Genomic DNA, 144,179 nt, shown 5'->3' on the forward strand with positions numbered 1-144,179 from the left:
ATTACAAATTACCTGACCGAGCGACCACAGTTCGTCAGACTGAAGAACTGCCTCTCTGACACTGATCAGCAGCACTGGAGCACCACAGGGAACTGTGCTCTCTCCAGTCCTGTTCACCCTGTACACATCTGACTTCTGCTACAACACCGAGTCATGCCACATGCAGAAGTTTTCTGATGATACTGCAATTGTGGGGTGTATCAGGGACGAGCAAGAGGAGGAGTACAGGAGCCTGGTGGAGGACTTTGTGCAGTGGTGCAAACTCAATCACCTTCAACTAAACACTTCAAAGACCAAGGAGATGGTGGTGGATTTCCGCAGGTCTAAGCCCGCTCTGCTACCAGTCTCCATTGATGGGGTCAATGTGGAGGTGGTAAGCACCTACAAGTATCTGGGTCTCCACCTGGACAATAAACTGGACTGGTCAGCCAACACTGATGCACTCTACAAGAAAGGACAGAGCAGGCTGTACTTCCTGAGGAGGCTGCGGTCCTTCAATGTGTGCAGCAAGCTCCTCAGGATGTTCTATCAGTCTGTTGTGGCCAGCGCCCTCTTCTATGCAGTGGTATGCTGGGGAGGAAGCACAAAGAAGAAGGATGCTGGGCGACTTGACAGGCTGGTAAGGAAGGCTGGCTCTGTAGTGAGAGCTGAACTGGAGTGCATCACTTCAATATCTGACAAAAGGACCCTAAACAAACTGATCAACATCTTGGACAATGAATGTCATCCGCTCTACAGCACTATCAAAAAACAAAAGAGCTTGATCAGCTGGAGACTTCGCTCACTGCCATGCACAACTGAAAGGCTGAGGAAGTCATTTGTTCCTAGGGCCATTGAACTGTCCAATGCCTCACTAAAGGGAAGAGGAGAGATAGACTTTTCTGCTTAGTCTGTCTGACCCTCTCCGTGTTTGAGTACGGACTGCCCACTACTGCTTTACTACTGTTTTACTACTGTTTTACTAATGTACACAGCCTAATGTTTTCACTACTGTTTTACTTTTACTGCTACACTGTTTTTCATGCTATATTAGCACACATGATCAATGGCTGCAGTCAGGCTTCTGCTACAATACTGAATGAATGAATGGCTATAACCCTATTACCTCAACCTGTTCTTGCACTGAAATAGTTTTTTATGTTACCTTGTCTACATTATACTTTACTCTCCTGTTTGTCCATATTATTTATGCTGGTCTCTAGACCTTACTCTTGCACTGTTGCACTGTTGGACTAATGTTGGACTACTTTTTGCACCTTCACCATGAAACTCACTCTCTTGAGCACCTTGCCATGCACACATAACTAAGGACTATGGTTGGACTACTGTTTGCACCTTCACCATGACACTCACTCCCTTTAGCACCTTACCAGTCCCGGCCCTGTCACTACAAGCGTCTTATGCTTGATCACCCTCAAGCACATTGGACTTTCTTAATTTAATTTATATAGTGTATTTAGTATTTACTTTTGTTAGTTTTCTTATCTTTCTTATCTTATACTGTCTTTATTGTACAGTGGAGTTTAGTTATATGTTTATACTTATACTTATGTTTACCATTTCTGCTGTAAGTGCATGTTGTGTGTGATGTCTGTATGCTACTGAGACCCTTGAATTTCCCCTTGGGGATCAATAAAGTATCTATCTATCTATCTATCTCTATCAAAATGAAACATTTCTGTGGGGCGCCTGCCATGGACCTCGCAGTTGCAAAATGCAGGGGACATGAATCAGCCTATTTGCACGAACATTAACGGACACCAGCTCTTCAACTTCACCGATTAAAATCTAGTCAACTAAAGCAGACATCCGTACCGGACATTGCAATTCAATTTGCGTCATAGGCTGTAGATAGTTTCGATTGTAGATGCACTCTTTAAAGTTAATAGCAACCTCATCACATTCCTCATTATTTCGGAATTAAAGCACTCAACAGTGCATTATAGTAGGTAGGCTACAATTTAAATGGACATTTTAAACAATATTATTTCCTCTCGTTTTCCACCTTGCAAACTCTACTAGGCAGTAAGGCGCATTATCTTTTTACGCATTATCGCGTAAAAGCCATTGTTCTGATTTGTATTCATTTCACATTCTTACAACTAGGGTTGCCACCTGTGTCTGACAAAAATCCTGGACATTTTGACCATCCAATCGACCTTTTTGTTTGTAAGCAACGGTGCCTTTCGCACATCTAACCCAAGATAAAAACCGTCATTCTAAGCGACAATTGTATAGCTAAAATTAGTAAGAATGACAATTTCTAGTTATTTGTTTAGGTAATTGCTTTATTTAATAGCAGACCTTTATTATTTTGTTATATTTTCAACAGTTTTAGTTGTGGACACCTGGGGGCAGTATTGAGAAAAAAGGGGGAATACATAATTAGGTTCTTCTTTTTTGCTTATGTGGAATAAACTTTCCTTTCTCTGTCTCTCCTTGTCCCACACACTCTCCGTCTCCACCTTACCATTTCTAATGAACCTCCACGGTGCGTGCCCCCACCACCACCACCCATGTTATGCTACATCATTTTTGTAGAGCCAATAAGGCTGTGCATACGTTTATGGATGTAGGCACGCTTTAATTAAACTGAAATACACATTTTGCGCATCATGTACAAAAATCCGGGACATTCAGTGTCCAGGATTTTTATTTTTATTTTCCTGGACAGACCATGAAAATCCTGGACAATCAGGAAAATCCAGGTGGCAACCCTACTTACAACATAGCTTGTCACAACATCAATACACAGCGGCCTACAAACAAACGTTTTAACTCCAGAGGGAAATGCGGATTCAACTTTCCGAATAAAGAAACCTCCACAAATAGGCTACAATGACATAGCCTATTTGCTACATGTTTACATAGGGATTGACGGTGTTATGGATCCATTTGTCTGCAACATCTCTCTTTAGAAATAAAGGAACAGCTTACTATGCTGAAGAGTGACGACGACTGAGTAGCATGCAAGAATATCCCCAAGAAATGTTTGAGAACCTGTGGCCTAAAACAATATTGGTGGTTGCATGCAGGTTGCATGTTAGATCTGAAGTGAAATGGGTCTCGATGGTCTGTCATTTTTAAAAAGTGGGTCCCCAGAAAAAACGTTTGGAAAACACTGGGCTACACCATAGGCCATCTTGGCAATAAAACACTTCACAGCTGCTAACCATCACCATCCTCCACAATGAGGAACTAATGGCAAACGATCTTTTGTCGCCTTTTTGCTTTTTATTGTAAAATCAACGGTTAGGGCCTACACAAGTGGTCGGCATATCTCAGACAATATTTGATATTAAAATGTCAATTTTGAAGCTATTTGTAACTATTGTAATGCAACTCGACTGTTGTAGGCTAACCTACCACTCTGCCTTGCCTACCACTCTAGTTGTAAACAAACGGTGACGTGACATTATGACATAGGTGCAAAACCTTAATATATATGAAAACAGCGGACGTCTGTTTTGTTGTGAAAAACTAACTAAGTAAGCAACTTTGTTGGTTGCAATGCAATTTCCCATTGCCAACCAACTAAGTTGCTAACAGGTTAGCAACTATGGTTTTGGGAAACGCACCCCTGCTGGACTAAGGTATTAAGTCTGTCATAGCTCTAGTCTACATACAGTAAATATTTAAAGTATTTTTTAAGTGGAGTAAAACTACTATTCGTATGTCACTGCTTGATGACATCGTATCATGTATGATGGCTAATCTTTTGATTCTTTTTAATGTTGCCATTGGTTTACTCCATTCAACTGCACTTATGGTTCAGCTGTGGGGACGCAAATTGTGTTGTAGGGGGTGGGGACGGGCGTTGATGAGCACTGTTTACGTAATGAAGTGAGCTTAGTGAATTCCACGCAATATGGCAAGGTACAGCAGTCGCTTTCTGCGCATAGAAAAACTTGGTATTAGCACTTTCTTTGTACATCCAGCCCTGGGTGTTACAGTCTAGTTCTTTTTATCCTTAGCCCAGGTAAGACGCTTCTAATCTGGTTCAGGAGTAGCTTGACACTAGGAGTGTGACACTAGTGGCCCATTTCCTGGACACATATGTGCATAGTTGCTATTGATGCACTGACTCGAGCCTCAGTACACTCCTTGTGAGGTACCCCCAAGTTCAAGTATAAGTGAAGAGGAGACATCTGGTTCAGAGTCGTAATGGCAAAAATAGATTTTTTTTTAAATGGCTGTTGGACATCACCATAAGTCTTCCAACTGCCAAATGGGAATCGGATCTATCTATTCCCACTGATGCCAATTTCTGGACCCAAGTCTGCAAAAACACCTTTCTCATGACCAAAAACACTAAACTGCAGCTAATACAATACAACAGTGGTCCCCAAACTTTTTCTTCCGAGGGCCAGCTTACTATGCCTGGCTGTATGAGAGGGCCAGAGACTCGGAGTATATCAGTAACCATAAATAGCTTAGTGCTGTGAACAACAGCAGTCTACCTTAGTTGAATATTCCATTACATTTAATCTATAGGCTATTGCAATTTAATACCATTGTTAGCTGTGTTTATATTGCCATCATTCCATATCAGTGTAAAATGTAACTCAAATTAAATAATACTATAAAAAGACCTTTGCATTCCCAAAAGTATTAGCAGGTAGTCCCAAAAGTATATTTCATTAAAAATGTGTGAACTCTGAACTCTGAAAATTTAAAGTTCTCAAACTAAGTGGTCTGAAATGACCACCATTCTAACTTTCACTCACCTGAACTTGTGAACGCGAAACAGCGCTAAAACAACCACCAGTGGACAAAAATAGTATTACATGTGTACTGTTAAGACTCGCCATAGAGAATGAGGCCGTAGTTTGGTGGGACCACTGCAATACAAGATTATCCACAGGACTCTCCTCACTGGATAGAAATTATTTCATATGGGCTTCACTTAAGACATCTGTCCCCACTGCACTCAGAACTGCCCGGACACATATATTCATGCACTTTGGCACTGTACCCCATAAAATAATTCTGGGAAAAGGTTACAGAGATCTTCTCCACCTTCTTTGGCTGCTGCATCCCAACGTCCCCATCTCTGTCTGCTTGGAGACACCACCACAATCAACCTGATCCACCTTAACAGTAAAACTCTGCTGGTCATGCTAGCTGTCGCCAAGAAAACCATCCTCATGAACTGGAAAACAAAAAACAAAATCCATATTTCTATCTGGAAAAATGTATGGATCACATCTCACTAGAAATATCAAAAAGCCCATTGTGTTCAATGACCTCCCTGAACTGATCAACTATGACAGAACAGTTGATGTCCTGTGGGAGCTCTCACTGAACTTCAAACAGGAAACCCCAGGGTGGCAGGGAATGGTGCATATCATTCATCAAGGACTAGAACATCCAGGCCAATCATCAGTCGTGTTCCTGCCAATGATTGACCTGTACTCTGGAGACAAAATGTGCATTTTGTCCACCTTGGGTTTTGTTTGTGACCTGGCTATCAAACACAATGCTCCACCCATTATTACCTTTGATCAGCCACTGTACTGGAAAGCAGCAGAGATCATCGTAGATGCACCACAGAGTAGTCCCCTCAAAAGCAAAGTCTTAATGCTTGGTGGTTTTCACTTTTATGAACCTACTTGGTGCAATAGGCACACTGATGGAAGGCAGAGGACTCAGGAACATTATGGAGCTTTTCGTGGACATTTCGTGACCTAGTTGTGTCAGAGCTGCAGGAGGATGACTCACAGTTTGAGTCATTGGTGAACCAAGCTTGAGAGATGTACTCATCCCTGGTAACAAAAGAAACAACTTTGGAGAGTGCTGCAGCATCAGATATGCTGAACCAAATCAAGGAACAGGTGGACACAAAAAGGGCATACCTAAGCATAAGGTCAAAAACCAGCCGGCTGTGGGTAAACTATCAGACGATGCTGCAGACAGCCCGAGCTCTGATCAAAGCAGATCGTACAGGATCTTCGAAGATGCACTTGCGAGCAATGTTGGACTGTCTGCCAATATTTGCTGCCGCTGGGCACTACAACTACCTGAAATCGGCATATTTCTACCTCCAAGAAATGTCGAAAACCTCGAGACCAGACACCCTGATGTACATGACAAGTTTTCCAGGGGTTTCCATGTGATCCGCCACAGCAACCAGTACTGGGCAGGTCTTAGCTCTGACCTTGTCATCGAGCAGACATTGATGCGATCCTTGAAAAGCAGTGGAGGCTTGACCCATGGAAGTGGAATGACTGAAGAAATGAGAGCATTGTGGACCATGTCTACACCCATCACATCTGAATACAACAACGCCATGCAGGAATTCAATGACTCCACCTACACGACCATCAAGCAGCACCGAGAATCCTCAGGAGCAAGGATGAAAAGAGATCACTGATTTAGAAAAGATCAAGGAAAAGCTTAGCATTTGCATACCATTCTCTCTAGATCCATCTCTGGGAAACATTGTAACTGGTGTTGTTGCCAAAAAAGAGGAAAATGTCCATGAGTTTGAGACGGTTGACAATGAGATCATTGAAAAGATGATTGGAAAACCCGTTTGTGGAATATCCTTCAAACGGAAAGACCGGGCAAAAACCAGATGACTCCATCATCAAAGTTGCCCAAGAACGATCCATTGATCCTGCTTTGCTGTTCCAATGGTTCCTGATCATGTCGAAAACTGGACAGTTTTCACTAGAAGATGTAATGAGCTATGAGCTCTGCTCATTTCCTGCATGTGTGTATGTGAACTGTCCTGGATTCCATCCCACCAATTTAGCATTATGTCCTTGACGGTGGCTCCCTGGTTCACCGCTTGGCATGGATAAAGGGTGACAGTTACGGTGCCATTGCACAGTCATATGCCGACTTTACCATACGCCATTATGGTAAAGCAACAGTCGTTTTTGATAGTTATGGCGAAGGTCCTTCCATCAAAGACAATACGCATCAGAGACGTGGTGAAAACACTCACCCTCACCCGTTAACTTCAGTGCAGAGACTGAGTTTGTGGGAAGAAAGGATGATTTCCTTTCCAGATCTTGCAACAAACAAGGACTTATCAATCTTATGACCGAAGAGCTGGAGAAGAAGGGCTGCACTGTTGTCAATGCATCAGGTGACATTGTCAAAGCTGCAATCAAGGCCTTAGAACATCAGCCCACAACCTTGATAGGGGAGGATACAGACTTACTCATTCTTCTCCTCTACTATGCTGGGACGAACAATAGATGCCTCTATTTTCGGTCAGACAGGTCCAAAGCTACTAAAGTGTACAACATCAGTGAGATGAAACAAGTCCTGGGTAGTGACTTGTGCTCCCAGTTGCTGTTTATCCATGCTTTCACAGGATGTGATACGACTTCACGCATTTTTAGTGTTGGCAAACAGACAGCATTCCAGAAACTTGTGAATGGTGACTCAACCATCCAGTCCTGTGCAAATGTATTTCTGCTCTCACATCAAGCAAGGAATGTCATAGAGGACCATGGGACCAAGGCAATGGCAGTGTTGTTTGCCGGAAAGAGTACCGATTCACTTGCCTTTTTGCGCTACAACCTTTTTAGCAAGAAAATCGTTACCTCCAAATCATTTGTTATCCCAGAACGTCTGCCTCCAACTGAGTCCTCATCCAAATACCACTGCCAAAGAGTTTACCTCCAGATCATGGTGTGGATTGGAAAGGAAGGTGACATGAACCCAGTGGATTGGGGATGGAAACTGGATGCAACCAGTTCCTGTCAGTTATGACCAGTAAGGCTGCTGCCCCAGAAAGCCTCCTGCAGATGATCGACTGTAATTGCACAATTGCATGCCGAACACAACGGTGCAGTTGCAGGGCATATGGACTACCATGCATGCCTGTTTGTGGACCATGTCAAGTTGGGAATTGTGAGAATCACTATAATCAACCTCAATGGGAGGAAGAGTGTGACAACTAATGGTGAATCTAGTGAAAGTCACAGCGCAAAAAAATATAAAAAATAAACCAGAAATATAGCCGCAAGCGACAATGGCGGGCCCGAGCACCTGCAGGCCGCAACCCGTGACATGTCGGAATCCAACAAAGCACCGACGTGGTATATTTGTGAAATCTACATATTTGATGCGTGTGCTATTTGTTTTTGTATTTTATTTTCTGCCACATGTACTTGCTTGGCCAGGTAGGGGCGCAATGCAAGGCAGGCCCATTGGGTGTCATCATAATAATAATATATATTAACCTGAGAGATTTCAGACCATTAATTTTAAGCAAAGAACATTTCTGATACACTTTTTGGTTGGCCAGATGGTGGCGCTATGTGGAAATTACACATGTGAATATCATCACAATAATGATATCCAATATTTTGCAAAGTTTCAGATCAACCAATCTAGGCATTACCAATTTCTGGCACATTTTCCTGCTTGGCCAGGTGGTGGCGCTATGCCAGGCAGGCCCATAGGGTCTCTGGATATCATCATAATTATAATATCTATTAACCTGAGAAGTTTCAGACCATTCATTCAAAGCATACAGCATTTCTAGCATATTTCCTCTTTGGCCAGATGGTGGCGCTATGCTAGGCATGTGAATTATATGTGTGAATATCATCACAATAATGATATCCAATATTTTATAAAGTTTCAGATCAATCACTTAAGGCATTGTCCATTTCTGGCACATTTCCTACTTGGCCAGGTGGTGGCGCTATGCCAGGCAGGCCCATTGGGTGTCTGAATATCATCATAATTATAATATCTATTAACCTGAGAAGTTTCAGACCATTCATTCAAAGCATACAGCATTTCTAGCATATTTCCTCTTTGGCCAGATGGTGGCGCTATGCTAGGCATGTGAATTATATGTGTGAATATCATCACAATAATGATATCCAATATTTTATAAAGTTTCAGATCAATCACTTAAGGCATTGTCCATTTCTGGCACATTTCCTACTTGGCCAGGTGGTGGCGCTATGCCAGGCAGGCCCATTGGGTGTCTGAATATCATCATAATTATAATATCTATTAACCTGAGAAGTTTCAGACCATTCATTCAAAGCATACAGCATTTCTAGCATATTTCCTCTTTGGCCAGATGGTGGCGCTATGCTAGGCATGTGAATTATATGTGTGAATATCATCACAATAATGATATCCAATATTTTATAAAGTTTCAGATCAATCACTTAAGGCATTGTCCATTTCTGGCACATTTCCTACTTGGCCAGGTGATGGCGCTATGCCAGGCAGGCCCATTGGGTGTCTGAATATCATCATAATCATAATATCTATTAACCTGAGAAGTTTCAGACCATTCATTCAATGCACTGTGACTTTATGACACATTTCCTGTTTATATGGTGAGATATTAAAATCATGACATATTACAACATATCAAAAATCCCTTCGCAATTTAACATCAGCAACATCTTGGCATCATATCTGCCAAATTTCACATGAATCTGACAAACCGTCTAGGAGGAGTATGCTAAAATTGATCATGTGACATCAGTGTAATTGCCATTCTTTCTGTTGCCAGGTGGTGGTGCTATGCCAAATACGTATTATGGGCATGCCAATATCATCGCTGCCATGGTATTCAAAGACCTGTGAAATTTAAAACATTTCAAGCCATGCATGGTGAATTAAGACACATTTATTGTTTATATGGAAGGGTATTAAAATTCATAGTTTTGCCATTTCGTCAAATTACAACATATCAAAAAAAGCTTCACAATTTAGAATCAGAAGCATATTGGCATCATGTATGCCAATTTTCACATGAATCGGATCAACCGTCTAGGAAGAGTACGTTAAAATTGATCATGTCCACAGTGCACAAAATTCCAATTACCTCACTTCCTGTAAGCGTGGCTAATGGTATGTTAATACAAAAGTCGATTGTTTTTGGGAGTTATACACACCCACCAAATTTGGTGTGTGTATCTAAAACTATATGCCAACCACAAGTCACAATGACATAAGGGGGCGCTATGGAGTTTCTGGGCCAAGCCTTAGCCCTAGACCTAGTTTATAGCACACAAAGGGAAATATAGTTCAGTTTAAAAAGAGGCCGACCTGTTCAGTTTGTTGTACTACTTTCATTGGTTACGGAAAATGATGGTGGGTAGTTTCCCTTGTTACAGTTGATTCCACTTTTGCGAAGCCTGCTTGTTGTCAGTTCAATCATCGTTTACATAGATATGGGACAGTGATTTCTTTTTTTTTTAAAACAGATTTACTTCATAGGAGCCCCAATGTACAGAATTAATAGCCCCAATCAGAAAATAGTATTTCTTGGCTCTTGGGGATATGTTTTCAATATGCCTTGTAGTTTCTTTTCTTTGGTATACCATGACTATTGTGTGGGTATGTTTTGTATTTTACAAATTACAAATGACCAAATTTAGTAATTAGGCTACTTTTTTTAGTAACAAATTACTAATTACTTGTAATGTAATGTAATACATGTTTAATGACATATATTGTTCACATCAGTGGCATTTTTTTTGGCAGTTTTGTTACATTTCATGAGCCAGTATTATAGAGTTTGGTGTATTTGCCCACCTCTGTTCACCTGTAATCTATCCCTATAGACATAAACAGGGTGATAACACAACACAAAATGCTACCCTAAATGCAATGCTATTACATATTTTCTCATTCTAGGGTGGTTGTAGGCCTATACCTTTACCTGTCAAAAATCACTATGATACCTTTTCCCCTCGAATGATAGGCTACCGACTGACCAAAATTAGGGGTCTGGTTCTGTAGGCCTAGGCTATGGCTGAGTTAACTATTAGCTACCGTTTTGTTAGAGTGGAGCATACCATGTGAAATTCTTCCTACCTGGGGGGTGGGGGACCTGGAGCTGGGCGTGGTGTTTTGGTCATTTATTATGTATTTATTGGTTACAAACGTGATCCAAAAAGCATTCCTATATATTTTTTACAAGACAGAGTTGTTTTTGTAAAAGGTCCAGTTTACATGAATTACAGAGGTCAAGTGTGAGATAATACATTCGAATGTTTAACGTGCCTTCCTGTTGATTAACCATCCACATTCTGAGTTCCAGGTCTCTCACCTGTTGATTCACGTTTGGTGAAGCTCTTTCCGAGAAATCAAAATGGAGGAATGACTTGTTTCAAGACAACTGTGAAGGCTAAAACATATTTTCTTGGATTGTGCGTGATTTAACTTTGATTTTGTCTTGATTCTGGTGGAGTAGGCTAGGCTAAGCCTACCTAAATGTACCGCAAAATGAGGCCGTTTGCGCTGCTTATTTTCACAGGTAAGATGACATCTTGTGTCATTATTGTTTAGGTTCGTGCGTTACCTAATACAAAGTTATGCTAGGCCTAATACTAAAATATAAAATATAATATAATATATATATATATAAAAGCCTTAACCTAGTGATAGGCTACTGTGTGTTAATACGTTTTCAGCAATGAGAACTATCGTTTTAAAAGGGCGAGGTAACAACCGTGGTGTAATGTAAGCCTTTTGACACCAGTGTAACGTTAGGCTCATTTTCAAGAATAGAGCTAGGCCAAATTTAAATTTCTGTAACGTTAACTTAGCCTACATTCTCCGTCACCCAAGTTGAATCTGTTATCTAATTACTATAATCGCATCAGTTGTACTTTAAATTTGAAACTTGAATAGGTCTTTAGGAAATGGTAACATTCATTTTAACATGTCTACTCCAAACCTGCCTTTCCATGGGTGTGACTATTCTTGCGTGTTGCGGCCAGACTGTAAAAAATAGGTTGTGGCCTTTCTACAGTTGCGGCCCCAGGCTTACACTTCCTCGTTGAGCCATGAATGTTAGCTGAGGTTCGACAAACCTATTGCACTACCACTACAAGTACTGGCAGTGAACAATGACAGAAAAAATCACTCTGATATAGGCTAATTAGTGGTAGGAAGGTCAGGGTTTTTTGCCATTCGATAGAGGAAACAGTTAAGCGAAAATAGCCTACTTAAGAAATACGGTAGCCCAATAGACCTAAGGGAAATCATTATAGGCTCTGCGTATCATTAAATGCACACACCAAACTTAACAATTCATTGAATATAGGCTATATAATGTAATATAACAATAATAAAACAACTTAATTATATAGAACTTTTCTAGCACTTCTGTCACTTCTAGTTCTAGTGCTTTACAGAAAAACAAACATAACAAATAGTAATTGAAATAACTAATAAATAAATAAAAGGGTAAACTTCCAATGACAGAAGTTAAACTCTCTATAAGAAATAATTGAGAAAAGAAAACGATAATATCCAGTAGGCTGCATATTTCATTAGTGATCCAATGGAGATCTGTTAATAGGTTCCATCTTAGTTTTAAGGGGGGCCACACTATCTATCAAATTTCATTAAATGTGTTTAGCATGTAACTTGTGTCTTGTAAGCTGCCAAAATCAGGCAGTGTATCCCTAAGTTGGTTAAACAAAGAGGAAAAATTACTGGCCAAGTGGAGGAGCAGCAACTGGGAGAACAGTGTCAAAGATGTTACAGTGGTGGTCTGACATGAAGAGGTCCTTCATTAACATTGTTGAAGGTGCTCTAAGCGATGTTATGCGGTTTCTAAGTTAAACATTTTTTTTGTCACATACAGCAAACATCCGAGAGCTGCCTGTCCCCTGAATACACTGTAAAAAATGGTCTCTGTGTAGACAGCTTAGGCTCAAAAAACAGCGACAAAAACATCCCCAATGCAGCTTGGACCATGAAACATAACAAACTTTTCTAGCCATTCACCGTCAAGATGTACGTTCAGGAGAGTTTCAATTGCACGAGAGGGAGGGGCGACCTAGCTCTCGGTTTTGTTTGAACATCAACAGAAGTGACGTTACCAAACCTTTAAGATCCAAGCTAAGAGGGTACAAAAACTAAATAAATCTAAAGTATCCCCACAGTTGTGACTTGGTCTTAACACCTGCTGTAGTAAATTGAAAGGAATTTTTTCATAATTTTTTGAAAGATTATTGAACGCTACACAGCTGCTCTGAAATCTTTGGTCGATATATTGTATCATTCATTATATAGTAGGTCATGGAAATATTTTTTTTTTTTTGTCAGGAAAAAGTCATGGAATTTTACATTACAGAGAACCTTGTTAGAATGACAAAAGATACAAATTCAGATAATTTTGAATAAAAATGCAGCAATGCATTGTTTAAGGAGTCGATAAACTCCTTAAACAATGCAGAGTACTGGGACATTACAAATTAATTTTAACATAGAAACCTCAAAACTTGTCAGGTATCAGCAGCAGAAGGCCAGCATTAAAACAATCTTTAAACAACTGCTAAACCTCCTCCAAGGCAGCCAATGCTAGGAGAACTATAGAAGTTGTAACTGGGAGGGCACAGTTCCCCTAATTGGCTATACTCTCTTTTGAAGACAAAATAAAATAATTTAAAGGTACTATAAGCACTATTGGGCAACGTCACTTCTGTTGTTCAAGCAAAACAGAAAGCTAACTCGCTACTCCTCCCCCTCCCTCCCGTGCAATTGAAACCCTCCTAATCGCACATCTCGTTAGTTATTGGCTGGAACACTGTTTGCTATGTTTCGTGGTGCAGGTTGCACAAGTTTGTTTTTGTTGCCGTTTGCGGAGCCCGGGATGTCTACAGAGACCGCATTTTTTACAGTGTGTTCAGGAGACGGGCAGCTAGCGGATAGTGAGAAGATGTTTGCTGTATGTGACAAAAAATGTTTTAGCCTAAAAAACGTGTGACATCGCTTAGAGCACCTTTAAAGTGAATGTCTTATTAGATAAAGTTTCACGTTGAAGAGTGCCATTTTAAGAGTATGAATGCTTCCCACCTGACCACCAGAGAAGGTGGGGGTGGAGGATGGGGCTTTCAGATGGCACCAAGCTTTATGCAAATAAGAAGCTTCTTAACAACTTGCCACTTTTTCATGTAGCTTTTATCCTATGTGTGAACATTTAATAATGGATGCATGGTAGCCTATTTGCCTTTCATATCAGTTCCATGATTGCTTAAATGAGCCCACATTAAGATTACATATTGGAAAGTTGGACCTGAACCTGGGTCCTCATGGTCATTGAGCTTGTATGTGATATGGGACACCATTGCAGCCACTGCAAAAAGAGTTAGACGCAAAAAAAAAAATAGACGCAACTGAACTTCAGGAACAGCTGCCGTTCGTTCAGGTTTCATGTCAACAAATAATAGGAGGCTAACGTTGAAGGCGCAGTCAGGGATTCCACAGGAGATCACACTTGTTTGTGTTTATGTTTAAGTTTATTAGCAGACGCAATTTTGTGCAAAAAAACGTAGCCTACATTATGTTAACCAGGGAACCAAATTAAACACGCCAGCGAGATAGCTCGCCCCTACCTTCAGTAGCCTATTCCCAGATAAATCCATGCATTGTTTCGTTTTTGTTTGTGATACAGGCAATGCTTTCAAGCCCTGTGTTGCTAACATACCTAGGCTGTGAAACTAAGGTCTAGCTAGCCTATTGGTGGGTTTAATTTAATTTGAGTAATAGGATACGCAAGCATTTACATCTGAGATAGTTTGTAATTCCTGTAGAGCTCATCAAAATTATAGATATGATACAAGACACTTATCTACTATAATCCAAGTGAATTTTCTTCGAATTTTTGACCATTTATTTTACCAAATGACATGGGAAACATAATTAATTTCATCCACATATTCTTATGCACCATGCACAACAACGCTACTAAGTTAGCTTAAAACCGTGAGAATCAAGCCAGCGTCACGGGCCGTCACGGCATTAAAGTGACAGGCACTCAATTCGACTTGCACAGCACCAATACAGTGTAATGGCATGAAAGAGAAGTCTATAATATAGATATATATTATAGTTTATACAGTGCTGTGCAAAAGTTAAGACACCCATGCTGAAATTGACTAAAGGGAGGAATAAAAACATATTTTGCCTTTTGTCTTAATTAAAAAAAAAAAAATAGGACATCAATTATTTTTAATGCATCATGTATCGTAAATAAATACATTATATATAAATGTCTTAACTTATGCACAGCACTGTATATTCTAAATAGTAATAGTTTGTACAGTGGCCTACAGTGTACAGTTGTACAGTGGCTAATACTAATAATGCAAATGAAAAAGGTGAAAGAAAAACATGAATAATCCTGTTCAAGTACTGCAATAATCATGCTTGTTTTGATGGTTATGTCATAATTTGTAACTCAATCTGTCCTTTTCTTTCACAAAATCCACCAGAAGTCACAATTTAAGGAGTCATTTTTTCAAATGTTTCTCTTTTTTGGGGGGGGGGGGGGGGGGGGGTTCCTACGATCTGGAAAAAATTCTAGGGGAAACACTGCATTGCTACTGATGCGCTACAACTTCCTCCGATGCGCCATAATATTACTATTTTAAAACTGTCAGTTTCAAGAACTACAATGTTGTACTGATGACATTGTGGCAATACTGCTATGTTTATGACCTGCAAGTATATTGATCATGGTGAATGTGTAATATTGATGGGGGAAATCATTATTATTTAGGTGCCGATATGTTTTCTTTACAGTAAAGCATAACCGAACATCATTGACTGTTTTTTTATTTATTTATTGCAGTGTTCTTCATAAGCTGTACCATGGCTATTAATGTACAGTGCCCAGTGAAGAGATATGTGGTCATCTTGTTCCAGCCTGTTACCCTTCAGTGCCAGTATCAGACATCTGACCTGAATCCCCCTCTGATCACATGGAAGTACAAATCTTACTGCAAGGACCCAATTGCAATGGCACTGAATCCAAGTAGTTCTGATAGTGCTCTAGCTCAAGCCAATCCAAATTATGATCCAGTGATTGAGTGTCCTGACAGCCAGCGGACAGTGCGCATAGTAGCATCCAAACGTATCTCTGTCACACTTGGATCAGATTATCAGGGCCGAAGGATCAGCATCACAAATGGTGAGTGAATTTTCTGATAATTCTTTCATAATGCTTTCATATCCTGACTTTTGGTATTAGCCTGGCCCTCAAATCCATTCATCCATCATCCATTCTTTGATAAATGGTTTCTGAGATATTGAGGCACAAATATTGAAGGAAAAAAACACATTTTCATGCATAAGGACCAGTCATGTTCATGCTGTCATGTGTATACTAATTTCTACTTTCTCATAGATGCAGACCTAAATATTGCTCAGACTGCATGGGGAGACAGCGGTGTTTATCTGTGTTCTGTGGCTTCTGATCAAGATCTCACAGGAAATGGAGAGTGCTATACAGAGCTCATCGTGCTTGGTCAGTAGGCCTATTTCTTTTTTCATCTCTATCTTTAGGTCTGGAAGAATGTTAAAATGGCTACAAGCACACTTAAGACAGTTTTCATGCAGATCAGACTGCTGGTGTTAAATGTTTCATTATTACACAATTAATGAATTTGTTATTTTGTTTCTTATTGTTGTCTCAAAATATTGAAACCTATTGTTTTGTACATAGTTTTATCACACTCAAGGGAGTATTGTACTTTGTTTGTTTTTTTTCCTTTGTGAAGGACTTTGGTGGTGCGTTGAGGGTGTTGGTACAACTGAACACAGACTCCTGTAAAAGCCGAGATTAGTGGGCAGAGCAAATTGTAGGTTGAAGACTCAATTACTGAACAGAGCAATGTTCAGTAAATGGTACTTTATCTTTCCTTCACAGAAAGAAAGGCAAATACTACAGACCTCCTGCCTGGCATTGACTTACTGGTCATGGAAGGTACACATAACTGTGGACCAGTTCCTTTTGTTGCTTTGTGTGTGTAGATCAGTGGGTATCAAAGTATTTAAATGTTTATATGTGACCTGCCACGGCAAAACCTGGCATAAGTCGCAAAATATATTTAGAGATACAGAAAATTTAAACCAGTACATTCATAAAAAAGCACTAGGCTTGCTAGTCAATTTTGAGATCCTGGCATAAATGTGTTGTTTTTTCCTGAAAAGTAATGAAAGTAAATTTATTGTGTATAGCTGTATGCCTTTGGTAAAGTAAAGCAAAAATATATGTTTATGTAGAAATTCTAAAACAGCCTAGACAAATAATGGAAAAGATATCGCTAAAAGTACCACACATTAGCTTTTGCTGCTCTACTGTAGCCACTCCCCCTCGCACACGGCACTGCACCAGAGAGGGTAGAAGTTGAGCTTTGGCAGAACTGCATCAGTGCACAAAAAAAGGTCAAAGTCAAGCGAGTGCAAAATGTTTGAATGATAACCATCACCCAGGCTATTTTGGACTGTCTTTGGACTTTGATTAAACAAACGACAATTTTGACTGTAAGGTCCCAATCTTGTAACCTGACCCTAGCCAGATGAATTTCGTTCCGCTTAGCTCCGCCTAGCTTCACTCACATCCATCTGGGACCTCTTCCATTGAGAGTGATTTCTGCAACCGATTTTATGGTACAGCCAATCAGGACGCAGGGCGGGAGTTTCATAGATGTGACATAGCGTAGAAGCGACTGTGAGACTGTTATTAGCGTCACGGGTTGGCTTCGATGTGAGTGGTTGAAGTAGCACGTCAATAGATGACGGACAAGTGGCTTATTCAATCATATGCAAGCATTTTTTGATTAGGCCTAGCCTTCTGAAGCAACACTTCAATGAATCGGTTCCAGATGGATGAGTGGAGCTAGGCGGAGCAAAATTCATCTGGCTAGGGTCAGGTTACCAATCTTGGTCCTGAATTTACACATGCTACACATGAAAAGCATGACCAGCTATAGACAAGTGGCAGACAGAGCGTAATGTCACTTATGGGCTACTAGAGACTGCACATTTCAAATATTTTGTCTTCTCTATCATCTATCATCAATTTGGCTAAAGAAATAGCCTTAACTCCAAACAGAAGTGCGTTCAAATTTGGCAAACATGTTTTCTCTGAACAGTTACATTTGAACGATTCATCCTGCTCATGTCCAGCCTCACTGTATGCTTACAGAGAACTACCTCAGACTGTTTGCGATTTTGAACGCACCTTAGCTGTTAGACTGTCATTTTTATCTGTAAAAAAAAGTCACAGGCAGCCATGCTTATATTTTGCTTACTGCACATTTATTATAATATATTGAATATAGAATAGCCTAATAATCAATATTCATTATTAAGAGCTGAGCTGGAATGCTTCCCCCCCTATCGTTCTATTTCTTAAGCAGGCCTACCTCCGGGCTACGGGTTTTCGACAGGAAAAGCATGTTTGAGCAGGCACAGACAATCGATCTTGTCATTCAGACTATTGAAATGGAGAAAGTAATCACTCTACAATTCAGTATCATTGTGAGTGCCCTACACTGAAAATGTAGCCTGGGAAAAACCCAGACGTACTTCTGGCAAATTCGAGATTCGCTCTGAAAGTCCGTCTGGCCAAGAACCCATTCTAGCCCATTTCCAATTTTCCTAGATCTAGGCACCAATCAGAACCCTTGAGGCAGGCTTTACACGATGACGATGGCGCACCCTGTTGAAGAAGCCGGGCTTTTAAAAAAAAAAAAAAAAAAAAAACATCAATGATGGCTGCTGCCGCTTGTTTGAAGCTGCTATCACATTGGTTTAAAGGGGAACTTGGCAACTATTTCAACGTAATAAACCCGTTTAGAAATCATTTGGATGGTTAAATGACCTGTTCCGGTGAAAATGGTGACTTTCCCCGCTGCGCCTAGCGTCCCCAGGTGGAAAACCAACCTTGCAACATTGACTACCGTCCCGGAAAGAGAAGTGAGAAACAAGAAACTCGTTTTAAATCGTGTTTCTAACCTTGTAACATCCACATAGTTCTACCAAACTTATGCTAACCGTTCGCTAGCTTGTAAACAAATCCATGTGCTTTATCGTTACCTTTTCCCGCAGTTTGAAATAGCATAATGCACAATTTATCCAGCAGAGGGGGAAATCCTGCCAAGTTTCCCTTTAAGACAGGGAGTTAGAAATTTCTTAACTGCTTCCTTATGTTGGAATAGGCAACATTGTACAAGCATGTAAGGGGTACCAATGTGATATCTGCAACAGTGGTACTTGACTTGGTAGACTACTGAAAACGGTTTGATATTCTGTGCATTTATAGGCTTACAGTAGCTGGACACGTAGCCGACAGAAAACACACAGACTACTTTTGAATTGGTGTGCTATGCGAGCATAACTCGAATGCTACACTTCAGTGTTTGCCTTGAAACAATTCCGGCATAATTACTTTGAACGTTTCAGTCTCTCGTCCCCCATTCCTGCTTTATATGTCCCTGTCAGCCAGAAAGGACGAATGAAACAAAATGCTTGTTTGAACGTGAACGGTTTTGTTCAGAGCTGAAAATGCAATTGACCTGTCGCTAAGCGCCACCCTTAGAACGCTGATGAGCCAATGATAGTCCAGCCTCAACGGGGCTCGGACAACTCCATAGGAAACAACAGGGAGGAGGCATAAAATGACAAATTAATGGTTATTTACAGTGGGTCCCAGTTAAAAATTGACACTTCATTCACGATCATGGTGAATGGTGAAATGTAAGTACAACTGCAGCCGCTTGGGGGCAGCATAGTCCGCTGTGGAGTTCCACGGTCGAACCAGACGGCGCATTCGACAGCAAGGGCTGTGATTGGCCGAGTTTTCAGTGCGTTTCTCTGTGTTTTTAGCAGCCCCTGCAACATGCTAGTCCACTGTAGCCTAAGCCTTGTACATAATGTTAAACATAGTTTTGGATTCAGTGGCAAGATTTCTTGATTGTACAGTGTCTGTCTCTCAGTAATGTTTTAAAATGAGAGCTTCGTCAGCTGGCAGTAGGCTACTTTGTCGGTAGTCATGAGAAGTTCGCTTGCTAACAGAACATAAATATGCTGCCCAGAAACCTTGTGAATAGTTCTGATTTTTTTTACTACACTAACGAGGTTGAAATATAGACTTTGCCTACAGCATCTCCTTAACAGTAATGTTAACAAAATGACAGCATTCATATGACAAAGAAAAACAGCAACCAGTGTAGGCTACAGTCCTACCCAATAGGCCTACTCGAAGCAGATAGCGTTGTCTGACGGTCGAGTGGGTTAATGCACGTATTTCCAGAACAGGTCTGCAACTTTCAGGTAGTTCTGAGTTCGAATCTAGGCAGGAGCAGAGCCATATAAAGGCCTAGGCCTATTGTTATAATTTTTTGCAAGGTGTCCTGGCAATACTTGTTTATAATACGTTTGGTGATTAATTGATAGCTGTTTTTGGGACACGTTAAACGTTCTTTATAATGAGCGCATCCGGGGAGTAAAACGACTGTTACGCGCTGTTACAACTGTAGGCTACATTGATTGCAATACAAAAATATGCGCGTGTTAGTTTAGTTAGTTTTGTGATGTTTTGCACTTTTGCCTCATGTGTTTTCAGGTTTGAGGGCTTTTTTGGCAAGATTGACCTTGGTTAGACTCTGCATATGTTATTTCTCCGTATGGAAAATAAAGTCAATTTTCGACACACGTCTGTTATTAGTTAAATAACAAGTGTTGCTTGTTAAAACATGTGACTAGTGAAACTCAAATGATTTTAGAAATATTTAGCCAAAGCCAAAAAGAGAAGGAGAGACGCCGGTGCAGCTCAGACGTCTTCTTAATTTTCTTTATTCTTTAGTAAAAGGTGCAGAACATTATTAAACTTTGACTAACGTTTCGATGTTCGTTAGTCAAAAACATCGACACATCGAAATGTTAGTCAAAGTTTAATAATGTTCTGCAGCTTTTACTGAAGAATAAAGAAAATTAAGAAGACATCTGAGCTGCACCGGCGTCTCTCCTCTCTAAAATATCTGTCCTGGCCTGGTTGCAACGGATTGTGGCCAAACGACAGAAGCGCGGAGAACCCTCCTTTGTCTTCCAAAAAGTGTTACTTTGTGCCCCGCGCTCCCCCACTGCTTGTGAAAGAAGGGGATGGGGGAGGGGGGCTTAACGTGAAAAAGCTTAATGTCACAAAACGGAAACGAGTCGTTTTAGGCTACAGGCCTTCATAATGGTAGGCTACAGGAAGTGGGGGGAGGGTATGGGATGACCAGAGCCGTCATCTATCGTCTTTCCAGGCACACAGCTCGTTATAAAGCCTATCGACTGCCTTAACAGATAGGCTTTGCTCTTGGGTTTGGCCTTACAGCGAACTCAATGCTCTTGTTGCTTGCAGTTTGTTAAATAAAGCGATGCAGATTACATTATTTATTTCTGATTAATTGCGTCTTTTGATGTATGTTGCAACATTTGCTTGTTAGGCTGGGCTACTGTCAATGTCCTGTACAGGTCAATGTTCAACAATTGCTGGTGTAGGCCTAGGCTATTAATCAATTAGGGACTGTTCGTTATTTATTTAATTAAGGGGCTACCGGAGGAGTTTTGGGAGCGTTAGTCAAAAAAGACGTGACCCTCCCTCGCCAGCAAGACTTTTTTCTATGACCCTCCAAAGTGATTGAGAAAAAACGCATGATCCTCCCCAGTCCCAACAATGTATTGATGCCTTAGGCTACTGGGTCAATTTGGGAGCTTGCATGCTACGACTCCTTCCTTGAAATGCCTTGAAAAGGCTGTCGTTTGCACAATTTCACAAATAATCACCGGGACCGAAACAAACCTGTCAACTTTTCCCGGGTTTATCGCGTATTTTAACTTTTTCCTCGCTGTCTTAGGAGGAGCTGCAGGGCCGTCGCAAGGGGATGCGAGGCCCTGTGCGAACTTGACAGATGCAAGGCCCTTTTCACTTACGTGCATGAAATCATGCGATAGCTTACTTTACACATAGCCAAGGCTACCGTCGGTGTATTTTAATAGTAGCCTAGTCTAATAAGCTACACCAGCTTGCCTTTAAGAGGGGAAATTCAATTGTATAGCCTATAACATTAGCTGAGTCACATATTTGGCCATATGGTGTTTATCATAGGCTACATCACGAAACCAAATAGTGTAACAAAGGCGAACACTTTAACAGGGGGAATTCATTGGGCATGAATCATTGTGCTGAACGGTATTTGTCAATGAGCAGAAACACACACGACATTCAAACTACTGATAAGATGTACTGGTCTGTATCTATAGGCTAACATTGGACAAATAAATGACACTGACTCGCCATATCCTGACTCAGGAAAAAAAACATTTTCTTGCTTTGCCGCAAACTCAGCAATGAAATCATAGGCCAGTTTGCAGGTAGCCTAACGTCTTTTTCATAGAAGGGAGAGCCCAGTCTCTCCTGTGACATGGAGGTGCGCAAATAGTTTTTAATAGCCTGTTCAACTTCGAAAAGCTTCGTTCACCCGATGCCAGTCACTGATCGCAATTTCAAAGTTCGGAAAGCTTCATCTTTTTAAGTTTTAAGTGCAGTGGCCCATATCTGCCCCCTTTGGAATTATATCTCGAGCCTATTATAAGGTCCAGTGCGTTATGTCCTGGGATTCGGATGTGCTCAAAAAGAAAAGAAAAAACACTTTTTTATAGATGGTTATGAGGCGCAATGTGAGAGAGAAATTTGATGATCATTGATCGTTGTTTTGGGACGTTAAGCCTTTTCCATAGGCGTCAGTGAAGGAGATTGAAGAATGACCATTTTTTTTTTATACGAAAATATTTCTTAACTACAAAAACTCAGTGTCTAAAAACTCAGTGTCATTCAGACTCAACCCTCTTGTTGTTTTATTATCTTTTTCGTTGTCGTTTGAACGTTGGCAAGCAGGCATGTTGCGGTTGCAATTTAAGTGAAATTTCTACAGTAGGCCTACAACATGCTGTTAGGCTGGGCTACTGTCAATGTACTTGTACAGGTAAATGTTCAACAATTGCTGGTGTACAGGTTATATAATCAATTAGCTAAATCATTTGTCCAGCTGTTTAAACATTTTTTCGTGCTACATTCAAACGCAAAAGGTGCTTTGATATATTTTTCGTTTGAACGTCGGCAAGCAGTCATGCTTTGGTTGCAATGAATGAGGATAGTTGCTTTTTTGAATATGACTCGCTCCAGTCTCAACAGCACGTACTTTTCCCACACGCTTAGTTCTAACACACATAGGCCAATCCCCTCTCGCTTTCTCTCTCTCCATCCCTGCACACGGTGCTTTCTTAAAGGAGCTGCACCATTTTACAACAATTGCATCTACATTTTCATATTAGAATGTTTTGTCAAGTGTAAGCTTAAACTACCGTGATCAATTGAAGTTCCCGTGCCCCCGCTGCGTCATGGAAGCAGTAAGTCAGTCGCATCAAAAATAGTAGTGGCACCCAAGTGACACCTTGTGGTTGTTTGTGTCAACTGCAGTTTGTGCCATTTCTGCTGAGAAAATGGGGATCGTGATTCATGAAGGAACCCGTCCAAACTTAACGGGGACCCACTGTATGGAGTTTATTAACTCAAAAAACCCCAACGGATAACCATTGTCAAACGTTTTGCAGGGGGACGTGTAATACTGATAGCCGGTACCCCGAGAGGCTAGAAAACGGGGTATATTTTCATCAACAGTAGCGTTAGCCTACAGGACATCTCTCGTGTTTGCAACAGCTCGACGTAATGTAGGCTACTAAGCCAACAACGTGGGCACAGGTTCCCTGTTAAATCCCAAGATGAAAATGCTTATTCACCAACTACTATATTCTTACTACATCAAATATTAACGTAACTTAACATATCTTAGTATCAATCTTCCACTAGCTAGCTAGCATTAACGTGGTTTTTGCCCAGTGATTTGCACGGCTACTCGCCACAACTGCTTGTCACCTTGTATGTATTCTAAAGTTTTGAATACACCCCTCCATAGCATAATTAAGTCCCTTTTGATAGCTTCTGAAGGAAAGTAAATCCTTTTTCGACCAAAACATCCTCAAAGCCTGCTTTCATATACTGTCAGCTGCCATTGTCCACAATGTATTTCTAATCAAGTCTGGTTTGTTTGTCCGAGTTTTCACACGGCAACAATGGGGGGGGTGGGGCTTAGCGACAGGTTAATTGTGTTTGACAGAGGGCAGATGTAAATTGCTAGTGACAAAATATTAGCTTTCAGGGTGGCACGATGTCTTTGTAAATTAGCCTACGTTTAATTAAAAAGTGGTTAATTCTTCCTGCTTCTCCCTACAACCAGACAGTGTTGCAAATTGTGTGTTTCCGTCACTCTGTCTCTTTCGTTGCTCTGATTGGTTTTTGGCCTCTCCTATTGCGTCTGAGGCATTTTGATTTTTGGGAACGCCCTTTGGAAATGGGCTGTGAACGAACCTTCCCCAGACCCAATCTGAGAAGGGTCTGGTTTCAACCGGGCTACTGAAAATGGACCAGAGAAAGCAAAGGAGAGAGTTGATCAGAAAGGAAATTATAGAAAAGCATGTGCAAAGGCGTGTGTGGTATACCTTTACCAGGCAGCTTATTGTTGCTTTGAGTACAGTTACAAATATTATTAAGAAAATTAAAGCCAATGGGAATGTAGCCAACCTCCTTGGATGTGGCCAAAAGAGAAAAAGACTGAACAGAAGGATTAGAAGACAGTGACAAAGGAAATATCCAGGGTGAACATCAGTGTCTGATCAATCACTTTGGACAACTGTGGACTCCACAGTTCAAAGAAAAGCATTTCAGACTGGCAAATCACAACAGCTCTGTGTTTACAGACGAAAAATTGAGCTTTCTCAGAAAAGAACACCCAGCCTACAACATGGAATAAGCTTGAGGTGCGTTCAAATTTGGCAAACAATGAACAGTCTCTGAACAGTTACATTTGAACGATTTGGTGTAAACATTCCATTGTAACAATAACACTTAGTCCAGGTCCACTATATGTTCACAGAGAACTACCTCAGACTGTTGCGAGTGTTTTCAAATGTTTGCCAAAAACTCAAGGCAAACAGAAACATTCACCTATGTCGACAAATTTGAACACACCTTTATTTATGCTTTGGGCTGCTTTGCTGCATCTGGTGCATGGAACAGTGACATTTCATGACTAGAAGGCATCCTGGAGCAAAACATGACCCAGTGTCAAAAAGCTCCGTATCAAGCACATGTCATGACTCAAAACACTTGGCTGAAAGCGCCCATGACCAAGAAAATGTCAGTAGACTTTTCTGAAGTGACCTTCTATGAGCCCTGGGCCTTTACTCACAAAGCATTTTATCTTACTGCTAACAGTACTTCTAAATCACACTAGGTTTTAGGAGATACTCTTAGTTTTAAAAAAAAAGCTGTTCAACAGCTGTGGGAACATTTCTAGACTTCCTGGGACGTTATTGGGTTATGTTCAAAGAATGTACCGGGGGCATTAGGGGAAGGGGTAGTTATAATAATAATAATAATAATAATAATAATAATAATAATAATAATAATGATATGCCATTGGCTTTTCACGACATTCAGCCGCCTTATATGATACTTTAATATAAATATAACCTCTAGGATATTGATACCATTTGTAGCCTTCTTTTTTTTCTCCAAAGCTAAAATAAATGGATTTCAAATTTTTCTATTTCATATTGTTTTTTATTCATAAAAAATAAGGCCAGAGGTCTTCTACTTCTCATCAGAAATCTTTTTGGAGAAGCACTCCTCCTCTTCCTCCTCTTGGTCATGAAACAGGTTATGATGATGTGCAAAGCAATGTAGGTACAGAGAGGCTACTCTGATTCAGAACCTGATTCATGAAAATACTTAGTTTTTTTCTGTTAAAGTGTGTTAATTCAAACCAAATCCATTGGTTTGTATAGAGGTTTGCAATGTCAGGACGTAATTAAACAACTTCATCTTTTCCATTCTCTGATTTTATTTGATTCTAATTATTTGGGGACACTGCCTACGTTGAGTGAAATTGTCACCCTCCTCTCTGCAGTCGGAATAATTCATTCCTATTCATCATTGCTATTCTACCATCAAAGAGGCCTATCGCGCTTGTGCGCGCGCGCCACTAGGCAATGGCGAACATGCTGTGATTAAACTCATCCCCACATACCGGTCTCAACTCAAAAAACAAAAACCGATCAAGAGGTCTGTACAGAAATGGACACCCGCTGCAACTGAAACACTACAAGCCTGCTTTGACATTACAGACTGGGAAACTATTAAATTGGCATGCAATAACTTTGAGTATGCAGACACATGCTCGTCCTACATCTACTTCTGTTAGGAACTCTGAATTCCCAGACAATCTATTGTCATCTATGGGAATAGTAAGCCATGGTTCAATAAGGAAGTAAGGCTACGGAGGAGTGAGAAGGAGGTGGCCCACAGGAGCAGAGACAAGGCTGCCCACTAGGGCCAAATACGCACTCAGCAAAGCCATCCAGCATGCTAAGGGGCTGTATAAGGCCAGGATTGAACAACAGGTCGGGGATAAGAGCATCAGAGCTGTCTGGAAGGGCCTACAATCTGCCACGGGCTACAAAAAGCCCCCCCCCCCACCAGCCTCCACCGACCCAAATCTACCAGACAAGTTCAATGTGTTTTGCACTAGGTTCGAAGCCCCACGTGGTTCCCCCCACTCCACCCCCCTGCCACCACCTCACCTGCTCCACTGGTCATCTCGGAGCATGAGGTTCAGAGGCTCTTCAAAGGTCAGAACATCAGGAAAGTGTGGGGACCAGACATGGGGTGTGTTCGAAACGGGTAAAGTTGCTGCCTTTTAAGATATCTAACTGGGGAGCAAGGCGGCAAGTGCGGTTTGAAACACAAATTCTGCTGCCTTTTAAGATATCTTAGAATTCCCAAATAACGGTCATTTTTGAAGGCAGCATCGATGCACACTTCATGCTCCATCCTACCCATAATCCCTTGCGGCAACGTCTGAAACAGCTGTGAAAGGTAAACAAACATGGCGGATGACATCGGTAATGGCTGCTGAATCTGTTTAAAATGTCATTTGTGTGACCTTATTTTGCTTAGATTTGTAGATTACAGATTAGAAATAAACAATTTACTATCTGATTATGCCATTGTTGTAACCATTAATAGCGTCTGGTCTGATATATCTGCCGGCCGTAAAACTAATTTATACCGTTAGCCTGCTAGCTTACGTAAGCTAATTTAGTTTAACGTCAGGCCTTTGCTAACGTCATACTGTAGTGTTAACCAAAGATTCTAGAGTGCTACGCTCATTTTTAAAAGATGCATTTAATCCTCAAAGTCATGTCTAGTGAGACAGCTCTCTATGTAGGGAGGGAGGCAGTAGGCAGCTGTCTCCCGTTTCGAACACACCCATGGTGTCCCCTGCTACCCTCAAGCACTGTGCCAGCGAGCTGACCCCAGTGTTTACGGACATTTTTAATCAGTCATTAGAACTATGCCGAGTACCTGCCTGCTTCAAATCTGCTGTCATCATTCTGGTGCCGAAAAAGCCCAAGATCACCTGCTTGAATGACTACAGACCGGTCACCCTCACCTCTATAGTCATGAAAGCATTTGAAAGCTTGGTCCTGTCTTATCTCAAAGCATCCACCGACCACCTCATGGACCCCCTTCAATTTGCATACAGACCCAACCACTCAGTTGACGATGCAATCAACATTGCACTTCACTTCATTCTACAACACCTGGACAGTCGGAATACCTACGCAAGACTCCTGTTTGTGGATTACAGCTCTGCCTTTAACACCTTCATCCCTGACCTCCTCCACAGCAAACTGACCCATCTGAACATTCACCCCCTCCTCTGCTCATGGATTACAGACTTCCTCACCAATAGGACTTAGTATGTCAGGCTGGGCCCACACCTCTCACAGCCCCGCACAGTGAACACCGGTGCCCCCCAGGGCTGTGTGCTGTCCCCCCTGCTCTTCTCCCTGTACACCAATGACTGCACCTCTGGAGACCCTTCTGTCAAAACCATCAAATATGCGGACAACACCACCATAATAGGCCTCATCTCCAACAACGACGAGTCAGCTTACCGCAGAGAGGTCAGTCTCCCGGAGTTCTGGTGAGCTTAACATCAACAAAACAGTGGAGATGATTGTGGACTTCCGCAAAAAGCCCCCGACTCATCCTCCTCTGGTCATTAACAACTCATCTGTTACTGTGGTAGAGGACTTTAAGTTCCTGGGCACAACCATCACCAAAACACTCAGATGGGACAATAACATCTCCAAACTAGTGAAGAAAGGCCAGCAGCGCCTGTTTTTCCTCCACCGCCTAAAAGGACTACAGGTCAGTCCCCCCATCTTGGTATAGTTCTACAGAGCGGTCATTGAGAGTGTGCTAACATCCTCCCTCACGGTCTGGTTTGCCTCTGCGTCAGCTCGTGCAAAGGCCAGGCTACAAAGAGTCGTCCGGGCAGCAGAGCGCATCATCGGCTGCCCCCTGCCCCCCATCATGGACCTGTACAGCTCCAGGTCCATTAACAGATCTGCAAAGATTGTGGCTGACCCCTCTCATCCTGCCAATAGTCCGTTTAATCTTCTCCCCTCTGGAAAGCGGTACAGGGCTTTTCTGCCCAAAACATCACGCCACCAGGGCTCGAAATTAACTTTTTTTCTCAGTGTCCCGCAGCTGTCCCGAATTCTACTTGCCACTGTCCCGTTAAACACCAGTGTCCCAAATTCAAGTTCTTGTTTTTAATAAACAGCATAATAATCAGTAACTTGCATCACTTAATTAACTCGTTCTGGTCCACCATGTCAGTTCTGAACAATTTATTAAACACCATTTCATTAATCATCTGCTGTTTCACACAACACTCATTTTCAGAGATTGCGCTTTTGGCTCTTTTTTGAGGTTGCACTAAACATTCATTGTCCATCGTTTTGACGGACAGGGTTGTAAAACATTCCGTCAATAATCTATTTTCACGTGTCTTTAATTTCAATGTCAGTTTGGTATGATGTCATGGCCACAGATCTCAGTGAAAACAATAAGTAGCCTAGCGTGGGAAATTACCACAAAGCTGTCAGATAGGCTAGCCTACTCTCCTGCCACGCTGTCACCCTCAAATGCGTTCCCAATTAAATGAATTAGCAAAACGTAGTTAGAATATGTATCTCGATGTAACAAGCTGTTTTGACATTGTAAACGTTCTCTAAGAAGAGTGTAAAGCAGTTTGCAGTACCCTAAAGTTAACCACAACGTCGTCTATTGCTGGAAAAAATAGCGAGCGGCCTATTTTAATAATTTGATGAACTAATAAATGCTCGGCGGGCCGGATTAAAGTGCATGGCCGCCGTTTGGACACCCCTTAGAACTGCCACAGCGAAATGTCAAATGCTAACTTAAATAACTGTTTTCATTGTTATAGGCTACCTTGCAACACTATCGTTTTGTCAAATCGCAGTTGCAGTAGGCTATTTAGCTCAGCATGATATTGGTGACGTTTGTCTGTCAATGACAGAAAACACGTACCGTTTTAGTCAGAGAGGACTGTCATCTCGTTTTTTTTTTTAGAACACCAGTGTAACCTTAGGCCTACACTATCAGTCAAAAATGTTCACAATGTCATGAAAACAAATGCCATTTACCTGCCTGCTAGTTAGGTAAGTTAACCTCTATATCGGAAAGTGACCCATTAGGCCTACCGCCCTTGCCCTATTTTTGTGTCGGCCTATAAGTCACAATATTCATTTAACCAATACGGCAGATTCCTAAGGAAACGCAAGCACCCAGCCCATTTGGGTATCTTACTATATTTGTACCAAAAATAACATTGTAGCCTACAGTGATTTGAAGAGCAGTAGCCTAAACAGTGTTGTAAGGCTGCGTGTACAAAACCGCTTTACAGATTTCTTTACAGATCAGCTGGCTAACGCTGCTTTTGCCAGCTGCCCGTCACGCCAGGTCAAATTTTGTATAGGCCAGATTCTGTATTTTATTCAGACAAGAAAGATACGTTTAGATTCCCATGTGAACAGTTTAGGGAAAAAGTACCTATTTTGAAATTTGCTTTGCCATTTTTTCTACTGTCCCAGAGTTGTCCCAGACATCATTCTATTGTGTCCCGGAAGCATTTTTTATGGTCCCCGGGACGTCGGGACATCGTTAATTTCGAGCCCTGCACGCCACCTCAGTTTTTTTCCCCCTGGCAATAGCCCTCATAAATAACTCTTAAACTTGGACTTCATTGCACTTTATTTTTATTTAACACAGCCCTATTTACATTCCTATTCATTTATTGTTCATAATGGTCCTGTCTGTCCTTGTATTGTGTTTTTGTGTGTGTCTTTTTATTTTTGTCTTTGTGTTGCCTGCATGGAGAAGACCAAATCAAATTCCTAGTATTTCTGTATACATGCGAAATAAAGTTGAATTGAATTCTGTCCTTTTGAAAATATTTTGTTTAATATTGATTAGAAGGAGAATGTTTATAGATAGATAGATAGATAGATAGATAGATGGATATTTTATTGATCCCCAAGGGGAAATTCAAGGTCTCGGTAGCATACAGACATATTGTACACTTATATTGTACACTTGCACAATTATATTGCACACTCGGGTAGCTTCCCATCGCCGGAGACCGCCATACACTTGGGAACGACCAAGGTCATACTGCAAGACCACATTAAATTGGGACACTTAGTCTACTCAGCATAAGTATGTCTGATGTCTATGTAACTCCTAAATTGGTAGACCATTCTATCTTTAAAAATATGAAATATCTAACAAATATAAAAAAAACTGTGCGTGGAATAATTAAAAGAAGAACTAAGTTTTTTTATGCAAACAAAATATGTGTATTAATCATTAACATTGTCAGCACCAATTCCAACATTTTAAATCAAGGTTTAATGATACACAAGAGAAAATTGCACCTTTACTATAAAAACAGTTGCTCCTGGTTTCAATTCATACAACGCACTACTCATAAGAAGAGTACACTAGATCTGCTTCAAATTGGTGGTGGTTAGGGGTGGAACGGTACACAGAAGTCACGGTTCGGTTCATACCTCGGTTCAGAAATCACGGTTCGGTACAATGGAGGGAAAAGCAAAACAAAAATGCAGAAAGCTATTTTTGTATTGTGCATGTCTCAGGCTGTACCACCTAGTGTCATACAGTCTCTGCCCTGAGCTATCTGCAACAGCCTGAAGTGTGTAAAGTAAGATATAAACAGTAAACAATAAGTAGGCCTACCCCACATCATCTCCAGACTTCATCTGTAACTTGTAAACATTAACTCAATCAGCTATTTTTGTATTGTGCATGTCTCAGGCTGTACCACCTAGTGTCATACAGTCTCTGCCCTGAGGTATCTGCAACAGCCTGACGTGTGTAAAGTAAGATATAAACAGTAAACAATAAGTAGGCCTACCCCACATAATCTCCAGACTTCATCTGTAACTTGTAAACAATAACTCAATCAGCTATAAAACTGAAAATAGGCCTACAACATCTCTTATTAAACATATCCGTGTTTGGTTGTATATGGAAGGGTCTACAATTTGCCTCAATATTTTTCAGTGTGTGTACAGTAATAATCTAACTGGAAAAGTATCACACTATTTTGCCTTCTTAGAGACTACAACTACAAGTCACGTGACTTTACCCTTTAACGTTAGTAGCATGGTTTGATGGTTTGTTTATTAGCCTGGTTAGCGTTGACTTTCTTTTATTGTCTATGCACTTAACACTGCAAGCTCTTCATGTGAGAAGTTACAAGTTACCCTAACATAAAGGTAATCACCCTTTTGGCCCTAATTATAAAGGCTGGTGAAGCACTGTAGGGAGAAGTTTTTTTCTTTTGTCTCGTTCCAGTCATTGGTACGTCTGATAGCGTCGGATATGTATTAGCATGTTCGATGTATTTCCACTCACATGCCCAACAACTGCTGAACATAGCCGACACAGTCTGGTCTTCTCCACCACTCTCTTGCCTGTACTACTGTAATTGAAGTTCTCAAACTTGTGATCTTAAAGAGACCAGCGGGTCCTCTAACTCTTGTGGGTCGCCACCACTCGCCATACTCGTCCTTATTGCTGCTATCTCTGATTTGACTCACTGACTCAACCGTCGACCTGACAAAATAATAACATAGGCGCCAATCAGAGCTAAGGCGGGGCTACAGATTAGCCTAGGTGTCGCTGAAGAATTCTCGCAACTCTCGTATTTAACAGTAATTCCGCATTACATTAATGAATTTGCACGCAAGTTTTATGTATTTTTATACTGTGTGTTCTCCGTGTAAATTCACGCACTGAACCATGACGCCTGTACCGCTTCGGATCAGTACGAATACATGTACCGTTCCACCCCTAGTGGTGGTAATTAAACATGAATGGGAAATGTTGATTTTGTTAACAACTGAAAACGTTACACAGGGGACCTTTAACTAGGCTATACTGTAAGATTAGGTTTGCCATCATCATCTAGACAAAATCTTTTTTAGGGAAGTCCTTGAATATTTCAGGAAAATAGTGCCAAACTCAGTATGGCTCCATAGTAGAGGAGTCCAGGTGCTAAAATGACCTGACTGTATGATCTAAAATGACCTGACCAGACCCTTTCACATTGGGTGCATCATGGATCAAAAAACAATTAAGAAAACCTCACCCCATCAAGCAGCTGATATCCTATATTGGGCAAGAATAGGAAAACATTTCATTCTCAAAACTCCAACAACTGGTCTCCTCAGTTCCCCAAATGTTTATAGGGACTGTTTTTAAAAGAAGAGGTAAACAACACGGTGGTAAACATGTCCCTGTCCCGACGTTTTTGAGATGTGTTATTGGCACTGAATTCAAACATTTCCCCCTAAATAAACCCAATTAACTTTCTCAACAGTTGAAATGTTGTCTGCACTATTGTTAAATAAATATAGGGTGTACATGATTTGCAAATGATTTATTTACATTTTACAGTGTCCTAGCTTTTTTGGAAATAGGGTTGCAGCTGTAAGGTGTCTGAGGTGTCTGAGATGGTTGCCTACAGACTGAAGACAACAGTCTGTAGGCAACCATCTCATGAAACCAGGTAGAATTACATTTTGTTGTTGACATTGAGAGGTATTGGTTTTACTTTAGTCCCTTGTTTGGATACTTACAATGAGACAAAAGTTGGAATCTCCTCTTGTTCCTTTCATAGAGCTGGCATTGATTAAACAATGGTGTTTTGCCCTGCTGCTATCCCTGTTGCTAGCTACATCCACCCTACTTAAAATCCTTTGTTGAAGCCATTTCTATGGAATTAATAAGAGTTTAGACCTGAGAAAACCTGTGTTGCAAATGTAACATAGAAATTGGAATGTAAACAGTTGACCAGGGATTTAGAATAATGTAATTTGATTGGCTGTTAGATTTAGTATAAAATAAATAGAACCCTGCAAAACAGTCAGAAGCCACTGGACTTTGGCGCAACACAGTCTTTTAACCTACACAGAACTATTAATACAGAACAATCACACAGGAACTACACAGTTAATCTAAGAAAAGTAAAGATCCTAAGTTTTTATGTCTTATGATTTGAAATTCATAAGTAAACAGACAAACGAAGAACTTTTGATTCAAGACTTTTATTTTCTGACGTTTTGTGTTGAGTACAAAAGAACTTTGAGGTCCTAGGCTAATGATAATAAGCTTGCTGCACTTACATCCTTCCCTACTGATTTAATACTGACTACTATTCAGTATTAAAAAAATAATTCCCTGTCAACTTGGCTCCGGTTTGGTAGATGCTTTACCTATTGAATTATGATTATTTTAAAATCAGTTTATACTGCAAATTAGCACAGGATAGTCTAGCACCCTTTGGAACTGTATTTAACCTATACAAATAAATTTTCCATATGAAATGTGGAAATTAAATTATTCCTATTTATTATGTTTTGAAGTAAAATGTGTAACTTTTTCATTCTCTATTCTCACAGATAAGCTGCTGGTAGCCCTGGTGGTAATAGGCTGCTTCTTGTTGTTGCTCCTTATTGGTATCTGCTGGTGCCAGTGTTGCCCACACACATGTTGCTGTTACGTGAGCTGCCCCTGTTGTCCGGAGCGCTGTTGTTGTCCCCGGGCATGTGAGTACCCCTGAACTGTCCAAAATATTTTACACAAAATATTGTACCTCTTGTTACTAGAGGTGAAACAATATTAGGGCTGCAACTAAAGATTAGTTGTTTGGTCGATAAAATGTCAGAAAATAGTGAAAAAATGTCAATCATTGTTTCCCAAAGTTTAAGATTATGTCTCCAAATGCCTTGAATATCCCAAGATATTTAGTTCACCGTCATAGAGGAGTATGTAAAGCAGAGAATATTCAAGTTTAAGAAGCTACAATCAGAAAATGTTTTTTGTATGTATTTTGAATGTATTTTCCTTAAAAAAAATGACACAAACTGATTAATCGATTATCAAAATAGTTGGCAACTAGTTTAATAGTCGATAACTAATCGATTAATCGATTGTTTGCAGCCCTAGACAATATATTGAGTAGTGTAATATCACAATATTTTGGGCACAATATACTCTTTATTGCGTTGCTGTGGCATTGAGGATCGCAATATCAATATATTTAATATCATTATGTACATTTCATTTTGGTGCATTTATCTACTCTGATAATAGTGTGTCTAAAGTCCACAATATACCACACAGCCTCAATTTTTTGTGTCAATTTGACAATTTGAGCCAATTTTAGCATTTCACAGTATGAGACAATTTTAACAGAATCAAATTGTGATACTGGCTACCATCATAAAACAAAGAATTGCAATAATATTGAATTGTGGCCCAATATTTTGATCATATGTATCATACAGTCACCTCTGTTGCAATGTTCACCCCTAGCAATTATCTTTTTTGGGAGTAATGTTTTCAGGAACTAAAAATGATACTTGTCTCAAACTATGTTTGTTTTCTTTGCCTCTCTGTTTAGTGTATGAGGCAGGAAAAGCAGTCAAAGCTGGTGTGCCTAGTCAATACGCACCAACCCTGTATGCACCCAGCATGTATGCCCAGCCTGTCCATGGATTTGGAGGAAACTCACCAGCAATCCCAATGCTACCCATGCCTCAGGGTATGGGCATAGCACCATCAACCAACTTCAACAGAGACTATGATCATGCGAGCTCAAGTATGTATTAAATCACAATAAAAATCAATTCAATTCAAAGGTATTTTATATTGCGCCATTACATATGATACAGTACCCTCCAAAATTATTGGCTTTGCTAAAGTTGACTAAAAACAGGAATAAAAAAATAATCTGTTGGTGATTTATTGTAATCTCACAATGAAAAAATAGGAAAAATCCAACCTTGAAGGGAAGCAAATTTATTTTGAGAAAAAGGAAAATCTCATAAAGAAATAAATATTTTTACAATTTTAACTAAAACACGTTGCTCACACTTATTGGCACCCCTGAAAAATCTTATAAACAAAACAGAAGCATTTGCCTATCTAATTTCAATTTACTTAAGATAATCAGAGTGTCTGTGAACTTTCAGAAGTTGTTTATGACTTTCTTTTTCACTATGGTATGAAAATAGTCACACAGAGGCTAAATCCTAAATTTAAATAAAAAGAAAGTGTGTTGACATTTGTCAGAAGTCAGAAAATGCCTATGACAACTAGGTACTTTGTTGAAAATGCCTATATTTACAGTTAAAACAATTATTAAAAGGTTCTAATCATCTGGAAATGTGACAAACATGCTTGGGCAAAGACCCATGGTTATCTTGCCGCCACGTACAGTATGGAGGATGGTGAGATAGGCAAAACATTCCATAAGAACCACTGTTGGAGAGTTACAGACAAAGGTATCATCTTGGGGTCACCAAGTTCGCCAAAAAATCTTCAAAAGTGACCTCACTGCTAATAGATTAGGATGCCGGGTAAAAGCCTGTCCAGTCATTTAATTACCAATGTAAATTGCAGGAGTTATATGAATGGTACAGTGACTTTGTCTGGAAGTGTGGTCTTTTGTCAGATGAAATGAAAATTGCGCTCTTTGGCTAGATACACTTTAGGTGTGTTTAGCATACATAGAAGAATGGCTATACTGAAAAGAACCCCATGCCTAATGAGAATTATGGTGGAGGGGCTGTGCTATTGTGGGGCTATTCTTATTCCCAAAGGCCCTGGGCACCTAATTAAGGTGCATGGTTTCATAAACACCAAGAAAAACCTTTGTTCCTTTGAAAAACATTTTCAAAGGAAATCTGTCAATCTCTGGCAAGACACTAAAAGCTGGTCATGATTGGATCATTCATCAGGTCAATGAACCAAAACAAATGTCCAGATCACAACAAATATGGTTTGCTGAACACAAAATCAAGCTTCAGACATTGCCATTTCAGACCTCTGATCTAAACTCCATAGAAAAACAGTAGGGTGAGTCAAAGAGGAGAATGCACAAGTGTAGACCTAGGAATCTGGACGATCTAGGGAGATTTTGTAAAGACGAACGGTCTTAAATCTCTTGCTTTGTATTCTCCAACTTTATGGGGTGTCATAGGAGAATATTACAGGCTGTTTATTGGCAAAGGGAGGCTTAAGAAGGTATTACAAGCAGGGGTGCCAATAATTGTAAGCAAAGTGTTTTTGTTAAAAATATTTATTTCTTTATGAAATTTTACTTTTTCTCAAAATAAATTTGCTTCCCTTCAAGGTTGTATTTTTCTTACATTTGTTTTTGGACAGATTATGTTTTATACCGGTTTTCAGTCAACTTTAGCAGAGGTGCCAATAATTCTGGAGGGTACTGTATGTCTCAACGTGCGTGGGACTAGCTGAATAGAGAAATTAGTTCATACTAATAAGCATATTGGCAGACATACAACATAAGTACATGTAGCAGCCGAACCCTCATGCGCCGGTTTATAGGGAATGAGGGGGGCAGAGATCGGCCTAATGGAGTGTCGCAGGGTTTCGTTATCCTACTTAAAATTATTAGAAAAAGGATGATCATTTACTTTTAAAAATGTAAGTGAATGAAGATACAGGTGATAATTATGTTAGCCTCGTTAAGATGGTCAAAAGCCCCCCTAAAAAATTATAATAATAATATGCGTCCCATTAGGGCTGAGAGCAGTATTAAAGGGGTTTTACATGGGGAGGAGGAACACAAAATGTTCCTCTATGCGGATGACATTTTATTGATTATTGAGGATCCTCTAATATCAATCCCTAACATTGTAGCCACAATAGAGGCTTACTCAAAACTGTCAGGCTATAAAATAAATTGGCAAATATCTGAATGCATGCCAGTATCAAAAGGATGCAATCAATCTATATTAACCAACTTTCAGTTGAAATGGGTCTATACTGGAATGACGCACTTGGGTATTAAGTTGTGTCCAGCCTTGGAAAACATAATTACTATAAATATGTCACCTTTTAATTAAGAAAATTAAGTTGAATTTGGACAAATGGCGGCTGATTAATCTCTTAGACTCTATGGGGGAAATTAGTGTCATAAAAATGGTGGTGGCTTCACATTTTAATTACAAATTACATCTCTATGATGATACCAGTAAAATTTCTGATGGAATATTTAAGCAATATAACAAGTTAATTACAGAGTTCTTATGGAATGGAAAAAGGCCCAGAATTAGACTAAAGAAACTACTATCTTCATGAGATTGTGGTGGATTAGCACTTGCCAATGTGGAACTGTACAGCTTAGCTTTTAAGATGAATAAACTAGCAAGACATTGGGGAACCTACTTATCTGGTCCTGGGTGGATTAAGATGGATGAGGTGCTTGCATGCCCATGTAGTGCTGTTGAACTATTATCACAGAAAAATACAGAAAACCAGACAATGGGAAGAAACTTAATTCTGCAGCATTCACAATGGGCATGGGCAAGAGCACACAAGATATTGGGTATCTCACAATACAAACAAAGCTATTCCTCAATCTGGAATAATCCCTCGGTTTGTATTGCAAAAAAATATTTTGCTTGGCAAGCATAGCTGGTGAAAGGCATACGGGTAGTTAAGGCGAGACACGGCAGGTGAAAACATTGTTTTTTCATGCACTGGTCAATTTCGAGATTTTGTGCTAGTTTGCTACCTTAGCATGTATTCTGTCACACTACTACAACAAAAAAGTCAGATTTACACATTTAAGTGTTTATTTCATTACCTTGTGTTTACTCGTGCCAGTATATTTCTCCTAAATTCACCAAAAGTTAGCATTCTAACCTTGCATGTACTACCGTTACCGTGATCCAAAACATATCATGTGTAGTACCATTGGAAAGCTCTGTTTGTCCTGTATCACGCTATGTGATCCATATATGGACACTTCCTTTGTATCAGCAATCAATCGCGAAAGTTCAAAGGCGAGTCTAGGCTGAGAACGGAATCTTATTGGCTGTGTTTCAAGGCTGTTTTTCTCAAAATGAGTTTCCTCTCCCACTCTGAGCACAAAATCTCCACTTCAGAAGCACTTATTACACCAAACTTTCTAGTCTTATGCTGAACTATATTTAGAAGATTTTCACCTGATTTGACATTTTATGCCTAAAAACATTTTTTTTTAAGGCTATTGACAGCATATTCTGATAAACAGGATAACAAAAGTAGATATCCATAAATCCCTCTAATTTCCCCCATCTATGTGAACACAATGAAAACCTAATTTTGAACCTGGCTGTATCCAATGCTGAGATTTCGTATTTTAAAATGTATGCAAATTAGCACATATTTAATTAGATAATGCATCATTTGCACATGTAAACATTAAATTACAGAAAACTTGTAATACATTAATATGAGAAAAATATGTAAGTAAGCAACTAAGTTTCATAGTGATATCTGCTAGTTAAAAATGTAACCCTATTCACCTGTAGTGTCTTGCCTTAAAGATCTTTACAGGGAGCAATTATTTATTACCCTGGATATCCAGAGTTCTCGCAAGAGCACAATGGAATTGTCTCTGCGAGACACTCTGGCAATAAGCAATGATACACGTTTTTTCCCCTTGCACCCTGTGGAACCAATCAAATCATATGGTATAGTCGGGCCAGAGGCGAGCTAAACTGATGACGACAGCGCTGCAACGTTGGAAACATTGATCGTAGTGTTATCCAATTGCGTCAAAGTCCAGAATCATTCAGAGTAAACATTGGTCTAGTGTTATCCAATTGCGTGCAGTGAGATTTTCAAATGCATGCTTGGTGCCGCCCCTCAAGTTGGGCCATTACATTGTTCGTGGCCAGACCCTTAATCTTTCTAGATTATCAGGGTCTGGATTTTCCAGGCTAATTATGACCACCGCGCAGCGAAGCGGCGGTCATATAGGTTTAGTCAGATTTTTTTTTTTTTTTTTTTTTTTCTTTTTCGCATGCCCAAATTTCCGTCAATGATTCCCGGGACACTGAAAGACCGGGGTACACGAAACTTGGTGGACATGTAACCCCACATGGATAGCATGGAACCATCGTTTTTCGTTTTGATCTGTAGCCCCCCGCTGAATTGGACCCCCCGAAAGGAGGGTAGGGCAGACACAGTTTTCTGTGAATATCTCGAAAACCGTAGGGTTTAGGAGGACCATTTTTTTTTTGTATGTTGATCTCAAGGGGCCATGTTCAACCCATTCCATAACCACTCATTTCATGTATAGCGCCACCTAGTTAAACACAAAAAAGTAAAAATGAGGTGGTGTAATTGAAGGTATCTGTGACCTAACATAGTCAAAACTGCACGAAATTGGAAGTGTAGGATCATTATGACACCCTCTGTATGCACGCCAAGTTTTGTGGAATTCCGTTCATGGGGGGCCACACAATAAATTAATTTATGTTACTATACACCAACTGGCCTGTAGGTGGCCGGAGACAGTTTTCTGTGAATATCTCGAGAACCGTAGGGCCTAGGAGGTCCACCTTTTTTTTGTATGTTGGTCTTAAGGGGGCATGTCAACCCATCCCATTACCACTTATTTCATGTATAGCGCCACCTAGTTAAAAATTAAAAAGCAAAAAATTAGGTGTTTTCATCACAATATCTCTGGCTGACAAGGTCAAAACTGCACGAAATTAAAAGTGTAGGATCATTATGACACCCTCCGAATGCATGCCAAGTTTTGTGTACTTTCGGTCAATGGGGGCCCTACAATAAAATAACTTATGTGTACATTTAGTGACGTACACCAACAAGGATTCCCGGGACACTGAAAGACCGGGGAACACAAAACTTGGTGGGCATGTACCCCCACATGGATAGCATGGAACCGTCATTTTTCGTTTTGATCTGCAGCCCCCCCGCTGGACTGGACCCCCCGAAAGGAGGGTAGGGCAGACACAGTTCTCTGTGGGCAGACACAGTTCTCTTTTATGGTATGTTGGTCTCAAGGGCCCACATCAACCTGGCTCATAATCACTCATTTGTGATTTGCACCCCCCCCCCGGTAAAAAATGAAAATGCAATATTATTCTGCTTTAATCGCCCCTATATTCAGTTAAGATGTTCAGAACTGCACCAAATTTTATGTGTAGGATTGACCTGGCATTCTCTCGGGGTCTGGGGGTATGCCAAGTTTCGTAGAATTTCATCCATGGGGGGGGGGTCTAAAAAGATTAGGTTATGTGTACATTTAGTGACTGTACACTCATTGGCCTGTTAATGGCGGTGCACACATATAAACATGCACACACACAGGCACCCACATACTATCGGTATTAGAACGGCCGATACATAATTACAAATTCAGTAGGATCAAAAGAAAGCCAAAATAAATATTCATCATCATCATCATGGCTGCATTTTCAGTATTGGCGATAAGTAGTCGTTTGTCCACTAGATGGCGCATCGTTGCAGTGAGACGTAATTTTGTTGGAAGTTAAAAGTGGGTTGGGGAAAAACAATGGACACTTCCTACAAGGACTGTAAATTTACCGCAGCGAACATCTAATAAGGACAGGACGATATTCACATGAAGTGTAATTCCCATTTCTTCTTGAAGCCGAAATAAATCTGAGGATGTTTATCGGACATGCTTGGTTTTTACTGCAGGTACGTTAATCTTGTAATATCAATAAGGACCTAGGTAATGTTACCGTTAGTGTGGGTTGAGTGATGGAGGCCCATTTGATTGATTGCATTTGTAGAAAACTATAAATGCGGTTATACCAAGCAAATTGATAGCAGCACTGTTTGTATCTTTCGACTGTCATTTATTGCACGTGCTACAAAATCATTCTGTGCAATGGAAGATTTACCAACGTTACACCGGTCTGATACAGTTTTGCCTATACATGCGTGAGACTGAGACGCCTGTTTATTTTGTTTTAAGTGCGTGCAGGGTGTGAGAGGGGAATCGATGTGCTTTGATTACAGCTTGGTAGTTGTAGTCTGTGAAATTAAAAAGCACGTGTGTGTGAAGTATCCAAACAATGACACCTTCATTTCATTATGGCTGCTTTCAGCAACACACCTTAAGCTACTGTGTAGTGGGTCCCATTTAGAAGTGGCTACTTCATTCGCGCTTTCCTTGACTCATGGAGCTGCGTGAATGTTATTACAACTTTTCGCCACGATATGGCAGTTTAAGTCCGCTTGATACTGTAAGTCGTAAGCCATTGGTTTCCAAAGGAGATTTTATTTGTGTCGCCACATATAGCCTATTGACAATTTATGTTGTAAATAGGCCTACCTTATAATCCTACCTGTAGCTTAGGGAAGCTAACAGCTTTCTATTAGGATCTAGTTTGTTAGTTACAGTTTTGTCATAACTCCCTAATGCATTTTTGCATTTAGAATAGCCAGAGCGTGTATATCTCAATCTGAAAATTAAACAATATCGGGTGCCTATGGACTAGGCTGGGTGAACCCAGCCTGATCTGCCCGCTATTTATTTTTTGATTTCTTAAAAGATTGAGCTTGGTCTGATGAAAGCCAGACTAGCCATGGACCTCAGTTACACAATGCAAGGGAACATGAATCAGTCTATATTTGCACGAACAATAACGGACAAAAGCTCTTCAACTTTGGCCCGTTAAAATGTGTATGAACAGTCTAGCGACGCATTTCATCAAGGCCCATTTGGACATGTCAGTTATTTGCACCACTGGTTAGATGTAAAACAGCACTTCGTTTCAGACTACTGTTACTTAATTTGTGCATTAACAATGACGTTTCAGACTACTGTTACTTAATTTGTGCATTGACAATAAAGTATTACATGAACTAAAGATGACTAAAATCTTATGTAGAAGAAGAAACATTCACAAAAAATCCATCCATCCAAAAATGACCTTTGTTTTTGATAGCTGTTGAAAACGGCATGGAACTGACAGAGATGTTTTTGTTTATAAATACATAAAAAAATAAATAAAAAAAATAACATTATGCTGATACCTTTTGCTTTTCCCAAATACAATGTAGCCTACAGGTGTAAGTGACCTTTCATCAATCCAGTTGCAATGGATGAACTGTGATGAACTGCCCTACTTGTGATTGTTTAGAGATTTTAAAGGTTTTATAACAATGCTACATCTTCTTTGGCTATTCTACAATCTATTCACCTTTTCAGCACCAGTAGGCTACTTTCTGTGCAGCCGCACACACACACTCAGGCATGCCAAACAAGCATACACAAAAGTTTCAAGAGTGGGGGATGGAGTAAAATATGGAGACAAATTGAAGTGTGATTTTATTTTCGCGGAATGGATGTACAGGACTGAGCGGCGGTCATATTTTGTACCGCTATGCGGTACATCTAGTTATTTATGTCATTTGGGGACCGTTAAGAACAATTCCACTTAACAGATAGAGGGGATTTTTGGAAGTACCGTAGAGATGGCATCCTCCGTGCTCCTGTTCTGTGGGCCGTTTCTAGAAAAGTTGGCAACGACGTTGCTCAACCACCATGGTACGACGCAACTTGCGACCAAACAACGACATTGTTACACCTGTTTCCAGAAAGCATCGTACCTGTGTCGCAATTCGCTACCTCCGACGTTCGGACACCGTAGTTCCAACAACGTTGTTGATGATGCAGCGATACATATCATTGGTGGAAACCGTGGAAACACGTAATACCCCACCCCCTAGAAATGTTCTGTCACGGCCCATGTCGACATTTTTCTAATCTAAACCGAGTGATTAATGCTGGCATTGTCATTGCCATCAGCCAAAACATAAACCTATTGCAAGCATATAAAACAGTTAACTTAAGCAGACCAATATGAGTCATTATTTGTGTTAAATATCTATGTTGGAAAAAATATATAGCCTGGACAAATGTCTGGGTATCCCATAGTTTATCAACTGTCTCGTGGCTTAACGGCAGCGCGTCGGCGCATTGCGCGCTCGGCCGGAGTTCGCATCCTCTCTCTTCTTTTCATCTCTGAGTAAGAGTAGGCCTACGAGACACAACAATAGGTTTTGACCATACATAGTTATGTATATAGTTACTCTACATCGAGAGACCATAGGTACAATACATCAGTCAAAAACAATTGAATCTATGCGTCACACTAGTTCACCTGCGAGAAGCAAGAGGACAATCTCACATCAGAAAATCGAACCTACAACGTTGGGATAACAAGTCATCTGCTTTAGCCACTACACCATTTGTCACTGCTGATGCAGGGCCTGTGAAGATTATAATACTAAAAGCAAGGCAATACTTGAATTAACATAAATAGCAAGAATGAGCCAAGTAGGGGAGTCAGTGTCTTAATCAAAATTAAGCTACAGGATAGATCAATCATTGAGTCACGAGATAAACATCCACTTCGCAAATTTTGGTTAGGTGGTTGTGATTTTTGGTTAGGCGCTCCGGACACCAACAGGAACTACCAAGGAACGACACAAGTGCAACTGCCTAGGGGCAGTAGTTCAAACGACCAAACTTTGCGTCCTTGTTTGCAATTGAGAGTTCGAACTACCCCTTCTAGAAACACCAAATCCAAGAACGATGGAGCGAACTACCAAGGTTGCGACGCAAGTTAGCAAACGATGCTTTCTAGAAACGACCCCCTGATGGGCAAATTGGAAGGGGTCCAGTGAGGGTGCTAAGCAGATCTTGAGGTTGGCCAAGACCAGCCTCTCGAAGCACGTCATGATGATGGGGGGGGTGAGTGCAAGTGGAGTGTTTTGCCACTGGGGGCTTGTTGCAGTGGAGTGTTTTAGCACCAGCACAATGGAGTTTGTTTTAAAGCACATTGGGACCGCTGTCTGGGCTAGTGACAGATAAAAAATTGAACTCTAAATTGTCACATAATTTCAAGCTAACTGATTTTAAAAAGATTGCATAGCATTGTAATAAATAATGCCCTGTATTTTCTCCCTCTCATTACCATTAGTGTGGTCTAGGCAACTCACTGTATTATTATTATTATTATTATTATTATTATTATTATTATTATTATTATTATTATTTCTTCTCTCTTCAGTTGGGCAGGATTCTCAAGTACCTCTGCTGCAGGATCGTGATGGCCAAAGTAAGTAACCTACATTACTATCCAGAATTACTTATTTAGTTATTTATTTATATTATATAATTACTTTTGGTAAAGTTGACTAAAACGGGTATAAAAAATATTCTTGACTGTTGTAGAAAGAAATGGCTGATCTTTAATGCAATATCTATATTGCCCATTATCAGCAACCATTCATCCAATGTTCCAAAGGCACATTCTGTTTACTAATCTGATATCATTTTAAAAGGCTAACTGAGAAAGCATTGGGGAACCCTTTTGCAATTATGTAAGCACATAATGTAATCTGAAAAAACTGCTGCCCTGATTAAAAAAAACAATGCAACTGATCTCAGCTGGTATTGTCTATAATGGAGTGGAATGGAAATTTCTAAGTGACCCCAAACGTTTGACCGGTTGTCAAACAGGTAGTCAAACAGCATTTCTTCAGAAATTAATGTTTGAAAACACACAGTAATGGTCTGTAAATTATAGGCCTTAGGGCACCAAAATGGCCAGCAGAAGCACTGGATCAACGCAACAATATTCCCAATGTTTGCTAAATTGGCACAGCGCTATCTATAAGTGTAGGCTATATAGTACTCTCCGGAATTATTGGCACCTTTGGTAAAGTTGACTAAAAACAGGTATAAAAAATAATCTTTGCCGATTTATTGTAATGTATGAAAACAATGAGGAAATATCCACCCTTGAAGGGAAGGAAATGTATTCTGAGAAAAAGGAAAATGTAAAACAAAACATATCAGAAGCATTTTCCAATCTAATTTCAACTTATTTAAGTTAATCACAGAGTGTCTGAACTTTTAAAAGTAGTTCATGACTTTCTTTTTCACCAAGGTATGAAAATAAAGTGACACAGGCTAAATCCTCTAGTCAACATTGGAAAGAGAATACACTAAATTTAAATAAAAAGAGAAAGTGTGTTGACATTTGTAAGTAAAAACTACAGTATGGAGGAAGGTAAGATAGGCCAAAAATTTCATAAGAACCACTGTTGAGCTACAGAAAAATGTATCATCTTGGTATCACCAAGTCCCCCCAAAAATCTTCAAAAGTGACCTTACTGCTAATAGAGGGCATGCCAGGTAAAAGCCTGTCCAGTCATTTAATTACCAATGTAAACGGCAGGAGTTACTGAATGGTACATTGACTTTGTCTGGAAGTGTGGTCTACAGTCAGATGAAATGAAAATTGCGCTCTTTGACTAGAAACACTAGTGTTTGGCGTACATAGAAGAATGACTATTCTGAAAAGAACCCTATGCCTAATGAGAATTATGGTGGAGGCGCTGTGATATTGTGGGGCTGTTTTTATTCCTCAGATATTGTGCTCCTACAACCTCTGGCGGTTGCTGGCATTCGGGTCTGAGATTGAGGTATCTAGACTCCTAACATGTAGCCGTCCTACCACATGCTCGTTGGACCCTATACCTACAAGCTTACTTCAGTCCATTTAGCCCGACCATCACACCAGCTATCACACATGTGATCAATGCTTCGCTAACCTCTGGCACGTGTCCAACAGCATTCAAAATGGCCCGGTTAACACTGTCACTTAAGAAAACTTCTCTCAACCCTGCTCAAGTGGAGAACTACCGTCCTGTCTCACTTCTACCTTTCCTATCCAAAGGTATCGAACGAGCAGTCTCCAAACAGGTCACTGGATTCCTTTCACAGAACAACCTTCTGGATCCAAATCAATCTGGGTTCAAGAGCGGCCACTTAAAGGAAGCCAGGGCAACCGCACGGCCATCAGTACTCATTCTGCTTGACTTATCGGCTGCCTTTGACACGGTTAATCACCCCATCCTTCTCTCTATACGCTCAAACATGGGAATCTCCGGCTCTGCTCTCTCCTGATTTTAATCCTACCTCACAGGACACTCGTTTAAAGTATCATGACTTGGACAGCTGTCCACACCTCACTATCTCACCACAGGGGCCCCCCAGGGCTCAGTGCTAGGCCTCCTTCTCTTTGCTATATACACCACCTCTTTGAGACAGATTATCCGTTCACAGGGTTTCTCATACCAATACTATGCAGACGACACACAGCTCTATCTGTCCTTTCCACCTGATGACCCCTGATGACAAAGTAGTCTCCGGTTCTGCTCCCACCTACTTGAATGCCCTCATACAGGCATATGCTACCTCCCGACTGTTTCTCTCCTCAGATGAATGACGTCTAGCTCTGCCACCGGTACGCTTAGGCCAATCCAAACTTTTTTGTTGTTGTTCCTCAATGGTGGAATGCGCTACCAGCTCCTACAAGAGCAGGGACATTCCTCTCCATCTTCAAAAAACTTCTGAAGGCCCATCTTTCCAGAGAATATCTCCTCGTAGCACTACTTACATTTATGACCTGACTAATTCTAGCACTTACCACCTAAGGATCGACCGATATGTTTTTTTCAGGGCCGATACCGATATCAATTATTACCAAAACAGGAGGCCGATAACCGATGTAAAACCGATATGTCAGTAGTCAAAAAGGGTGGGGGTAGATAGTAAAGGTGATATACTGCAAAAAATTAATTCAAAAGCATTTATGCAAACTTTTCTTCTTTTGATACACAATTGTCTATCAACTTGCATCACAGGTGTAAATCCTGTGTATGATGTTAATCCAAGAACTGAGTGATAGCAATTATTTTCATAGACTAGGCCTACACAATGGGCTATGTGCTTGTTTAGGGATCTGTCACAAAGAGGATGCTTTGCCATCGTGTGTGTGAGTGCACGAGAGAAGGAGAGGAAGAGGTGCATGCGTGATGGCATAGTTTAACAAAACAGTTTTAAAATAGTTCTTAGGCTATTTAAGCATGCAATCTGTGTCCATATGTAGGCTATAAACTACACTTTTGTGAGCCTAAAAGGCACATTAATAGCCAGCTCAGGACAATATTTACTTCAGGGGCCTCATTACAGAAAAATATCCTAACTGCTTGTCCTATCTTAACTTAAGTTTCAAAAATAGGAAAAATCCTATCTTCCTATTACAAACGCAGTTTCTAAACTCATGGCTGTGTCCTATCTTATCTCAGACCTCCTATCTTATCTTAAGAAATCCTAACTGTAACTGTCATGCCTGTTTCTATGATTACAATGTATACAAGACTGTCTGTATCTATGATTAGAATGTCAGGTTGCAAAGATGGTGTTCTAAAGACAGTTGTTTGCTCAAGATGTACAAACCATAATATCAGAGAGAAATAGGTCTAGATTAAGCCTATGTAGGAAGAAAGAGAGTGTGTCAATATTAATTCATTTGATGAACAGGATAAAAAGATGAATAACAAAAAACATATTTATAATAATAAATACCGGTAATAGTCTAATATTCTGTTATAATTATTAATATTTATTTGTTCTAAATGTTATAAATGATTTAAAACACATAACTTAAAAATGTAGCCTATAAGCTTTCACTGCATGTAGCCTAGTCTTTTCTGACAGTCCGTTTCAAAAAGCAGCAACTAGACTTTTTGATGTTAGCTATCGCATAATTTAGGACTTGTCTACTATGTAGGCCTAAGGGATAACGTCCGCCTAGGTGTCCCGTTATTCACAATTAATGGACGAGGCGGAGGCAAAGAACTCCCGACGCGCAGCACCCGAGTTTGTACATTCTCTGATATCACTAACGTGCATCAATCAGGAATTCGCTAAATGAAGGAAGTGGGTGCTTTACTTATTGATCCGGATCAAAGAGGCAATAGCTTACATAGTGGTGTTTTTGTAACTTCAGTGTAGATAATTCATTGCAACTTCAGCAATGTAAGGTAGCCTACCTTCCTTACCTTAGAAAAAGCCCCGTCTGCCTCAGTGAGAATCCTAAACTTTCTCTGTGTTCAGTCTTCTATCCTGATTGGCTGCATTCGTGCTAACTAACCAATCAGACGGTGTAGTGGGCGGGACAATGCTCTTGACCACAGAGTAGCAAATGCAGGGAGTGAGAGACGCTTTACAGACAAAGTAGCGCGTTTCATTCTTTATCCATTTCTATATCGGCTCATCGTTGAAAAAAATAACCGATACCGATTATTATTAAAATGCTAAATATCGGCCCTAATAGTCGGCCCGGCCGATAATTGGTCGACCCCTACTTTACCACCTGACTAGAACTGACACTTGACTGTCTAAAAACAGCACTCACTGATGCACTGTTTCTTATTCAGGGTCCCGCAGATCCTTAAAAAGTCTTAAATACAACTTTTGGTTTTTAAGGCCTAAAAAAGTCGGATTTTGTCTGGAATGTCTTGAATTATCGAAAAGGAGGTATTAAATTTGTGTAGGCTATGGGATCGCCTGCGAATGTGAAATGTCTCCAACCGATTTCGTGTATTTTTTTAAACGCATTTGTGTAAGTCAGTGGTTTTTCAAAGTGCGGGCCGGGGCTTTTACAGTGTAAAAGTGAGCTGCCTGCATCAACAGCGGCGCTCGGGGAGCAGTGAGGGGTTGGGTGCTTTACTCAAGGGCACTTCAGCCGTGCCTACTGGTCGGGGTTCAAACCGGCAACCCTCCAGTTACAGGTCCGAAGTGCTAACCAGTAGGCCACGGCTGCCCATAGGTACATAGGTACACCTGGTAATTTTTTCAGAATTTTTTGAGACCTAAGTGCGTGGGCCCTGGTTGAATTGACGTGGAATGACCCCTGTCTAAGTTATAATAGCCTACTTGTAATATCTGTCTGCAGCTTGCTTGCCATTAATGGGGTGGTTTCACTTTTCCCATACATTTTTTTTAAACAAGTCAATGGTTTTACAATGTTTCAGTCAAGCTTTGGTTGGTTTAAATACAACTGGTGTGCAAAATGTAAAGTAGTGGATTAACTTTGATTTGCTGTGCTGCATATGGGACAATAGATGCTCATAGTAGCCTAAATTATATAAAGTAGGCCTATTAAAATATTAAAATAGCTTAGTCTATGAAAAAATATTGAAGGGAATCCAGTCCAGTACGGGTCAATGACGGATAAGGTTTTTCAACAGGACAAATTTAAAATTCTAAAAATAAGAATTTCTGTTACAATTGTTCAAACATTAAGAATGTTGGGTATATGAAAATCCATATTAAAATTTCAAGTAATGTGATTTTAGTGTTTTTTTTAATGAGAATGAATTGGTTGCGGCCTTAAAAAATGTCATGTGGTGTGACCATAGATTATCTTAAAATTAAATTTATTTCCTTAACATGCTTAAAAGTTTGTTTACAAGTTCTTAATAATATGAACTGTTTAGAAACAAAGTATTTACATTTCTTTACTTTTTGTGAATATTGGACTGATATTTTTGTTCTATACTGTCATTGTCACCTTAAAATATATTTAGAACCCTTATTTTCCCTGTAAGTTTGATAAAACTGATGGAAAAATCTGAAAAATAGCATTGACTTAAACATACTATATGACTGATTAATAACCACAGAAATTGTATTTTTCATTTTGAATTTAACACAGTTATTGCTATTATTGGTTGCACCACATGATGAGTGGTCGCACCAAATGACTGAAAGATCTCATATTGTTAAAAATTATTAATTATTATTAAAAATATATGTAGATAGATCAATAAACTGTTATATTTTCATTTCATGAGGGTAATATAGTGCTTGCAAAGCAAAAAAAACAATTAAATAAAAAATAAAAGTTTTACACAAAGTAAAAGATTTTTAAGTTGCTAATGATGTTGAACATGTCCATATATTGGTAAAGGTATAAAAAGATAAGCTTTGTGAGGGCATTTGAAATATAGTAGGTGATGAAAACAAACACACATAAAAAGAAACAAATAAGTGTAGACAGCTTAAGGGAGAAAAGGAGGTTAAAGCGGTGAGTGATCGAGGGGATAAACAGAAGAAATTCAGGACGTAAAGTGAATGGGATTTAGCAGATGATTTTAAGAGATGGGGCAGGAGAAGGTATTAAGATAGACTAAAGGTGCATGGTTGGATGGAAAGGAAGAGATAATAAAAGATAAAGAAATTAAAAGACAGACAGACAGACAGACAGACTAACTGGCAGAATGAAAGCTTTTTTGAGTAAAAGAGTGAGACATAGAAGTTAGGCTAACTAGATGAGGAGGCTAGATGATGGATATAGATAGATAGTATGATAGATAGGTAGTGTAATAGATTGATAGTGTGATAGATAGCATGATTGTGTGATGGATGGTGATCTGTGATTGATAGTGTGTTAGTGGGATAGTTAGCGTGATAGATATATTGTGATAGATACAGCGATGAAGAGAGTAATAGGCCTAGTGTTTAACAGATATAGATAGAGAGAGTGAATGTGTGTCCAGGCCCGGAGTGGGTAATCGGGAGAATTCCCGGTGGGCCGCTTCACTTCTGGGCCAGTCGAGGGGAAAATATTGACATTTGCCACGTTAATCTATCTTCTCTTAAAACTGGCTACACACGTTCGCATTCTATCCCTAACACCGCAGCCTCTGCATGGGTTGTTCTCCCCTCCCAAGAAGAGTTAATTGGTTGGGTCCATATAGCCCGTCTTTCCTAAAAAGCTTTCTCAGATACCAGCCGGGCCGGCCCTACCGTAGTGATAAGCGTCAGGGAGGATGGATGGTAGAAAGAGGCCATGAGGGACTGAAAAGGCCAGGTAAAAAGACGAAAAGTATTGGAGGAAAATGCTGCCAAATATGCCAAGCTTCCAGTTTTTTTTTTTTTGAAGAAGACAGACATACATGTAATGGCAACTGGTAAAGACAGATAGCCATGATTATAGCGGCGTAATTATTGGGCTTGTAACGTTGTCAACCTATTCGCAAGCAACATATTAAATTAATTAAAATATTAACCTTTTTGTATCATCCAATATGCCGATTCATAGACTTTGCAAATATTATGCAAATATTGATAACAAAACTCAAGCTTGATCTGTGCATGCAGTAGCCTAGGCCGAAAACAAGTAGCCTCTAAGCAGCAGATCAGCAGTCCCCAGCTAAAAATGATGAGCCCAAAATTAGCTAGCACTATGACTACAGGGACAAGTAGAAAGGTTAATAGAGTTAACCATATGATTTAAAGTTATTTTGTGTAAGAAAGAACAGTAGGCTATGACAGATCAACCTTTATACCTTGTTTGCTCAGAAGTGGGTGTAGTAAAGGAGAAAATCACCAAACAACAACATGATAGCTGACCCATGCAGAAAAAACATGTAAACAATACAGTAGTTCAATATGCCTCTTAGTGGAATTGTGGGATACATTTCAAATGCTTTATTTCTTCTTTCCTGTTTTTGTTAACTTATCAACCTTTCCTTGTGGAATAGTGGAATATTGGTAGCCTATAATAAAAACTATACAGGATAGTAAGAGCTGAAATGTTGCCTTATTTATCAAATTTCCACTGCCACTAAAAAAGTGGGACGGTCTTGGGCCTGAAACTCCTGGGCTGAAAAGTGGCCCCACTCCGGCCCTGTGTGTGTCTGTGTGTATGTGTGAGAGAGAGAGAGAGATTGTGTGTCTGTGTGAGAGAGTGAGAGAGAGAGAGAGAGATACAGAAATGAAATGGGGAAGTTTTCAGAGCAAACTTAAACAAAAAAAGATGATTAAACAAATTTGATGATGTTGCCCAATCATCACTAATAATATAACAAATATAAACAATAAAATAATGTGAAACAAAAATAATGGTAATAAAATCCTATATTACAGTGTTTACGCCCCTCACCGCCACATACATAGTGATAGCCTATTTTTATGATGTTGATGATAAGTGAAATATATCTTTCTTGCTGAACAGAACACAGTGGGAGGGATAAATGATTAATTAATGTACATTTATCAAATGTACACTTATACATTTATCAATTTATTACATTTATCAATTGTACATGTACCAAGAGTAAATGTAAACGTTTTTTTCTAAAATCTTTGAAAATGTACTCTGAATGTATAAAAATGTATTCCATATAACACTAAAATAAATTGCATAGACCTATAAATCCTAAATTAAATGTAAAACCACACAAAAAAGCATTTTGTAATTGTCGCACCACATGATGTTTGGTCGCACCACATGACATTTTCAACTTGATCAAATTTACAGGCACAAAATTTACTACCTACTCATAACAAACTTAATTCCTCTAAAAGGTCACTATTTCATTTCTAATCAAAAAATAAATTTGAACAAATAAATTAATATTCATTGTATTGTTGAGGTCATACCACATGACGTCCAAATTTGGCAACTTCTTGCCAGCTGTTATTTAAACTATGTTTTTCCAAATAGATAATACAAACAAGAGATCATTACAAACTTGTTTGCTGCCCCAATGGGTGCCTGGCAAACTAGTTTATGAATGCAACTTAATTTGAATAATAAAAGTCTCAAAATGGCACTTTCTTGGTGGTTGCACCAGATGATATTTGATTAAGTTGACAAAGTTTGATGATATTTGATTAAGTTGACAAAGTTTGTTTATATAATAGGATGGAAAAAAATGCTGTGTAATTTTCTACAGAGCTACAAAACACTTTTGAAAAAATGCTATAGATATGGCAGAAAGCACATTTGAATAGATTCCGTGTAATTTTAAAGAAGTTTCCCAAACAGCAGTCATGGTCGGACAGTCGCACCACATGATATTTTGATACTTCACATAAGAGAAAAATTAGTGCTCCCATATGGTGTGTCTTCAGGCATTCAAACCTTTTATAAACTTAAAAAATGTTGTTGGACAGAAAATCTAGACGTCACGTCATTGACCCGTACACGTTTGGCAAGTAGCCTAGGCTACTCCAGCCAGTAGCACAACCAGATATGTACATCCAGCTTCAAAAGCAAGCGGCCCAGACCCTATAGTTGGGTATTTATAGCTGTGAAGGTAATTCACACACAATTATTTTTCTTTTGCCAAAATATATTTGGTAATTTCTGTAGACATCCAAAATGGGGTGGGTGTTAAAATTAGTAGAAAAAAACTATTGCATAAAACAGTTTTAAGTTGCTGTATGTATCTTTTTTGCCGTGGTATAGTCTTAATTTTTCCATTTAGATGTCTTAAAAAGGTCTTAAATGTCTTTAAATTTGCACTTAAAAATGTGCAGATACCCTGTTATTGTATTCTACCTTTTGAGAGAATTTATTTAAAAAGCTTTAAACTGTTTGCCATGTTGTAAGTCGCTTGGCTAAAATGTGTTGTGTAATGTAATATATGCCCAAATGCCTTGGGAACCTAATTAAGGTGCATGGTATTATGAACCCCAAGAAAAACCTGAACATTTTCAAAGGAAATCTGTCAATCTCTACCAAGACACTAAAAGTGGGTCATGATTGGAGCATTCATCAAGTCAATAAACCAAAACAAACGTCCAGATCAAAACAAATATGAACACAAAATCAAGCTCTGTCCATTGCCATCTCAGTCCCCTGATCTAAACTCCATAGAAAAACAGAAGGTTGAGTCAAAGAGGAGAATGCACAAGTGTGGACCTAGAAATCTGGACGATCTTGGGAGATTTTGTAAAGACGGAGTAGTCTTAAATCTCTTGCTTTGTATTCTCCAACTTTATCGGGTGTCATAGGAGAATATTACAAGCTGTTTTATTGGCAAAGGAAGGTTTAAGAAGGTATTACAAGCAGGTGTGCCAATAATTGTGAGCGACGTGTTTTGTTAAAAATATTTATTTTTATAGACATTTTCCTTTTTCTCAAAATAAATTTGTTTCCCTTCATGGTTGGATATGTTCTCATTGTTTTCATGTGAGATTACAATAAATCTTCAACAGATTATGTTTCATACCGGTTTTTAGTCAATTCTGGAGGGTATTGTATGTGTAGGCCTACCTGCAAACTCCGTCCCGTCTGACCGTGAGCGAGTATTTTTAGCAGCCGAACTGACAGTAAACCGAGCCACACACCTCACCCCGAAACATGTAGATATGTTCATTTTTCTGAGTAAGAACATATAGACTAATAGGGATGCTACGGTCGATCAAAATATTCACTCAAAATAGTTTGATCGGAGCACTCTCTAAAAGCCGATCAGAAGAGCCGATCAGATGATGCAAAATTGACACATGCTGGGCTCTACAGTGTGCCCATTTCACTCTCTAAAAATGATGGCGTGTGAGAGAAAAAAAAACGTAGGCGCACTGGTGCGAATGACTTATAACCACGTAGCCTAAATGTAGCCAACATCGAAAACATTAGAGGTGAACCATAGAATGACGTTGTGAATGAAGGCAGCATAAAACCTAGACTACAACGTTACCAGTTTCACGTTACTTTACCTTAAGTTTCTCAGTTGCTAGTTATCAAATTCAAGGGCTGTAGTATGCCTTTTAGCCCAGTTAAGGGATTGGTTGGAACATGCAAAATATAACGTTATAACTAGGAAACGGACAAAAGTAGCCTCCTGTCATACTCCCTTTTTCTTCAGATAGAACGCTACTGACTGGGCTACTTCCATTCATACTTGTTTACACCAAATAGCCTAGGCCGACAAGCTAAAGTACAAAACGAAAGTAACATCATTGCCCCATCAATTCAGATAAATGTAAGGGTAGGCTAGTTTACTGCTGATTTTCTCACCATTTATTTGCCTTTCTTTTACATCAAGTACAGTGGGTCCCAGTTAAGAATTGACACTTCATTCACCATCAAGGTGATTCACGCAGCTGGGTGAAATGTAAGTACAACTGCAGCCGCTTGGGGGCAGCATAGTCCGCTGTGGCGTTCCACGGTCGAACCGGACGGAGCATTCGACAGCAAGGGCTGTGATTGGCCGAGTTTTCAGAGCCTTTCTCTGTTTTTAGCAGCCCCTGCAACATGCTAGTCCACTGTAGCCTATACGCTTTGTACATAAGGTTAAACATAGTTTTGGATTCAGTGGCAAGATGTCTTGATTGTACAGTGCCTGTCTCTCAGTAATGTTTTAAAATGAGAGCTTAGTCAGCTGGCAGTAGGCTACTTTGTCGGCAGTCATGAGAAGTTCGCTTGCTAACAGAACATAAATATGCTGCCCAGAAACCTCGTGAATAGTTCTGATTTGTTTTACTACACTAACAATGTTAAATATAGCCTTTGCCTACAGCATCTCCTTAACAGTAATGTTAACAAAAGGACAGCATTCATATGACAAAGGAAAACGAATTCGGTCACTCAAGACTGTGCCACAGCAACCAGTGTAAGCTACAGTCCTACCCAATAGGCCTACTCGAAGCAGATAGCGTTGTCTGACGGTCGAGTGGCAGTTCAAATCTAGGCAGGAGCAGAGCCAAATAAAGGCCTAGGCCTATTGTTATCATTTTTTGCAAGGTGTTGCTCCTGGCAATACTTGTTTATAAGACGTTTGGTGATTAATTGATAGCTGTTTTTGGAACACGTTAAACGTTCTTTATAATGAGCGCATACGGGGAGTAAAACGACTGTTACGCGCTGTTACAACTGTATAGGCTACAATGATTGCAATACAAAAATATGCGCGTGTTAGTTTAGTTAGTTTTGTGATGTTTTGCACTTTTGCCTCATGTGTTTTCAGGTTTGAGGGCTTTTTTGGCAAGATTGACCTTGGTTAGACTCTGCATATGTTATTTCTCCGTATGGAAAATTAAGTAAATTTTCGACACACGTCTGTTATTAGTTCAATAACAAGTGTTGTTAAAACATGTGACTAGTGAAACTCAAATGATTAGAGAAATATTTAGCCAAAGCCAAAAAGTGTTAGAGAGAAGGAGAGACACCGGTGCAGCTCAGATGTCTTCTTAATTTTCTTTATTCTTTAGTAAAAGGTGCAGAACATTATTAAACTTTGACTAACGTTTCGATGTTTGTTAGTCAAAAAACATCGACACATCGAAACGTTAGTCAAAGTTTAATAATGTTCTGCACCTTTTACTAAAGAATAAAGAAAATTAAGAAGACATCTGAGCTGCACCGGCGTCTCTCCTTCTCTCTAAAATATCTGTCCTGGCCTTGTTGCACCGGATTGTCACCAAACGACAGAAGCGCGGAGAACCCTCCTTTGTCTACCAAAAAGTGTTACTTTGTGCCCCGCACTCCCCCACTGCTAGTGAAAGAAGGGGGTGGGGGAGGGGGACTTAACGTGAAAAAGCTTAATGTCCCAAAACGGCAACAAGTCATAATGGTAGGCTACAGGAAGTTGGGGGAGGGTATGGGATGACCAGAGCCGTCTTCGCTGTGCTATTCAGAAAGCATCTTCTATTGTCTTTCCAGGCGCACACAGCTCGTTACCATATAGCCTATCGAGTGCCTTAACACAGGGGTCCCCTGTGGCGGGGACAGGGGGGCGGTTGGGGGTTCCATGTTCCATATGTGTTGTGCATGCATTACTTGAAAAGAACTAGCTCCAGTTATGTATGAACAGTGAAGGTAAAGATCTCTTAAACATGTGAAAAACGTGAACTTGAAGTGAAAATTGTACAATATGAACTATGAATATTGAACAACTTGAAGCTACATCTATAAGTGTGAACATGCTTAACAAACTATAGGAACAAAACATGGGAACTAAACGTGCATGACGAATATAATCAGTTCGAGCTCTGTGCTTGTTTCCCTGCAACAACAAGGTTCCATCTGGGGGTGATGGAAGACAGTGACACGCTCAGTGTGTTTGAAATGTCCAGTCGATTGCGCAATTTGGTCTTAGTTGCAGTCATTGCCGAAAACCCGGCCTCGCATAGATTTTGACACCCAGTCCTCATCACTAAAATGTGCAGCTAACGGTGACTTTTTTTCTGTAAGAAATCGCTCTCGCAACTCAAACACTCTGGCCAGCGACCTGCTAAAGATGCTTGTTTTATGTTGCTCATTCTAGCAGTTTAGCTAACTTCGTGTGACTACCGTTCGCTAAGAAGGTGAAGTGAGCTGACCTGAGGCTGCGCAGCGCTGAAGGCAATATGTAAAAGTGTTGAAGGCGGGACAGACAGATGTAAGAAAATAGACCTTGCAAAATGAAAACATGCGTGCAAGCAAACAACTGCATATAGGCCTATGCCATGTAAAAACGTGACATTATTGCGAATTAAATTTAATTTAGTTTGAATGCATTTTTTTAACTCATGTCGTAGGCTACGGCCCGGTTAGGAATGTACGGCCGCGGCCCGGTGTTTGGGGACCGCTGCCTTAACAGATAGGCTCTGCTCTTGGGTTTGGCCTCACAGCGAACTCAACCCTCTTGTTGCTTGCAGTTTGTTAAATAAAGCGATGCAGATTACATTATTTATTTCTGATTAATTGCACCTTTTGATGTGTTTTGCAACATCTGCTTGTTAGGCTGGGCTACTGTCAATGTCCTGTACAGCAGGGGTTCTCAAAGTTTTGATTGGTGAGGGCCAATTCAGGAACCCAACATTGAAATGAGGGCCACCAAAGGGGCGGGGGGAGAAAAAGAAAAAAAAAAAAAAAATTGTTTTAATCATTTTAATGACCAGGTTGCATCTCCACAGTTTAAATGTATTGCATTAAACACATTTTAATTCATAACTGAGGCTAAACCTGGCAAAACTTGTGAAAATCTTAAGAAAAATTGCAATGCACACACAATCCCTGGGGTTCACAAATTTGGGATATAACAGTTCTGGTTGCAGTCCATTTCAAGTACAAACTTATTGAGAACAAACAGTCTCAGTGTGCCTTGCTTCTTATCAGCATAGGCCTTATTCAGGGCCAATTCTAGCTACCAAAGCACCACAGGAAAACCTGACGGCCACGAAACACCTCTAAATGGAGATTCATTCTTTTCAAAGCACACAGTACAGTTGTACAGTTTTACAGATGTTATCGCGGGCCGCCAGAAATGTTTCCGCGGGCCGCCATTGGCCCCCGGGCCGCACTTTGAGAACCTATGCTGTACAGGTAAATGTTCAACAATTGCTGGTGTAGGCCTACAGGCTATAATCAATTAGGGACTGTTAGTTATTTGTTTATGGGGCTACCGGAGGAGTTTTGGGAGCGTTAGTCAAAAAAGACGTGAGACTCCCTCGCCAGCAAGAAATTTTTCTATGACCCTCCAAAGTGATTGAGAAAAAACGCATGACCCTCCCCAGTCCCAACAATTTATTGATGCCTTCTGTAGGCTACTGGGTCAATTTGGGAGCTTACATACGACACCTTCCCTGAAATGCCTTGAAAAGGCTGTCGTTTGCACAATTTCACAAATAATCACCGGGACCGAAACAAACCTGTCAACTTTTCCCGGGTTTATCGCGTATTTGAACTTTTTCCTCGCTGTCTTAGGAGGAGCTGCAGGGCCGTCGCAAGGGGGTGCGAGGCCCTGTGCGAACTTGACAGATGGTGCGAGGTATATGCAATAACTTAGGTGCATGAAATCATGCGATAGCTTACTTTACACATAGCCAAGGCTATACCGTCGGTGCATTTTAGTAGCCTAGTCTAATAATCTACACCAGCTTGTCTTTAAGAGGGGAAAATGACAATGCCTATAACATTAGCTGAATCACATATTTGGCCATATGGTGTTTATCGTAGGCTACATCACGAAACCAAATAGTGTAACAAAGGCGTACACTTTAACAGGGGGATTTAATTGGGCATGAATCATTGTGCTGAACGGTATTTGTCAATGAGCAGAAACACATGACATTCAAACTGTTGATAAGATGTGCACTATGGAAACTGGTCTGTAGGCTAACATTGGACAAATAAATGACACTGACTCGCCATATCCTGACTCTGAAAAAACATTGTCTTGCTTTGCCGCAAACTCAGCAATGAAATCATAGGCCAGTTTGCAGGTAGCATAACGTCTTTTTCAATTCATAGAAGGGAGAGCCCAGTCTCTCGTGACATTGAGGCACGCAAATAGTGTGGTTCAATAGCAAATAATATGGTTCAACACCTAATGTGTCCATATCAACAATTTCGATGTTTCAGTGAGTGAGTGCTTGTGGCCATGACGCGTTTGCTCCGCAGCTTCGCTCGTTGTAAACCAACCAATCAGCGCACAGCTCATCTAAATATTCATGAGCATACCATAAAAGGGATAAAACCTCTCGTTTCATTCTAGGGCTTTTAACCAGGCTTGCATTAGGGCGCATAGAACAGCACATATGCCATTTTCAGCCCAACCAATGTTACACACCCTATTCAGAGACCTTAAGGACCAGCACCAAATACCCTATATAATCATTCTATCACCCCTTTAATAGCCTGTTCAACTTCGAAAAGCTTCACCCAATGCCAGTCACTGGTCGCAATTTCAAATTTAATTTCGGGAAGCTTCGTTCAATCTTAAGTTTTAAGTGCAGTAGGCCCCTATCTGCCCCGTTTGGAATTATATCTCGAGCCTATTATAAGGTCCAGTGCGTTATGTCCTGGGATTCGGGCGTGCTCAAAAAGAAAAGAAAAAACACTTTTTTTTATAGATGGTTATGAGGAGCAATATGAGTCTGAACTCCGTGTCATTCAGACTCAACCCTCTTGTTGCTTGTTTTTCGTTGTCGTTTGAACGTCGGCAAGCAGGCATGTTGCGGTTGCAATTTAAAGGAGAATTCCGGTGTGATATTGACCTAAAGTGTGTTGAAACATGATACCGAGTGTGAACGTATGTCTCATAGCCCATCTCGGCTTGTCCCCTGCACTCCAAAATCTGGCGCTAGTTAGCCGATGCTACCAACAGCTTTTTCAATGGTGGTGCTTCGGCATTGGGCTAGCCATGCAAATAAATAACTGTTTTACACCATTTACGAGGCTCAATGTATCTCCACACTTAATTGGTAGACTTCCGAGGGCCCTGATATTTAAAACGAGACATTGAGAACTTTGAAAAAGCACTGGTAGTTTACTTACAAGACGATTTATGCAGACAGTATCTTCACGAAGTTTAGCGTTTGCAGCCATCTTGAATTTAGTCACGATAAGTCGAGCGATGAGTAAGAATGAACAGGTATGATAAGGGATCAGATCCCAAAAATAATTCAGTGGAAATGCATGGATTCCAGTTTCTTCCAGGCTTTCTTTGCTTGGCTGCAAACGCTAAACTTTGTGAAGATACTGTCTGTATAAATCGTCTTGTAAGTAAACTACCAGTGCTACCAAAATCGTCCTACATTCAAACGCAAAAGGTGCTTTGATATCTTTTTCGTTTGAATGTCGGCAAGCAGGCATGCTGCGGTTGCAATGAATGAGGATAATTGGTTTTATCTGCGGATTTATTTTTTGCATTTTGAATATGACTCGCTCCAGTCTCAACAGCACGTCTACTTTTTCCACACGCATAAGTTCTAACACACATCCCCTCTCGCTTTCTCTCTTTCCATCCCTGCGCATGGGGCTTTCTTAAAGGAGCTGCACCATTTTACAACAATTGCATCTACATTTTCATATTAGAATGTTTTGTCTGTTTAAAGGGAAACTTGGCAGGATTTCCCCCTCTGCTGGAGAAATTGTGCATTATGCTATTTCAAACTGTGGGAAAAGGTAACGATAAAGCACATGGATTTGTTTACAAGCTAGCGAACGGTTGGCATAAGTTTGGCAGAACTATGTGGATGTTACAAGGTAAGAAACACGATTTAAAACTAGTTTCTTGTTTCTCACTTCTCTTTCCGGGACGGTAGTCTCAATGTTGCAAGGTTGGTTTTCCACCTGAGGACGCTAGGCACAGCGGGGAAAGTCACCATTTTCACCGGAATAGGTCATTTAACCATCCAAATGATTTCTAAACTGGTTTATTACGTTGAAATAGTTGCCAAGTCCCCCTTTAAGTGTAAGCTTAAACTACCGTGATCAATTTAAGTTCCCGTGCCCCCGCTGAAAGTCTCATGTGCTTATCGTTACAGTATCACATCTATAAGTAACCGTGACAAATAGGGTATAAGATATATAAACTCACGCTATTGTATTATCATATATGTTTGGTAATGGCTCACTGCGTCATGGAAGCAGTTAAGTCAAGTCGCATCAAAAATAGTAGTGTCAGAACTCCCAAGTGACACCTTGTGGTTGTTTGTGTCAACTGCAGTTTGTGCCATTTCTGCTGTGAAAATGGGGTGCGTGATTCATGAAGGAACCCGTCCAAACTTAACTGGGACCCACTGTAGGCTGCATCTTAATAACAACATTGCAAGATATTATAGCCTCATACAGGTACTAAAGCTAGTAAGTACAGGACTGTTCGCCCAAATTTTCGTCTTTGCTGCTAAATTTGCTTTCTTTCAATGCCCATTCAGTGATCGGTGATCAGCCCCAAAAATCCTGATCGGAGCATCCCTATAGACCAACTTACCTGTAACTTTAGGAAGTTGCTGGTTTGGGCAGTTGTTAAATGGTCATACTTTTTTTTTGCTTAGCCTGCAGGTGTCCAGCTCCAGCACTTGTTTTAGCCTACATGTTGTGTTGTATAGCCAACCGCTTGCTAATAAAGAAATTGCAGTGACTATCCAATACAGTTTAAAAACATGAATAAAATGAATAAAAACATGGCATGAGGACATTTTATATTTTTCCCAAAGTTTATTTTCCTTCAGGTGTCTAGCCTATTTCAATGTAGCCTGTTATAGCCTAGGCCTATGTTCCGTTGCGCAGCCTTAAGCCACATAAAAATGTCAATAAATAAATTGCTGCGACTATCAAATAGCCTACAGTTGAATGTAAATGGAAAGGTAAGTTTTCATTTTTGATATTCATTTTTTCTTTGTTTTCCTACAAGTGTCCTACCTATTTCTTTTACAAGCTTATAAGCAGCAAGTTGCATTGCGCAGCCTTAAACCATGTAAAATTATCAATAAATAGCCTATGTTGCCAGGGTGATCATATAGCTAGCCTATTTTAAAGTTGAATGTAAAATGGCTTTTTTAAATAGTAATTTATTGAGAAATGTATTAGGTCTGCTGTGTGTGTGTGTGTTATCATAATGCATACAGTGGGCAGTGCTTCGACTTGGCCAGCTTCACTCGCGGTCCGCGCGCGGGATCACACGGTATCATGCGACTTTAATTTGTATTTTTCCAGTGACGCTGCAACGACGCTGCAACAACCCAAACAACCGGTAGATGTCTCTTGTGAGCAGGGTGTCTCGTAAAAAGAAATGGAACTGGAAAACCCTACACAGACTTCACTACAGACTTAAGCAGACTGGTTGAGAAATAATTTAATAGCCAGAAATATGCCTGCCCTGCCCTGACCGAAACAATGCATGCCAACTTTTTCCGTGTTCATCACGTATTTTAACTTTCCCCCGCTGTCTTGCCGTTTTAATGTTTTCCCGTAGAATATCCCTTATTTTAATACTCTCATAACAGCCCTGCCATCGGGCCTGTCTCTGTGTTGCCCTGTTACTACCCCTTGCCCTTCCAACGAAACAGATGTCTTCAAATCATCGTTTTCCTTGCTTGAAGGTGAACTTAGAGTGATGTTAACCTATTTAAGTTTAACGGCGTGATTGTCGTGAGAGCACGATTCATTGGCGCTTGCATGTTCGGCCTTATGTCTACGTGCGCACCTGAGGCTACTCCGCTACTAGAGAAAGAATTTCCCCTGTTTGTATGTTCACTCCAAGTTGGCCTACCATAACTTACCAACTCTGCACTGTAGACCCTAACTGGCTATTTATATTTTTCTGTCAAAATAGGCAAATGTATTTGTTCAACTTTATGAAGCAGAATTACGCACTAGGCTACTTGGAACATAACACATTGGACAAAGGACAGATGTATGTTATAGTGACAAAATATTAGCATTCAGTGTTTTACGATGTCTGTCATAGGGAAGTTTTTTTCCCCATGCATTTATTCTAGGCTACTGTCAGTGACTGCCCTGAGAGAAGCGGGTTCTGTGTTTCGTTAATGTCAGTGACTGACGCGAGAGAAGCGGGGTCTGTGTTGCGTTGCGTAAATTTATTTTCAATTGGGCATGCCGTGCCGTGTCGTCCACAGCTCTTCAGTTCTGACAAAGCCGAAATTACTCCTTTTGAAATTCACGTTGACTGGGGGGCGGGGGGGGCATCAGACATTTGTGCCCAGTTAATCCGGCCCTGCCCCCAACAAATCACACCTTCCCACCAGCTGTGACAGCTTAAAAGAAGTCAAGAGGACTCCTAACTCACAGACCTATTCACAAACCGGTTTTGTGGCATTTCGCCTGTTTTGAAATCCTATGCAGCTACAGGAGCTTCCAATCGTGAGGAAGCAATTTTGCATTGTAGGCATAACTAACATGCAATAACGCCACCAACAACAACCAAAACTAGGCTACTCATTGTCAACATGTAAATTAAATGTAACATTATTGTGAATCAAATTAAAATGAAAAAAAATAAAATTCTCTTTTGCAAACGTAGGCATAGGCATAGTAACAGATTAATTTAATAATGTTACAAAGATACTACATCAATCCATATGTTTCATTAGGCTACTAGGCTATTTGTTTTGCCTTACTCTTGATTCATTTAGGCTAAGCCTTTTTATTCAGTTATTCATCATCTTCCGTCCTTGTGTAGCGCACACATTCTCAGACCTGTCACCTGCCACTCATCGTAAGGGAGGTGTTTGGAATCATTCCCGCGTTACAATCATCAGCCAATCAAGGTGGTCACTTCAGTCAAGCTCGTGCATGAGTAATAACGTCATCCATAGCAACGAAGACTCACTCACTCTTAGTCAAAGATTCTAGAGCACTCAGCTCCAGAATCTGTTCAGGAGTTGTAATTTTCCCTTACTAAGAGTAGGTCTGAAAGGATTTGTGAATAACTTAATAAGAGAAACTCAAAGCTAAAATATTTTATTGCTATTTAGGAGTAGCCTCCTCCTAGTGGTAAGATAAAAGGCTTTGTGAATATGGCCCCTGGTGTCTAACCCAATGCATAGCCCATTTACAAAAAATAATGGTGGAATATTTGGCTACTGATGATCATTGTTATTTAAGAACATGCAGTGCACGTAGGGCACCAAAAACATCTTGCTCGTAAAAAATAATCATACATTATGGCGGGTCTGTTATTTAACCTACTTACTGTAGGCTGCACAAACTACAGGCCTTTATTTTGGGCAAGCCTGCATGTTGAAGAATTTTATATAAAGCCTGCGCTAACAGTAATCCTCCTGCCCCCGATACCACAGCTGTGGATATAGTGTGGAATGTTCAAGTAATAACACAATCCAATGTGTGTCTCAATTGTCCCCCGCTGACCACCTCACACATTTCTCTAGATTTTGCAACGACCTTACATGACACAATGCCATAAAATGCCAGTTTTTAGGACACAATAATGTTACAAACAATAATGTTTGTAATGATACCAGTTAGGCCTACGTTCAACAGTAACATAAGTGTAATGAGCTATTCATTGTCGAAGGTGCATGAAGTGAAATTCTTACTTTGGAAAACAAACATTTGCCGATATCATTGGATAGAGAATAGGCCTACTTGTTTATTTTTATACGTAGTTCGCAGTTCAGACAAAGCCGAAATTACTCATTTTGAAACATTTGTATGGTTATATTGCTTGACTTAAATCCCAGAGAGTAGGCTAGGCTACCGCACCCCACAGTGATGGGCCTAACGGTGTTACGCGTTCAGTGTGGGGTATAAACAAGCTGAGAATTTAGTGGTGTCACGTCTGCCTGTCACAGACGTGGGGAGCTGAAGCTTGGGATACAGTTACTACAGTAACAGTATTTTATTTTACTTCTTATGGAATATTTTATTTTTTTTACTTTTATAAAGGCTTTGTTTGAATGCTGTTGGAACATAGTAGTTGATTATAAAGGCAACTTTCTGTTGCAATATTCTGTGTGTTCTGGACTGCAGGTAACTTGTTAAGCCAGTGGTTCTCAAACTTTTTCTTTCATTCCCCGCTTTGATCAAGGGGGCATTGACTGATGATAGTGGAGATAACGTGTTATCCCGAGGCCTTTGCAAGTCAGCATCTCCGACGGTAGTCTACCCTATGAAAAATATACATTTTCGATGTCCCAAACGGAGAGTCATACTTTATTGTTTTAACGATCTCTATGCTACTCACCAAAATGTAGGCATGGGAACATGATGAAGTAGCCTATCCAACTGTCGTGTGTTAAATTATTGTGATTACGAGCCAGTGGTTTTCAAACATTATGCGTGACTCGGACATCTAACGAAATGCAACAGACTCATATCGTCCTCGCATTCGCAAAATGAGGACCGACTGCTCAGATAACGGGTGTACCTCCAGTTATGCACGGTTTTATTCAAGTCATTTAAATGTACTGGTGAAACAGTACTCTATTGTTATTTATCCCTATTCACCCACGCTGTCAATTCTGTGGCGCAGTGCGTTAAGGCCGGCTGATGAGTTATTTTATTATTAGTTATCAGTCCCCTGTCCAAGAGTTCGAATCTGGGTTAAGCCCATATTTTGAGAAATGCTGAATAGACCACAACCAATTTCAATTCTTCAACACGGTCACCGTTAGACTAGAGGGGAGAAAGAATGGGAAAAGATCTGGGCACAGTTCTTCCAGAGCTTCGTGCCAAGTAATAAGCATTGAGTTGAGATGTTGGTTTGAATGAAACGAAGCATATAAGCCATAGTGTGACATGCGTAAACCAATGGTGTAGAGATGACGCCACAGGGTTTTATTTAAGAGAGCCTACGTTTGTATGTAGGCAATTTATTCACAATACTTAGGCCTACTAAAATAAATAGTATTTTATTTGTATTGGTTGTTTAGAGTAAAAAAAAATCGGTCGGCCTTAACGCAAGTTTACAACCGGCAAGTCGGTCGGACTAAAAGGGGAAAAAAATAAATATTTGGGTCGGTTCTAAATTGACAGGGTCGGTCGGGTTACGGCAAACAAACATATTTTTAAGGATGGCCTGGCAGTGTTTTTTTGCGCGTCTGCAGAAGTCAGCCAAATATGAATGTAATTCTGCGGCATAAAGCATATGTATTTGTTTATTGTACAGAAAAATAAAAATGACATGTCAAGCAGTCAATTGACTACATTGCAGTCAAGAAGTAGGGCAAATTAATTTACGAAACCAAAACGTGGGTCATAGTTGTTAAGCCTCTATTGCGTAGCCTGTTAAAAACGTCGCCAGATAGCATTAAATCGGCAACAACATTGTTTTCTGCAGAAGCCTACCCAAGGCTACAAATTCATTCTGAACAGTTATTTCTCTACTGGCTCAATTATCACACAAGACACTGTTTTGATTTGCGTAGTTGCGTTACCCCCAACACTGACACATGTAGACAGCAAATTTCGATTTCGATTTTCGTTACCACTGTGTAGTCAAGCCTTAAGCCATACCCAAGTAGCCTAAATCGAGGTAATGTTTAATTATGCATGATTTATTTTGTTATTGAATTCGTAGGCTGGGATTACTCTCGGCAACAATTATGTTTAATGGTAGATCCTGCTTTTTTCAGAAGGGGCGGCAGGCAGAGCGATGTACAGTGGCAGAGCGACGCACAGTGGCTGAAAGTGGTACTAAAGCTTCACGCAGCTTCACGCCTCGTAATGCGCGAATGAAGTGGTCATTTGAAAGTGATGCCCACTGTAATGCGCATAATCGGGGTTTAATGAATAATCAATTATTGTTCATTAATGTTAGTGAAAGTCCATTAAGAAAATTCCTGTAAATTTGCAACCCTAGTAACAGTTTTCATGTCTGATCTTTTCATATCCATGTGTGATCTTATTTCAGCTCGCAGTGGTTATCGCATCCAGGCCAATCCAGATGGGAATCCCACACGTGTCCTATATTACATGGAGAGAGAGCTAGCAAATTTGGACCCCAGCCACCAAGGAAATGCAGCAGGCAAATACAACCGCTGTAGGTCTTTTGTGTATCTTTCTCTTTCTCCAAAATCCTCATTCCTGGGTTCAATGAAGCTTCTTAAAACCTTGCGTTGGTCATAGAATGAAGCTTATATACATAGAGATGGGGAAACCCAGCTTCAGAAAGTAAAAGTCCTACCATGTGTTCCATCCATTCACTAAACCAGCTGATTCTAATTATCTCAGCTCTTCAGCAAGGTAGATAGGCTAATAAGTAACTTCGTTTCCCATCTCTTTACAGAAATAGAATATTTGTGTACATTTAACTGCACTGCATGTATCCCTGTGGTTCTTCTTCCTCTTCCGACCACATTAATACAGCTGAAACTGCTGAACTGTTTGACCTCATTCAAACACTCCTACAAACACTCCTACATAGTCTTGTAACAGATAGGTGTGCAATGTATTTTTTATATTTGTGAACTTTTATACTTTTTTAAATGCACATGTGAGATAATGGCTCATAAAAATGACCAAAATTTAGAGAGATGAAAATTCTGCTTTCAGTGGTTCTGATAACCCCCTACTGCACCCTCTTAATTTCAGTGCTTCATCTTCAACTTTTGGTCTGTAAAACAAGGGAACCCAGGCTATATGGAAATATAAAAGTTATGTTCATATCTTTATTAGAATAATCAAAGCATTGCAATTTCAGTGTTTTTCAGCCATGACTTGTTTGATTTTCGAGGGTCTCTAAGGGGGGCCCCTGAACTCAGTAACGAAAAATAGCTGGAGGGTTTTAATTATATGGCTGCTAGTTCCACATACTTATCACACATACAAAGTATGAGCCGATTTGGCCGACTCCCATCTTCCGACCTCTGCCTGGTTTTGCCTGGTTTTCTCGTGCAATGACTCTTAACATCCAACTGATGTAGGTTAACATCCAACTCATGTTCCTAATACCCAAGATATCACAATTTAATTAACATTTAATTTGTACTGACAATGTTATGCTAGATACTATCTAACCTAGTGATTTTTAAGAATACTGAATAATCTGAATAATCATACTGCAAGTAATTAGAAGAACATTTTTTACACTGATAGTGTTTTAAACAGCAGCCTTTTTGCATTTAAATGTGTGTGTGTGTGTGTGTGTGTGTGTTCACTAACCATGGATGGGGAATTTCCCTTTGGATAATAATATCTGTCTGCCTGACTGTTTAACTAAAAACTTAATTTTTTGTCTATAGTGAAAATTAACATCCAGGATTTATGTAAGGGATAATGTATAGAACGCGGGTCATTATCGGGAAATAGGTCCCGACAGGGCGAACCGGACCCCGACGCAAATTACCTAATTGTAAATTACCGTCAGGCCTATAGGCCTACTCTTATCGTCTGGCTTGCCTCAGCTTCGGTCACGTCTGTTTAAAACCACATCTTATATAGGGTTTTTTCCTGTTCATGATGCATTTTTTGACTGATACGATTTATACTCAGGAGCGACTTAGTCCGGAAAATACGGTACTTCTATTAACTATGCTGGTATTGTGACTAGGGCTGGGATAAACTATTATTTTTTTATATGATTAATCTAGCGATTTATTTTTTCAATGCATCGATTCATCTTAACGATTCCTTTTTTTCAGTCCATTTCGATTCGATTATCGATCATCTCCCCATTAATTGACTAATAGCAACTTAAAGAAGCCCTATGCAGGTCTGGTTATTCCTTCGCTGTTTCTGGGTTTTCGCCTGAATTGGGCTCGCATTTTTCACGACATAGATCCCCCTGCAGCTTCGGTAGCAAGTGACTGCTATGCTAAACCCCCACTAGCTAGCAAGCTAGCCATCAATAAACCAAGCTAAACACATAGGGGTCACAATAAAACGGTCGAGCAAACACATTGTAAAAATCACATTGTCAAATCACATTACAAAAACGAAGTTCACCCAAGCGTAGGCTACTTACAATTTCAACAGCAACAAAGCCAAGTCGGAGTCCGTTTTGCAGTCTTCTTAGAAACTACAACCTGACTACATTTTCGAGTATTTCCGCCGAGTTACATCCGGATGTGTTCGGACCGCGACCAGAAAGTTGCATATTTGATTTATCCGCGGAGAAGCACTAGGGGGAGACGAAGCACCCACCAAACAACCCAAAAAGTGTTGTAGAACCATCAGAACGACTCTCAACCTGCATAATTAAGGTCATTTTTGCTAAAGTTGTTGCATAGGGCCTCTTTAAACATGTTGATTTACATATCTGAATGAAAAAAACATGAATTCCTTAACATTGCAATATCTGTTAATTGCACTTAAAATTGCAAAAAAAAACTAGAAAAGCATTTCCTGAAGGAAATACAGTGCATGAAAATGCAAAAACATGATGTAAAATATCATAGAGTAAACTATATTGGTTGGTAAGTAGATGAGGTTTAATATAGTTGGAATGAGATGTTCATGCACTGTAATAAGAAGCCTAGGAAGAACAGTACAGTGCATTTTCATGCACTGTAAAAAGTGCAAAGTAATGCATTCAATAAAGTTCAGTAGTGTATAGGTCTAATTGAGTGCCTGTCACTTTAAGACGTTCGTGAGGGAATCCTTGCAATTAACATTAAGACAGTTAAAAGGCTGCTAATGTGTGGATGATTCAATTCATAACGTAGTTAGTTCAAATAACGGTTCGTACTTCTCTTCACTTTTGAGTCTTGGAAAACACTTTTCCATTTACATCCGGATTTTGCAAACATTCAGTGTCAGAGTCAATAAAATGAGCCCTGCATGAGTAACGAATTTGACAAACTGTAAGTAAGCATGCTAAACTTGACATCCAAACAGTATTCTAACGTTAGCTTTGAGATACTGCTTGATTGCATAACTGAACTTAGTTTAGTCTCCTCAATGTACTATGTTGTGATCAGACCTTAGCAGAGTTAACTTTAATGCAGCAGTTTTGAACAAATTTGCGCAGCATGGTGGTCACGATGCTAAGCGGATTTAATAGCAATTTAGCCCACCGTGTTCTATACAATGCTTCTATGTGGCAACAACAATCCTTCAACAATCGTGAATATTTTGTTAAATGCACATGCAGAGGAGGGGCAGCGGGCTCGTTACGAGAGAGGCAGGTGGGGCAAGGAAAGGCTGCGTGCCTAAAAAGCGCAGCTCAATGAAAGGATTTTATCTTATCTTTAATTTAAATAGTACAACATAGAACATCAATGTGTGGTGGCCGGTTTTGATTTTGTGGCGCCCAACCACAGATTAGTCAACGTATGGGAAACACTGAAGGTGTAAAATTAAAAATATTTAACGGCACACGTTATGCTTGACGAATCGACGCGCATATTTTGCGTCAACGTATTTTTTGCGTCAACGTCATCGATTATGTCGACACGTTGTCCCAGCCCTAATTGCTACTCCCTTCAGTGTGTTTCAATCCATCATTTTGCCATTCTGTGTTTCCTACTTTAATTCTCTGTCTTTATTGCCCCCTTCCCCTTGTTTAGTGGATGGGATGAGTGAGGTGAGCTCTCTGCATGATGCATCTGAACCTCGTTCACGTGGGCACTCAAGGCCACCACAGCTCCACACCCATTATGACGACGTGGATGAAAGAATGAGTACCATCAGCAGTGTGTCCCAGCACTACAATCCAAGGCGCCACAATGATTCCCCAATGAACCATGGTGCTCGAGGCCGTGCCCATTCCATGGACAATCTAGATGTAATTTACCCGCACTCCAGGGCTGATGACTATCCACAAAGTTACAAGGCTGCAGCCAGAGGTGGTCGAAGGGGGTGAGTAGACAATACATGGATATGACCATAATGATAAATATAGTACTGTATGCAATTTGCTGATCTGACAGAGTTTTGTTATTGTTTGGGGGACAGGCTGCCTCCACTTTGTTTGTTTTCAGTTTTTTTTTTTACAGTGTACTCAGGGAATGTGCAGCTAGCGGATCGGATGTTTTCCGAATGTGAAACACAAAAAATTTTTGAGTTGAAATCCAGTATGATCACTGACTGTACTTTTAAGTGTACCAATTTTTGAAATATTCCTCTCAACAAAACCATGTTTTTCAGTAGATCTCATTTGTTTTTTATTAAAGCAACAGTAAAATGTATGTCTAACACTACCACAATAACAACCTAAAAGACATGTCAAAAAATGTTGCAAACATTGTAGGGCTGCACGATTATGGCCAAAATGATGATCACGATTATTTTGATCAATATTGAGATCACGATTATTGATTACGATTATTCATTAATTTTAGTGACAATAGGTGTGTTCGAAACGGGTAAAGTTGCTGCCTTTTAAGATATCTAACTGTGGAGCGAGGCAGCAAGTGCGGTTTGAAACCGAAAAAGGTATCTTAGAATTCCCAAATACCATCATTTTTTGAGGCAGCTTCGATGCACACTTAATGTTCACTCCTACCCGTAATCCCTTGCGGCAACGTCTGAAACAGCTGTGAAAGGTAAACAAACATGGCGGATGACATCGGTAATGGCTGCTAAATCTGTTTAAAATATCATTTGTGTGACCTTATTTTGCTTAGATTTGTAGATTTGAGATGAGCAATAAACAATTTACTATCTGATTATGCCATTGTTGTAACCATTGATAGTGTCTGGTCTGATATATCTGCCGGCCGTAAAACTAATTTATACCGTTAGCCTGCTATCTTACGTAAGCTAATCTAGTTTAACGTCAGGCCTTTGCTAATGTCATACTATAGTGTTAACCAAAGATTCTAGAGTGCTACGCTCATTTTTAAAAGATGCATTTAATCCAAAGTCATGTCTGTGAGACAGCTCTCTATGTAGGGAGGGAGGCAGTAGACAGCTGTCTTCCGTTTCAAACAGACCCAATATCAGGGTTCCCACGGGTCATGGAATTTCTGGAATATCGTGGAATTTTGGTAAGTATTTCAGACATGGAAAGTCAGGGAATTTGATCATTTTTGGGGCAAAGTCATGGAGTATTGGGGAATTTAGTTGTAGCAGTTTTGAAAATGTACTTGCCAAAATACATTAATACAAATATTTCACGCAGAATTGGTGTAAGCCTATATCTGGTTATAAGCTTTATTGCTTGCTTGAGTAGCCCAACTTTGTTTATGCAATGCCCATTTAGTCCTCTCCCGCTCTAAAAAAGTAAAAGATTCTTGAATGCTTCGCGGCTGTTCTGAAATCATTGGTCGGTATATTGTGCCATTCATTATATAGTAATTCATGGACATTCTGTTTTTTTGTCAGGGAAAAGTCATGGAATTTTACATTTGACTTAGAGTGGGAACCCTGCAATATTTGTTTGCCTAAATATATTGGACTTGCAATCTGGCTCACCCAAATTCTTCCCCTACATTTCCTCCACTAAATTACTGCAAATATAGACTTGGCTGGGAACGAGTTTTTGTGTGTGCTACTTTGTTAATAATTTTGGGAGACTGCGAGTGAACTAGCCTGACGAGCCAGACCCACATTAAAATGTAGGGTCTGGGCACTCACCGTTCGCAGTGCTCAGTCCGAGGGGCGGGATAATCGGTTGTCTTTTAAATTCCCTCTGCACGCAATAGGACAGTGCTATGAGTCCCATGTGTTTCCCATCGGCGGAGCTAGTTGGCTAGTTCAAACTTTTGCCAACTTAATAAAAGCTTAACTTGTGTCACACTGTTCGCCAACAGCAACATTATCTTATTTGTTGTCAAGTAGCAGGGAATTCAAGCCAAACCGTTGCAACTCTGCCATCAATCATTATGTTAAGCCCGCCTAACGGCTCTATACACGATTTGATTGGCCTGATAGAAGTTTCATTTTTCGAGCTCACAAGCCAACGGAGAGTTGCTAGACTAGCCCTGGCAGCAAATGGGCTAGGGTGCGTCTAGATTTCTAGGCTACCGATTAGCCACTCTGGCTTGGCTTCTCGTCCATGAGTTTAGTCGTTTGGTTATTTGATGGTTGAAGTGGCCTAGCCTGATGTGTAGGCTACATTTGAATTATTGCTCATTCGTTTTGAGTTTTGTCTTGAAATGCATCGTAGGTTGCACACACGTAGTCTGTAAAATGCATAGGCCCTAAACAAAATCCAGCTCAACTCATTATTATAGCCCTAGGCTACATCGGAGGAAGCAAACAAGGACTAAAAGTTAACGTGTGTGGCGTGACATTGTGTGATATGTGTTTCACTGTATGAGTTGAGACTGTTGAGACACGGTATGACTTGTTCTTGGTTAACTTCATTTGCCTGACATCCAAATCTGAACTGATCCGCTTCGAAGCTCTTCGCCTTCTGCTGTGACACACATTTGATTTTTGATCGTAGTTTTTTTGTATAGCCTTTTAACATAATGCTACTAGTCCACAGTGCATCCAGGAAACTTCAGGCTGAGCAGTGCAGGGAACAGCTGTTTTTGGTAGGTTACGTGCAGGCGCATGGTCAGAAAGGTTTAAGGAGCGCTTGATTTGTTTTGTAGAGCACACATTTTTAATATCGCACGATCTCGCAAACTTCATCATGGAAAGCCAAAATCGTGATGAAAATTCAATTAATTGTGCAGCCCTAAAACATTAATCTCCACATTGATAAACAATTACACTATCAGTTCACGTTGATAAAATCTTATGCATTCAGCCTGAGTGATTACTGGGAACAATTGTCCTTCACATGACAATATACCATCCAAATGAATTAATTGAAGATGATACTAAAACTAGTTGTGGACCAGAGGTTGCGTTAACCGAACATTTTCTGTCTTTGACAAAAAAATTTAAATAACGATGGAAAAATGGGAAGGCTGTTCGTCATTTTTACAGATTAGAACACTGATGGCGGCATAGCTTTAACCAAAGCTCAGTTTAGACCAAAGATTGTGGCTGCAACTAGCCCACTTTAAGTCGGCAACTTGCTGCAACAGAGTGTTCTAAAACCGTAACTAACTAGCTAGAAGGCTGTGAAATTATATTATATTATATTATATTATATTATATTATATTATATATTTTGGTGACATTGTGAGCATACAGTTTTTGACTAATGGTTTAGCGATAAAACCGGAGGTGTTCAAAATAAACAACATAAGTTGTCCCAACTCTGTTGTGTTTCTGATGCTGACCCTGTTCGTCAAAATGATGACAATGGAAAAAGTCTAATTTACCTCTGTTGTAGAGATTCATCAAAAATGCGAATTCTTGCATATTTTGTGTGCATAATTTATTTTTAATTTATTTAATTTTTGCATTTTTAGCTCAGATGATGGATGGAATCGTGACTACAGTCGTGACGATGACCGCCATTACCACCGACAAAACTCCCCTGATGATTATCAAGGCAGAAATAGGGGTCGTGGTGCTGGTTTCCAGAATCGTCGTAGCCGTAGTCGTGATGATCTGACGGATATAGAGTGGAGTGGCAGAAGAGATGAATATGATGACAAAATTCTGCGCGAGGCTCTGGAGAAGAAGAAACTGAGGCCACCACAGGGTGCACACAGTCGTGACCGTCTGGACAACAGTAGCGAGAAAGGCAATTATGGACCCCCACCATTGCCTACATCCCCTCCCTCTGGTTACCCTGAGCATTTCCCTCCACCCCTACCCTATGACCAAGAGAGTACAGCATCTTCCAAGAAGAGCAACCTGCGCAAGGTCAGTTAACACTGAAGTATTGGTTTTGTTTAAAAGGTACATTAGACATGCAGACAGGTAATAATTAAGTTGCACAATTATTAAATATTAATATTATATATTATTAAATTCAATGAAATTATACAATAAATATAATATAAACAGTACTTGTACTTGTTTTCCAAATTGCAAATCCAGAACACAGATTCAAATCTGATTGGATTTTAACACAGATCCTGATTGGATTTTAACACAAGTGGGTCAATCCTTGTCAAGTCAGACAGAATCCAGGAAGATAGTCGCTGCACTATCTCAGATTTTGCTCGAAGTTTGTCTACTAGGGATCAACCAATTATCGGCCGGGCCGATTATTAAGGCCGATATTTAGCATTTTTATAATAATTGGTATCGGTCATTTTTTCCACCGATAAACCGATACTGAAATGGATAAAGAATGAAACGCGCTACTTTGTCTGTAAAGCGTCTCTCACTCCCTGCATTTGCTACTCTGTGGTCGAGAGCATTGTCCCGCCCACTACACCGTCTGATTTGTTAGTTAGCACGAATGCAGCCAATCAGGATCGAAGACTGAACACAGAGAAAGTTTAGAATTCTCACTGAGGCATATTGTACACTGGGCTTCAGCTGTATGGAGCTATTTTTCGAAGGTAAGGAAGGTAGGCCTACCTTACATTGCTGAAGTTGGAATGTGAACGTGTCAGAATTAGAGATGCACCGATTGCAATTTTCTGGGCCGATACCGATTTCCGATTTTTCATAGAGTTTGACCTGCCGATACCGATTTTAGCCGATTCTGATTTCATTTCTTCTAACTATTTTACAGCACACACACAAATAGTTATTTTCTATCTTTTCTTTGATAGAACATGTTAATATAGACGTGTAATCAACTTATCAATGATGAAATGGCTGTTAAAAAAAAATGGAACCGGTGAGCAGACAGATTCTTTTTCAAGTCTAACTTCGGATGCAGTATCAAATTATGGATTAAGTTAAGTTATGGAACACCCATTTTATGCTTCTTACATCCAATATCCAACTAAAGATTTAAGAACAATTTTCATGATACATTTGAACATACTACCATGTAACATATTTTCATATGCATTGATGAATTTATGGGAGAGCGAGGGAAAAGTGGTAGCAGCCTAGGCTATCACGCAAACACAGGGGAGAAGTACTAATAGCGATTAGGTGCTCCACCATATGAAAAAAGTGCACGTCTGTTTTGCGGTGAAATATTTAAATCCAAATTCCGATTAAATGCATTAATTAGGCTATAGAAACTTTCAGAGACGACTGATTCAGTATTCAGAGCATCAGTTTTCTTCATTGTAGGCTACTATGTCAAAAGCAACTTTAACGTTTGTTTGCCTTTCTAATAGGCTATCGTTTGTTCACTTTCACGACATCCACTTCTCAATCTGCTAGACTAGGGTATTTTAAGACATAGCCCAGTCTACGTGCAGTAAATAGTTAGAGTATTTTTTTTTTCAGTGGAGTAGAACTACTAGGGCTACTGTATGTCGCTGCTTGTTGACATCTTTGATTATTTTTAATGTGGGCACGCAATTAACGGCAGTGATGGGCGGTGATGAGCGATGTTTACGTAGCCTAATGAAGTGATAGCTTAGTAAATTCCACGCAGTAGGCCAATGGTAAAGCACAGCGTTTGCTGCATAGAAAAACTCAGTAGCCTATTAGCGCTTTCTTTGTAGCCCTACATCCAGCCCTGAGTGTTGGCCTGGTTGCTAGCTTCTTCAAACTTTGCAAACTCAGCTGGGTGTTGTTACAATTGCGGCGCACGAGTGTATTTGACCGGCATAAAATCGGCATGTCTCAGACTGACCGGCCGGTCGCCGGTCATGGCCGATCACGTGAAAATCGGCCGATTCCGGTCACCAGCCGATCTATCGGTGCATCTCTAGTCAGAATCATCTACAGTGAAGTTACAAAAACACCACTTTGTAAGCTATTGTCTCTTTGATCCGGATCAATAAGTAGCCTAAAGCACCCACCTCCTTCATTTAGCGAATTCCCGATTGATGCACGTTAGTGTGATATAGCCTGCCATTTACTAGTTGGCCTACAAACTCGGGTGCTGCGTGTCGGGAGTTCTTTGCGTCCGCCTCGTCAATTAATTGTTAATAACGGGACACCTCGGCGGACGTTATCCCTTAGGCCTGCATAGTAGACAAGTCCTAACTGATGCGATAGCAAATGTCTAAAAGTCTAGTTGCTGCTTTTTGACGGAATGTCAGAAAAGACTACAGGCACCCAGGGTCAGCCGTAATTTAATCCGACCTGAACTAAATCGCGTCCTGAGCTGGCTATTACGTGCCTTTTAGGCTCACAGAAGTGTAGCTTATAGCCTGTACATATGGACACAAATTGCATGCTTAAATAGCCTAAGAACTATTTTAAAACTGTTTTGTTAAACTATTCAACCGTAACACTTGCCATCACGCATGCACCTCTTCCTCTCCCTTTCCCTCTCTCGTGCACTCACACACACGATGGCAAAGCATCCTCTTTGTGACAGGTCCCTTACAAGCACATAGCCCATTGTGTATGCCTATGAAAATAATTGCTATCACTCAGCTCTTGGATTAACATGATGCACAGGATTTACACTTGTGATGCAAGTTGATACAATTGTGTATCAAAAGAAGAATTTTCAGCATATCGCCATAGCCTAGGCTACTATCTACCCCCATTTTTGACAACTAAAAATTGTAGGTTTTAACATCGGTTATCGACCTCCTGTTTTGGTAATAATTGAAATCGGTATCGGCCCTGAAAAAACCATATCGGTCGAAAGACTTGTAAATTATTTTTGTTCAATTCCAATGTTTTTATCTTTCCCCACAATTTGTACACGCCATGTTTGGACATTTAATACTTAAAACATATTATTTCTAGCTTGTTCTCAGTATCACTGAAACTTTTTAAAACTTACTGCATTAGAAATGTACTGCATGCGGTGTTAATGTGCAGATGTTCACAAGTCATTTTTTGGAAGTCCAAGTCAAGTCTCAAGTCTTTGAGCTCGAGTCCAAGTCAAGTCTCAAGTCTTTGGCCATCTGATTTCTCCCTAACACTGTATTGTTAAATCTTATGTAGCTACCACCCATACAGTACAGTATCAAAATCAGTTGTAGGATAACTTCATGGGGTTTCTGCCTGCACTGCAATCTGAAGAAACAATGGTTTAGATTTATTGGGTCCATAAGAATAAACCATTTATTTGTATATAAGCAAATGCTACAGTCAATAATAATGATATATAAAAGAAAAACATGTACCTTACAGTAATACAGGAAGTAAGTATACTGTATATTTATTGAAGATCAATTCTGAACAGAGACATAGAATACATTTGATTCAACAGATACAACTTCCTTATATAAATTAGTGTAATATGAAAATGATATACATCTATAAAATGTATTATTTATGAAAAGCTAGGAATACAATCAACTTCAACATCACTCAAAAATCAATGTGTTCTAAACATTTGAAAGTGGATTACACTTTCAACAAACAAGCCTGTTGAGAATAAACACATACACACAAACTCTCACACACACACTCACAGAGGAGGATGGGAAAAGGTGGGGTGGGGAACCTGAAGGTTAAACACAGAAGACCTATGACTCATAACGAAACGCATCCCCTTCTGTAGAATGCCAAATCTGACAGCAATTTTGTTTACCAAAAAAACAGTCACCTACCGCTAAACTCCAGGCAGGGCTCGAAATTCATTGTCCATCGTTTTGACGGACAGGGTTGTAAAACATTCCGTCAATAATCTATTTTCACGTGTCTTTAATTTCAATGTCAGTTTGGTGTGAGGTCATGGCCACAGATCTCAGTGAAAACAATAAGTAGCGTGGGAAATTACCACAAAGCTGTCAGATAGGCTACTCTCCTGCCACGCTCTCGCCCTCTTGTGCACACTCAAATGCGTTCCCAATTAAATTAAGTAGCAAAGCGTAGTTAGATCTGCTGCAACTATGTATCTCGATGTAACAAGCTGTTTTGACATTGTAAACGTTCTCTAAGAAGAGTGTAAAGCAGTTTGCAGTAGCCTAAAGTTAACCACAACGTCGTCTATTGCTGGAAAAAATAGCGAGCGGCCTGGTTTAAAGTGCGTGGCGGGCCGGATCTATGATAAACTAATAAATGCTCGGCGGGCCGGATTAAAGTGCATGCCGGGCCGTAGTTTGGACACCCCTAGCCATAGAACTGCCACAGCGAAATGTCAAATGCTAACTTAAATAATTGTTTTCATTGTTATAGGCTACCTTGCAACACTATCTTTTTGTCAAATCGCAGTTGCGGTAGGCCTAGGCTATTTAGCTCAGCATGATATTGGTGACGTTTGTCTGTCACTGACAGAAAACACGTAGTCAGAGAGGGCGGTCACCTCATTTTTTTAGAACACCAGTGTAACCTTAGGCCTGCACTATCAGTAAAAATTTTCACAATGTCATGAAAACAAATTTACCTGCCTGCTAGTTAGGTAAGTTAACCTCTATATCGGAAAGTGACCCATTAGGCCTACCGCCCGTGCCCTATTTTTGTGTCGGCCTATGAGTCACTTAATATTCATTTAACCAATACGGCGGATTCCTTGGAGGAAAACGCAAGCACCCAGCCCATTTGGGTATCTTACTATATTTGTACCAAAAATAACATTGTAGCCAACAGTGATTTGAAGAGCAGTAGCCTAAACAGTGTTGTAAGGCCGCTACAAAACCGCTTCTTTACAGATCAGATGGCTAACGCTGCTTTTGCCAGCTGCCCGTCACGCCAGGTCAAATTTTGTATAATTTTATTAAGACGAGAAAGATACGTTTAGATTCCCATGTGAACAGTTTAGGAAAAAAGTACCTATTTTGAAATTTGCTTTGCCATTTTTTCTACTGTCCCAGAGTTGTCCCAGACATCATTCTATTGTGTCCTGGAAGCATTTTTTATGGTCCCCGGGACATCGGGACATCGTTAATTTCGAGCCCTGACTCCAGGCCATACAAGCTACTTGAGTGTTATTATGTATTGTTTTTATAACAAAGCCAACAATTTTTCTTTGGCTCCTGCTGTACAGGAATATGTACTTGATGAAAAGACAACAGAGTAGTAGTTGGAGCAGCTGAAGGCGAGGCTGAAATTTTGACGGAAATGCCTGCCAGCTGTTGTGATAGATTTTCGCCAAAGTCTTTCTGGCTGTAGCTACCAAACCTAGGTTCAACACCAGATTCTGCATTGCCAAACTTGAAATAATAAGAAACTACTGACAACGGCAATATCAATGGAAGAAAAAGTGTACACAATATGTATTTCTCATTTGGTCAACGCTCCCTGATCCCTTCAGACACTTGGTTCCCCAGTAGCAATGGATATTAGTGAGGAAAGTGAAGTCCCATGTCAATGATCAATCCCAGAAAACTGTGAAACTCTTCTGGGGTCTCTTCGTCCCATGCCCCTGCACTGTATGTTTGCATACGACGGCCTACTAAGCACAACCTCCCACCCGTTCCGGTTGGTAAAACCACATATGCCTGTGACAACAACATATAAAAAACATCATAACAAGTCTATTTCACAGTGTTTTAGTGGCAGTCTGCACCACCCTACGCACGCCACCTAAATCTATACCTTCTTCCTCCATCCTCACATGGTCTTCAACATTGTGAGCGCAAGCTCATCAGCAGTCAGCTACCTCTTCAGGCCTGCAAGGAGGTCTGTGTAGGTCTTGTCATCCTCCATCTGAAACAACAGTAAAATCATACAAATGTAATACCTTTATTCATTTAAAAAATAAAATCACAAAACTACAGATGTGTGCGTGTGTGCACATACATACACAAGAAGAGGTAGCCTAAACTATTGAAGCATTCTGAGTAACTCAAATATTTAGAAGTATGAAAAGTCATTTTATTACACATGGGTTTAGCTACCCTAAATCTGATTGTGTGGCTGGCATTAAGATAAAGACAGATTCACCTAGTAACTAACTGCTGAAATGCAATAATGACATTTCTGACATATGTGATTTCACATCATGTTTTCTATAAGTACATATTGAGAAGAGTAGAATATCAAGTCATGCCATCTTAGCAATAAGTTAATTAGCAATACATTTAAGCATTAAGTTAATTAGCAATACATTTCTGGCAGAATCCGTGATTTCACATCTTGTTTTCTACAACTACATATTGAGAGGAGTAAAAATATCGCTCAACTTATTTCATGTAAGAGAACGCAACTTGGAAACGTGGCGCCCATTGATTTATTCAGCTTTGGTATGCTATACTGACTTACCAATATAATGCTTACCTAACAAGCAAATTGGTACTAGAAAACAAACTTACCTACAGGTTATATACTAACAGGTTTTTAAATGAAATTGTCAAATGAAAATAACTGATATCAAAAGCAAACGAGAATACTGCAAGCAGTTCAGAGTAATGCAGCTAGCTAAAGTTACATGACGATGCACTTAGCCCCCGCTATGCCATAATGTTGACGCTGATGAGAAAGCATATTACTGTCAAATAACATTATTTTATGACAACAAATTAAGATTAACCATAACTAGAAACGATGCAAAAACATATATTACCTCAGTTTATCCAGCTGTGTGGTTTCCAGTCGAGGTAAACTCCAACGAAGTGGAGGTGGCATCTAGCGGTCCATGTCAAAATGTACGACTGAAGTGAAAAGTTTTTTTCACGACTCATCTTCAAGTATCCAAAACATTTCGCGCCATAAAACCCTTAACCAATCATATCTAATTGAAGCTTATGTTGTCAGCATTACGGGGAAGATTTCAGAAATAAAATCAGTCATTGGACAGCTGAGATATTAGATGATTGGTCATCGTTAAAATTTTAACAAAATTAGAAGACAAGTCGGGCTTGTAAGGGTTAAACCAGCATCATTATCCTGGTGTCATACACCTTGCATGTAGCTGTTCGCTCATTTTCACTGTGCACGAAGTTATTTTAACCAAAAGTAGCCTAATAACAAAAAACGCACAACTCCGGGAGGACTTGGTGTCGCCATGGTCAATGCATTTTTGATGTGTGAGTGCACGCACATAGCGCATGTACGTTGCACATTATGGCAAACGGGACAGCTTGCCATACGTTTACCCAATGTATATGTACCAATAAAATTAAATAGAAATACATGAATACATTTACATTTAAATTGCATGAAATACAGGTTGTTCACGACTCACGAGTCCAAGTCTCAAACTCGAGTCCCCATCTCTGTCTTAGTCTTTTGAATAACACACCATTGCGTTTTAGTCATCTGAAATCTTTTAGTCTTAGTCTAGTTTTAGTAGACCAAATATTAGCAGATTTTAGTCGACTAAATCTACAGTGGACTTAGTTGACTAAATGTTTCTCCAGAATTTCCGGTCATTGGAAGTATCCATCAGTCTGTTATGGCATTAAGGTTTGAATATGCAATACAGACACAGATTTACAGGTTGTAATACAAAAGATGTTTATTTTATTCTTAATGTCAAAAACACTGGCCGTACATGTAACACCAAGTTCTTGCAGACCAACCAGTTGCCAGACACCAAAGAAGAGTCAGAGAGCGAGATTAATCAGTTACAATTTTATTGAACTTGTCAGTTTGTAACAAATCGCCCTTATTCGAAAGGACTGATTGCCACTACGCATAAATAAGGTTACGGGCGGATCCAATAAGCAGGAAATCGTGCTGGCTCAATGCAGACGAAGTCCGTTTAACCTAACTTAAACTGGCAAAATAATAAGAGTGATAAGAGTGTATATTACAGAAAGAAACCCAACATATGCGATTGATTCACTTTGTATTTGTAATGCACGAACTCGCGACCACTCGGCGCACAACTGAAGGCCCGACACATAATCAACAACAAAGTTTCACAATACCCCCCCCCCCAAAGTTCAGTGCCCAATAGTCCCGACATCAATCAGATGCCTCAAACAGTCCAAAACACAAACGTGATCCCCGGAATAGGTCAAAGTTCTTGCGCTTACAGTCTGTTGAGAAGTCGTTCCCCCATACAGTTGCGAAACGCAATCTCACCAAAACACACACACGCGCGTTAGGAAAAGGATCCTTTGCTTGATGTACTCCAATGACTTCTGAAAAGGAATGATAATCCACAACACTCGCGGATACAGAGGACGAATCACGGTAAGTTCACCATGCAAGGCCTCTAACGCGCGTTACTCCACACAGCCGGCTTCACACAGGTAACTCTCGGGGCGAGCGCTCTCCTCGCGCCTCCATTTAAACGTGCAATAAAAGTCACTCCTACCCACAACGCACGTCCAACAGTCAGCTGACATCAAATTTACATACATAGCATATTAAACAGAGAGAAAATACTAATACATTTTCATGCAAACAACCATGTAAAAAGGTGATTTTGGCAACCTTTACAAGTTGTCAGAATCAAAGGAGGAGTTGGAGGTGGCTGCTCACTTCCGGGGTTTAAGGCACACTCGAACTTGAGCACACAGTGAATACACCACAAAGACACTACCAGCATTAAAAGACTCAGGTAATCAAGATTCAAATCCACTCTGATCACAGCAACTCAAAATAAGCCTGGAAACAAGCAGTCAGCCCCCTGCTACAGCCAGTGGTCCTTAACTATTATTTCATCAAATTTGACTTAATAAATAGGGTAAAATGGTTCTTTATTTAACTATTACAATACGTTTTTTACTCTTAAATTGAATGGATAAAAAAAATCAGTGTTACCACATATCTAATGCATTCAGCTATGCTAGACCACTGGCTGAGCCACCTGGGAGAGGTAGATGGCGAGCAGAGTCTCAACACAGGTCGGCCACCCTGACTGGGACTAAAGTAAATTACACAAACAAAATCAAGAAATAAGCGCTGATGAAGACTGTTGCATTTGGCTACCGCATGTACTGGAAGTTAACTCTGAGCCAACACTAAACATCCACAGTTACCAGACTATTATGGTGGCCTTGTTCTACTATTAGACATCAACCAAGGACTAAAGTCACACATTAACAGCACAACACATGGTATAACAGCAACCAAACAACACAGCTTAGGCACTTCCTATCTGAGTGCACTGGCTCCCCCCAAAGCACTGGTCCCCCCAAAGCACTGGTCCCAATACTACACCCCATGCCCACAGTCCATCCCACTGGTCACAATACTACACCCCATGCCCACAGTCCATCCTGTTACATACATACTCTGTGATTAATTAATCCAAATGAATCACATGCATCCATTTTTGCTATGAACATCTTAAAAAGAAGTTTGACAGATGAGTGAATCAATGAAGAGCCAAACCAACATTATAGACTAAAGTTCAACATCTCTCTTTTATTATAATTTTCTCTTTGGCTCAGGCATCAGCGTAGTGCCTGGTTTTTAGCATGATAAGTGAGTTACCACTCACTGTCTATGACATGTGCAGCGTAGGCTACCCTAACACCAAAGTAATGTGATGATTTTTCCTTTTTTGGCCATTCAAACATGTTGTAGATTTTAATTCACATAATTACTAGGTTATTGCCTTTTCTATCCAGTAGGTGGCAGTCCAGGATAAGAAATAGAGAAGTTCAAAACAGTACAGTAGGAAAACGAAAGAAAGAGCCTACAAGTGCAAACGGAAATGTAGTTTGTGAAGTTATTAGAATGGAAATAAATGTAACCACCTTCAACATACTTTTGAAGACATTTTGTTTCAAGTGTGCAACACACGTAGTCAATTTAGTCTTGAGTTTGTCTGTTAGTTAAGGTAGGCTCAGCAAAACGTTAGCTAAGTTACCTTTGACAAAGCTGGTGGCTAGCATTATTATCATCTAGAGGTGTGCTAACTCGTAGGACTACCTCCAGATTGTTTTGCATTGAGGTGCTACTTCAGATGTGAGAACTGCAACGGAAATTCCTTACTGCAGATTCAGAAATAGTAGACTGATGCTCCTGTCAACAGTACTGGTCTGGGTGTTCTTTTTAAAAATTAGGCTAAATGTTTCATTTAAAGCAGTGCTTTCTGGTCTGCCTGCTTCAGTCACTATAGCCAGACCACACCGCGTCAAATGTCACTATGAAATGTGATTAATGAGCGAAGAATTGTTATATGTTTACATGTATCTCACCACAGCAAGCTGACAGCTTGACATACCTTTTATGTATGAAGCACAGACCAGTGGTTCTCAAATGGGGGTACGCGTACCATGAAGGCACTCCAGGGGGTACGTGAGATTTTAACCCTTAGAACCCGATTGCCGTAAAGTGCGTCAAAAAAACACACCCTTTCTTTTCTGTTACATTGCTCCGCAACTGTTCATCGCAGCGAGATGAAACCTTAGTTGCATGACGGAGCAGAAGTGGGGCTTTCCAACGAGACCATGCACTTGTCTGTACGTTAAAGTATGAAAATAAAAAAAAACATGAAATTAAATCAAATTGCACCATATTTACAGTGTATACTTCTCTGCGTTCACCTGCGCACCCATTACTCTCGTTTGAATTACTCGCGAACCCGTGAACACATACATAGATATGGCAAGCATATCAGATGAAAGAGGAGACACAGGGTTATCCATTAATAGCAATTATGTTGATCCTTTTGGCTTATAAAAACAGACAAAGTGACTGCAAAATAATATCATGTACAAAAACCAATGCTGCACACCCATTACTCTCGTTTGAATTACTCGCGGACCTGTGATCGGATAGATAGATGAAAGAGGAGACACGGAGCTATCATTTGAGACCAAGTACATCCTTCTGGGTTATAAAACAGACGAAGTGACCGCAAAATAATAACTTCATATAGCTGGACTTACCCCACGTTTTTTTCTGTTTTTGTAGCAAAGCATGTTTATAATCCAACGCTATTGTGTGTTTCTCTATGGCAAAGAATGTTCATAATCCGGTTTTGAGATCCTACCAAATTCCTGCATGGCATCCAATTCAAGGCTCACATTGCATCCCAATTTGTTCGGCAAAGAAACACCTTTTTTGCCTTTATTTTGTTCATGGCAATGCAGTAAGAAGTTGTAGAGAATCATGAGTGCAGACACCATGGCACACACACGTAAACTCGGGTCAAGTCAGGTCAGATCAGTTCGTGTCACAGATATGGAGCGCAGAAAGGTCATTTTTAATCACTAAATAAAAAAATGGCATTTATTTCTTTAAGGCGCACACCACATATGTCTGTAAATTGCTCAGCCCCACAGAATCCCTCCACCATGGCAATGATATTGCCAGATTCAGGACAGTCTGAATCTGGCAATATCATTGCCACAGACAAATAAGATGTTTTATAATATGCTTTTTATATTTTAATTCTTTAAAAATCTAAATGATGGCAGATCTGGAAAGCCTAGACTCTGCTGAAAAAAAAAAATATATAATATGTGTGTGTGGCACTTACAATGACCAGAATAAATCCTTTATGAATGAAGATAGTGAAAATGCCCTAAAAACAGCTTATGGTTAAAATATACATAGATTTAAAAAGTAGAATCCATGCAAATATACTTTAAAAACAATTATTTAATAAATATTTCAGGAAAATATAAGTTAATAAAATTATATTTCAGTAGGCTATTCAATTTCATTATCCTAGTCCCCCCCATTCAATTTCATTATCCGAGTCCCCCCCATACCAGGATGGTTCGACCCAACCTGTCACATGCCACCCTTCATCACCTGTCAATCACTGTCAAAACTCAAACGATGGAGTCGTGGTTGAAGTTTATGGATGGAGTCGTGGTTCCAAAGTTTAATAAATTAGACACTGATGTCACAGTGCTCTGTTTTTAAGTCTTTTTTTCTCAACTAAAAATGCTTTGCGCTAGTTAGGGGGTACTTGGCTGAAAAAATATTTCACAGGGGGTACATCACTGAAAAAAGCTTGAGAACCACTGGCACAGACCATCTTGAATCTTGCAATATAAATGCCATGGTAGAGGGATGCCCTGGGGCAGAGCAAATGTGAATAATATGTGATGTGTGTCTTACAGAAATAAATGCCATTTTTTTATTTAGTAATCTATATTTTATTGTTTGTAATTGATCTGATTGAATTTTACATCATAAATGGTGTGCAACCATACAGAAACAACATTTTTCACATGGCAATATTATACTGTATATATTCAAAAAGGGGATAAATGGACTCAAGGCTCTAGCAAATTGTTATCATTTCACAAATTCTAGATTGACAAGGGAATGGTAGAGCTATGTGTGTGCACGTGTGTATACGTACCTGTGTGTGCATTTGTGTGTGTGTGTTTGTGCTTGTGTGTGTGTATATGTGCGCGTGTGCAACAAATCACAAATGTGTTGGTATGGGCTAGTGTGATGCGGGCTCTTGACACTAACATACCATAAAAATGTTGTCATCTTGGGTTCAGGTAGGTATTTAGCAAAAAAATGCTTTTTTAGGTTTCTGGGGAGCCTAGTGCGGTGGGGGAGAGGCCACCAAGTTTCATGTTCCCTGGTGTTTCTAATATTTCACCAGGAAATCATTGACCAAAATTGATGACGGGAAAAGAAAATATATTTTAAATTACTTGTTGTCCTGATTCTTCCTGTGGATCTTAGTGGAGGATGAAGGATGCAATAATTTCATTGCTAGTTTTTCATAACTACTAATTAATTCACTGCTACTAATTTTGTACATGCTCTAAGGCATTTTTACCAATATGAGTCCAACTGTCACATCCATAACGCTGGAACTGCCCTATAGTATACCTTTATCCTAATTATGTCCTATGTTCATAATGTGATCATCACAACACTAGTAAAGAGTTCTAAATCTTGTGTGTTCTTTTGCAGAATGGAGCAGTGAGTCGTGAAAGCTTGGTTGTGTGAGATGGCCCCTGTGAAGTTTGAAGTCTGGCTTGTTGGTCTTATTTTTCAATCGGTGAGGATTCTACTGTGGGAATTCCTGGACAAAAGGCACAAACAAGTCTGTTTGTGATTAAAAACTTGACATGGTTGAGTTAAATGTTATCCTTCACAGCTTTAATTTGCTTGGGATATACTACAATAAATACAGTATAAGTGTGTTTGCAACATTTCCAGCGAATCACATCTGTGACATTTGTATAAACACCATTCTTTGTACCATTTGTACCCAAATGTATTTGATGGTTTGGTTTGAAATTTGGTAAAATACTTAAAATTTCCAAGATTTATCTTTTACTTTTTTGATTATTTGCTTTACAGGTAGGTGTTTTTTTTGTGTTTGGCTCTGTGTTCATGTTAAAAATCATGGATGCTGTTTAGGATTTTTGCTCTGGTAATTTTGTGCTCTTCATAACAGATACATGGCAAATCTTGGATCTTATGTCCAATAATATTTAGAAAATCACTCATAATGTAATAAATGCATAAAACTCTTCTCTTCTCTAATCGCTCTGGGGTGCATTTCCCGTACAACTACGGTATTAACATTAGATTTTTACTAACGTGGTACGATGCATCGTTTCCCAAAACATTGTACTATCATAGTGCTTTGTAAGTTTGAACTATGATAGTTTCCAAACTTCAGTAGTCTGGATAAAGGTGGTTAATGATGTATAGTAACAAGTGGACTGGCACACCTGCAAATAACAGAGACTTAATGATGGACTATACCTAGTTTCATCCATGAATCATCTCAGTTATTTTTATTCAGGGTAATCAAGTTCATTCATTGGTTCATATAGGCTGACCTTGTAAATTGATGACTGCTGAATTAACTTTTAAATGTGTCATTTAAATGTGCTGGTGATACAGTTGTTAGGCCTATTGTTATTTACCCTCTATTCAACCTGTCCAAAAGGTTTGAATCCAGGTTGAAGTAGAGATTTTGACTAAAATATTCTCACCATTGTTTACCTATAAGTCTATCTGTTGTGCAGACCATATTATTTCCCCACACCATGACTGTTAATATCAAAGGCTACATATTCTCAAGTACTGATTGATCAAAAGTTTGCACCTTGTATTATTATCTGCAGGTGTGTGACTTTGACTTTTGACTCAACGCGTGCACGTTGCTGCAAATTTACTTTTAAATAATACAATATCTGCTTAAGGCATTTCAAATTCGGTTGCATGGTGGTTAGACGTGTAAAATATCAACCTAAAACCTGGATGCATTTATAATGATACAATTGCACACAAATAGGCTAACTGACATCAGCGACAAGATCCCTGGAATTATGCCTCTACCACAGATAAAGAGGTGTAGTTCGAACTACATGGGGCAATTGCTCTGTCGCTATCTTAGCCATTGTTTAGAATTTAACACAGTTTTAAACTTGTGTTAAAACAAATACGTTTTGTGACCTCTTACTCCCCATTGCTGTGCCATCAGCACCTCTGGTTTTATCTGCTCCTGTGTTTTACCTTGATCTCAGTTGCTGTGTCTTCAAAAGTTTTTGTATTAGCCACTAGAGGGCACTCCGTTTTAGCTTAGTCTTAACAGATGTTTAAGGAAAGATCAGAGCGGTTTTATCCCAGAAATAGGCCAATATTATCCCCTCTACACAATTGAAAAGTGTGTATGCTATTAATGTCCAAGAATTTATTTGAATGTGTGATTTAAATGCTAAAATGTCATGACAAAATGGCACAACTCTTCTGCTGTTCCTGCTCGGTAGGTAGGTGATGTGTTTGTCACACAGGTTGCAAATAGCCAATATCCCCGCTGTAGGTAAGCATTAAGCTATTCTATCTATCATGCAGCTTCATTGCATGTGTCACTCAGGGTAAAGCCACATTATTCTGCTCCTTTCAAGCAGGGTCTAAAGGCATATCTGTTCAACATGTACTTAGTTAATTAGGCTTTTTTTGTGAGTTATGGTTTTTATATATTATAGTATTTGTTTTGTCATTATGCTATTGATTGAATTGACATTATTGTTTATTATTGCTATTTTCTTTTATTTTCATTGTTTATTTTCATTAACCTATTGATTGAATTGCCATTGTTGTTTATTATTGCTATTCTCCTTAATGTACTCTTTTTTAAAAAAAATAATAATTGTGCACTGTTAAATGTAACTATTGAATTGTTGTTGTTTTTTTTTTTATGTTGCTTTGGACAAAAAAAATGTCTCCCAAATCCCATAACCATAAACCTGGATCTTAAAATCAGCTGCATCGTGGGTAAATTTGTCTCTTCCGCGAAACTTTCTGAATCCGAGGCCGGCGGCTTACTGGACCAAAGTTGCATGGCTGTTTTTTCCTCTCACATACACTAGTAGTCTGTGCAGGACTTTACAAAGCAAAATATTAGGCAGGATCTTACTTGGATTCCTGCATCATTATGGCCAGGATATCGTAGTTCCGGTTTCCAGGCAGTTTAACCAGAGACTTTCTAATGACGAGACACGGCACTCAAAGAATCTCCTATAGAAATGCATGGGGTTAGTTTGTAACGCCAATATGGCAGTACAGTATCCCGCCCCTTTCGTGGCCAAAAGTCAACATGTGAATACATTGTACCAATCGTGTGGTGTGTTGTGAATACATTGTGTCAATCATGTGTTGTTGGTGTCTTGAAGCCTTGCGCATGCTCAGTTCTGCCCAAAATAGCCCGATAACTGCCCAAAGTGTGTTGCAAGATGGCCGCCGAGTGGAGGAATTTGCCTAAAAGGACATTGGTTAAATTAGGAATCAGCTGACCCTGTGTGACTCGTTACACAGCAATCACGTTCAACTTGGTGCTCAGCTGCGTGAGTACAGTTCTAAAGCACAGCTCAGCTAGCCCAATGCTAACTGACAGAGCAATTGCCCCCATAACTTCACGACCATGTTTGCGAACATTCATGGAACTACAGTATGGATTTGGGAAACACTTGTTCAAACCACCATAGTTCAAACTATCGTTTTGGGAAACGGTTGTGTTGCACTTGCATAGTTCCAAACATATAAGTTGTTAGTTGCTAAGTATGCTTTTGGGAAACATACCCCAGAATAGTAGTGTACATATACATTATGAACACAATAGTGTGCATCATGAATTTCAGCAGATATAAGGCCTTGAGAAGTTACCCTGATTGTATATTCGCTCTGCCACAAGAATGGCAAACCAATCAGCGACCAGAGGGGGCTTACTGTGATTAATATTTCAGTTAAGAGTTTTTAAATGTAACTAGAAATTCAATTCCAAGGAATTACCAATTAGGTGTCGCCACCTGACGTCATAAAGTGGGCGGTGGCCATGAACATAGCCTAATGTTAACCGTGTAAGGAAGTCAGTCTCTAACTTCTGTATAAATAATTCTTTCTTTGATCAAAAATGGCATGTTACTGTCATATAGGCCTACACAGATATCCAGACGAAATAAAGATATGCCGTTTTACAGATTATTCATTGTCAAGGAGAGCAAACTTTAAAACTGATTGAGGAGCGGAGATGTCCGTGGCAGAATTGAACCTAGGGTTAACCTTTTACTATACAGCCATAGCTTTTTGAATAATTAGGCTATTTATTCTATCCAATTTTTGGCATATATTCCCTCACTCCTTAAAATAGTACAATTATTGTTGTGTACACGGTTTCCCTAATCGTGACACTCATAATGTTAAAAATTGCAAGCCAAGGAGAGCAAACAGAGTGTACCTATCCATGTTAACTTCACGATCAGGCTACTTTATCCTGTCTGAAAGCCTCATATTATTTTGAACCTCCAACACAAACACAATCATCTTTAATTTACTCACAAACTTGTCATTACTTTGAAACTCATCACATATAAGCACCATATAATGTATTTTCCAGGCAAGAAGTCACACTTTTATTCATAGTTTGGCTGAACTTATAGTCAGGTGTGACTTACATATCAAAATATATAATTTAACAATGTTTTTAAATGTTAATTCATGCTGACTGACCAAGGAGTAAACATTACAGTCTACAGCAGCGAGAGGGCACTCTAGGCTTGTGGAATGCACAGCCGTATAGAGATATTTTAAAACGTGCATCTTTTTTTCTCTCTTGCTCTCGGAGGTAGCCTTCTGAACATTTGCTCTGCTGTCGGCTTGTGTCTCCACATCGCCCAAAATGCTTGATTGCATTGCATTCTCCACATTTTACAGTAGCTACATTTTCTTATTAACTTATTAGAGTTTATCCACCTTTCAAAGAGTTTATTCACCAATTGCAACTTTTAACATTGAAAAATCACACTGTATTATCCACCTTCACAATATGTACACTAATCAACATTCTAGGAACCATTTGATGCCACTAGTATTGTTATAAACATTGGACTATCTCATCTAAAAATGACGTCTCTTCCGTTTTGCTACGTTAAGACGGATCGCTACTTCCGGTCATGCGGAACACCATTCACAGTGAATGGCAATAGCACAGATGATTTGCACAAGGCAGTATTATGTACCTCTGTGTACCAACAGCAGATAAAAACAACCATATTTGAGCTTTCATAATTTTCCCCGCAATGTGGACCGTCGAAGAAAATGGATTCAAGCCATCAGGAGAGAGGAAGGCCCACTGTTTAATGTCTCTAATAGCACAGTCGTTTCTAGTATGCATTTCCATAGCAGTGACCTGTACAAAACACCTAGTGGTTTTAACAAACCAGAGTTAAACAAGACGCGGTACCTTTTGTTTTTTCATGGGTCTCTGACACAACCCAAGCCAGGAAGTCTGTTTTTGAGAGGACAACTGAGAGACTGGGGTTTGATGGTCATGAAGTCCAACAACCTTGTGGAAACGAAGATGTTGATGTTGCTAGCTAGCTTAGCGGACCACGACTACGACGCACGACCATCCCCTGGTAAGATTTGATCTGAGTAGATGAACTGGCAAGGAGGTAAATAGCCAGGTGTACATTTGTATACATTATGTTTATTTGGAGGATTTTACTGGCTCTGTGCACTAGATAATGAGTACTTAAATTGTACCAAAAACGTAAGAAATAACATTACAATGTGCAAGTGTTAAGCTTCTTAAAACCATGGGTGACTGATTAGCACTGATGTGTGCCAGTCTGCTCGGTTTCAAGTTGATATTTAAACACAAATTTAGCTTCCACCTTTTTCCTAAATACACCAGCCTACGGCATGACATGAAAGACAAACTTCGTGTTTGTGTTATGGTGGGTGAACGGCACACGTTTCTCGCTCGTTGTAATCGCTTTTAAAAAACACCTAAAGATGAACGCTTCAGTTGCTGTAAGTGTTTTACGCTTCTTAAACCCATGGGCAGCTCCAAGGAGCACTGCTGTGTGCCAGTCTGCTCTGTTTCAAGTAGATATTTACGTGATTTTAGCTTTCACCCGCCTACGTGCACTAGGAGTTTGTCTCTACCTAGTGCTGCACAGAGCCAATAGCCCTAGGTAACAAAGCAAAGATGTAGATAGTAATGTTAGCTAGGTTTAGACAGCAAATTGTGTGTCTGTTTTAAACTAAACGAGAGATTATTTCATACATTTATATTTCATACACCTTTTACTGAAACACAGATTATTGTGATGTTATTTTGTGTCACAGCACTCATAACTTACTACAGTATGTCATCATTGCACACTACAGTAATTGTAGTGTACCGTAATTAATTAATAAGCATTGTTGTTTACAGTTTAGCAGGATGTCAGCATCAGGAAAATAAGCTATTCTTGATATGGACTGAGTTTAAAGAGGTGCTGTGATCTGTTTCATTATTTCTCTACTTTTTCTCTTCTTGTTGTTTGCATCAGGTACAGTAGGTGCATTGGATGCAGCTCACACGAGGATAGTGGAACTAAAGGTGCTGGTGTTGTCACATGAGTATTTTCACTTCCCTGCTCTTCTATATGCATACGCACGCACCCATACACTCCCACATGCTAAGTTGTTAGTAATAATCACTGAATCCGAAATCAAGAAAATACATAGAGAAATATGTCACACACACATGCACGCCCACATGCTGATCAATAGAATACTTGTAAAACAGACAAATTGAAAATTGAACAAAGCACGCATGCATGCACACACACGCACGCACATACTATTGAAGAAATACGTCCATAAATGTGGAATGATAAAAAATATCTAATTTGTCTTTCAGAACTTCAATGAAGGACTCGTCTCACCAAATCCTCTCCTCTACACGGAAATGTCTGACTTGGTGTCAGTGACTATCACACCAGGGAAGGCCAGTGACCGCAAGCTGACCTTGCACCTGGGTGAAATTCCAGTGACTCATTTTTAGTTGAGGTTTCACCCCAACGAACTTGAGGTGCCTCGTGATGCTGGTGATGTCTGGTCATTTCACCTCCATTAGTATAGTGGGGAACCTGCAAAGGATCAACCACCTGACAATCTAGGCTTGCACCCAGATGTATCATAACGATGCTGCAGTGGGAGACCTTGACCTACCAGAGATCCACGTAGTGGTGGAGCACTTCTGGCTCCAGCCCCTGCCGCATATCTGCGGTTTGCCACGTTCCCTTGAGGATCCTCCCTGCCAACCACTGCTGGGTCTCATCTCTCCTGGCAGCAAGGACCTCATGGCTTGCTGTGAGCCTGCTCTCCACAGGTGGCTCCAGGTGTACACACACACACACACACACACACACACACACACACACACACATATATAAAATTGGTTTATAGTTTGTTCATTGTGTTCATTTTGGGTGTTCATGTATTGTTCCATGTTGTGTATTTCTATGATGTCCACAAGTTTTTCAATAAAATATGTTTCTTGTTTACTTGTTACTTTGACACCAACCTTTTATAGGGCATATATAATGTGGATTTCACTCTGCAGCGTCCCGATGTTTTTGTTTTTTTAATGACCAACTGGTTAGGTTACGTTTACCTGAGTGTGTGGCATGTGCAACAATGTGATTACAGAGTCCTCTACCAACACACAAAACAGCATATCCCCGCAGTCTTGCTGGCCGAAGTAGTGTTAGTAATAGCATGGTGAGTGGAACATATTAGCAAAGTTTCTGAACCTTAACTCGTGGAACAACAACTAAAACTTTTGGGAAAGAAATAAGAGCTTTGTCTTCCATAGGGTTGCAACCATTTGCTACTTATGTGTGTTTCTATGGGGAAATGTTTTGGATATCATACAAATTATGGTCATATGAAGGACACATACACACAAGGCATTTAAATCAATGATATACCAGCTTGGCTTTTTATGTAAGATTTCCTTTTATGTAGAAGGCAATCTTACATAAAAAGCCAAGCTGGTATATCATTGATTAAATGCCTCGTGTGTATATCTGTCCTTCATATGACCATCATGTCTCTGATATCCAAAACATTTCCCCATAAAACAAACCTAACTTTCACAAGTTAGGCTCCTTACTGTAGTCTACACAGGAAGGTGCATTTGTTATTAACATTGCATGATGCTCAAACATCGCCCAGGGGCCTGTACTACGAAGCGGGGTTTCTGGCTTATCTGGGTAACTTCGAGAGTAACTTGATCACGTGTGGCGTAACTTCCCGATTAACCCGTACTACGAAAGGTGGATAGGTTTTAACCGAGGTATGCTGCCATGGCAATTTACGCTGCATCTCAAACCTGCTCCGACCAGGATATGTTCTTGGTTAACCCGAGGTTTCCGTTAACCACACCCTTTATAAGTACCACCCCTCCCCTAACAATTTCTCCCGAGACATGTCGACGTACCTGGATGATCCATACAACATTGGAGCGCAAATCGTGAGGGACTCTTCGCAGGGCGAGGGGTTTTAGAGACCGCCAGAAAATATATATAGCGATATTCTCTATGAAGATATAGATTGTCAGCCGAGGGAATTCGTTATCTTTGTCAGATGATCTAGGAAGACGTCTCATAGCAATGCCCGTACGTGGACATTCATGTATTCAATCGGTCATGCAAGAATACTGTATGTCCGAAAATAAATCAGACATAGGCCTACAGTATGCTGAACATCTGAGCAAGAATAGCCTAAAATAAATCGGACATAGCCTACAGTAGGCCTAATAAATAAAAATCACCATTTTAACAAACTTGTTGAATTGAATGTCATATTACAGTACCCTGCACATAAAGGCTACATATTTCCACAGCACCAGAATCCGACCGAATGACTCCCTCAACCCCCTCCATAATCGGCCTTCCACTATTATTTGCGATGGCCAACTCCTCTGCTACTGTAAAACACTCTGGTGCCTTTCCTCCTACAGTAGTGTTCGAAGACACCTGTTTCTTGTTAGCTGTAAAACAGAGGCCAAGTGAAGGCTATAAGCTAGGCCTGCATGTTTTCATAATTAAGAAATATTAATGCTAGCTATAACTATATAAACCTACTATTCTGAATAATGTTTTTGTGTTTCATTTTCACCTGCTGCCATGTGTGTTTGGCAATGGTGTTGCATCTGAAATGTTCACAGGATTAGGCATACACTAAATCAGTCAATGGGGGCTACTTAAACATTCAATTATCCTTATTTCTGTCATCTATATGCCCACTTCTGAATTTGGTTGCATCTGTAGGCCTTTCTATGAACTCAAATTAGGCTATTTAATTATTTCAACTCATTTCAGACATTCCGTAAGCTACTAATCCTCCTTAACACATATTTGAAGAACATGTGGGAATAAAACTTTACTTTTAGGCATTTAGGCTACCCGATCTGTAATACGTTGCCAACAGCCTTGCTTGGCTCACTGCCAACGTATTTGATTTTTGTCGTAGAGTGGGTTTTAATTCCTCATAACTTGTCATAATAATTGTGCATTCCTCATCCGTAAAAAAATAAGGTGATCGCGTCATCATTGAAAGTGGTGACAATTGCGCTGCAACCCGCCCCTTTTATGTGAACGCGCACAGGTTAACCCCGGCTCAACAAATCAACTTCATAATCAGCGTCGTAGTACCGATTAACACCACTTAAGATAACCAGGTTTTGTCAACCCTGGTTTAACAAAGTAACCCTGGGTTACATCTGGGTAGGTTAAGCTCCCTTCATAGTACAGGCCCCAGGTCTCAGACATCACTGTTGCAAGTAAGATGTCATTCTTCAATCAACTAGGCTTCAGTGACATTTAGCACGAAAAACAGGGTAGGTAGCGTTTGTTTGTCAATTATTGATGCATACTCTAGACCAGGGGTTCCCAAACTTTTCCACGACAAGGCCCCCCAAATACCACTAGGTTCTGGACAAGGACCCTCTTGATGTGTTATTAAACCCATCGACAATACTACAGCAAATGTAAAAAAAAAAATACATTAAGCTAATCCTAATAATTATTTTAGCCACAAGCACTTCGCGATGGAGCATACAGTGTGTAAAAATTGTATTTGGGGCTTTCTGCTATATGAGAGCTATCACTGTCATTATCATGGGAAATATAATGTTCAGATATGCGTCACATTATTATGATGGAATTGTATAACAACCCTCATAGTAATAGGTATATTTTATATATATATATATATATATATTTCAGATGTATTTATTTGTTGCTTTTATTTTTCCTTCCAACTTGCTGAGGCCCCCCTGGCACCCCCTCGCGGCCCACCAGGGGGCCCCACCCCCCCTTTGAAAACCACTGCTCTAGACAACGTTTTTGTTGACAAACCATAGCCATTTGTGTTGCATCTTTTTAATATTATTTGGCCAACGCACCCCCTTCAAAAAGACTGTTGTAAACAATAGCTATTTTGGCGTACTTGTTCCTTTTGCCCCTGACAGATTCAATGTTCACTACACCTCGTTTGTGCGGCTCCTCGTTTTTTCTAAGAGATTGGTAGCACAGTGATCTCACGACGACACCTCCATCTAGGCCTACTACGTTGGAGACTATACAAAAACAACATGCACGTAATAATTTCAAAATCAAATACTGCATAATTTCTTTACACAGCTTTATTGAAGTGCATTTACAAGCTGTTTGGATCTGACGTTAGCCACCTAGCTAGCTGACATCAACATTACCTTCACAAAACATAAACTGTTCATGGAACAATCTATATCTACAATCCAATTCTGATGGTTTAGTAGAAGTAGGCTACAGGATAATTTTGTTACACTGCTTTATTGAAGTGCATTTACAAGCTGTTGTGTCTTATCTAGTATTATCCATCTAGTTATCTGGTATTCGCCATCTAGCTAGCTGACTGACCTTCATACTTATATATAAATTGTTCATGGAACAATTTATATCCCCGATCCAGTTTGGATCGCTTAGTTTTCGTGTGATGTTCCACAATATCTGCCACCTGTGACAGATTAATATTTGGCAGATGCCGCAAATTCCTTGTAAACTTATAGATAGCTCCGATAACATTAGTTTCTCCATAAGACATTGTTAACCGGAAGTGAGTTTACAGCTTATCGATATTCAAAATGGCGGCGTGAAATAGGCGAATAACCTCCACCTTCATCAAACATGTTCTGAATGCCTTTTTTAAAAACCTGCTACCGCATGGCGCAGTCCACCTTACCGTGATCACAGAATTGATAGTTTACCTCTTATTTTACCACTACACTCCTTATTTCATGTACCACATTAGCATCAGCGTCCAGTGAATCTTTTGTAAATTGCTTTACAATTACCGTCGACTGCCGACATTATCGCCCGGCTTGCCTCAGCTTTGCCGCCATTCACTCCTTCGTCTTCATAACATTCCCGGTAGAATTCTCAATCTTTTTGGCCTCTATGTGTCCAGTTACATAGTATCTGTCTTTCTTGGTCTTGGATTTTGTTAAATCAATTTCTAAATAAATGCAACTCAGTCCAGTGCAAAATATATGTTTTTTTCTTCTTCATGACATATTTTTTGACGACTTGGCGACTTACACTCCAGAACGACATATAGTCCGGAAAATACGGTATTTCCGTCAGAAAAACATTCCTGGCAAACCATAGGACAACATTCGCAACTTTCAAGCAAAGTTCCCATGACCAAAAATTGTTAACTGGGTTGCTTGGAATAGCCTAACTGATCATGTAAATGCGTAAGTTTAACATAGAAGCCTATTAATATCAAAAGCACAATATAATAAATAATTCAGTGGTTATTACGTATTGACTGCTTTGATGATGCATCCTTAAACTAGCCTACAGTGGGCATCGCTTTCAAATGACCACTTCATTAGCTTTAGTACCACTTTCAGCCACTGTGCGTCGCTCTGCCACTGTACATCGCTCTGCCTGCCGTCCCTTACATAATTGTTGCCGAGAGTAATCCCAGCCTACGAATTCAATAACAAAATAAATCATGCATAATTAAACATTACCTCGATTTAGGCTACTTGGGTGCTTAAGGCTTGACTACACGAAAATCGAAATCGAAATGTGCTGTCTACATTATTGTCAGTGTTGGGGTTAACGGAACTACGCAAATCAAAACAGTGGTGTGATAATTGAGCCAGTAGAGAAATAACTGTTCAGAATTAATCTGTAGCCTTGGGTAGGCTTCTGTAGAAAACAATGTTGTTGCCGATTTAATACTATCTGGCGACGTTTTTAACAGGCTATGCAATAGAGGCTTAGACAACTATGACCCACCTTTTGGTTTCGTAAATTAATTTGCCCTACTTCTTGACTGCAATGTAGTCAATTGACTGCTTGACATGTCATTTTTATTTTTCTGTACAATAAACAATTACATCTGCTTTATGCCGCAGAATTACATTCATATTTGGCTGACTGCAGACGCGCCACTTCCCTCCCCATACCCTCCCCTCTCCGTTTGGGACATCGAAAACTTATATTTTTAATAGACTACCGTCGAAGATGCTGACTTGCAAAAGCCTCGGGATAACACGTTATCTCCACTATCATCAGTCATGCCCCTTGATCAAAGTGGGGAATGAAATAAAAGTTTGAGAACCACTGGCTTAACAAGTTACCTACAGTCCAGAACACAGAATCTGTTGCTATATTCTGATGATCGGCGATGATATCGGCAAATGTTTGTTTTCCAAAGTAAGAATTTCACTTCACCATGCACCTTCGACAATACCTGGCCTACCTGGTATCATTACAAACATTATTCTGTGTCCTAAAACTGGCATATTTTATGACATTGTGTCATGTAAGTTCGTTGCAAAATCTAGAGAAATGTGTGAGGTGGTCAGCGGGGGACAATTGAGACACACATTGGATTGTGTTATTACTTGAACATTCCACACTATCCACAGCTGTGGTAGGCCTATCAGGGGCAGGAGGATTACTGTCAGCGCAGGCTTTATATAAAATTCTTCAACAGAAGGCCTCGAATGTTGTCTTGTTTGTGGGGCGCTTTGCTTCGCTTCTGTAATTTCGGCTTCATTGAAAATGAGGGCTTCCCTCAATGACCCTCCGAGAATAAATAAAGGTTAAATGAATGAATGAATGAATGCAGGCTTGCCCAAAATAAAGGCATGTGGTTTGCGCAGCCTACAGTAAATAACAGACCCGCCAGAATGTGCGTTATGATGTTATGATGAATGTGCGTTATGTTTTTGGTACCCTACGCACACTGCATGTTCTTAAATAACAATGATCATCAGTAATATTCGACCATTAATTTGGGTAAATGGGCAAGCGTGACCACCTTGATTGGCTGATGATTGTAACGCGGGCTGGCAGGCATGATTCCAAACACCTCCCTTACGATGATGAGTGACAGGTCTCAGAATGCGTGCGCTACACAAGGACGGAAGATGATGAATAACTGGGGCCGTAGGCTATTCACAAAGGCTTTTATCTTACTACTAGGAGTAGGCTACTCCTAAATCGCACTTACAGATTTTAGATTGGAGTTTTCTCTTAAAAGTTATTCACAAAGCCTTTCAGACAACTCCTAAACTAGGAGTGAGTCTTCGTGGCTATGGGTGAGGTCATTATTCATGCACGAGCTTGACTGAAGTGACCACCTTGATTGGCTGACGATTGTAACGCGGGAATTCCAAACACCTCTCTTCCGATACTGACTGACAGGTGACAGGTCGGAGAATGCGTGCGCTACACAAGTAGTGCGATGGACGGAAGATGATTAATAACTGAATAAAAAGGCCTAGCCTAAATGAATAAAGAGTAAGGCAAAACAAATAGCTTAGTAGCCTAATGAAACATAGGCCTATGGATTGATGCAGTAGCCTACCTTTGCAACATTATTAAATTAATCTGTCACCATATCCCTAGGCTACGTTTGCAAAGAGGAGAACATTTTAATTTGATTCACAATGAAACGTTACATTTCATTTACATGTTAACAATGAGTAGTTTTGGTTGTTGTTGGTGGCGTTATTGCATCCCTTTTATGAATGCAAAATTGTTCCCTCGCGATTGGAAGCTCCTGTTGAGCATAGGCTATTTCAAAACATCGCAACGTAAAATGCCACAAAAAAGCTGTTTATGAATAGGTCTTAGTGAGTTAGGAGTCCTCTCGACTTAAGCTGTCCCAGACTTAGGTGCTACTTTTAGGTCTAAAATGCTTCGTGAATTACTGTTTGTGAAAAAATTAGGAGTCCTAAAGTTAGGAGTGACACGCCCATTATTTTTAGGAGTTGCTCCTAAATTCGCCAGTTAGGAGCTACTTTTAGCCTTAAAATTCTTTGTGAATACGGCCCCTGAATAAAAAGGCCTAGCCTAAATGAATCAAGGCAAAACAAATAGCCTAGTAGCCCAATGAAACATACGGATTGATGTAGTATCTTTGTAACATTATTAAATTATTCTGTTACTATGCCTACGTTTGCAAAATAGAACATTTAATTTGATTCACAATAATGTTACATTTAATTTACATGTTGACAATGATTAGCCTAGTTTTGGTTGTTGTTGGCGGCGTTATTGCATGTTAGTTATGCCTACAATGCAAAATTGCTTCCTCGCGATTGGAAGCTCCTGTAGCTGCATAGGATTTCAAAACAGCAGGTTTGTGAATAGGTCTGTGAGTAAGGAGTCCTCTTGACTTCTTTTAAGCTGTCAGAGGTGGGAAGGTGTGATTTTTTGGGGGAAGGGCCGGATTAACTGGGCACAATTGTCTGATGGCCCCCCTTCCCCCCAGCCAACGTGAATCGGGTGGTTAGTTAATAGGCCTATCGTGAAGATTTTTCCTGCCATCTAAGGCACGAGCGCATCTGTGAGGCCAAGCCTCACCAAGTAGCTCGTTTGTTTACAACTAACATTCCATTTAATTAAACTGCTTTATAGGCTATGCCGAAATAGTTTTCAACATTTTGAATATTAGTGTCGGGTGAATTGAAATGTTCTCAAAGTAGCCTTATGGCTGAAAGCTGCTTGGGACACCCCCCCCTCCGTCAAGCAATATAACCATACAAACGCGCTTCCTGCACTCATTGTTTCAAAAGGAGTAATTTTGGCTTTGTCAGAACTGAAGAGCTGTGGACGGCACGGCACGGTATGCCCAATGAAAATAAATTAACGCAACGCAACACAACACAACACAGACCCCGCTTCTCTCGCGTCAGTCACTGACATGAACGAAACACAGAACCCGCTTCTCTCACGGCAGTCACTGACAGTAACCTAGAATAAATGCATGGGGAAAAACACTTCCCCATGACAAAGACATCGTAAAACACTGAAAGTTAATATTTTGTCACTAGCAACATTCATCTTTCCTTTGTCAAATGTATTATGTTCCAAGTACCCTATGCGTAATTCTGCTTCATAAAGTTGAACAAATACATTTGCTTATTTCACAGAAAAATATAAATAGCCAGTCTACAGTGCAGAGTTGGTAAGTTATGGTAGGCCAACTTGCAGTGAACATACAAACAGGGGAAATTATTTATCTTGCAGCTGAGTAGCCTCAGGTGCGCACGTAGACATAAGGCCGAATATGCAAGCGCCAATGAATCGTGCTTTCGCGACAATCGCGCCGTTAAACTTAAATAGGTTAACATCACTCTAAGTTCGCCTTCAAGCAAAGAAAACGATGATTTGAAGACATCTGTTTCGTTGGAAGGGCAAGGGGTAGCAACAGGGCAACACAGAGACAGGCCCGATGGCAGGGCTGTTATGAGAGTATTAAAATATGGGATATTCTACGCGAAAACATTAAAACGGCAAGACAGCGGGGAAAGTTAAAATACGCATGATAAACACGGAAAAAGTTGGCATGCATTGTTTCGGTCCCCGTGCACAGGGATTATTTGTCATACTATTAATCACATATGATTATTTGTGAAATTGTGCAAACAGGCGCAACACATTTGAAAAGGAAGGACTGGTATGCAAGCTCACGGGAAAGATTGATTTAAGAACGTTATCACAAAGTGTGTGGCTGTGGCGCGGGCGGAAGACAATTGGCAGGGGAGGGTCATGTCTTTTTTAACAATTCTGTCGGAGGGTCATTGAACAATTTCTAGCAGGCAAGAGAGGGTCATGCAACTTCCAACTGAAGCACTCAAAATTCCTCCGGTGGCCCCTTCAATAAATAACGATCAGTCACTAGATTGCTGCTGGGCTATATGTCTTGGTTCTGTTAACAACTCATTGTCAAATGCATAGCCTATCTCGCGGTTGCATCCATTACAAACAAACATGCAATGTGAACGTCTGGGATTGGGGAGAGCACTACATGCTCTACTGAATAAGCACGAAGTCAACCCTTTAAATGAAAAACACTCTTTAATAATCCAAAAAAATAAACCGCTAATGAAGTAAACTTGTGACCATCAAAAATCGTTTATCGCTTGTAACTCCGTGATACCAGGACGTAACAGGAAGGCATTTGGCTGAGCAACGGAGGTTAATATGCTCCATGTTTTGTCCAAATGATGACTGTCTATCATCGTTGCACTCGGAGAAAACCGGAATGTTTCATTCGTCCCCGTTTCAATCGTCCCGGTTGTACCTACTCAAAACGCAGATAGAACCTTATTATTCTAAGGTAGCGAAATAGCGTTCAGCATGATTCATGCCCAATTAATTCCCCCTGTTAAAGTGTTCGCCTTTGTAGTTTGGTTTCGTGATAGCCTATGATAAACGGCTTATGGCCAAATATGTGAAAACGTTAAAATACAGTAGGCGATAAACCCGGAAAAAGTTGACAGTGATTTTTTCATAATCACTTTGGAGGGTCATAGAAAAATGTATTGCATGTTCATGCTGTCACCACTCCAGAACCAAATTCCTACCTCTTTATGCTCTATATTCTTCTCAGCCCCTACCCTTTACATCTCATTCGCACACCACATTACACACCTATTCCTCCACCCCCCCTTCCCCCTCTCCTATCTAACTGACACCTGCACACACTCTCACACACACAATACCCACCTTATCAAACATTTTCATAACTGTACAATCACAACATGGTACCACTTACATTCCTGACCTGGAACATCCGTGGGATTGGATCTCAGGCAAAGAGGCTCAAAATCTTAAATCATTTGGATAGTTTAAAAGCTGACATATGTCTCCTACAAGAAACTCATCTCTCAGAATTAGACTACACCCGCATCAAATCAAGACAATTCAATCACATTTTCTCATCTCATTACAATACAAAACAAAGGGGAGTTTGCATTCTGATTAACAAAAGAATCTCATTCATCCATAACGCCACCATCACAGACCCAGAAGGACGTTTTGTCATCATAAACATCTCAATTCACAATACCCCTGTAACAATTGTTAATGTTTATGGCCCTAATACAGACAACCCAGTTTTCTTTCAGAACCTCTTCACCTCCATCTCAACTCTATCTGGCTGTCCCATCATAATTGCAGGCGACTTTAATACAGTGTTAGACCCCACATTTGACAGATCTGATCACTCTAAAAGCAAACGAATCTGGCAATCCACAAAAACAATAAAACAGTTCATGAGCGATTCTGGCCTTGGCGATTGTTGGCGGCTTCAGCACCCAGACTCCAAATGCTACTCTTTTTTCTCTCCGGTCCACCACTCCTATTCCCGTATTGATTATTTTCTAACCAGCAACTCTATAATGAAAAATATCTCTGATTCAACTATTCATCCCATAGTCATTAGCGATCATGCCCCAGTTACAATTAAATGGAACATAACGAACCAACAGCGACCAATTAGCAAATGGCGTTTTAATACATCCCTCTTACAAGACCCAAATTTCATCAGTTTTGTTGGGAGAGAGTGGGCATTCTTTCTAGAAATGAACGGCTCCCCTGAATCATCTCCTTCCCTTCTGTGGGAAACAGGAAAAGCAGTACTCAGAGGAAGAATCATCTCATATTCAGTATACAAAAAAAAGAAGGAAAAAGAACAGGAAGTAGAACTCAACAATAAAATTAAACAGTTAGAAGAAACCAATGCAAGCAACCCAACTGAAGAAACACAGGCAAAACTTAGGAAACATAAATTCAAACTCAATGAAATACTCAATAAACACACTCAATTTATGATTCACCGTCTAAGGCAGGAAAACTTCCACCATAGCAATAAATCAGGTAAATACTTAGCAAATCAAATCCAACGTAACAAAGAAAAATCAACAATCCCGGTCATAAAGAACTCAGCAGGGAAGCTAACCAGCTCACCTGAAGAAATAAATCATGTTTTTTACCAGTTTTACAATAAACTATATTCTTCAGAAATAAACCCCAACCAGGAATTCATAGACTCTTTCCTAAACAGCATCGAATTACCACAACTCAATGAGACCGAAATAAAAAACCTAGAATCACCTATAACTCAACAAGAACTGTTTGATGCTCTGAAACAGATGCCCGATAATAAAGCACCAGGTCCGGATGGCTTTCCTGCTGAGTTCTACAAACAATTTTGGACCATCTTAGCTCCACTTTTCATCAGAATGATTAATGAATCAAAACAGAAAGGACGTCTTCCAACTAGTTCCACCACAGCCTCAATTTCACTGCTCCTAAAGCCCAATAAGGACCCAACATTGCCATCCAGCTACCGACCAATTTCTCTCCTCAATGTGGACAATAAGATAATCGCAAAAATGCTAGCACACAGATTAGCAGAGGTCACCCCATCCATTATCCACCCAGACCAAACAGGCTTCATTAAAGGTAGAATTTCATCCACCAACACCCGCAGACTGTTAAATATAATGTATCTGTTCTGATGGACATTAACTAGATCTTGAGGTCAATTAAAAGCTGTGGCCGCTGAGGGACAATCGGTCAGAATGTGCACACCAAAATGTTCTTTCAACGGGTTTATTGCAGAAATCCACAGATGGCTGAATCCCAATAAACAGGTCTATGTGTATGGGTGTGTAAGTGTGTGTGTGTGTGTGTGTGTGTGTGTGTGTGGTTCTGCAGGAGATAATAGAAAGAGAGACAATAATCAGCTATGTGCTAGATACAAATAAACATAAGCTACAACATGAGCTATAGCCTATACATGTCTGCTACATGTTATAATAGCAACCTAGCTTAGCTGAACATAGCATGACCTCACCACATTAACATTAACACTACTGATGAATGTGTAACAGGTAAGTATAGCATAATATGGTAAACAAGTCACATAGGCATACATAATAATAAACATGGTACTATTCGACATTCATATGGAATGTGTCCTAACATTATGTGTGGCTAAGTCCACACTTACAGCATAAGCATTTCACTCGCGCTAAACACGCACTCGCGGTAAATGCATGTGTGAATCGCGTGCCTCACGCTTATACGATATTTCTTCAATAACTTGACACATAACATACACCAAACATAATACAGATACTCACTTGTTACTGAACGCACACAAGTAGAAAATACACCTTAAAACACTATAACAAACAATCATTTAAACAGCACACTCAGTCACTTAACGCCAGCTCTCTCGAGAACTTTCTTCTTCCTCTGTATTAACAACGTTCTGAAGTCCCGGAGGGCAGCGTGCTCTCTGATTGGCTGGTTGGAGGCAAGCAATACGACTGATCTAGAGTCGGCCCTTTGTTACAGTATCACTCTACAAATTTTCAAGATAATACCATCATAGCAACTCTGGACGCAGAAAAAGCTTTTGATAGGGTGAACTGGAATTTCCTGTTTTCCACATTAGGGAGGTTTTGCTTCGGGGAGTCGTTCATTAACTGGATTAAACTTCTATATACCTCTCCTTCAGCCACAGTAATCACCAATGGACTAACATCACAAAGTTTCACTCTTCACCGGGGAACTAGACAGGGGTGCCCACTCTCCCCCTCACTATTTACAATCTTCATTGAACCCCTAGCAGCTGCCATCCGTCAGAACCCCCTCATCAAAGGTGTCCAGACTCCATATATGCATCACAAAATCAGCCTTTATGCTGACGACATTCTTCTCTTTCTTCAAGACCCCACAACATCAGTAGAAGAAACCATCAAACTCATTGACACATTCTCTAAAATTTCTGAATACTCAATCAATTGGAATAAATCTGCAGTTCTCCCATTACATCCCAACAGCTGGGATGTGACAGCCAACTCTTCACCTATCCCACTCTGCACTAACTATATCACTTACTTAGGGATAAAAGTCTCCCCCAGACTGTCAGACTTATTTAGCCTAAATTATTCCCCTCTACTCACTTCAATAGATGATGACCTTCAACGCTGGAAGAACCTCCCATTATCCATCATGGGCAGAATCTCAGTAATCAAAATGACAATACTGCCCAAAATAAACTATCTATTCTCTATGATTCCAACCCAGCCCACCACCCTCTGGTTTAAGTCTCTCGATTCATTAATCACTAAATTCTACTGGAAAGATAAGACCCCAAGGATCAAACTCGCCACTCTCCAAAAACCAAAAGCAATGGGAGGACTAGAGGCCCCACACTTCCAGCACTATGCCCTGGCCAACCAGCTCCACTTCATCCACAAATGGCTACACCCCACCCCCTCAGACAACACCTGGTTAGACCTAGAACAAACAATCTGTAAAGAAATTAAAATTTCAGATCTCCCTTTCTGCAGTCAGTCGGTCAAAAAACATCCATCCTTCAAAGCCCCAACAATTTCAGCTACTCTGACAGCCTGGTGGAGATTCTACCACATCACTGATTCACCTATAGCACCATCAATTCGCACCCCGATTTGGAATAACCCAGATTTCACCGTCAATAAAAAAACACTTAACTTTCACACATGGATGGGAAAGGGCATCACTCACCTTCAACACATTCTTCAAGACAATAATCTGGCCTCATTTTCCTGTTTGGTCCAGAAGCACGGCATCGAGAGTAAACACTTCTTACAATACCTGCAAATTAAATCATCTATCCTAGGAAAAATTAACATCCAGACAGCTAACCTTGACATTCCCCCACCAATCTCAGAGCTGCTTAATATTCCCTCTCCCAAAAAAATACTCTCCCAAATTTACAAAATTATATCTCGTTCAGAAAAAACTATTGGCCTGCCATATCACAAATGGGAATCAGACTTATCAATTACTCCCGGTGCCGACTTCTGGACCAAAATGTGCAAAAACATCTACCTCATGACAAAGAATAGTAATCTACAACTAATACAATACAAGGTTCTTCACAGATTCCACTTCACTGCACATAAATTGGCAAAAATGGGGTTTGGCTCGGATCTTTGCACTCACTGCACACAAAATAACCCAGATACATACATTCATGCGGTTTGGCATTGCACTCCAATCAACCACTTCTGGGTGAGTGTCACAAAATCTCTCTCTTCCATCTTTGGCTGTCACATCCCAGCATCCCCTTCCTTATGCATACTTGGTGATACATCCACAGTCAATTTAAGCAACTCCTGCAATAAAACACTGCTGGTAGCGCTGACTATCGCCAAGAAAACAATCCTCATGAACTGGAAATCTAAGAAAAAAGTTCACATCACTCATTGGAAAAACTTGTTAACAGACTATATATCATTAGAAAAACTATCAACTACAAACTTAATCAATACTCAGGATACAACCTCTCCTTGGTACCCCTTTATCACCTACTTACAGTCCTGACCCTCTTTGCCTGAGTTCCATCTCCACACGATCATAACACACTTCATCAACAGATACACATATCATCGAACACTAGGCAGGGGAGGGTAGCTGGAACTATTATTGTTATTGTTATTATTATTATTATTATTATTATTATTATCATTAGTAATATAAATAGCATCCCCTTCTTTCCCTCCCCCTTTTATTTACATTCTCTGATAACTTTACTAATTTCACTCTTTCTCTCTGCCTCTCCCATCGTTATTCTGCCGGGGCCCCATTGGATGGCTTGGGAGACTCAGTCCTGGCGGGTCGCTGTGTGGTTTTGGCATTGGTTGGGTCCTGTGGGTTATCTATTGGCCCTGGGCCCCCGGTGTGCACCCTCCTCATACGCTCATGCACACGCCTTGTCCTGGAAGCACACAGCACGCTTTACTCTCTTTTAATCGCACTACATGTTAGGTGACATACATAAACAAAAACTACAAAACAGGCTAGGGTAAGAGTGGAGTGCAGGTAGATGCCTCATCAGGTGTCTATCTGCATGCCTCACTTATTTTAATGCACACATTGTTGAGGCATACATCTTACACAGGGTAAGTGTGGTGTGCATGGGGAAATCCTGATGGATATTCACCATGCATGCCCACTTCTTTTAATGCTACACTCTGGCTAGGTTGAGGGGTCTATCTATTCACATACTGTACATATTTAGGTCAAGAGTGGCGTGTTGGGTAAAGGTCTGGGGGCGAGGTGTGGTTGGTCGTGGTAGTGGGGGATGTGTGCATATGCTGGGGGCCTGGGGCGATGGGTGGCACGCAGGTCCTCCCCTCTGTCAGCTCGTCGCAGTATAACTGCAGGGGCTGGGTGGAACTGTGGCCATTAATGGGTGCCCAGGTTGGCAATCAGTCAGGCAATCAACCAGGCAATCAGTTATTCCTATTATTATACTTATTATTAATAGAATAATTACAACTCCTCTCCTCTGAAACCCTCCCTCTCTCCCTCTCTATGTTCCAGCTTCTCTCCTCCTGACCCAACAGCAAACCAGCCTTATACATATGCGCACACACACACACACACATACATCCTCACATACTCACTACCCCTCACCCCCCATCCCCACCCCCATCCCAACACCACCTCATTCACACTCTTAGAACTACCATCCGCACCCCCCCCCATCCCCCCTTCTTTTCATTCCGGTCATCAATTTCATATCTGTAATCATCCTGGACGCAAATCATCCTTAGCCTTTCTGTTATTAATGTTATGTTGTGTTATGTTTGTGGAAGCCAAGTCAATGTGATGTCTTGTTAAGTTACAGTATGTGTTTATGTAATGTACGTCTGTTTGTCGTATGTAGTATTCATGTGCATGTCGTAGTGTTGCATTTTCTGTAATGTCAATGATGTTTGCAAATAAAAAATAAAAAAAAGAAAAAAAAAAAAAAAAAGAAAAATGTATTGCTGGCGAGGGAGGGTCACGTCTTTTTGGACTAATGCTCCCAAAACTCCTCCGGTAGCCCCTTAAATAAATAACGAACAGTCCCTAATGAAGTAAACTTGTGACCATCAAAAATCGTTTATCGCCTGTAACTCCGTGATAACAGGACGTAACAGGAAGGCATTTGGCTGAGCAACGGAGGTTAATACTCCAAATGATGTCTGTCTATCATCGTTGCACTCGGAGAAAACCAGAATGTTTCATTTGTCCTGCGTCTCTACGGCTGCAAACGGGATTCACTCGCAGTTAACCAAATATTTCTTTATTAGGGCAGGGCAGGCATATTTCTGGCTATTACATTATTTCTAAACCAGTCTGCTAAAGTCTGTAGTGAAGTCTGTGTAGGGTTTTCCAGGCTCCATTTCTTTTTACGAGACACCCTGCTCACTTGAGCCATCTACCGTTTGTTTGGGTTGTTGCAGCGTCTCACTGGAAAAATACAAATTAAAGTCGCGTGATACCGCGTGATCCCACGCGCGGACCGCGAGTGAAGCTGGCCAAGTCGAAGCACTGCCCACTGTACCTTCTCACATATTCAGGGTTACCACCTTTAGCCTACGCATCTGACGTGACACTCACGCTTTCAGCACCACTCTCACGCTCATGCAAGAAATGTCACGCCAAATCCATTCTTTTTTTTTTGCAATCCATTTATTTTTTGTTGATGACTAGACTACAGCATTGTTTCTAAATAACAGGAGACGAGTTTAAGGCATACAGCTTTAGACCAACAGCAGGTAGGTCTAATATCTGCCTACAACGTTCTCAGCGCAGTTTTCTGTTGATTCGCGGACTAGCGTTTAGATGTAGGCTATTTAACATTAACGTGACATTGCTTGCTTATTCTTTCGTCAACTCCATGCTTTTAGGAAAACAATCTTTTTATCATAGTTCCCACTTCAATGAGCGATTACCATCTCGTTTTTGTAACATAGATAGCTGTTTATTGTCCCTAGGTTTACAGAAACACCTATTCATATTAATATGTAGCCTATGGAGAGCTGCCGACCACTGTTCATTACGGCCCAGAATGCCTTGCATGGTCTTTACAACAAAACAACACAGTAAAACCTAAATGCCCGTAAACATATGAATTTGCATACTTGTAACATTTTTAATAATACTCTCCCATCATGATATTTAACAATAATGAAAGATTAAATTTGAATATCGTCAATGTGAAAATAACTGTCCTACGTCAGCAATAAATAGCTAATGTTCTCCTTGCCATCTCAGTTCGTAAGTCCATACTATCGTTGCAAGGAGCAATTTCATGATTGGGCAAGGTTGCCCGGAGACATTGTGCATACTTGGAAAGCATTGTGATAGATGTACAACTGTAAATGTGGAAGGTGATAGTTACCAAATACGGGTGGGTGGTTTGCCAAATGCTGGAAACTTTTGGAATGTTTTCTTTTTTTTAGCTTATGCACCCTCACATTGGAGTCCCGAGTTCAAAAATTTGGTATCGATATGTGACAGTGTTCCTGAGATATGGACGACTTCCTGTTTCGGAGCTTCGCCGCCGATTTCGTTTGGCTGTGACGGGCAAACGCTTTTGAAAATCAAAAATCCTTTCTGTAACTTTTGTGAAGCTTGGTCCAAGGATCATGTACGTCAAGTTTCGTGAAGTTCGGACCAAATTTGTGACCTGTGAAACTTTAGTTTAGCTTTCTATTCAATCCAATATGGCGGAAGAATGACAAGGGTCAGTGACATCCTTTTCAATTTCCACACTACACCAGGGGCGGAGCCAGACATTGTAAACATTCGGGTCTTTTTAAAATAACCCCTTAAATAATGACTTCTAGTGAATTTTGTGTAAACTAATGGACACATTGAGACTTAAAAAATGTGAAACTAACATTCAACAGATTCAAGGTATCTGACTGGCACTACATTGTGTAAAATTATAGTTTTGGGTCTTTCAAGAGGCAATATCTGTTCATATCTATTTAGCATGTACTTAGTTAATTAAGCGTTTCTTATGGTTTGTATATTATAGTATTTGTTTATTTTCATTAGGCTATTGTTTGATATGACATTATTGTTTATTATTGCTATTCTCCTTCTTCCTCTTCCCTGATCTCATCTGTGTGACAAATAAATAGAATATCTTATACTATAATATACATAATATTATGATAGAATTACAGTATGGCCAGTCATCATGATACAAGGGTATTTAAGAAGGAATGCATTATCATCTTGACATAGGCGTTTCTAAATTATATTAATTTTGTAATTTAGCAAGATTATTCAGGTTTCATCAGGTCCCTTTACACAGGTGCATAAAATCAAGCACCTAGATTATGAATGCAGACTGCATGGTGCTTGATTAACACAGTTATGGCCCTTTCCTCTCAATATATCATTGTAATGTTTAATTTGTAATGTGTAATTTTTTTTTTTTTAGTTAATAATTAGTTAGGCAGCCAAAACAACATAACATGACTTTTATTTATGTGGACTCTTGGATTATAAGATCTGTGGTGGTGGATAGGATATCAACAAGGTTTTAAGGTAGGCTAACAGTTAACATTCTTTTGTGCAACATATGACACTGAAAAGTTGACATGGGCAGATAACTGTTAATGGGTTTTTCTGACATTTCAAAACAGTGTAGCCTAATTTATTACAAGACGAGGATCACTTTGTTTTGGGAGCTGGAATTTCTTATTCTGCAGTAGGCTTAGCTAGCCTATGAGAGTATTGAATTTGCCTTTTCCGCCGACGAACGAGGACATTTAACGTTAACGTTAAGCATTTAGGGAGCTAGCCAAGTAGCCTAACGTTAGCCTGCGAAACTTGGCAGGATTTCCCCCTCTGCTGGAGAAATTGTGCATTATGCTATTTCAAACTGTGGGAAAAGGTAACGATAAAGCACATGGATTTGTTTACAAGCTAGCGAATGGTTAGCATAAGTTTGGCAGAACTATGTGGATGTTACAAGGTAAGAAACACGATTTAAAACGAGTTTCTTGTTTCTCACTTCTCTTTCCGGGACGGTAAGTCTCAATAGCAGCGTGAACCTAGCGAAAATAGAATGTTCGTGCCGGATGTATCTATTGCTAGCAAAGGCGGCTAAGAGTTAGCCATTTTTTCAAAATAAAAGTCCCGCTAACCACATTGGGTTTAATGGAGATCGTTCAGAATAATGAAACAAACTTTTGATTTGACTAACCCTATAACATGTGAATGTGAAATAAATAATTATAAATAATATAAATGTGAAATAAATAATTTATTAGGAAAAAACTGGTTAAATGTTCAAAAATACATTTAGTTTCTGAAGCTTCTTATGTGTTATGATTTGTATAGTATTATTTATTGTTTATTAGGCTGTTAATTAATTAGACATTGTTGTCAAGTTGTTGAGCTAAGAAAACTAAGTCTTGTGCCCCCTCAACATGGGGGTGAAATGGCATCCTCACATCATCAGCTTTCTGAAAATGTACAATTTATGTCGACTGAATCGCCCGGGCGGCGTACGGGCATCATCATGTGCCAACCGCATCACAATCAATGGTATGGTATAGTGACATTCAAGTTGTTGAGCTAAGAAAACTAAGTCTTGTGCCCCCTCAACATGGGGGTGAAATGACATCCTCACATCATCAGCTTTCTGAAAATATACAATTTATGTCGACTGAATCGCCCGGGCGGCGTACGGGCATCATCATGTGCCAACCGCATCACAAGCAATGGTATGGTATAGTGACATTCAAGTTGTTGAGCTAAGAAAACTAAGTCTTGTGCCCCCTCAACATGGGGGTGAAATGACATCCTCACATCATCAGCTTTCAGAAAATATACAATTTATGTCGACTGAATCGCCCGGGCGGCGTACGGGCATCATCATGTGCCAACCGCATCACAAGCAATGGTATGGTATAGTGACATTCAAGTTGTTGAGCTAAGAAAACTAAGTCTTGTGCCCCCTCAACATGGGGGTGAAATGACATCCTCACATCATCAGCTTTCAGAAAATATACAATTTATGTCGACTGAATCGCCCAGGCGGCGTACGGGCATCATCATGTGCCAACCGCATCACAAGCAATGGTATGGTATAGTGACATTCAAGTTGTTGAGCTAAGAAAACTAAGTCTTGTGCCCCCTCAACATGGGGGTGAAATGGCATCCTCACATCATCAGCTTTCAGAAAATATACAATTTATGCGGATTGAATCGCCCAGGCGGCCTACGGGCATCATCATGTGCCAACCGCATCACAAGCAATGGTATGGTATAGTGACATTCAAGTTGTTGAGCTAAGAAAACTAAGTCTTGTGCCCCCTCAACATGGGGGTGAAATGACATCCTCACATCATCAGCTTTCAGAAAATATACAATTTATGTCGACTGAATCGCCCGGGCGGCGTACGGGCATCATCATGTGCCAACCGCATCACAAGCAATGGTATGGTATAGTGACATTCAAGTTGTTGAGCTAAGAAAACTAAGTCTTGTGCCCCCTCAACATGGGGGTGAAATGACATCCTCACATCATCAGCTTTCAGAAAATATACAATTTATGTCGACTGAATCGCCCGGGTGGCGTACGGGCATCATCATGTGCCAACCGCATCACAAGCAATGGTATGGTATAGTGACATTCAAGTTGTTGAGCTAAGAAAACTAAGTCTTGTGCCCCCTCAACATGGGGGTGAAATGACATCCTCACATCATCAGCTTTCAGAAAATATACAATTTATGTCGACTGAATCGCCCGGGCGGCGTACGGGCATCATCATGTGCCAACCGCATCACAAGCAATGGTATGGTATAGTGACATTCAAGTTGTTGAGCTAAGAAAACTAAGTCTTGTGCCCCCTCAACATGGGGGTGAAATGACATCCTCACATCATCAGCTTTCAGAAAATATACAATTTATGTCGACTGAATCGCCCGGGCGGCGTACGGGCATCATCATGTGCCAACCGCATCACAAGCAATGGTATGGTATAGTGACATTCAAGTTGTTGAGCTAAGAAAACTAAGTCTTGTGCCCCCTCAACATGGGGGTGAAATGACATCCTCACATCATCAGCTTTCTGAAAATGTACAATTTATGTCGACTGAATCGCCCGGGCGGCCTACGGGCATCATCATGTGCCAACCGCGTCGTAAACAATGATATGGTATAGTGACATTCAAGTTGTTGAGCTAAGAAAACTAAGTCTTGTGCCCCCTTAACATGGGGGTGAAATAACATCCCCACATCATCAGCTTTCTGAAAATGTACAATTTATGTCGACTGAATCGCCCGGGTGGCCTACGGGCATCATCATGTGCCAACCGCGTTGTAAACAATGGTATGGTATAGTGACATTCAACTTGTTGAGCTGAGAAAACTAAGTCTTGTGCCCCCTCAACACAGAGTGGCCACGCCTTGGAGTGAGGTATAGGTCAATCAATGAGCAACTCCCTCTCCATGAAACAGAACTATGGTGTAGGGACGGTGTCCACTTGAGTGATGACAGAGGCATGCTTGTGTTGGTGGACCTTCTGTGGTGTGCTTCGTACCAGCTCCTGAACCCCCCAACACCACATCCATCAAGGCCAAGGTCCGTGCCAAGAGTAGCCCCCCAGATTGTGGTCTAACAGGCCTTCTAAGTAATGTGTACTTTGCAGGTCTTAATCAAATCTAACAATTTAATACCAACTGTACCCATTTGTTGAAACATTCTAACAGGTCACATGAAAAGGTAGCTGATGTTGATATCGATAAAACTTTTTTTGGTAGCATATTCAGTGGAATACTGATAAAACAACTTGTTTGGTAGCATGTGCGACATATGTCACACTGTACATCCTTACTGTTAGATGTGGTGGTGTGCTTGTTGGTTTGCCTAGTGGACCTGCTGGTGGTTTCTAATAATGTTTTTCAGAGGCAGGCATTCGTTTGTGGCATGAATTGACGCGTAAAAATCCAGCTTTTTGGGATGCAACACGTGGCATTGTTAGATCAGCCAACACTAGCAAACGTGTTTAGCTCGGTTCTGCGCAGGGTAAAACACGAACATAAATATAACCTTCTCCTAGACCAAGACGAAATAGTTGCGTAAACTTAAAGCGAAATTGGAGGAGGAGGATAATGCTTCCAAAATAAGTAAAGTTTTCATACAAGTGATACAGGCCGTTCCACTCAGAATAATATGTTTTTCAGAGGCAGGCATTCGTTTGTGGCATGAATTGACGCGTAAAAATCCAGGTTTTTGGGATGCAACATGTGGCTTTGTTAGATCAGCCAACACTAGCAAACGTGTTTTATATTACGAAATATCGGTAGGTTTAAGTAGTCCCAATTCGGTTCCAATTGCAATGATAACAGAAGAGCACACGCATGTTCTCGAGGCATGTAAATCCCCTTATTGTGTTGTTGCAGGCATCAATGCAAGTTTTTAATAATGACAGCATGGAGAAGTATTTATGTAGGTGCTGGCAAATAGTAACGGGATGGGCTCAGACAGATGATTTAGAATTTACAGTAATTAGAGCATGCAAGAGCCACTTAATGAAGCAGGCTTCTGACATATTTGTCAGAATATGGTGGTAAGGGACAGCAGTATCAATTAGGCATGTATATGTTTAGTGTTTTGGTGAACTGTTTTTCTTTAGAAGAGTTTGCCGATGTTTTACACAAGTTTTGCATAATTTTGGGTAGCAGAAAATGTAAGAACCTCGTTTCAGACTTTCTTACCAACATTACTCATTTGGTCAAACATTCTAATAGGTCACATGAAAAGGTATAAACTTGATAAGGTAGTTGATGTTGATATCGATAAAACACCTTCATTTTACGAGGTGACATTTAAAAACACAAAAACATTGTACCTAAACAATGAAAAAATGAGAGAAGACGAGTGTATCGACAAATTTGCTACGTTATATAAGGCCCGAGAAAGGGAGTTTTGTGATAAAGTTAGGTTAAAGATGAAAACAGAACAAATAGAGCCAGGCTATTGGCGGAGCGCTTCGCAAATTGTCGCCTGCATGATTGCGGCACAGTCTTCCCATCGGTTGCGGTAGGCTACAACTTAGGCTGAAGAGTTGAGCTAATTACGATCAGCTGGTTTAGTTAATGGATTTTACTTAGAAAATGCATGGCGTAATAATGATATCTGTCAGTAATAGCCTACTTGTAATTCTTTCATCCTAGGTTTTTGTTTTGGACTTCCCACCACGGCTGAATGAAGATACTGGCTATCAGGCACTTATGCGTGCTGAATTCCATAGAGTAGCCACACGCCTTGGAGTGAGGTATAGATCTATCAGTGAGCACCTCCCTCTCCTTGGGGCAGTTGTGGCCTACTGGTTAGCGCTTCGGACTTGTTACCGGAGGGTTGCCGGTTGGAACTCCGACCAGTAAGTGCCCCTGAGCAAGGCACCTAACCCCTCACTGCTCCCCGAGCGCCGCTGTTGTTGCAGGCAGCTCACTGCGCCGGGATTAGTGTGTGCTTCACCTCACTGTGTGCTGAGTGTGTTTCACTAATTCACGGATTGGGATTTGCAGAGACCTAATTTCCCTCATGGGATCAAAAGAGTATATATACTTTATAGTATTATAAGTGTTTTATCACAGACTGTAAAAGTGACAGACTTCTGACAGAGGCTTTTTGGAACACCGAAGCCATGACGTAGCGTTGTCAAGGCAGCATTTTCACTGGATCTAAACAAATCAATCTAACCATTGAAATCACCATAGCGGATAGCCCAGAGACCTGGCATAGATCGTGTAGCAAGTCAAATTATTTTTCAATATTGGGCTTTGAAAATAAGGGATATAATTCATCAGTAATAGAGCATTTTGTGACATTTATAGAGAAACCGAGGGGAAGTTATATTGGAAATAAGAGTTGCCGGGAATTTAAAACACTAAGAAAAGATTCGGGGATTTTGAAAAAAGATTCGGGGCTTAAAGTGCGTATGTCAGGTTAAAAAAAAATTGACAAATGAAGGGACATGAAGCAAGATAGTAGTGAGTAGTGATTTTTCTTAAAAAAACAACTTTAAATACAATAGAACAATATTTACAGTTATTTTTATAACTGAATTTATGAACATTCCAGACACAGTGATGACCTCATAAGAGGGAGTCCAGCAAAGTTGAGCATAGGGGAGAATGGGTTTTAAGTGCATTTTCTTTTACACTGATAAGGCCAAAAATGTTCTCTATGACATACCAGTGGTTCATAAGCATGAGCCTGACTGGCAGGGACAAAGTGAAGACGAATAGGCTACAAAATGTAGGTAAATCATGGCCATCCAATCATCAGTGAGAAATTGATTAGGAGTGTGAGTAGGATCGGATCACTATTAGTATGTATCATGGCTTCAAAATGGCAGTTGTGTCATTTGCCAAAACATAGGCTTTCATATACAACAAGTTAAGTAGAATCAGTAAGCAAATTAATAGTCTGTCTATAGCTAACATTAGTTGATAAGCGTTTATATAACACACTTATATCTTCATCACTCACATACATCATACATACAGTACTCTGATTGCAATAGTAAGTCCCTGCCCCCCCCCCCCCCCCCCCCCCCCCCTACATACACAGCACATTATTTCATCAGGAAGCTTCTCCAACACACATCCCCAACATACTTACAGCACACTGCCCACACACACACTACACACACACACACACAGTCACTGCTCCACTCCCCTCCCGCCCACACACACATCTTCACTGTCATCACTCACATACATCATACATACAGTACATACAGTACTCTGCTTGCAATAGTAAGTCCCTGCCCCCCCCTACATACACAGCACATTATTTCATCAGGAAGCTTCTCCAACACACATCCCCAACATACTTACAGCACACTGCCCCCCCCCCCCCCCCCAACACACAGCACATTGTCTCATGAGGAAGCTTCCCCAACACACATATTGCACACTGCCCTCTCCCCACATACACAGCACACTATCCCATCTCCCCTGTCATCCCCCCAACACACACACCAAGACCCCTGGCAGTTGGGTTAGCCCCTTGAGCCGTGGATCTGCCCAAGGTTTCTTCCTTGGTAAGGGAGTTTTTCCTTGCCCCTGTTGCTCTTGGGTGCTCCTTGTTGGTGCCCCCCACCCAATCCCAATCCTCCCTCACCTTTTTTATGCAGCCCTTGCCACTTAATCTACTAAACCCCTCTTCTACTGCACTCTTTACCCCCCCCCCCCCCCCATTAATGCACAAATAGGCTGACACCAGACATAATTTCACTGCATTTCTTACTTCCAGTAACTATATGCATGTGACAATAAACTTCCTTGTATCCTTGTATCCTTGTATAAGCAGATGTATATAAAGAGCAAATGTGTGGTAGCACATATACACTGATGGTTTAGTCAGTCTCTAAAGAAAAGCATATATGCCCATGGTTGGCTGAACACAGACTAATGAGTTGCTTACTGATTCTACTTAGTTTAGGCTATATAATGGCCTATGTAATGGCAAGTGACACAACTGGCATTTGCAAGCATTGCTACTTACCCATATCCTCTTCATCACATTTTAAGATCAATAATGGTTGCCAGTAAAGAAAAAAGGTATCAGGATATTTTTATGTCAGGCAGGTAGTAGACTCTAGCATGACATACTGGAATGAAGTCATGTTTTGGCCTATCAGTGTAAAAAAACTACTTTATGATCCCTCATCCCATGTGTTTTAATTGACCAACTTTGCTGGACTCCCTCTTATGAGGTCATCATTGTGTCTAGAATGTTTCCTGGAATGTTCATAAATTCAGTTATAAAAATAACTGTAAATATTGTTCTATTGCATTTAAAGTTGATTTTTCAAGAAAAAATCACTACTCACTACTATCTTGCTTCATGTCCCTTCATTTGTCAAAAATGTTTTTTAACCTGACATACGCACTTTAAGCCCCCTAAGCCACCCCCTAGCTCCGCCACTGCACTACACCGGTTCCGGCCGGACGTTCTAGAGTTGGACCGGTGGCGATATCTCAAAAGGTCTAGGAGCAGGAGCTGACGAAAAATTGGGCTTACAGGAATAAGAAAACTTAAGAAGAACAATAAGTGTGCTGCTTTCAGCAAGCACACTTAATAAGAAGAACAATAAGTGTGCTGCTTTCAGCATTATTCTTTTTTGGAATAAAAGATTACATTTAAAAAAGGGTGCAGCTTAGTTTTTTGTTTAAAAGAAAAAAAGCAGAAATGGCTGTATTCTGTTTTCAAAATGTATTGTTGTCATCAAATAATAGTATTAGAAAATTGGACGACATTTCCGATCATTTTTGAATTTGCAGTATTTATTTGTTCGTTTATTCACCAAATTCACACCGCGGCCATCTTGTTTTGACGTCATGCTCAGGGTGGGACGTTCGAGTTCTGTACAGTTGTGTGTGTGGATGTTGTGGATTGTATCAGTCACGAATATGTCTGCTGTGTGCCTGGGTGTAATTCCTACTACAAAAGACGGGAAAAAGACAAAACACGTTAGTTCCACCGGTTCCTGACAGACACCAGATTGAAGAGAGAGTGGATTTCAAAAATTAGAAGCAACATCGGTGCATTTTTCCAGGTAAGTGCATAATTATCTTAACCTGACCCTAGCCAGATGAATGTCGTTCCGCTTAGCTCCGCCTAGCTTCACTCACATCCATCTGGGACCTCTTCCATTGAGAGTGATTTCTCCAACCAACTTTATGGTTTAGCCAATCAGGACGCAGGGCAGGAGTTTCATAGATGTGACATAGCGTAGAAGCGACTGTGAGTCTGTTATTAGCGTCATGGGTTGGCTTCGATGTGAGTGGTTGAAGTAGCTCGTCAATAGATGACGGACAAGTGGCTTATTCAATCATATGCAAGCATTTTTTGATTAGGCCCAGCCTTCTGAAGCAACACTTCAATGGATCGGTTCCAGATGGATGAGTGGAGCTAGGCGGAGCGAAATTCATCTGGCTATTGCCAGGTTATAATTATCTAGCTGGCCAACCGGTTAGCTTAACCTCAGGCTAATGTTAGTTATAAAGATAGCCACATTGTATCATGCTACTTGTTAGATCAAACGCAAACATGATGTTGTTTTATTTATGTACACAAAAGTTTGTGCCAAACATTTCACTGAGCAGTGATCTGTTTCGACCTCACTCTGACCGTCACTACGGTCTAAAAAAGGAATGATCACCTTCGTTCTGCCTATCACCGAGACCATATGTCAACAAAGTCATGCCCATGACCTCCGGAAGCAGAACGACTTGAGCTTGTAAATAGCGGAGATTGCTCCCGGTTCAGTCTCTCACCTTGATCGCCTCATCTGAGACCTGTGATACGTGAGTACTTACTTTCACTGCTTTCTTGCTTGACTGTGTTTGTTAGTCTGCATGTGGCAGTAACCTGTGTTTTTTTCAGGAAACTTCGTTTAACTTTGTTTAACTTGTTGACACCTTTCCTGAGTTCACCCCATACCGCTCGGCGGAGGGGCTAGTGTGAGCCTGCTGCCTGCGTTCGCGCACTGCTGCGGGCCGCCGTTTCAGTGTTCCTTTTGTGTGTGCCAGGTTTCTGGGTTGTTGTTTGTTAACTACTGTGTACCTTATCTGGCTGTTCGCGGCTAGTTGGGCTTGGTGTGAGCCTGCTGGGTGCGTTCGCGCACCGGCGTGGGCCACTGTTATTATTTCTGTTTACTGCTCTGGCAGCCGGAACCTGTGTGGGCCTGATCAGCGCGTATGTGCTCGGCCGCTTAGGCGCTAATGTTACTGTGTGCTTCTTGTTAGCTTTGTTGTTGTGTGCAAGGCTACTTGCAAAAGGTAAGTTTAGCTGTTTGTGTCTGCTAGGTGCAGTCTTGCACGAGGTGCGGGCTGCTGTGTATCTTTTCTCCAGTTGTCCACTGGTGTACGTCGGCGCGTGCGTTCGCGCACTGGTGGCCGCCTTCTTTGTGTATCTGTTGTGTACCCCGTCGCTGCTGTCCGCAGCTAGCTGGGCCAGTGTGAGCCTGCTAAGCGTGTCCGCACGCTGCTTCAGGCCACCTGTGTACTGTATTACACCACTGCTGTATCTCTTTACGGGCTGCTGCTTGCAGACCCAGTGCGTTGTACGGCCAAGGTAAGTGCCTTATTGTATTGCATTGTGTTTTTCTGTGGTAGGCTATGGCGGCACACTACTGCAGAGTCTGTAGGGCCACGATGGCCCCCAATGATGGGCATAGAGAGTGTCCCGCTTGCCTTGGGGCCGCCCACCTCCTGGAGGATGTCGACAGCCCCTGCAGCGCAGCCTGTGACCTTCCTAGGGAGGAACGGCTCCGCTGGGCTGATCAGGCATGTGGCCACGTGCGTGGACGGGACAGGCGGCGCTCACCCGACCGACCATCCCACTCTCATAGGCATGGCCGTAAGCATACGCACAAGCGTAAACGGCAACATGAGTCCCCTTCCAGGCATGATCAGGTGGAGGTCCCTGGACCTGCTAAGCGCTCGGCTCCAGCTGCCGTGACCGAGGGTAATGGCACGGAGTCGCTTCAGATTCTCTCAGCTCTCCAGGCTCTGGCTAGGAGGAGGGACAGGCTGGAGGGTCTCCAGGGCACGTCATCCCCTTCTCTGCCCCCTGGCCAGGAAGGTCTCTCCCCATCCAGGCCTGAGAGCCATGGTGCGGATGTTGATCTGGGTGATGTGGATGTGCTGTCGCTCCATGCCCCTCGTTCTACGATCGATGACGTAAGCGGGGACGGCCTCCTGGATGAGCTACATTCAGACATGGTGGAGCCAACTGATGAATCCACGGTGCCAGGGGAGGTCCCCGTCGGCTCCTTGATGTCACGGGTGTTGAGTGCCTCCAAGATCCTGGGTCTTCAGGCCCCTATGCCAGACATGGCTTCCCCTGGGGTCTGGGAAGGCATCTCGCACAGCAGCCCACCACCCTGTATACCCGTGGCAGAGGATTACACGAAGGTGCTGCGGACGGCATGGGGTAAGTCGCTACAGCGCCCCCAATTCAATCCAGGTTGCCGTCAGCTGGCAAAGGCTGCCTATCCGGCCGACTCAGGGCTAGGGGATATGCCACCCTATCGCCGTCTGGACTTCCCTGGGGCCTGCCAATGCATCTCCCAATCCACGCTGCCCGCGTAAGGAGTGTGCCAAGACGGACCGTCTCATCAGTCACTGCTTTGACGCATCAGCACGGGTAGCCCGTATGGGCAACGCCCTGGCTATCACTCTGGCGGCTCTGCGAAAAACGATGAGCCCGGAGGACCATGATGCAAGGGCCCTGGTGGATGCCGCACTGTCAGCCCACTCCCAGCTGACGCGTGATGTGGGGAGTGCTATGGCCTCTGCGGTGCTGTGCCGTAGACAGGTGTGGCTTGCCCAAACCTCTCTCCCTGATGCCATCAGACCTGTTAGGTCTCCCCGTGGTGCCTGGGCATGTGTTCCATCCAGACTCCCAGGGGGTGCTGGACAGAGTGGAACAGGCTGGCGCTTCTAGAGAAACTGGTCAACGTGTGTGCCACAGGCGGGCTCCGGTTCCCCACAGGGCAGCATCAGGTAAGTATGGGCGGTGGCAGCCCGCCCGAACACCACAGGTAAGTATCAACTATGCTGCCCCACGGGACCGGCGCTTTCGTGCACCAGACCAGAGCTCAGCCCCAACTCCCTGGCCCAGAGGACAGCAAAGACCTCGACGGGGCGCAGGCAGAGGTGCAGGCCGCGGTGGCGGTCCTGCCTAGGGATCCGGGGCTGCCCGTCGATTGCCCTTCCCAGCTGTCCAGGACCTACTGGGAAGGGATTGTGCCAGACTCTTGGGTTGTGGCTACGGTGACTCACGGTTACCGCCTACAGTTTCGACGGCGGCCCCCTACGTTTTCAGGGGTCAAGATGACGTCTGTGAAAGACCCCCTTTTAAATTCCGTGCTTGTCAAGGAGGTCCAGGAGTTGCTTCTGAAAGGGGCCATCTCAGAAGTACCGCTGCACGCACGGCACACTGGGTTTTATTCCAAATATTTTATTGTGCCCAAAAAAGACGGAGGTTACCGGCCGGTCCTTGACCTCAGGCCCTTGAACCAGTACCTCAAGGTGCTGCCATTCAAAATGGTCCATGTTGGAATAGTGATTCGTTCCATCCAGGAAGGGGAGTGGTTTACGTCTCTGGATCTAAAAGACGTGTACTTCCATGTCCCTATCTGCCCAGCACACAGGTCCTTCCTCCGCTTCGCCTTCCAAGGCAGGGTGTTCCAGTTTCAGGTCCTCCCATTTGGCCTTTTACTGGCCCCCAGAATTTTTACTCGCGTGGTGGCAGCCGTGCTAGCCCCCCTCCAGGTCCAGGGCCTAAAGATCCTACCGTACCTGGACGACTGGCTAATTTGTGCCCCATCTCAGGTGCAGGTGGTGCACGACACCGACATGGTTCTGACCCATATCCAGGCCCTGGGTTTCACGGTCAACTGGAAAAAGAGCAACTTGCAGCCCCGCCAGCAGGCGGATTTCCTTGGTGTCCTCCTCGACTCGGTCAGCATGACTGCGTCCCTCACTCCACGGAGGGCAGACAGCTTGACCGAGGCTCTGACAGGCTTTCGGCTGGGCAGACTGGTCACCGCCCACAAAGTCCAGAGGCTGTTGGGCTTAATGGCCGCGGCAGCTGCGGTACTGCCATTGGGCCTGCTGAAGGCACGCCCCCTGCAGCGTTGGTTCAATGCCTTTCAGCTCCACCCGAGAGACGACAGGCATGTGAAGTTGCGGGTGTCTCCTGCTTGCATCCGAGCCCTGTGTCCTTGGAGGGACAGGAGGTTCTTACTCCAGGGTGTTCCACTGGGGAGCCTTCCTCACAAGAGGCAAGTCATCTCGACAGACGCTTCTCTGACAGGCTGGGGAGCTGTCTGGGAAGGGCTGTCAGCGAGGGGCGTGTGGCCTCCCTCCTGGACGTCAGAGCACATCAACGTCCTCAAGCTGAAGGCCATCCATCTCGCCCTGCAGAGGTTCCTGCCAGGGTTGCGAAACCAACATGTTCTGGTGAGGTCAGACAGCACCTCAGCGGTGTATCATGTCAATCACCAAGGCGGCACGAGGTCCTGGCGGAGCCTCCAGGTGGCGGAGGAGTTGCTGTCATGGGCATGGCCGCGTCTGGCTTCAGTGAGGGCAGTGCACGTTCCAAGCGTGGAGAACAGGGCGGCCGACATTCTCTCCAGGACCGGGCCACTCCCGGGGGAATGGAGATTGAACCCAGAGGTGGTCAGCCAGGTCTGGGCTCAGTATGGTACTGCACAAGTGGACCTGTTTGCGTCGGCGGAAACGACTCACTGCCCAGAGTGGTACTCTCTCGTGGGACAGGGAGGCAGTTTGGGCCTGGATGCTCTGTCACAAGACTGGCTGACAGGCTTGTTGTACGCTTTTCCTCCATCCCCTCTTGTACCTCAGGTCCTGCGGAGGATCAGGGAGGGCCAACACACAGTTCTGCTGGTTGCTCCACGGTGGCCGGCGAGGCCTTGGTTCCCAGACCTTCTCCGGCTCCTGCAGGGTCAGCCATGGCAGTTACCCTGCCGGGCGGATCTTCTGTCACAAGCAGACGGGCAGATCTGGCATCCGAACCCAGGTGCCCTGCGCCTGTGGGTTTGGCCCCTGCAGAGTCCGTCATTGAACAGCTAGCTGAGTCTGTGCAGGAGACTCTGAACAACACCAGGGCTCCTTCTACTAGAGCTTGCTATGCACTCAGGTGGAGGATCTTTTCGGATTGGTGTGCCAGCTTGGGTCTTGAGCCAGCGGTTTGCCCTGTGCCACAAGTTTTGCGCTTCTTGCAGTCCTATTTGGATCAAGGCAAGGCGGTCAGTACTGTGAAGGTTTATGCCTCGGCCATTTCAGCCTTTCACCAGGGTGCGGATAACAGGCCCTTGGGTAGGCATCCACTGATTGGTCAGTTTTTAAAAGGGGCCCGCCGGTTGCGTCCAGTTCGCACTTTGCAGGCACCAAACTGGGATTTGCCCACTGTTTTAATGTCACTTACTGAAGGCCCGTATGAGCCCATTTTAGATGCAGATCTGCGATCTTTGTCTCTGAAAACTAGCTTTCTCCTGGCTCTTTGTTCGGCCAGGCGCGTCGGGGAGCTGTGCGCCCTCTCCGTCAGCGAAGACTGCCTGAGGTGGCAGGCAGGGGGCACTGGCGTGTCACTTTGGCCTAATCCAGCCTTCCTGCCTAAGGTTCTAAGTCAGCAGTCTATCAACCAGCTTCTGGAGCTGACCCAATTCCAGCCGTCTGCTGCCTCACAGGCAGAGCGCGACAAGTTGCTCACTCTGTGCCCAGAGTGTCCCTTCGGGTACAAGGGCTCACTCCACCAGGAGTATGGCTACGTCTTGGGCGGCCCTTAAGCAAGCGATATCTGTGCAGCGGCTTCATGGGCGACGCCTTGTACTTTTACCAGGTTTTATAGGGTGGACGTCACTCGCCCAGCTCCGGTTGGCGACGCTGCCCTCATGTCCGTGACCGAGCGAGGTTTTAATGGTTAGCTTAGAGCTCCTCGCGACTTTTTTGGTATGTGTCATCCCTTTTTTAGACCGAAGTGACGGTCAGAGTGAGGTCGAAACAGATCGTAAGTTACGCATGTAACTATGGATCTGTGAGACCGAGGGATGACCGTCACTATCCTTGTCGCTCGGACCATCCTGAGGCGCTCAAGGTAGGAGACTGAACCGGGAGCAATCTCCGCTATTTACAAGCTCGAGTCGTTCTGCTTCCGGAGGTCATGGGCATGACTTTGTTGACATATGGTCTCGGTGATAGGCAAAACGAAGGTGATCATTCCTTTTTTAGACCGTAGTGACGGTCATCCCTCGGTCTCAAAGATCCATAGTTACATGCGTAACTTACGTTTTGTGCACCATGATGAGGCTGGAAAAACGTGACTCCTGCCAGGAAGTGTAGCTGTTCGCATCACAAAAGCGACTCATAATAGACCAATGAGAATGAGAGAGAGGTCAGTTAGTGAAATTTGTTTTACACGTCTCCTAATGTCATGTTTAGCCTAGGTCTGTCACAAAAGAGTTGATTCATTCAGTTTTGCAAGAACTAATGTTTTATTATTACATACACATCAATGAACCTGCTGGAGAGACAGAAGATGCAAGTGTAGACCTGGCTGGAGTTGACACTGGGTAAGACACTTAAAGTATATTGCCTATGTCCATCTTGCAAAATATCATACTGCTGCATAAGACATAGGCTATGAGTAGCAGCAGGGTATAACATGTAATCTCTTAATGAAACAAATTCACTGTAGTAGGTTACATACTATACAACTTGATACACATGCAGTTGGAACTGAGCGTTTTTGATGTCATTGTCTCCTATAGTGCAGACCATGACTATGCTGAACTCTCGGTCACGGGAAGAGCAGCTAGAAGCAGCATGGAAGGAGATCGCCCACCTTACGCAGGAGAATAACATCCTCAAGGCATCCTGTTTCAGCTTGAAGCAAAAACTTATTCAAAGTTCTTGACATTCTACACTGGATTTCGGGTTAATAATGATCAAACATGCAGTCTTTTTCTACAGTGTTGTTACTATAGGACTTTCTACAGTATTAGCAATACTTTGGACACAAAAAACTCATACAGTAATTTATTTTCCTTGTGCATTAACATTGTGCTGATCTCTGTATTGTAAAGTAAAAATAAAAGGTGTCAATTTTCTATTTTCTTCTATTTTCTTCTATTCTATACTTTCTATACTATACTTTTTTATAGGACTACAAGACACAGAGCATTGTTCTTGTCCCTTCAGCCAACGGCAGAGGGCATGTTTTTTGCATCTTTTAGGCATGGAGTTATGTCAGTCATGATATTTCACATTCTTAACTGGAAATTAAATAAACTGAATAGATTCTAAAGCAGCACAATGTAGTTATTTTACTTGTAAAGCATTTAAACTTTGGCTTTAAAAATGTTGATGCTACATTATGGACAACATGGACATCAATAAGGTGAATACAGTAGCTACAGATGAATGAATACATTTTTAATAATACAGTTTATGTACATAACAATGGGGCTGTGGCCACTTAATAAGACAGCATCAAAGTGCACTTCCCCAGATAGTAATCCTCCTGGCACATTACAAAAAAAATTAAACCATTTTGCTCCTTTAAGAGCCATCTGTCCCATGACTTGTGAGTAATATTCATGGCCATGCTTGAAGGAGAAGGTTCTATCCACTATTCTTTTCCGGTATGAGCAGTTTGACTCTCTTGGTTTGGGCATTTGATTTGAAGTAGGCCATGGCCATAATCTTCTTTACTGAACTGTGACGACTGTAGGTCTTGTTGGATTTGACCTTGTTAATTTTTAAGAGAGTGACAGGTTTGGGCCCTAGGCCTAATTCTCGAGAAGGGATGTGCCAAGTTTGGGGTAAGGAGGTTTTACATTTGGTTAGGGGGACTGATTTGTATCCTAATTTAGAGTAATGAGCAAGAGTATACAGGAGGCCAACAAGGTGTGAGCAGTGCCCGAGACCTGCTTCACTGGCACAGCTGGTTTGTTGAATCCGCTGATCAATTCAACCTGAAAAAAAAGAAAATATATTTAAAACTTGTTCATGGCTAAGTCTTTATGCAAAGCCTGTTGCTCAGACCACACAAAGTGTTAAGTTCATCTAGGGAAAAAATATATAGTATGTTAATTTGACATCATTGGCCTGTACCCTGTAAGCTGGCTCATTTTTAAACATGCTGGGGTATGCCATCGCCCTGACCCTAACAATATTGGTATTAGTCCCACCCTCCTCAACCCTGACTGAAAGCAGAACAGAACAGAACCAATAAAATGAAAGGATAAACAGGGAGATAAATTAAGCTACGACGTGGGTTGCACAAAAAAAAAACATAAGCCTAGTTTGGTTAGTAAGACAGCCTGACCGGCTAATAGCCTACTTTTTAAGGCTAACGATAACACTTGCGTTACCTAGATCAAAATGCAGAATATACACGTGAAACGGTCTCACTGGCTAATAAAATCAGGCTGGTTTAAATGCAAATCTGTTGTTCTGGACAGAAATGGTAGACAAGGCCGTGCCTTAATACAGGTTTATCGGTGCAACCCAGTTAATAAAGTGGTATTAAGTTAGCAGTTAGCCATATCTTCTTACCTTCAACATCGTGGATATAACGTTCAATCCAGTTGCTGTATCCCTTTTTCTTAATTCAATTAGGGGTGCTGAACTGTTCATCTGTCCATGTCGATTTCTTGGCATGTCAAGGCTGGTAGATAGGTAAGGTTTTTGGACCATCTTGCCATAATTGGGCTAATCACAAACACCGGACAGCTGACAGTTTTTGAGCTATTTGTTTGGACTTCCCCAGAGGATTCCCACCCTGAGCATGGCGTCATAGAAAGATGGCCGCCGTGTGAATGATCGGAAATGTCGTCCATTTTTTCTAATAGTATTATTTGATGACAACAATACATTTTGAAAATGAATAATGAAGAATACAGTCATTTCTGCTTTTTTTCTTTTAAATAAAAAACTAAGCTGCATCCTTTTTTAAATTTTATCTTTTATTCCAAAATAGAATAATGAATGAACTAAAAAGTACACAGACCCAAGCACATTTCACAAATTTTGATTTTGAATAAAAACAAGAAAATGAATTCATTTTCTGTTTATTCAATCATATATTGATAACCCAGATGCCTACTTGTGAGTCTTTTTGACTAAAAGTTCAAGCATAATATTGTGAAGCCACCCTTAACTAAAACACTTTGTCCCAGAAATGGATATCATATGGTGTGACGTAGTGATGGCAGTCTGACACTGAAGCTTCGATACGTGCTTCAAACCAGTAACTACAATTCCATTTGAACCACTGCTCCGAAGGTTGCTTTACTACGGAAAAAATCATGTGACATACAGTGGGCAGTGCTTCGACTTGGCCAGCTTCACTCGCGGTCCGCGCGTGGGATCACGCGGTATCACGCGACTTTAATTAGTATTTTTCCAGTGAGACACTGCAACAACCCAAACAACCGGTAGATGGCTCAAGTGAGCAAGGTGTCTTGTAAAAAGAAATGGAGCCTGGAAAACCCTACACAGACTTCACTACAGACTTTAGCAGACTGGTTTAGAAATAATGTAATAGCCAGAAATATGCCTGCCCTGCCCTAATAAAGAAATATTTGGTTAACTGCGAGTGAATCCCGTTTGCAGCCGTAGAGACGCAGGACAAATTAAACATTCTGGTTTTCTCCGAGTGCAACGATGATAGACAGACATCATTTGGACAAAATATAGAGTATTAACCTCCGTTGTCACAAGTTTACTTCATTAGGGACTGTTCGTTATTTATTTAAGGGGCTACCGGAGGAGTTTTGGGAGCATTACTCCAAAAAGACGTGACCCTCCCTCGCCAGCAATACATTTTTCTATGACCCTCCAAAGTGATTATGAACAAATCACTGTCAACTTTTTCCGGGTTTATCGCCTACTGTATTTTAACGTTTTCACATATTTGGCCATAAGCCGTTTATCATAGGCTATCACGAAACCAAACTACAAAGGCGAACACTTTAACAGGGGGAATTAATTGGGCATGAATCATGCTGAACGCTATTTCGCTACCTTAGAATAATAAGGTTCTATCTGCGTTTTGAGTAGGTACAACCGGGACGATTGAAACGGGGACGAATGAAACATTCCGGTTTTCTCCGAGTGCAACGATGATAGACAGTCATCATTTGGACAAAATATGGAGCATATTAACCTCCGTTGCTCAGCCAAATGCCTTCCTGTTACGTCCTGGTATCACGGAGTTACAAGCGATAAACGATTTTTGATGGTCACAAGTTTACTTCATTAGCAGTTTATTTTTTTGGATTATTAAAGAGTGTTTTTCATTTAAAGGTTTGACTTCGTGCTTATTCAGTAGAGCATTTAGTGCTCTCCCCAATCCCAGACGTCCACATTGCATGTTTGTTTGTAATGGATGCAACCGCGAGATAGGCTATGCGTTTGACAGTGTTAACAGAACCAAGACATATAACCCAGCAGCAATCTAGGGACTGATCGTTATTTATTGAAGGGGCCACCGGAGGAATTTTGAGTGCTTCAGTTGGAAGTTGCATCACCCTCTCTTGCCTGCTAGAAATTGTTCAATGACCCTCCGACAGAATTGTTAAAAAAGACATGACCCTCCCCTGCCAATTGTCTTCCGCCCGCGCCACAGCCACACACTTTGTGATAACGTTCTTAAATCAATCTTTCCCGTGAGCTTGCATGCTACCAGTCCTTCCTTTTAAAATGTGATGCGCCTGTTCGCACAATTTCACAAATAATCATACGTGATTAATAGTATGACAAATAATCCCTGTGCACGGGGACCGAAACAATGCATGCCAACTTTTCCCGTGTTTATCACGTATTTTAACTTTCCCCGCTGTCTTGCCGTTTTAATGTTTTCCCGTAGAATATCCCATATTTTAATACTCTCATAACAGCCCTGCCATCGGGCCTGTCTCTGTGTTGCCCTGTTGCTACCCCTTGCCCTTCCAACGAAACAGATGTCTTCAAATCATCGTTTTCCTTGCTTGAAGGCGAACTTAGAGTGATGTTAACCTATTTAAGTTTAACGGCGCGATTGTCGTGAGAGCACGATTCATTGGCGCTTGCATGTTCGGCCTTATGTCTACGTGCGCACCTGAGGCTACTCAGCTGCAAGAGAAATAATTTCCCCTGTTTGTATGTTCACTACAAGTTGGCCTACCATAACTTACCAACTCTGCACTGTAGACTGGCTATTTATATTTTTCTGTGAAATAAGCAAATGTATTTGTTCAACTTTATGAAGCAGAATTACGCATAGGGTACTTGGAACATAATACATTTGTCAAAGGACAGATGAATGTTGCTAGTGACAAAATATTAACTTTCAGTGTTTTACGATGTCTTTGTCATGGGGAAGTGTTTTCCCCCATGCATTTATTCTAGGTTACTGTCAGTGACTGCCGTGAGAGAAGCGGGTTCTGTGTTTCGTTCATGTCAGTGTCTGACGCGAGAGAAGCGGGGTCTGTGTTGTGTTGTGTTGCGTTGCGTTAATTTATTTTCATTGGGCATACCGTGCCGTGCCGTCCACAGCTCTTCAGTTCTGACAAAGCCAAAATTACTCCTTTTGAAACAATGAGTGCAGGAAGCGCGTTTGTATGGTTATATTGCTTGACTGGGGGGGGGGGGGTCCCAAGCAGCTTTCAGCCATAAGGCTACTTTGAGAACATTTCAATTCACCCGACACTAATATTCAAAATGTTGAAAACTATTTCGGCATAGGCTATAAAGCAGTTTAATTAAATGGAATGTTAGTTGTAAACAAACGAGCTACTTGGTGAGGCTTGGCCTCACAGATGCGCTCGTGCCTTAGATGGCAGGAAAAATCTTCACGATAGGCCTATTAACTAACCACCCGATTCACGTTGGCTGGGGGGCCATCAGACAATTGTGCCCAGTTAATCCGGCCCTTCCCCCCAAAAATCACACCTTCCCACCTCAGCTTAAAAGAAGTCAAGAGGACTCCTTACTCACAGACCTATTCACAAAGCTGCGGTTTTGAAATCCTATGCAGCTACAGGAGCTTCCAATCGCGAGGAAGCAATTTTGCATTGTAGGCATAACTAACATGCAATAACGCCGCCAACAACAACCAAAACTAGGCTAATCATTGTCAACATGTAAATTAAATGTAACATTATTGTGAATCAAATTAAAATGTTCTCTTTTGCAAACATAGGCATAGTAACAGAATAATTTAATAATGTTACAAAGATACTACATCAATCCGTATGTTTCATTGGGCTACTAGGCTATTTGTTTTGCCTTGATTCATTTAGGCTAGGCCTTTTTATTCAGGGGCCATATTCACAAAGAATTTTAAGGCTAAAAGTAGCTCCTAACTGGCGAATTTAGGAGCAACTCCTAAAAATAATGGGCGTGTCACTCCTAACTTTAGGATTCCTAATTTTTTCACAAAAAGTAATTCACGAAGCATTTTAGACCTAAAAGTAGCACCTAAGTCTGGGACAGCTTAAGTCGAGAGGACTCCTAACTCACTAATACCTATTCATAAACAGCTTTTTTGTGGCATTTTATGTTGCGATGTTTTGAAATAGCCTATGCGCAACAGGAGCTTCCAATCGCGAGGGAACAATTTTGCATTCATAAAAGGGATGCAATAACGCCACCAACAACAACCAAAACTACTCATTGTTAACATGTAAATGAAATGTAACGTTTCATTGTGAATCAAATTAAAATGTTCTCCTCTTTGCAAACATAGCCTAGGGATATGGTGACAGATTCATTTAATAATGTTGCAAAGGTAGGCTACTGCATCAATCCATAGGCCTATGTTTCATTAGGCTACTAAGCTATCTGTTTTGCCTTACTCTTTATTCATGTAGGCTAGGCCTTTTTATTCAGTTATTAATCATCTTCCGTCCATCGCACTACTTGTGTAGCGCACGCATTCTCCGACCTGTCACCTGTCAGTCATCATCGGAAGAGAGGTGTTTGGAATTCCCGCGTTACAATCGTCAGCCAATCAAGGTGGTCACTTCAGACAAGCTCGTGCATGAATAATGACGTCATCCATAGCCACGAAGACTCAGTTTAGGAGTTGTCTGAAAGGCTTTGTGAATAACTTTTAAGAGAAAACTCCAATCTAAAATCTTTAAGTGCGATTTAGGAGTAGCCTACTCCTAGTAGTAAGATAAAAGCCTTTGTGAATAGCCTACGGCCCCAGTTATTCATCATCTTCCGTCCTTGTGTAGCGCACGCATTCTGAGACCTGTCACTCATCATCATAAGGGAGGTGTTTGGAATCATGCCCGCGTTACAATCATCAGCCAATCAGCCAATCAAGGTGGTCACGCTTGCCCATTTACCCAAATTAATGGTCGAATATTACTGATGATCATTGTTATTTAAGAACATGCAGTGTGCATAGGGTACCAAAAACATCTTGCTCGTAAAAAAGCATCATAACGCACATTCTGGCGGGTCTTTTATTTACTGTAGGCTGCGCAAACCACATGCCTTTATTTTCGGCAAGCCTGCATTCATTCATTCATTCAACTTTTATTTATTCTCGGAGGGTCATTGAGGGAAGCCCTCATTTTCAATGAAGCCGAAATTACAGAAGCGAAGAAAAGCGCTCCACAAACAAGACAACATTCGAGGCCTTCTGTTGAAGAATTTTATATAAAGCCTGCGCTGACAGTAATCCTCCTGCCCCTGATAGGCCTACCACAGCTGTGGATAGTGTGGAATGTTCAAGTAATAACACAATCCAATGTGTGTCTCAATTGTCCCCCGCTGACCACCTCACACATTTCTCTAGATTTTGCAACGAACTTACATGACACAATGTCATAAAATATGCCAGTTTTAGGACACAGAATAATGTTTGTAATGATACCAGGTAGGCCAGGTATTGTCGAAGGTGCATGGTGAAGTGAAATTCTTACTTTGGAAAACAAACATTTGCCGATATCATCGCCGATTATCAGAATATTGCAACAGATTCTGTGTTCTGGACTGTAGGTAACTTGTTAAGCCAGTGGTTCTCAAACTTTTATTTCATTCCCCACTTTGATCAAGGGGCATGACTGATGATAGTGGAGATAATGTGTTATCCCAAGGCTTTTGCAAGTCAGCATCTTCGACAGTAGTCTATTAAAAATATAAGTTTTCGATGTCCCAAACGGAGAGCCATACTTTATTGTTTTTAACGATCTCTATGCTACTCACAAAAATGTAGGCATGGGGACATGATGAAGTAGGTTATCCAACTGTCGTGTGTTAAATTATTGTGATTACGAGCCAGTGGTTTTCAAACATTATGCGTGACTCGGACATCTAACTAAATGCAACAGGCTCATATCGTCCTCGCATTCGCAAAATGAGGACCAGTGTTTTGTCAAATTGCAAATAGCTATTCGTTTTAACTATTTTTTTATGATAGTAGCCTGTACAAAAAGCACTTCATACTATCTTAATCTTGGAATATGGGGAGGGAAGTGGCGCGTCTACAGTCAGCCAAATATGAATGTAATTCTGCGGCATAAAGCAGATGTAATTGTTTATTGTACAGAAAAATAAAAATGACATGTCAAGCAGTCAATTGACTACATTGCAGTCAAGAAGTAGGGCAAATTAATTTACGAAACCAAAACGTGGGTCATAGTTGTCTAAGCCTCTATTGCGTAGCCTGTTAAAAACGTCGCCAGATAGTATTAAATCGGCAACAACATTGTTTTCTGCAGAAGCCTACCCAAGGCTACAGATTAATTCTGAACAGTTATTTCTCTACTGGCTCAATTATCACACCACTGTTTTGATTTGCGTAGTTGCGTTAACCCCAACACTGACAATAATGTAGACAGCAAATTTCGATTTCGATTTTCGTGTAGTCAAGCCTTAAGCCATACCCAAGTAGCATAAATCGAGGTAATGTTTAATTATGCATGATTTATTTTGTTATTGAATTCGTAGGCTGGGATTACTCTCGGCAACAATTATGTAAGGGACGGCAGGCAGAGCGATGTACAGTGGCAGAGCGACGCACAGTGGCTGAAAGTGGTACTAAAGCTTCACGCAGCTTCACGCCGCGTAATGCGCGAATGAAGTGGTCATTTGAAAGCGATGCCCACAGTGGGCATCGCTTTCAAATGACCACTTCAGTCGCGCATTACGAGCATAATGCATAATTAAACATTACCTCGATTTAGGCTACTTGGGTATGGCTTAAGGCTTGACTACACGGTGGTAAAGAAAATCGAAATTTGCTGTCTACATTATTGTCAGTTTAGGGGGTAACACAACTATGCAAATCAAAACAGTGGTGTGATAATTGAGCCAGTAGAAAAATAACTGTTCAGAATTAATCTGTAGCCTTGGGTAGGCTTCTGCAGAAAACAATGTTGTTGCCGATTTAATACTATCTGGCAACGTTTTTCCCCTTTTAGTCCGACCGACTTGCCGGTTGTAAACTTGCGTTAAGACCGACCGATTTTTTTTTACTCTAAACAACCAATACAAATAAAATACTATTTATTTTAGTAGGCCTAAGTATTGTGAATATAAATTGCCTACATACAAACGTAGGCTCTCTTAAATGGCGTCATCTCTACACAATTGGTTTACGCATGTCACACTATGGCCTACGCTTCGTTTCATTCACACAAACATCTCGACTCAACGCTTATTACTTGGCACGAAGCTCTGGAATAACTGTGCCCAGATCTTTTCCCATTCTTTCTCCCCTCTAGTCTAACGGTGACCGTGTTGAAGAATTGAAATTGGTTGTGGTCTATTCAGCATTTCTCAAAATATGGGCTTAACCCAGATTCGAACTCTTGGACAGGGGACTGATAACTGCTGCGTAACCGCGGCTGTCATCAGCCGGCCTTAACACAATGCGCCACAGAATTGACAGCGTGGGTGAATAGGGATAAATAACAATAGAGTACACAACTGTTTCACCAGCACATTTAAATGACTTGACTAAAACCGTGCATAACTGGAGGTACACCTGTTATCTGAGCAGTCTGTATGTCCTCATTTTGCGAATGCGAGCACGATATGAGTCTGTTGCATTTCGTTAGATGTCCGAGTCACGCATAATGTTTGAAAACCACTGGCTCGTAATCACAATAATTTAACACACGACAGTTGGATACTTTATCGTGTTCCCATGCCTACATTTTGGTGAGTAGCATAGAGATTGTTAAAACAATAAAGTATGGCTCTCCGTTTGGGACATCGAAAACGTATATTTTTAATAGGGTAGACTACCGTTGGAGATGCTGACTTGCAAAGGCCTCGGGATAACACGTTATCTCCACTATCATCAGTCAATGCCTCCTTGATCAAAGTAGGGAATGAAAGAAAAAGTTTGAGAACCACTGGCTTAACAAGTTACCTGCAGTACAGAACACACAGAATATTGCAACAGAAAGTTGCCTTTATAATCAAGTACTATTTGTTCCAACAGCATTCAAACAAAGCCTTTATAAAAGTGAAAAAAAAAATATTCCATAAGAAGTAAAATAAAATACTGTTACTGTAGTTACTGTATCCCAAGCTTCAGCTCCCCACGTCTGTGACAGGCAGACGTGACACCGCTAAATTCTCAGCTTGTTTATACCCCACACTGAACGCGTAACACCGTTAGGCCCATCACTGTGGGGTGCGGTAGCCTAGCCTACTCTCTGGGATTTAAGTCAAGCAATATAACCATACAAATGTTTCAAAATGAGTAATTTCGGCTTTGTCTGAACTGCGAACTACGTATAAAAATAAACAAGTAGGCCTATTCTCTATCCAATGATATCGGCAAATGTTTGTTTTCCAAAGTAAGAATTTCACTTCATGCACCTTCGACAATGAATAGCTCATTACACTTATGTTACTGTTGAACGTAGGCCTAACTGGTATCATTACAAAGATTATTGTTTGTAACATTATTGTGTCCTAAAAACTGGCATTTTATGGCATTGTTGTCATGTAAGGTTGCAAAATCTAGAGAAATGTGTGAGGTGGTCAGCGGGGGACAATTGAGACACACATTGGATTGTGTTATTACTTGAACATTCCACACTATCCACAGCTGTGGTATCAGGGGCAGGAGGATTACTGTTAGCGCAGGCTTTATATAAAATTCTTCAACAGAAGGCCTGCCTCGAATGCAGGCTTGCCCAAAATAAAGGCCTGTGGTTTGCGCAGCCTACAGTAAGTAGGTCTTAGTGAGTTAGGAGTCCTCTTGACTTCTTTTAAGCGGTCTCAGAGGTGGAAAGTTGCGTTCGTTGGGGGCAGGGCCGGATTAACAATTCATAGTGCACTGCATGTTCTTAAATAACAATGATCATCAGTAGCCTAATATTCGACCATTATTTTGTGTAAATGGGCTATGCATTGGGTTAGACACCAGGGGCCATATTCACAAAGCCTTTTACCACTAGGAGTAGGCTACTCCTAAATAGCAATAAAAGATTTTAGCTATAGGAGTTTATCTTATTAAGTTATTCACAATGCCTTTCAGACCTACTCGTAGTAAGGGAAAATGACAACTCCTGAACAGATTCTGGAGCTGAGCGCTCTGGAATCTTTGACTAAGAGTGAGTGAGTCTTCGTTGCTATGGATGACGTTATTACTCATGCATGAGCTTGACTGAAGTGACCACCTTGATTGGCTGATGATTGTAACGCGGGAATGATTCCAAACACCTCCCTTACGATGAGTGGCAGGTGACAGGTCTGAGAATGCGTGCGCTACACAAGGACGGAAGATGATGAATAACTGAATAAAAAGGCCTAGCCTAAATGAATCAAGAGTAAGGCAAAATAAATAGCCTAGTAGCCTAATGAAACATACGGATTGATGTATCTTTGTAACATTATTAAATTAATCTGTTACTATGCCTATGCCTACGTTTGCAAAATAGAACATTTGAATTGCTTCCACACGATTGGAAGCTCCTGTAGCCGCATAGGATTTCAAAACAGGCGAAATGCCACAAAACCGGTTTGTGAATAGGTCTGTGAATAGAGTCGACTTCTTTTAAGCTGTCACAGCTGGTGGGAAGGTATGATTTGTTGGGGGCAGGGCCGGATTAACTGGGCACAAATGTCTGATGGCCCCCCCCTGCCCCCCAGTCAATGTGAATCGGTCAGTTAATAGGCCTGTATCGTGAAGATTTTTCTTGCCATCTAAGGCACGGGCGCATCTGTTAGATGTTTTACCTGCACGCCTTTTTAAAGAAGTTTTTACCATCATCTGCCCTCTTGTATTGGCCATAATCACTCACTAACCAATGGAGTGGTCCCCTCAGGTTTCAAACGTGCAATTGTGCAACCTTTACTTAAGAAACCTAACCTTGAGCCCAGTGACCTGAAGAATTTTAGGCCTATTTCTAAATTACCTTTTCTGTCACAGATACTAGAAAAGGTTGTCCTCTCTCAGGTTTCTTCTTATCTGAGTGAGTTCAATATATGTGATAAATTCCAATAAGGTTTTAGATCTCTGCACAGCACTGAATCGGCCTTGCTTAAAGTCCAAAATGACATTCTCTCAGCAGTTGATTCTGGATCTTGCGCCCTCTTGGTGCTTCTTGATCTGAGTGCAGCATTTGACACCATTGACCATAACATCCTATTAAAACGCTTGGAGGATGAAGTTGGTCTCCAGGGTTCTGTTCTGCAATGGTTCTCTTCTTATCTTAGTGATAGATCATTTTCAGTTAGTTTAGGCAATTTCTCCTCTTCCTCTGCCCTTATAAAGTGTGGTGTTCCTCAGGGTTCCATTTTGGGCCCTCTTTTATTCTCTCTTTATATGCTACCCCTTGGCTCAATTTTTAAAAAGTATAACATTCAGTATCACTGCTATGCAGATGACACTCAGTTTTACCTGCCTGTTAACACTAATGGCATTTGTTCTATGGAGAATATTTTTAACTGTCTCAGTGACATCAAATGCTGGATGGCAAGACATTTTTTCTTCAACTGAACGAAGGTAAAACTGATATAATTATTTTTGGCCCTCCAAGTGATGTTTCTATCTTGAAAATGCACTAGGACCTCTCTCTGCAAACTGCCACAGTGAAGTAAAGAATCTTGGGGTTTTCTTTGACTCCTCTTTAAATTTTAATAAGCAAATAAATAGTGTGGTCAAAGGCAGCTTTTTCCAGTTAAGAACCATTGCAAAACTGAAGCCCTTTTTGTCCTTCTCCGATCTTGAAACTCTTATACATGCTTTCATAACATCTAAACTAGATTATTGTAATTCATTATATGCAGGCCTGACCCACTCCACTCTCAACAGACTTCAGCTAGTTCAAAATGCAGCAGCTAGATTATTAAGTGGCTCTAAGAAACGTGAGCATATAACTCCTGTGTTGGCTAAGCTGCACTGGTTACCTGTGGAGCACAGAGTTAAGTTTAAAATTTTACTTTTTGTCTTCAAAGCCCTCAGTGGTTTGGCACCTAGTTACATAGGTGACCTACTAATTCCTTACAGCACTCCAAGATCACTTAGGTCTTCATCTCAGAATCTTCTCTATATCCCCAAAACACGCCTTAAGACTAAGGGTGATAGAGCCTTCTCTGTTGTTGCCCCCCAACTCTGGAATAGTCTACCTGTACATATTAAGTCCTCTCCAAACATTGACTGCTTTAAGTCTAACTTAAAGACTTTCATTTTCTCCCAAGCTTTTAATCAACCTTAATACCCGCCCCCCCCCCCCCCCCCCCCACACACACACTCTTTATTCTTTATTTTATTTTTGACCAATTTGTGTATTATTTCAATTATTTATTTATTTTCCCCCCATGTTATATTGTTGTTGTACCATTGTCATTGTTTTATGTTTGTTTGTAAGCACTTTGGTTCCACTCAGTTGTTTTTAAATGTGCTATAGAAATAAAGTTGACTTGACTTGACTTGACCAAGTAGCCCGTTTGTTTACAACTAAGATTACATTTAATTAAACTGCTTATAGGCTATGCCGAAATAGTTTTCAACATTTTGAATATTAGTGTCGGGTGAATTAGGAAAAGTTCTCAAAGTAGCCTTATGGCTGAAAGCTGCTTGGGATCCCCCCCCCGTCAAGCAATATAACCATACAAACGCGCGCACTCATTGTTTCAAAAGGAGTAGCCTAATTTCGGCTTTGTCAGAACTGAGCTGTGGACGACACGGCACGGCATGCCCAATTGAAAATAAATTAACGCAACGCAACACAACACAGACCGCCAGCTTCTCTCGCGTCAGTCACTGACATGAACGAAACACAGAACCCGCTTCTCTCACGGCAGTCACTGACAGTAGAATACATGCATGGGGAAAAAAACTTCCCCATGACAAAGACATCGTAAAACACTTAAAGTTAATATTTTGTCACTATAACATACAGCTGTCCTTTGTCAAATGTGTTATGTTCCAAGTAGCCTAGTGCGTAATTCTGCTTCATAAAGTTGAACAAATAGCCTCGGGTGCGCACGTACTGTAGACATAAGGCCGAACATGCAAGCGCCAATGAATCGTGCTCTCACCACAATCACGCCGTTAAACTTAAATAGGTTAACATCACGCTAAGTTCGCCTTCAAGCAAGGAAAACGATGATTTGAAGACATCTGTTTCGTTGGAAGGGCAATGGGTAGCAACAGGGCAACACAGAGACAGGCCCGATGGCAGGGCTGTTATGAGAGTATTAAAATATGTGATATTCTACGGGAAAACATTAAAACGGCAAGACAGCGGGGGGGAAGTTAAAATACGTGAGAAACACGGAAAAAGTTGGCATGCATTGTTTCGGTCCCCGTGCACAGGGATTATTTGTCATATTATTAATCACATATGATTATTTGTGCTCACGGGAAAGATTGATTTAAGAATGTTATCACAGTGTGTGGCTGTGGCGCAAAGCAGCGCGGGCGGAAGACAGCGACAATTGGCAGGGGAGGGTCATGTCTTTTTTAACAATTCTGTCGGAGGGTCATTGAACAATTTCTAGCAGGCAAGGGAGGGTCATGCAACTTTTGACTGAAGCACTCAAAATTCCTCCGGTGGCCCCTTCAATAAATAACGAACAGTCCCTAGATTGCTGCTGGGCTATATGTCTTGGTTCATGTCTGTTAACAACTCATTGCCGTCAAACGCGTAGCCTATCTCGCGGTTGCATCCATTACAAACAAACATGCAATGTGAACGTCTGGTATTGGGAAGAGCACTAAATGCTCTACTGAATAAGCACAAAGTCAAACCTTTAAATGAAAAACACTCTTTAATAATCAAAAAAATAAACCGCTAATGAAGTAAACTTGTGACCATCAAAAATCGTTTATCGCCTGTAACTCCATGATAACAGGACGTAACAGGAAGGCATTTGGCTGAGCAACGGAGGTTAATATGCTCTATATTTTGTCCAAATGATGTCTGTCTATCATTGTTGCACTCGGAGAAAACCAGAATGTTTCATTTGTCCTGCGTTTCTTCTACGGCTGCAAACGGGATTCACTCGCAGTTAACCAAATATTTCTTTATTAGGGCAGGGCAGGCATATTTCTGGCTATCAAATTATTTCTAAACCAGTCTGCTAAAGTCTGTAGTGAAGTCTGTGTAGGGTTTTCCAGACTCCATTTCTTTTTACGAGACACCCTGCTCACTTGAGCCATCTACCGGTTGTTTGGGTTGTTGCAGCGTCTCACTGGAAAAATACAAATTAAAGTCGCGTGATACCTCGTGATCCCACGCGCGAACCGCGAGTGAAGCTGGCCAAGTCGAAGCACTGCCCACTGTATGACATCCGAAGCAGAAACTGCTTCATTCTCTGAAAGAATCACCTGAGTGGTTCGCAGTGCCACTGCCTCGTGAACCAATTGTGCTGCCACTGCAACTGGCACGGCCTCATTTCTAGTCTGAATTGTAGCGCACTCAAAGCATAAACACTTTAGGCTAATGCAAAACATTGCGTTTGGTTCATAGCCACTACTGTGACAAGCATAGTTTGTTCATATCGATTTATTTTTATTACAATGTAAGAGATATGTGGGAAAACTTTATTCTGATGGTTCCTGATCAATCTTTATTTGTATAAAGAATGATATCCCATTCTTATTCATGTGCACTACGTATGTGTGGGGGTGGGGTTGTTAGGTGTGTGCACTAGATTTATTTCTTCCTGTCCACTATCTAGCCGGGATAATTTAGATGCAGTCTTGGCTTTTCATCAGGAGAGGTCGCTGTTACTGAAGCTTCGAGTAATGAACCCATTTTTGAATCAATTGTTCAAAGTGGTTCAGTGCTTCACCAAAGCTTCAATTGCCCATCACTAGTGTGATGCCATATTACTTTTTTTAAACGGGCAATTGTTTGGAGACCTTTGGGGAGTAAGGGTCCTCCTTCTTTCAGGAGGAAGAACAACACCTCAGAAGGACACTGAAATGTACAAGGTGAGTTTTCTCTCTTCATGTTTTCAAAAAAATCAAGTATATCCGGCACTCCTGCTTCGGTTCCCTTTTGCACTGTCTTTTGGTGTGACGCATTTTACACAAAAATGCCCAAATTAAATTACTTTTCATTCAATATTACCTTTAAAACTATATTGTCATATTGCAGTGAGCATGGTTTTAGGATGTTAGCATAAAAGCACATTGCTTAATGTCATGCTAAGTACATGAAACCTCATATGGTGTGACCCCATACCATGTGCAACTATTGCATGTATTGTGAATCACACATACATAAAACACAGAAATCCCCCCCACACACACTCACTTACTCACTCTACAGCCTTGGATACAAAAGATACATATTTGACATTCTAAATATCAATAGTAGTCTGAGAAAATAAATTCTGGTGTTAAAGAAAACAGTAATATTAATGTTGTCTTTAGCACTATAAGTAATTGCAACAATTTAATCTGATTATAATGCAGGATATGCTTTTAAATTATCTGAATAAATTGTTGAATTTGTCTTTTAACAGATATAAAGAGAATAAACTCAAAGGGGAACTACAAACATTCAGATTGAAGCCCACCATTGAGAAGAGAAAAACTCAGGGAACCCAAGAGCTATACAATATTTGGTGCCATTCTGTTTTACATAGTTGTGATTTCTGAAAGTGAACCTTTACATGATATACCTGTCTTAAACTGTCTTTTGTTGCTTATGAAATACGTATAATACACATTTTTGTATTAACAGATTGTTATGTGGTGTTATTTATCATATGGAGTGACACCATATCATTTGGTGTGACATCAAGAAATTATGAAAATAAAAAGGCTTTCAGGGTCCAAATCATACAAATCTCAATGGAACAAATAGAAAATAGGGTCAGCAAAAGTCACAAGCATTTTCTTTCTTTTATATCAAGGTATGTCAAAATGAATATGACGTTTATTGAAAGATTGAGGACATATGCCTTACTCTGTGTATTGATGAAGAAATATACTGTAAAATGTAATAAATTTACACAAGGAAATGCTAGATCTTGATGAAGTAATGATAGAAGACTATAATACATTGAGTCACATTAAAAACAAAATACCCCATTATAATTTTACACACAATAACTTTCATGTCACACCATATGACAATTTTAGTCACTACCATAAC

General features: G+C 40.9%; 1 protein-coding gene and 1 long non-coding RNA gene across 3 annotated transcripts; both read left to right on the forward strand.

Moving 5' to 3' along the window:
• Positions 1 to 10,935: 10,935 nt before the first annotated feature.
• Positions 10,936 to 88,101, forward strand: lsr (lipolysis stimulated lipoprotein receptor). 2 transcript variants are annotated; one of them, XM_042107515.1, is made up of 11 exons: positions 10,936 to 11,254; positions 15,584 to 15,922; positions 16,139 to 16,258; positions 16,661 to 16,717; positions 33,763 to 33,909; positions 34,767 to 34,964; positions 44,239 to 44,286; positions 66,923 to 67,051; positions 70,518 to 70,809; positions 74,265 to 74,664; positions 87,523 to 88,101. In XM_042107515.1, exons 1-11 carry the CDS (start codon positions 11,212 to 11,214, stop codon positions 87,556 to 87,558), a joined length of 1,809 nt encoding a protein of 602 aa, XP_041963449.1. In that variant the 5' UTR covers positions 10,936 to 11,211; the 3' UTR covers positions 87,559 to 88,101. The 2 variants fall into 2 exon arrangements, with proteins under 2 accessions (XP_041963449.1, XP_041963450.1); XM_042107516.1 differs by lacking the exon at positions 16,661 to 16,717 and having other exon boundaries at positions 10,938 to 11,254.
• A 1,635-nt stretch (positions 88,102 to 89,736) lies between these two features.
• Positions 89,737 to 90,223, forward strand: LOC121720998. The gene is made up of 2 exons (XR_006034713.1): positions 89,737 to 89,844; positions 89,883 to 90,223. It is a non-coding gene; the product is annotated as an uncharacterized LOC121720998 (long non-coding RNA).
• The last annotated feature ends 53,956 nt before the right edge of the window (positions 90,224 to 144,179 follow it).

The sequence above is a fragment of the Alosa sapidissima genome, chromosome 10, assembly GCF_018492685.1.
Source record: "Alosa sapidissima isolate fAloSap1 chromosome 10, fAloSap1.pri, whole genome shotgun sequence".
NCBI lineage: Eukaryota > Metazoa > Chordata > Actinopteri > Clupeiformes > Clupeidae > Alosa > Alosa sapidissima.

Excerpts from the sequence above, each read along its gene's own strand:
- lsr (XM_042107515.1), top strand. The coding sequence starts at position 11,212 with ATGTACCGCAAAATGAGGCCGTTTGCGCTGCTTATTTTCACAG. Across the intron at positions 11,255-15,583 it reads TGCGCTGCTTATTTTCACAG|TGTTCTTCATAAGCTGTACC; the intron begins GTAAGATGACAT and ends TATTTATTGCAG. Across the intron at positions 16,259-16,660 it reads TACAGAGCTCATCGTGCTTG|AAAGAAAGGCAAATACTACA; the intron begins GTCAGTAGGCCT and ends TTTCCTTCACAG.